The 144,179-nt window shown below is 42.0% G+C and overlaps 1 protein-coding gene across 1 annotated transcript; it reads right to left on the bottom strand.

The window, feature by feature from the left end:
* Positions 1–55,943: 55,943 nt before the first annotated feature.
* Positions 55,944–103,346, bottom strand: LOC126155578 (odorant receptor Or2-like). Its single transcript, XM_049916237.1, has 5 exons — positions 102,511–103,346; positions 101,798–101,897; positions 98,573–98,674; positions 71,916–72,122; positions 55,944–56,015 (listed from the first exon to the last, which is right to left on the bottom strand). Exons 1-5 carry the CDS (start codon positions 103,344–103,346, stop codon positions 55,944–55,946), a joined length of 1,317 nt encoding a protein of 438 aa, XP_049772194.1.
* Positions 103,347–144,179: the final 40,833 nt, after the last annotated feature.

Genomic DNA, 144,179 nt, shown 5'->3' with positions numbered 1-144,179 from the left:
CCTCAGGCATGGATGTGTGTGAGGTCCTTTGGTTAAGTTGGGTTTATGTAGTTCTAAGTTCTAGGGGACTGATGACCTCAGATGTTATGTCCCACAGTACTCAGAGCCACATGTGGCCCACAGCAAGTATCAGTGTGCCCGAAGAAGTAAGAATCTATCATTTCGGTTTGTGTAAAGTTATGACACACTGAAAGTTTCATTTTCAAGCACCTGGCGCACGTCCTCCAACCCCCCTTTTCCGTCAGCAGTTATGTATTAAGTATATTATGTATGGCCCCAAAAATATTTATCTTCATCCACTGTGTTCCACGTAAGCTAAAAGGATGGACACCGCTTGTTTAAGACAAGGAAGTAAATATACGGCATAGATGATTTCAGACCGGCAGGTAAGTCGCCGTGTTGCCTGATTACGGTTCTGAGCCTAACTTCTAGCACCAGCAAGAAGCTTTAGCGAGCATAATCTTATTTCCGTATTGTTCTCGCTTCCAGTGTAATTCAGATGGATAAAGCACGGACAAAATAACATGTCACCTGCACAGAAACGCACAGTTGTCCTGAGTACTGGGGTATTACATCCATTTAATCCGAATGATTGCGTCTTTTGCTTACCCGCATACTTCAAACGTCTCTTTACTGCATAGTATGGCAAGAGTATCTACGCACAGCGTACATGCACAGAAAGTTATTCATTACAACGGAAGTGTGATTATGTGCAATTCCAACACAGAACATTGAAAACACAAACGAGGAAGCAAAAAGTCTCATTAATAACATTGTTTGAGAGGGTTGCAGCAGCTGCTAGCTCTTCCAGTCCCAAAATAAGGAGAATAAAGATAGAGAAGGGGAATAATAATTGCGTACCGAAATCTTAAAGTTATAATTTGGGTAAATTAATGTATTAATCACTTAAACTGGATAATAGGATAGTACAACAGCACAATAATGAAATAGTACATTTACACTACTCGCCATTAAAATTGCTACACCACGAAGATGACGTGCTACAGACGCGGAATTTAACCCACAGGAAGAAGATGCTTTGATATGCAAATGATTAGCATTTCAGAGGATTCATACAAGTTTGGCGCCGGTGGCGACACCTACAACGTGCTGACATGTGGAAAGTTTCCAACCGATTTCTCATACACCAACAGCAGTTGACCGGTGTTGTTGTAATGTCTCATGTAAGGAGCAGATATGCGTACCATCACGTTATCGACTTTGATAAAGGTCGGATTGTAGCCTATCGCGATTGCGGTTTATCGTAACGCGACATTGCTGCTCGCGTTGGTCGAGGTACAATGACTGTTAGCGGAATATGGAATCGGTGGGTTCAGGAGGGTAATAAGGAACGCTGTGCTGGATCCCAACGACCTCGTATCAGTAGCAGTCGAGATGACAGGCATCTTATCCGCATGGCTGTAACGGATCGTGCAGCCACGTCTCGACCCCTGAGTCAACAGATGGCGACGTTTGCAAGACAACCATGTGCACAAACAGTTCGACGGCGTTTGCAGCAGCATGGACTATCAGCTCAGAGACCATGGCTGCGGTTACCCTTGAGGCTGCATCACAGACAGGAGCGCCTCAACGACGAACCTGGGTGAACTAATGGCAAAACGTCATTTTTTCGGATGAATCCAGGTTCTGTTTACAGCATCATGATGGTCGCATCCGTGTTTGGCGACATCGCGGTGAACGCACATTGGAAGTGTGTATTCGTCATCGCCATACTGGCCTATCACCCGGAGAGATGGTATGGGGTGCCATTGGTTACACGTCTTTGTCACCTCTTGTTCGCATTGACGGCATTTTGAACAGTGCCCGTTACATTTCAGATGTGTTACGACCCGTGGCTCTACCCTTCATTCGATCCCTGCGAAACTCTACTTTTCAGCAGGATAATGCACGAACACATATTTCAGGTCCTGTACGGGCCTTTCTGATACAGAAAATGTTCGACTGCTGCCCTGGCCAGCACGTTCTCCAGATCTCTCACCAATTGAAAACGTCTGGTCAATGGTGGCGGACCAACTGACTCGTCACAATACGCCAGTCACTGCTCTTGATGAACTGTGGTATCGTGTTGAAGCTGCATGGGCAGCTGTACCTGTACACGCCATCCAAGCTCTGTTTGACTCAATGCCCAGGCGTATCAAGGCCGTTATTATGGCTAGAGGTGGTTGTTCTGGCTAGTGATTTCCCAGGATCTATGCACCCAAATTGCGTGAAAATTTAATCACATGTCAGTTCTAGTATAACATATTTTTGGAATGAATACCCGTTTATCATCTCCATTTCTTCTTGCTGTAGCAATTTTAATGGCCAGTAGTGCATGTGTGCGCTGAGTTTACTACACTACGCCTAACTTTTACTAAGAGTTTTTACATGTATATCTAACATGGTCCTTACAAGTGAATTTTTTACACTTAACACATTTCACTGAAATTTTTTTATCAGATTTTCCACTTAGATGATATCTGCCTCTCTTCTCAGCCCCAGTATCATTTTCTTCCGATGTGGACGATACGGTTTCAAACGATGTTCTTCTCTCTACAGCTTATCCTGCAGCATTTCTTCTTGGAAGATGTTCTCGTGTCTTCATGCCTCCATCAATTAGCTGTTCGCTAAGAGATTCTAGAAATATTCTTCTTTACTGTAGAGTGTTAGCTTTCCTTTGGGGGTGGTTGGGTGGGGGGGGGGAGGAGTAAGTTGCCTTGTACAGGACGCAAGAGCTGTACGCATGTTGACGATATTTGAAAACAATAATAGGCCGCCTGTTTCTCTTCTTTTTTACTGTACGATTCAGCACCATCTTGTGTAGTGTGTCCACACCTTATTTCGTAACGTTGCAGTCTAAAATAATTTGAGATTTTCTCATGGTACCATCACTGATTTTTGTATCATGATGTAGAGTTCTTTCCACATTTGTTTTTCTTTGGGATGTATCATTCAAGCATTCTGTCATTTGCTGTAGTTGTCGTGGGATCTAAAGCTTCTTTCTTCGCACAGTTCTCTTCATCAGAATTTTTTCTAGTTAGTAGGAAGCGAAAACGTTGTCGCAAGTCATGTTATGCTCTTTAAAGACATAAACCTTGTCAGTTATAAAGCTTAGATCTTGGTTCTTACTCGTGGCACCCAATGACTGAATAATCCATTCATAACTTGTTTCTTTGTCACAAAATACCTGAAATTTGATGCCATATTTTGCCGGTTTACTAGACATATTCTGGAGGAAACGGCAGTTTCCCATGAATGCAACAAGTATTTCGTCTAATGTAACAAACATCTTGGGATTGTACAATAATTTAATTTCTCTCACAGATTCTTTATAAACAGTTTTTGATGTTGCTGAGCAAGAATCATAAAATAATTTTTAAATGAACACACCGCCATTTGTCTGTATCGTTGTTTATTTGATTACGACTCAGGTTTCGTACTGTTCTGCTGTTTTCAAGCGAAGTTTATGTCATTAACACATACTGCAGAACATCAAATTCAAAATTAGCCATAAATTAAGAAAATTATTCGCTCCTCACAAAACGCCAGATGTAAAACCATCAACTGATCTACTTACAAGATGATGGTTTTACATATGGCATTTTGTGAGGAGGAATATTTTTCTTAATTTATGTCCAATTTTGAGCTTGATGTCCTGCAACATGTGTTAATAACGTAAACTTCGCCTGAAAATGGTATAAAAGACTGAAACCTGGGTCATAATTAAAAAACAACAATACAACCAAATGGCGGTGTGTTCATTTAAAAAAAAGATTCTTTATAGGTGCAAACTTATCTTGTTCACGTCTTTGTATTTTTGTCTCACGGTCATCTTTTTTGAATGTTTCTACTGACATTGTATCTCTGAAAACTAGCGACCTTTGTACTCATCCTATAAACTAGATACATTATTGACTTATAAAGTCGTGCAACAACAGACCTATGTAAGCATCTAGGTAAAGAACATCTAATTTTTTCCTCCTTTCTCCATATTAGCACCTTCCTTCACCATTAGAATGGCTGAGTATGTTTTCAATTGACAGAGGAAGGAACACCTTGAAAGGTGAATACTGATTTAATTTGTAATCCGAGAAGTGGTATGTTCTGTTGGCCTTAGAGTCAGGTGAACTATATTACATGCTGCGTTTCAATCTCCCATTCAGTTGATCTATCCTTTGGCATCATAACTGCACTGCTTACCATAAAATGAAGAGCTACGTTCCGAAACTCCTTCATCACCATCAGATGTTTTCATCAGTATGCCTGCCACTTCATCATCTTGAAAAGAGGCCGTTATCATGGGAAAAAGATTAAAAATATATGAACTGTAAAGATAGAAACCTAGTGATCTGAGTAGAATTAACCACTTTAAAAACTGATTTGGTTAAATGGACAAACAATATCACGCCCTCTCTTTTCCCTCCTTTCCACAAAAAAGACATTCTGTTATTCAGACCAACAATATCTTAATTTTTATACTCACATTACTGCACACGTACACGTTCTATTCTTGATAAATTGAATACTGTCAGAATCTGCAGTAATATTGAAGGATAAAATACACAGTGTCTAAAAATACCCAAAAAGTTTGAGAAACACTATTTCTGTGGATGCGAAACCACAGCTCCAAAATAAGTCTTTTTTCTGTCAGAAAATACTTCACTAAGGAGCAAACAAAGTCAGTGAAGGAAATTTTTTTAAATCAAATATTTTCAAAATCATAGACTTTCAAAAATCCTTGTGGGTCAAAATTGACCCAAACACCTTGTGAAGATTAAAAGCACATCTCAACGCATCAGTACTTTCGAAGGATTTTGAAGAGTGAGAAGAAAATTTTATTTTTAGGTAATAATGCCGAAGAGATTTTCCAGTACAGTGACATGTAATTTCCATGTGACACATATTTTTAATTTATATGGTATCACCGCTAGCGAAATTGTCCGGTAAGCTGCATTTTCACCGATTTTTTGTTTTATGAAATTTCCTTTTGGCAGCGAGTGGTCGGACTTGGTTCGCTTTGGTTGATCCTTGTGTGGTTATATATTTTTGGTATTCTAGCGAGAAACTATTAACATTGTACTGGAAAAAATACGTGGCCCGCTGACAGATAATGCTTCCGATCTTTCTATGTGAAAACTGTTAAAGTACTTTTAATAAAACAAACGTTATTAACATTTGAAATCTTTATTCTTCGTGTGTACGTATTTGCAGCCCTTTGCCGATAGACGGATTCGAATTGTGTTGATGCACGTACTTTGGTTAATCTGCGTGTGTACTGTTGATCCAGACTGTTGCGCTATATCTTGTCACGATGCACACAAATCTATGAGCACACGTTCTTAGTGTTGGTGCTGATGAACCACTTGTGGAAACACAAATTCCTGCACGATTCCATTTCTTGTCCATCTAAGAGGCATTTCTCAGCAATTGCTCGTTAAAGATGAGCGTCCAGTCAAGACTGACCCCTAGATATTGTGGACTTCTATTATGCCTCATTTATTTCTCCTCGAAATATGTCTTTATTCCCTTGTTGACGGGCTTTTACGAATTTCTGAATTTTTATCTGTGTTCTAAATATGTATGCATGTATTTTTAAAGAAAAAAGTTTTCTTGTGTGATGTGCTACTAGCCGTACGATAAATAAATAAATAAATCTCTTAATTTTCATAAATCATTTAGAGCGAGCACGGAAAATATAAATTTGACTGGGGGATTGGAACCGCCGTCTTCCAAAAGCGGGTCGCCTGGCTCCTTCACAACTGCGCTGCCTCACTCTGTAGCTACGGTTTGAGGAGCTGACGATGTAGGAACAATGACGAGGTGAAAAAAGCGTTCCATATTTGTAATTAAAATACATAGTTAAGAAAAAATTGGTTTGCTGTAGCATATTGAAATCTTCCATTAATATTTCTGGAGTGAAACTTCCTGGCAGATTAAAACTGTGTGCCCGACCGAGACTCGAACTCGGGACCTTTGCCTTTCGCGGGCAAGTGCTCTACCATCTGAGGTACCGAAGCACGACTCACGCCCGGTACTCACAACTTTACTTCTGCCAATACCTCGTCTCCTACCTTCCAAACTTTACAGAAGCTCCAATCAGGACTGGATACGACCGAGGCACACAGGGCCAACACCCGGCACCATGGTGTGGGGAGCGATCTCCTACACTGGCCGTACACCACTGGTGATCGTCGAGGGGACACTGAATAGTGCACGGTACATCAAAACCGTCATCAAACCCATCGTTCTACCATTCCTAGACCGGCAAGGGAACTTGCTGTTCCAACAGGACAATGCACGTCCGCATGTATCCCGTGCCACCCAACGTGCTCTAGAAGGTGTAAGTCAACTACCCTGGCCAGCAAGATCTCCGGATCTGTCCCCCATTGAGCATGTTTGGGACTGGATGAAGCGTCGTCTCACGCGGTCTGCACGTCCAGCACGAACGCTGGTGCAACTGAGGCGCCAGGTGGAAATGGCATGGCAAGCCGTTCCACAGGACTACATCCAGCATCTCTACAATCGTCTCCATGGGAGAATAGCAGCCTGCATTGCTGCGAAAGGTGGATATACACTGTACTAGTGCCGACATTGTGCATGCTCTGTTGCCTGTGTCTATGTGCCTGTGGTTCTGTCAGTGTGATCATGTGATGTATCTGACCCCAGGAATGTGTCAATAAAGTTTCCCCTTCCTGGGACAATGAATTCACGGTGTTCTTATTTCAATTTCCAGGAGTGTAGATTACAACAGCCGAGGTATTAAAACAGTTCCATGAGGAGTGCCAAATGTCACTTCTGATTTACTCGACGGCTAAGTACTGTGACATTTCTGACAGGAAATCACTCATCCTTTGGGGCCTTTTAGCGAAATACACGTAGGAAGAAGCAATAATTGCATTTCCTGTGGCTTTTCCGACGGATTAGCTGCGGAAATGATTCTAGGGTGAGACGTGGGAGGTCCATTTCAGTTCTGCACAGCCTTTCATCAGTACAACTGCCACACATATTCAGTTCTGACGAAGAGTGCGTTTGTCGCACCAAGTGATGTCGGTCTGTTACACCGATGAAATAGCGTGGGGACTTCACAACGACTTGCCAGAGAATCATTTCTACAGATGAGATATTGGTTCACTCTTCTAGGAATGCGTGCTCCCAGAACCATAACAGTAAAGTACAAAGTGATGCAAGACGCCTCTCTTGCAGCGTCTGATACTAGAACTGGGTGACCATCTATGTGATACTTCTGTGCTTACTAAACGAATGTGGGACGTAAAGAGTTGCTCTTCTTTGAATTACCTCTGTTGCCTCTATCAGCCCTGTCTGACACAAATCCTAGACTGACGAGCAGAATTCAAGTATCGGTGGAACAAGCATTCTGTAAACCACCTCCTGCGTGGCTGGACTACAGTTTCTGATGATACTTCCATTGTTACTGCCATTAATTTTATGTAAGTTGTTTTAATATAAATAGGTCACTTCACTTACTCTCAGGTATTCAGGAAGTGCGACTGCTGCCAGTGATTCTTCAGTAATAATGTACTTAGACAATAAAGGGCTATCTGCCAAATTATGCACAATGTGTAAGATATGCTTATGTTAATTGTTGTCTTGTAGTATGTGTCCACACTCTCTATAAATCTTTAAAGGATTTTTTGCTTTCAGCTGTTAGTATTTGATTTTGTGGTTGCAGTTGCAGCATTAAACCAGTTTCAAGCATACGATTTTGACATATTTGTTTATGTTAGGCAGAGATAATTAATATTCATCCTCCACTCATCTCCCGTCACTATCTTCGTTCTTTGTTGAGTATGTGGGACTAGAATCTTTGCTAGACAAGTATTCTTTTAACTAACGGAAAAATGTAACATGTACATTAGACGTACAGTCATAAGCATCTCATCAGAATTTAACATTACCCCATTCAAACCAAGACACTACTTTCCATCTTCTATTATATGAACATTTTCACATTGCAGATATGATGAAATCCCCTGCTTTTCCTGCTCCTTAGAGTGTCCACATCAGTCGCACAGCATGCCTCACCCTGTACGGTCCTAAATATATTGCAAAAAAATTGTGACTTAATGACTGTCATTTAATTTACAATTAAGTGATCTTATTAACACGTTTTGACCTACTGTTACTGGCTTTGCCACCTCCCTGAGCTTATCATTCCTCTTGCGTCAGTCAGCAGCATTCATAATGTTCCTAAACACTAGTTGCGCAACTTCACCATGTATCAACTTGGTATTAGTTGAAAATGTTATTAAAAAGGTGTGCTGAAGAGTAACGGCTCCGATAAAAGTTTGTAATGCGATCAGCAACAGCCATTAAACTTGACAATGAATGGAAGTAAAATGAACTGCAAGACAGCTGTAATTGGTGATCTCTTTGGCGGTATCGTAACATTAGAACAGCATCTTCAAATGAAAACAGTGTCACATTAACGCAGCAAGATGCCCCCATCTTTTGTAGTAAGTAATCAAACCCCTTAAGAGGGTATTTGAGTGATTCCAACTGTGACTGACTGATATTCACAGAATGCTATGTTTTCTCGTTTTGTAAAATGCACTGTTTTACATTTCTGTAAATTTAAAGTAAGTTGCCAATCTTTGCATCTCTTTGAAATAGTACCAAGGTCTGGCTGAATATTTTTACAGCTTAGTTCAGACCGCACTTCATTGCAGGTAACAACATCATCTGAAAAAAAAGTCTGAAGTTACTATTAATATCGTCCGCAAGGTGATAATTACACAATATGAACAGAAAGATACTCAACACACTTCCATGGGGTAACCGGATGACTCTTCTTTCAACGTAACGTGCTTCGTCCTCCTTTCCAAGAAATCTGTAGTCTAGTAACAAATTCCACTTGATACCACACTGAGTGTAGGTTACATACTGATTCAAATGATGAACCGAAAAATACTTCATCTACCTGCCTGTCTTGATCCGTGTCGTTCAGAATTCCAGTTGAGGAAGATGCGAGTTGGGTTTCACGTGATCTGTGTTTAGAAATCCATGTTAGTTGGCATGGGGGAGGTCGATCTGCTCGAAATACTGTACGAAGAATATATTCTAGTATTTTATAACAACGGACATCATGGTACATGATGAGAGAAAGTTTTAGTTTTGGCCTTTAAACGGGGCATGCATACAGTTTGAACCTCACATATCCATTTTCAAAAGCAGCGTTTTTCATTAAGCTTGTGAAAACCCTTCCTGGCAACAAACTGACAAAGCTTAAATAAACATGCCAAACCGATTAGTCAGGAATGGAAAAAACCAAGTGCATATTACCCTAACCTCTGTTCTTGAATAAAATATCTTTTCTAGCCCAATGGAGTGGCAGAATGGTGAAGTTATTATGATCTTCCCGTTTAGCGTTTAAGTTTTTCCGTATTGCTTCCTTGACTCGCTCAGTAGCAGTATTTTCAGGGAAGTCGCCATAAAATTAATAGAAGCGACATACTGCAAGTAAATGATAGTGATGTTGTTTTCCTTGACATAATCCTCAGTCTCATGATTCATTCATAGAGGAGATGTCGAAAGTGCATCAGAAAGATGATGTCGTGACTGGGCGTGTAGACAATTGTGAAATTAAACTCGTGAAGATACAATACCCACCTTGTCAAGCGCCCTTGAGTTAATCTTGCACTCACTAAATATCTCCTCCTTGCAGTTGGTATAAACATTGGTCATCTGACCTAATAACTAACATCTAAATTTGACAAAGCAACTTCGATGTCAGTAAATGAAGAGTTGCGTTCAAACTGCGTATAACCCTGCTAGATGAAACAATAGTGTGACTCCTCACCATCTGTCCCTATCCTGAAACAGCTCAGCACAAAGACCTGTCTTAACTACCTGAACTTTAATAAAAATCCATACTCAGATCTAGATGTGAAATGAGAGGGCTCTCTGAAACAACTTGTTCTTTACTCTCAAATTCTGTTTGTGCTCGTGCATCTCATTCCCTAGTAGTACCTTTCCCATCATAAAAAAAATGGTTCAAATAGCTCTAAGCACTATGGGACTTACCTGCTGTGGTCATCAGTCCACTAGAACTTAGAACTACTTAAATCTAACTAACCTAAGGACATCACACACATCCATGCCCGAGGCAGGATTCGAACCTGCGACCGTAGCGGTCGCGCGGTTCGAGACTGCAGCGCCTAGAACCGCTTGGCCACTCAGGCCGGCTTTCCCACCATAGCACGCTAAGGTGATGCAGACAGAACAAATACACGCCACTTTTGTAAAATTAATCAACCTCAGAAATCCTGTCTCGTTTTCGGAACAGGAAAGTATCTAATTGCTTCTGACTGTATCAAATAACATATTTGGCGCTGTGAGAAAGTGCCCTGGACATAACACTTATTCTAACTTTTCTTCTTTGAAAACACCTAACAAATTGTCCAAAACCTCATAGTACTTACCTCAACTCTCTTATGAAATCAATACATCATCAACATCTCCTCTCTACGTCTAGTGGAAAAATGATATGGAAACCTATGACGAATGTAGCTGAACTGACATTCAACCCGAAAGGTAACTTGTAGAAGTGATAACAACAATCATAACTTAAACATACAGTGAACTTTCGACATCAAGCATGTAGCTCAAAGAACCTAGAACTCTGCCAGAACAGGCTATGAAGTCTTTTCGTTTCCGACCGGCCGCCGTGTCATCCTCAGATCACAGGCGTCACCGGATGCTGATATGGAGGGGCATACGGTCAGCACACCGCTCTCCCGGCCGTATGTCAGTTTCCGTGACCGGAGCCACTACTTCTCAATCAAGTAGTTCCTCAGTTTGCCTCACAAGGGCTGAGTGTTCCCCGCTTACCAACAGCGCTCGGCAGACCGGATGGTCACCTATCCAAGTGCTAGCCCAGCTCGACAGTGCTTAACTTCGGTGATCTGGCAGTAACGGTGTTACCACTGCGGAAAGGCCGTTGGCCAGGTATGCAGCTCAATCTGTTAATAACTTTGTTGAAGATCTATAGATGGCAGGAGCTTAAGACAGTGAAGTTTCTGGATAACTCTTCTCTGTAAACGGCTATAAGTTTCTCACAAAGTTACTGTATTAATTTGCCTGGAATCCAACACCAACCTAATGCTGATTCCCTTCTTTGGAAAAACTAGCAAGGCAACATTGTAGGATCTAACAGAAGTTTCAGTCACCCCTTGCTGCAGCATCTTTTCTATTTCTCCCTCAAACTTTTCCTAGTAGGTTACTGCTATAGTATTTAGTGCAAAAACGACTCTCTTTATCCGTTTTAATTTGAAACTGATATGAAAATCCCTCCATCATACTAGTACATTCAGAAAACACATTCAGAATGACACTGCAGCACCACAAACAAACTTCGTTTCACTTTCATCTGCCTTCTCGACACCGGCAACCCGATTCTGCATTTCTTGATCAGCAAACACGTGTTTGTCAATCTAGTAATAGAATATGCGTTAACCATACTCCAATTCACAACAGATTTCGCCCCAAAAATCAGTGTAGACCTGGAGAGAAACTGAAAACAGTGCTTCAAACTATTTTCTTTAATCGCACGTTTACAAAACTCCAGTTGCACTTCAATATCATCACAACCCCAGTTCCTCACTATTTAGTGCAGGGTCAAGAATCAGTTCGCAGTATAACGTCAGTCGACGATCTACGCACAGCCACGAAATTAACAGAGAACCTCTTGTTGTTGTTGTCCAGAGACTGCTCTCCATGCTAATCTATCCTGTGCAAGCTGCTTCATCTCTCATAACTCACTGCAACCTACATCCTCCTGAATCGGTTTAGTGTATTCATCTCTTTGTCTCCCTCTGCGATTTTTAACTTCCACGCTGCCCTCCAATACGAAATTGGTGATCCCTTGATGCCTTAGAACATGTCCTACCAACCGATCCATTCTTCTAGTCAAGTTGTGCCACAAACTTCTCTTCTCCCCAATTCTATTCAATACCTCATCATGAGTTATGTGATCTATCCATCTAATCTTTAGCATTCTTCTGAAGCACCACATTTCGAAAGATTCTATTCTCTTCTTGTCCAAACTATTTATCGTCCATGTTTTACTTCCATACATAGCTACACTCCATACAAATACTTCCAGAAACGACTTCCTGACGCTTATTCTATACTCGATGTTAACAAATATCTCTTCTTCAGAAACGCTTTCCTTGCCATTGTCAGGCTACATTTTATATCCTTTCTACTTCGGCCATCATCAGTTATTTTGCTCCCCAAGTAGCAAAACTCCTTTACTACTTTAAGTGTCTCATTTCCTAATCTAATTCCCTCAGCAACACCCGACTTAATTCGACAACATTCCATTATCCTCGTTTTGATTTTGTTGATGTTCATCTTATATCCTCATTTCAAGACACTGTCAATTCCGTTCAACTGCTCTTGCAAGTCCTTTGCTGTCTTTGACAGACGTATAATATCATCGGTGAACCTCAAGAATTTTATTTCTTCTCCATGGATTTTAATACCTACTCAGAATTTTTCTTTTGTTTCCTTTACTGCTTGCTCAATATACAGATTCAATAACATCGGGGACAGGCTTACAACTCTGTCTCACTCTCTTCCCAACCACTGCTTCCCTTTCATGCACCTCGACTATTATAACTGCCATCTGGTTTCTGTGCAAATTGTAAATATCCTTTCGCTCGCCTTTAAAACATAAGAAACAATAAAAGCACGCGATAAAACGGTGATGTAAACTGTAAAACGATGGAAATTGTGTAAAGTTAAAACATAAAACAAAGGGTGGTCGATGCTAATAAAATACAGACATGTAAAACAATAGACAGGCAATTAAAAACACGGTGACAGTCTGGTTTCTGTTCGCAAGAGATATAAAAATCACACCCAGCGACAACATGATGTACGTTCGCAACACTTCGGAAAAGACACACAACATTTAACAATCACTGGAAACACTGCACTAAAAAGTCGGCACGAAGGTGACACACCACAGCCAAGGCCTGGTGGGGGAAGGGGGGGGGGACCTGCACACATGAGGGGAAACAAGTGGGGAGGAAAGGAAAAATGAAAGGGGGAGGGGGTCTTGCGGGTGTTTCACGTTTTTAGTAAACCAGTGTATCTAGTAAATAAATGAGAACGTTGCGTGTAGGTGATGCTCTGATGTTGAGATATTGGCACAGGAAAGCAAGTAATGGAGTGCCCAAAGATGATTTCCGTCCTTCGGAATGGTCATACTACGCGAGTATAAAACGTGTTCCAAATCTGTGCAACAGACTGACGCTTTTCGTTTGAGATACACAGTGGAGATGTTGCGCCGCTAGCGCTGACTTGCAGTTTCTGCGAGTGCCAGCACGTGGAGGTGTCGCCCTTTTGAGCAGGCAGCCCGCAGCGCAAACCCCCAGCCTCCCGCCTCTGCATAACAAGGCGATGCGAGCGGCGGTTTGCGGCCTGGAAAGTGCGGGGCGTTTATCGGGCGGCGGTCGCTGTCTGCCGAGGGCGGCGTTTATACGCGGCGCGCCCAACACTAAGTGATTCATTGGGGTCGGCCGGCGCGAGTTACAACAAAAGATACCGCCATGAAATACGGCGCCCGCGCCTCGATAAATCCTCCCTCCTCTCAGAATAAGGAAGGCCTGCGCGGAAGAAGGCGGCGCTCGTCTGCCGCCGCTTATGCACACCATACGTGGACCAGTCGTGTAAACGTATTCCGTTTCTTGTAAGTTTACCGGGTTTCGTGGTTGAGTTGATTCTATTTGTCATTTATGTTGACAATCACTTTCACGTATTTCCGCAAAACGTAAATAGCTATATGGTTTACGTCACTAACTCAGTTTCTCTCGCATTTGTAATTTCCATTCAGATCTGACTTAAACACGATTCTGCATCCAATTTACTTAAAAATAATGCAGTGCCAGCATTAAAATGAAAATCATATAGAAAACGTACAAAGAATATAGCGTACCATTCCGCGTTCTTCTTCGATTGAAGACGTTTCAGAATATTCACTAATTAATTACTTAAGTTCTTCGGGAACAAGGATTCTCCCAATGCGTCTAGTAAGACGCAGGGGTTAGACAAAACTATCGAAACACGAAAAGCACTGTCCATTATAATTATCCGGGCTGTTATGCCGTGGTCGGTTGATGAATTCTGTGGTGATTCCCAACGTTTCGTCTCCGACTGCGGGAGACATCTTCAAGGGGGTCCGTAGCTTGATGGAAGGTCCAACACACACACTGGCTCGCTACTGACTGCCGCTAATTCCGTGTCCGCGCGCCCCCGCGCCGCGGCGTGACGTCACGTGTTTTGAAAACGTCAGTGCAATTGGCCGCTGTCCGTCGCCGTCGATCGTCGTTGCCATCACCCAGTAGTGGACGAGTGGTACACATCTTCTTTAACACCAGCATCCATATACCGTTTAATTTGACGCCCTCCTCCTTTCGGTTGAAATTATTTGGGTGTTCAGCGATTTCGATTGCCTCCCTGTAGAGCCTTTCATAATATCCGCTCGTGGCCGCTAGTACTTGCGTCTCCTCGAAACGAATATTGTGGTTTCCTGGCTGGAAAGCATGCTCCGCAACAGCTGATCGTTCCGTTTCTCCTCTTCTACAATTTCCCTTGTGCTCTTCCAAACGTTTAGAAACAGTTCTCTTAGTGGTACCCACATAAACATCACCACAGCTGCATGGTATCCTATACACTCCAGATATTTCCAATGGTTTGCGAGCGTCCTTGGCAGGCCTAAGGTATTCCTGTATCTTCCTGGTGGGCTTGTAAATTACGGTAATATTCCGCTTCGTCAAGATCCTCCCTATTCTTTCCGTTACATTTTTAACAAACGGCAGGAAAACCTTAGATTTTGCAGTAGCCTGTACGTCAGTATGATTTCTGCGTGACTGCCTCAACGCACGTTTTATTTCGGCGGACGAATATCCGTTCTTCGTTAGTGCATTGTGGAGATGTTCCATCTCAGCGTCGAGCAACTCAGGTTCACAAAAATTTCTAGCTCTGTCCGCTAACGTCTTGATAACACCCCGCTTCTGTTGTGGGTGGTGGTTCGAATCCCGGTGCAAATAACGGACCGTGTGCGTGGGTTTGCGGTACACTGAGTGGCCCAAACTACCATTTTCGTTTCTAAACACAGGCACATCGAGGAAATGTAGTTTGCCGTCTACCTCCTCCTCCATTGTAAACTGAATTCTTGAGTTTATACTGTTCAGATGTTCGTGGTACCGGCTTAGTTCCTCCCTACCATGTCTCCACAACACAAACGTGTCATCCACGTATCGGAACCATACATTTGGTTTCTTGCTGGCAGTACCTAAGGCCTGTTCTTCGAATTTCTCCATAAAGAAGTTTGCAATTACGGGACTTAGGGGGCTTTCCATAGCCACGCCATCCGTTTGTTCATAAAACTGTTCATTCCACTTGAAGTATGTGGTCGTCAAACAACACTTAAACAGCTCTAAAATATCGGCAGGAAAAATTCGATCCAGCTGTTCCAATACATCATTAAGTGGAACCATGGTAAACAGCGATACCACATCGAAGCTGACCAATATGTCCTCCGGCTGGACCACTATGCCATTCAATCTGCTGATGAAATGTGTCGAATTCTTTATATAAGAGTCCGAACGGCCCACATGTGGTTTTAACAGCGTAGACAAAAACTTGGCTAACGAGTAGGTGGGCGAACCAATGGCACTTAGTATCGGTCTTAACGGAACATTTTCTTTATGAATTTTGGGCAATCCATAAAGCCTCGGTGGTAGCGCAACCGAATTGCAGAGACCTTTTTCTTTGGTCACCAGTCTTACGCATGGTTTGATGCCATCCTCTACGAATTCCTCTCCTGTGCCAACTTATTCATCTCAGAGTAGCGCCTGCAACCTACGTCCTCAATTATTTGCTGGATGTATTCCAATCTCTGTCTTCCTCTAATGTTTTAGCCCTCTATAGCTCCCTCTAGTACCATACCATGGAAGTCATTCCCTCATGTTTTAACTGATGTCCTATCATCCTGTCCCTTCTCCTTATCAGCGTTTTCCACATACTCCTTTCCCGTTCGATTCTGCGCAGAACCTCCTCATTCGTTACCTTATCAGTCCACCTATTTTCAATATTCGTCTGTAGCACATTACCGTGGCTTAATAGGAGTACGAAAACCTTTGGGCCTTCCAGTCATTTCGGAATGGATAAGTATAGGTTTTGTACTGTTTTCAAGGAACGCTTACAGCAATGTTCCTGCAAAATACTGGCAGTTTCCGGTAACAATGATGGAGGTGGGTAGCGATCACGCGCCGTTCTCTACGAAGTAGACCACAAAAACTCAATAATATTGAGACCTAACGACACTGGTGGCAAGAGCAGATGCGACAATTCGTCCTCGAGTTCACAAAACCAGTCTTGACGATACGTGCTGTGTGAACATGGACCCTGTCATATTGGAAGACTGCATCACCACTGGGGAAAAAAAAAAACATTGTTCCGTGTGATGGATTTTATCAGTCAAATTGGTCACTACAGTAATATGATCTTGCGGAGTACCCGTCAGGAGAATAGAATACCACGATATGGCTACCATCACCAAAACACGGTAATATGTCACTCTTGGGGCGTAGACTCGCCAGAAGTTGGAGACAGTGTGAAACAAGACTCACCCGACCAAAGAACGTTCTTCCATGGCTCCATAGACCTTTCTTTAAGGCTTATTCACCAAATTTTCCTATTACGTCATTTACATCACTGATGAGTGGAGTTGGAGTTCCAGCTCGTGCTGCAATTCGCCGGTAATGGAGCTTCTTCATGTCGCTTTGGTGTTAACAGTGTTCGCGAGTGCGACATTCAGTTCCGCAATGACTTTTACAGCTGCCGTCCTCTTATTTTTCGTCGCAATCCACTCCAATGACCGCCAGCCGCGACAACTCTACATACGCTTTCGTCCGCGTTGTGACTTAACGGATGACGCTTCTCCGCTTTCCCTGTACGCCGCCTAAATCTTCGATACGGTGCCTACTGAAACAGTGGACGCTTGGGCTTATCTGGTTACGGAATTTGCTGGCCGATTTCATCATTGTTATACAACTTCATATTTATTACTGTAACTGCTGTGCTACATGTATTAATTAAATAAAATCATGTGGAGATAAATTATAAGCTTCAGACGCTATATTTGGTTAAGAATCTTGCAATGTTTTCGGAGTTCAGTAAGAAGGCTTACTAAAATATTTTGCGAAGACTTCTCCCAGCAGTTGCGCCAATCGTACTATTTTATGAAGTCATCCAAATGTATACAGTCGTGTTTGATTTTATGTGGGCTAATAAACTGTGTTTACAAATTTGTTGTTCTGTAACGCTTTAGTCTTCACTTGTATGTTTCCCAAACTCTGTTAAGTTTTGCTTTTTGTCTTCCGCTTACACTGGTGTCACACATCACGGTTGCTACGGGTTAAATGCAAGAGTGGAGGCTGTAATATAAATTTCTGTGCTGTCACCTTATTGAGATATGTAGGCGTGAATGCTATACCACTTGAATTGAGTGATTTACAATGTGATCTCATAAATCAAAGGAAAATAAAATATGAGTATGAAAATACAATGTAGCAACTAAACAATAGTAATTAAACAAAAAATGAAATATAAAGGTCGATGACTGGCGAAACTTCTTTTTAATCTGTTGAAATACTTCTTCTGTCCATTGCAGCTAACTCTGTGATGTAATACACTTTTTATCTCAGTATTTGTGGGCCATACTGACCTTCCTTTTCAGGAGTGTTTATTAACACCCTCTGACTGTAGTCGTGCTGCAGAACCCTCCCAGCCTCCAATCGACATGCTGGCTACTGACTCACCTTACTGACCCCTGGATAGGAATGTGGGCTCAAATGGTAAAACTCACATTGTCAACGTTGCAGTGCCGAACGAATGAAGAATTAGGCCCTCGGTAGATATGACTCACTCACCGCAGTCACTTTGCCCTGAGACGTTGACGGGAGCCTTAAGGCGATGGGTGATGCCCCTGTGGTCGTACAATGCGGCGGCCTTCATTGTTGATTCGCTGAGGCTGTCCGTCTGTTGATGGGGTGTGTTCTTTCTTCTATGCTGCGGACCTCCAGTTGAATGAACCCGCTCTGTCCTCCTTCTGTCGTTGCCGTCGGTCATTTTGAACACAACATGTGACGGTCAGTTGTTTCGTTACTCCTCAGAATCCCCATGGCTAATGTATGGCTGGTTCAAATGGCTCTGAGCACTATGGGACTTAACATCTATGGTCATCAGTCCCCTAGAACTTAGAACTACTTAAACCTAATTAACCTAAGGACAGCACACAACACCCAGCCATCACGAGGCAGAGAAAATCCCTGACCCCGCCGGGAATCGAACCCGGGAACCCGGGCGTGGGAAGCGAGAACGCTACCGCACGACCACGAGATGCGGGCGCTAATGTATGGACAAGTGTTTTTTATTGTGCGCTACCAGAGATATTCTACAAGTGTGGGTTGGGAAAATTTTCAAAATACGATATCTCGTAAATGACTCGCTCAAGAGCCTCGTAACAAACACCGATGACGTTCTAGTTTACCCTAATTTTAATCTGTTAATATCAATAGCTGTTGTTCCATTTAAAAAAAGTATGTTTGCATAAAAAGTACACTTTATAAGTAGTATTACGAACTGTTGATTCGATAAAAATACGAGCCCTAGACTATCAATCCACTCTGTGAAAACAACACATCAATAGCACTTTCCATTTCCTCAATATTTGTGGTGAAACTTTTATGTGGTTTACCTTATTGCACATCTCTAGATGCAAGCGTGATCCCCACGTTGATCGTAATCGCGATATGACTGACATACATAACCTTACTTTGACTGTTGTCACGAGAGCCGAAAGTATTAATAGAGTTTCCTGCCACAAACATTGATATGTACTAATCACGCTTGCATCTCGAGATGTGCAATAGCGGGGCATTTCATTTATTTCAAGCGTCAACTTCGTGGTGTAGTTTTTCGGGGTATAATCGACGTATTACGATGCAACCAACGGAGATATTTTTCGTGATTTTTCATGTTATTGATACCGTAAGAAATAATACGTGATGACCATTAAAAGCCGGACGGAGTTGCCGAGCGGTTCTAGGCACTACAGTCTGGAACGCGAGACCTCTACGGACGCAGGTTCGAATCCTGCCTCGGGCATGGATGTGTGTGATAGGTTATTTAGGTTTAGGTAGTTCTAAGATCTAAGAGACTGATGACCTCGGAAGTTAAGTCCCATTGTGCTCAGAGCCATTTGAACTATTTCTGAGCATTAAAAAAACGTTGGTTTGTGTTGAATCTTCGGATTGCTTACGTTTTAGAATGTCTCATAGTATTTATCTTCATGAGCCACTATTTTACATTCACACCTGTGAAAGTAGTTTTACAATATCTCTATTTCTGTTGGAGAGATATTTGCGCTGAAAGGTGTAAAGGTGTAAGTGAGCGTCTCTATCTCTCTCTCTCTCCCCCCCCCCCTCTCTCTCTCTCTCTCTCTCTCTCTCTCTCTCTCTCTATATATATATATATATATATATATATATATATATATATATATATATATCCAGGAATAACTGGTAAAACCTAAGAATGGCCATCACGGTGTGGTAGATGTCCGAAGTTTCTTACTATATAAGTAGATTTTGAATTTTTCCCGACAGACGTTGGTAAATCTTAGGATGTATCCATACTATCTGGTAAAACCATATTCATTAGAGAAAATCAGCTTAGCAATTTATTGAAATAGTTCTACATCTACATTTACATCTAAATCTACATCCATACTCCGCAAGGTGGAGGGTACCTTGTGTACCGCTATCGGTTCTCCCTTCTATTCCAGTCTCGTATTGTTCGTGGAAAAAAGGATTGTCGGTATGCCTCTGTGTGGGCTCTAATCTCGATGATTTTATCATCATGGTGTCTTCGCGAGATATACGAAGGAGGGAGCAATATACTGCTTGACTCCTCAGTGAAGGTATGTTCTCGAAAACTTCAAGAAAAGCCCGTACCGAGCTATTGAGCGTTTCTCCTGCAGAGTCTTCCACTGGAGCTTATCTATCATCTCCGTAACGCTTTCGCTATTACTAATTGATCCTGTAACGAAGCACGCTGCTCTCCGTTGGATCTTCTCTATCTCTTCTATCAACCCTATCTGGTACGGATCCCACACCAGTGAGCACTATTCAAGCAGTGGGCGAACAAGCGTACTGTAACCTACTTCCTTTGTTTTCGGATTGCATTTCCTTAGGATTCTTCCAATGAATCTCAGTGTGGCATCTGCTTTACCGACGATCAACTTTATATGATCGTTCCATTTTAAATCTCTCCTAATGCCAACTCCCAGATAATTTGTGGAATTAATTGCTTCCAGTTGCTGATCTGCTATATTGTAGCTAAATGATAAGGGATCTTTCTTTCTATGTATTCGCAGCACATTACACTTGTCTACATTGAGATTCAATTGCCATTCCCTGCACCATGCGTCAATTCGCTGCAGATCCTCCTGCATTTCAGTACAACCTTCCATTGTTACAACCTCTCGATATACCACAGCATCATCCGCAAAAAGCCTCAGTGAACTTCCGATGTCATCCACAACGTCATTTATGTATATTGTGAATAGCAACGGTCCTACGACACTACCCTGCGGCACACCTGAAATCACTCTTACTTTGGAAGACATCTCTCCACTGAGAATGACGTGCTGCGTTCTATTATCTAGGAACTCTTCAATCCAATCACACAATTGGTCTGATAGTCCATATGCTCTTACTTGTATCGAACACCTTGCGGAAGTCAAGAAACACAACATCTACCTGGGAATCCGTGTCTATGGCCCTCTGAGTCTCGTGGACGAATAGCGCGAGCTGGGGTTTCACACGATCATCTTTTTCGAAACCCATGCTGATTCCTACAGAGTAGATTTCTAGTTTCCACAAAAGTCATTATACTCGAACATAATATGTGTTCCAAAATTCTACAACTGATCGACGTTAGAGATATAGGTCTATAGTTCTGCACATGTGTTCGACGTCTCTTCTTGAAAAGGGGTATGACCTGCGCCCTTTTCCAATCATTTGGAACGCTACGCTCTTCTAGAGACCTACGGTACACCGCTGCAAGAAGGGGGGCAAGTTCCTTCGCGTACTCTGTGTAAAATCGAACTGGTATCCCATCAGATCCAGTGGCCTTTCCTCTTTTGAGCGATTTTGCTTGTTTCTCTATCCCTCTGTCGTCTATTTCGATATCTACGATTTTGTCATCTGTGCTACAATCTAGAGAAGGAACTACAGTGCTGTCTTCCTCTGTGAAACAGCTTTGGAAAAAGACATTTAGTATTTCGGCCTTTAGTCTGTCATCCTCTGTTTCAGTACCATTTTGGTCACAGAGTGTCTGGACATTTTGTTTTGATCCACCTACCGCTTTGACATAAGACCAAAATTTCTTAGGATTTTCTGCCAAGTCAGTACATAGAACTTTACTTTCGAATTCATTGAACGCCTCTCGCATAGCCCTCCTCACACTACATTTCGCTTCGCGTAATTTTTGTTTGTCTGCAAGGCTTTGGCTATGTTTATGTTTTCTGTGAAGTTCCCTTTGCTCCCGCAGCAGTTTTCTAACTCGGTTGTTGTACCACGGTGGCTCTTTTCCATCTCTTACAATCTTGCTTGGCACATACTCATCTAACGCATATTGTACGATGGTTTTGAACTTTGTCCGCTGATCCTCAACACTATCAGTACTTGAGACAAAACTTTTATGTTAGGTACTCTGAAATCTGCTTTTTGTCACTTTTGCTTAGCAGAAAATCTTCCTACCTTTTTTAATATTTCTATTTACGGCTGAAATCATCGATGCAGTAACCGCTTTATGATCGCTGATTCCCTGTTCTGCGTTAACTGTTTCAAATAGTACGGGTCTGTTTGTCACCAGAAGGTCTAATATGTTATCGCAACGAGTCGGTTCTCTGTTTAACTGCTCAAGGTAGTTTTCAGACAAAGCACTTAAAAAAAATTCACTAGATTGTTTGTCCCTCACTCGTTATGAACGTTTGAATCTCGCCGTCTATATCCAGCAAATTAAAATCTCCACCCAGAACTGTAACATGGTGGGGAAATCTACTCGAAATATTTTCCAAATTATCCTTCAGGTGCTCAACCACAACAGCTGTTGAGCCAGGGGGCCTATAGAGACATCCAATTACCATGTCTGAGCCTGCTTTAACCGTGACCTTCACCCAAATTATTTCACATTTCGGATCTCCGTCAATTTCATCTTATCGCCTCCCCCTTCACTGTCCAGCCTATCTCTGCGGTATACGTTCCAATCTGAGTTTAGAATTTCATTAGTCTTTACATCTGATTTCAGCCAACTTTGTGTCCCTAGTACTATGTGGGCATTGTGACCATTTATTAATGAGAGCAGTTCTGGGACCTTTCTATAGACGCTCCTGCAGCTTACTATTAGCACATTAATATTGGTATTCCCTGTTGCATTTTGCCTACTCCTACCTTTCCGCGTCTCAGGAGGCGTCTTGTCGGGCCTAGGGAGGGAATTCTCTAACCTAAAAACCCCAAATGTGCACTCCACACGTACTCCGCTACCCTTGTAGCCGCTTCCTGCGTGTAGTGCACGCCTGACCTGTTAAGGGGGACCCTACATTTCGCCACCTGATAGCGGAGGTCGAGAAATTTGCACCCCAGATCTCCGCAGAATCGTTTGAGCTTCTGGTTTAAGCCTTCCACTCGGCTCCAAACCAGAGGACCACGATCGGTTCTGGGAACGATACTATAAATAGTTAGCTCAGATTCCACCCCGCGAGCGAGGTTTTCCGCCTTCACCAACTCCGCCAACCGCCCGTATGAACTGAGGATGACCTCTGAACCCAGACGGCAGGAGTCATTCCTGCCGACATGAGCAACAATTTGCAGTCGGGTGCACCCAGTGCTCTCTATCGCCGCCGGCAGGGCCTCTCCACATCTCTGATGAGACCCCCCGGCAAGCAGACAGAGTGAACACTGGCCTTCTTCCCATACCTTTCCGCTATTTCCCTAAGGGGCTCCATCACCCGCCTAACGCTGGAGATCCCAATCACTAATAAACCCCTCCCCCCGTATGCCTGCTTTGACCTTGCTGAAGGAGCGGCCACATGTCCACTCACAGGCAGAGCGGACGATGCCGCACGGCGAGCCTCCACATTGACCCTCCTCCTCGTGCGCCGCGAACGCCGCTGAACCCGCCACTCCCCTTGGGGAGAGGTTGGCCCAACCGCGCCCCGTACCCGCGAAGATGTCTCGACAGCAGGGACAGTGGGTGAGGCATGTAACACCTGGGGTGTACCAAGCGACGCACCAGACTCTCCACTGCCGCTACACTCCGAGGCAGCAGCCTGAAGGCGGCTGACCGCGTCCATCAACAAGTGCAGCTGTTCGCGAACAGCGGCCAGCTCCTCCTGCGTCCGTACACAGCTGTCACACATCCTAGGCATTTAAAGAAATCAATTTACTGTAGAGAGTTAATCAACTTTTAACTAGACTGCTAATTCACTGAAGACGGCTGATAGTTGACTAAACTGTGGTTACTAGCCACTTCTTGTAGAAAACAATGAAAATAGCACTACCTGTCTCTGGACTGTATTCAAAACAAACACGAGTACTACTGGCACTATGGCTGACTAAAGGGACTCTCTCTGACTGTATTCAAAACAAACACGAAATCTATGGAACACTATTACTAGCACTCGACAATTAGAGCTTACTAAAAGCAAAAACACACGGAAGAAGAAGTGACAAGTAAGAAAAATACAGTTAATACTTAAATTAACGTAGCTCGCTACACAGCAGACGTGACGCAGACGGCTGTTTGTATTTATTATAAATTTATGTATTTTAAACATCCTTGCATTATAATGAGCAAGATTCCATAATAGTGAAAAAGTTGTAAAAATGTTACCTTATGAACGTTAATTTTTCTTACAACAAGACTCATTATTGTGGCATTCCGAATAGTATGGAAGAGGATTTACACAAGTATTTTTTAGTTGAACACTTTCTTAAGCAATTACACTTTTTGAAATCTTTTCCTCCACCAAAAGATTGTTTAGCAACCACTTCCCATGCACTAATTTCTTCTCTTGCTACTTCTTCGGTGTTGATAAAATTTTCCTTGCACACTGTAAATTGGTTCCTAGTGTACGATGGATTCATTTTATCAGCTTTGATACCAAGTTGATAAAAATCGTCACCCTGAATATTTATAACAACTGCTATTACAGATTTTTGCCCTGTCTACGTCTGGTACTTTAATTCTCGCAATCTGTCCAACTGAAAGTTTAGGAATTCATTTTCTTTGTCTGCAATTGAAGACCTTCTTTGGCGGCTTCTCGGATTCTTTTCACTTTATTAACACTGTTGGAAGTTGTAAACGTCTAGTCACAGCCATCAGCTGGTGCAGCTGCTGCCAGTGTCTCGCTGTTAGCTGCCGTCAAATCCTGTGTCTCTGGTGCTTCCTCATCTGCTGCAGCTGCACTTTCTGCCTTCTTTCCTTCTGCTCCAGTACTTGACTCACTGGCATAAATTCCTAGGCCGTCATGGTCAAATTCCTGTGAGTCAGTGGAAGTGGTGTTTAACATGGTTTCGAAGTCTTCTTCAGTGTTTATATGTTTTATTAAATCACGTGGAACAACTGAGGCCACAATGCCCATTTTCATTGGAACCCCAAACATGGCTTCATATGGGGAACATCTGATTCCTTCATGATAAGCCCTATTTTTCGTTTCATGCACAAACCTCAGCTCTTCAGATAATTTTCAAGTTTCATTTGTTTCCATCCTAGCTGATAATATATTTTCGATATCTTGATTGGCTCTTTCGTCTGATCCCTGAGACTAACTGTGCCGCCGGCCGAAGTGGCCGTGCGGTTAAAGGCGCTGCAGTCTGGAACCGCAAGACCGCTACGGTCGCAGGTTCGAATCCAGCCTCGGGAATGGATGTTTGTGATGTCCTTAGGTTAGTTAGGTTTAACTAGTTCTAAGTTCTAGGGGACTAATGACCTCAGCAGTTGAGTCCCATAGTGCTCAGAGCCATTTGAACCATTTGAACCTAACTGTGCCTCGGCTTCCTGTAGACTATTTTTATCACTCCACAACCCACATATAATTTGAATGACTTGGTTACAAAACTCTCTACCATTATCAGAATGTAGAATACTTGGGGCACCAAAGGTGGTAAAAATGTCCGAAAGATATATGCTACTTAAACAGCCCTTTTCGAATTTTGTACGTGGAGGATAACGAGTTTTGTCAAATGATCTTGGTATACAAGTATGAACTTCGACTTATTGTCTGGGTCTGCCTGCACGTCGATTAAGTCAATTTGGCATCGTGAATTCATTTCATTCTGTTTGATAGATTTCACTACATACAAAAAAGAGACCTTAGTTAATGTAAAGACTAAATACATGAATATAACGATGTTAGGAAAATATCTTTGATACAATACGGACGATTCATGTCGCACGATATCATAGTGAATCATGTCTGAACAATGGCACCTCGCGTCGCATGAGATGTAGGCAGATAATGTCAAATTGTAATGCTAGTAATAAAAGGTTAGCACCCAGATAAAAGAGTTATAAAACAAATTTTTGTATGATTTAAAAACGAGAATTTGTAAGATTTAATAATTCAGTAGCATTCCGTTTTTCCGGCCATGTTTATTTGCCTTGAGCAAAACTTTGGGTTAACGAACGAGAGGTTCGCCATTTAACATCACTAACAGTGACTCTGGCATGTTTAAGGCAAATACAGAGCGTTTCAAGGAACATTCCCGTCTCAGGCAGCGTAGTAAAGAAAATCGAAGTTGTTGATACAAAATTAGCTTTCCAGCTACCAAATAGCGGGGGCGATATTTGGACTTGTGCTAGTTTACAAATTTAACGTCGCACATGAACAGAGGGTGAAGACTAAATTCATCTCTATGAATTTAGTGTTATGGAGCCGGGTCATATATCTGAGTGCCCCTCCTCAGATACACATGACTAGGAGTTCCGCAATGTAGCCTGAATTCATTAATACGAGGGCCTAAAATAGGGATAAGTAGCGGAAGCTTTTCCATACCGTAATTCAATAATTTAACAAGCCTCCTTTCAATGTCAGCAAATTTTAAAGAAAACCCCTCACGTACTTAACGTAAATCCCCTGAACGCTATGAGACTCTTTTGCGCACCAGCTTCGTTGCAATCCTTCATCACGGTCGATGTGTGGCTTGGATAATTTTTATACAAGATGGCGTTCCTTCGCGCATTGCACGGCCAATGAAGTGGCTGCTGCAAAGGCATTTCGGAAACGCTAGAATTTTCAGTCGTCATTTCCCTGCGGCCTGGGTCCAGATCACTTGATCTTAATCCGCATAACTTCTGGCAGTGGGGCTGTCTGACAGATGGTGTGTTCAGAGTTCCAATTAGGAACGCAGCTGAATGGAAGGCACGCACTCCGCAGCACATTCAGTACGTGACCCTCGAGACACTCCGATCTGTTGTGTAACACGCTATTTCTCGAGTACAAATTGTCACAGAAAACGGTAATGAGCATACTGAACAGGTACTGCGCCAGTCTCAAGGCAATTAGAACCCGATATCATTTTTTTTTGTGGTTTTTGGCCCCAGGACGGTTAAAAACCACGTCGTTTTGTTTGCGGTTTTCGGCATCAGGACAACGAAAAACACATTTTTCCCATCCGATTTAGTAAGAACCTACCATGGTGGATGGTCTTACTTAAGAGTTCCACAACCGTTGGCTGTCGAAATTGTGTAGTCACACACATCGAACAGTACGAGTGGTGTAACATGTAACCGAAACCACAGCCATCATATCGCGACGTATCTATCATTTGTAGTGGACCCATTTACGTTAAGACGCACATAACTCCATGTATTGGTAAAATTTTCGTTAAATTTTAGGGGATATTTCTCGTTATAGGCTTAGATTTCGAACTTTTGTGAAGAGACATTGGTAAATTGTTGCCTATTTTGTGTTCGGATAAGTTTCTTTATTGGCAGTTATGAGTTCTCAGTCTGCTCACTGGTGCGTAGTTTCAGTCAGTATCGAGCATCGTGTGTACGGTAATTTTGCAATTCATTTTAGTGGGCTTCTTCTGCAGCTTTGCATCAGCATGAGTGATGTTATGCGTAACAGATTTTACGAAGTTTTAAGTGAATCAGTGAATGAGAAAAAGGACAAAAATTTTTATGTAACTGCTGAGCAATATAAACTTCTGTTAAGTGAACTGAAAACTGCAAAAATAGTTTCCAATAAAATAACTGTTCACTACAGACATTTGAAGCGATATGATGCCCTCAAAATCGGAGGTGAAGAGAAACTCATAGCACCGATGTCTGCTGGAAAAGAAGAAATTCGTTATTACGTTCGTTTTGATGAACTGTTTAACGTACAGCATGACACCCACACTGCTATAGGCCATCGTGGCCGAACACGGATGATGGTAGAACTAAATCGTAAGTACAAGAATGTGACTATTGAATCAGTCGTTACTTATTTGAGATTATATGAACTATATCAGAATAAGAAAAAAACACTGCACGCGGTATGGGGTATGATTGGGCCCTCGCAACCTAAGATTTTAATTATTTTCGACAACTTCACAAACTGAATCATTGACACCCATGCACCTATGACACACATTTCTTGCCAATAATATTATGGTCATACAATTATCAACTGCTCGGCCGACTATGAAATTGCCTCCTGTGAGCATACGGTAAATGATAATGACAAAACAACATAAAAAATTCTGTTAATTGAAAAATCTATATATGCCACTTCCTAGTGTTTGAAGTCTTAGGATCGGTAAATGACATCGTTCAACGGACCATGAGGCCTTTATCGGACCGTGGATCGATGGCTTATGGATTCACTGTGGGCCGAACCCTAGTTCATACTCAAATCTGCAGACACATTTTTTTCCACTGTTTGTCATTAACTAACTCTAATACAATCACTGCCTACAGTGAGCACCATCACGATTCACGGTAATCTACGAGCAATTCCGTCCATGAATAGCATGGAGATGATTACTGGATAAGTACTCACCGTGTAGTAATTCCAACTTGCTTTCTACGTTCGCATTTTCTCAACTTATAATGTGGTTCAAGCACGCTATACTTTCCGTGCTGCCATGCCACTGCAAATGTAATACACATCCCACATATATATAGGCGCTAATATTACTCACTAGTACACGTGCTTGACCACTGAACAAAGCATTTCATGCAAAATGAAAAAAAGAAAAATCTTGGATTAATGTATCGAATTTACAGCAACTTTAAGTTAACACACGCATTTAAATTTTCCAGTTGTCTCTAAGACACACTGTCCTAAAACTAATTCGTGATTCGTGAAACATGAAAAAGAAGTGGATCATGACCTGAGCAATGGACCTTAGTGTCGATCAGCTCTAGCAACTGAATTAACACCCCACTAAAGTAAAAGTAAAATGTCCCACCACCAATTTACACAAAATATTATCTCCAAGAAGAAGCGTTTTGGTTACTATTCCGACTTCAATATTCCACATGTTTAAAATGTGGGGATGGGCTCTCATTTCATAGCACTAAACAAAGTACGCCTTCCCCACCCTATCAACAGTGTATCCTCTCCAGCAGTCCCCGATTCGCAGTGGCGCTAACTGCCAGTTCCTTCCCCGAACAGTGGAGGGGAGGTTTGCCTAACCAGGCTGTCCAGTAGCCACTGGCGGAACCTCGTCACCGACGTCTTTGATTTCTTTTACTAAGGTGCTGAGAATCGAACTAGTGAACTTCAGACTTCACCTGTACTACATCTGCCAGACCCCATTTCACTAGCAGAAATCTCACTCACACAAACTCAAACGTGCCAAATTAACAAAAAAAATAAAATTACTGAATAAGGACACAGCTAGTCAAATGTTAGGAAGTGCTCACATACATAAGAATAAAAAATGAAACACAGATGTCATTGCAAGTATGACTTGACTCCAAATGAACGCTGTATTATTTGAAATAGTTGAAAAGAGAATATACAGTACTCTTTCAAAATGTCGTGGGATGCCCCACGCCCCCCCCCCCCTCACGACCACCCTCTCCCTAACGTGAAGCTTCACCCATGGTTGGTTAAAAATATGTCAAAATGAAAGTTTTTTGTTTTTTTTTTAAGTTTAATAAAGCACTTACAGAAAAGTGTTTTATTTTGACATGATTAAAAATACTATTTTAAACATGCCAACCCTGGGTAGCATTCAGATGGCCAGAGACAGACTGACAAAAACGCCCCACAAAAATGGTATTAACCGCTTTGATGGATCCCTAAAAAATTGATCTTTTATTGATACATTATATACATTAACTGTAACTGATCTTTCGCTTACTTTGCAGAAGAAAGACAAAATTGTCTGCAACTTTCTTTGAATCAGTTCCACAGTTTTTCAGTCTCTTGATTTATGAGGTCGTTAAGAGGATTTTTGTCGGTAAATATCAGCTTACTTTCCTTCCACAAAAGATTAACATCTTGTTCGCATGTGTGTTTTGATTTGTCGGCATCCCACTTAAGACACGCATTGTAATAGTTATGATACACATCCATGCTGAACACAACATCGGCTTCATATGCAGAATGTCACAACTGATGCACTGACTGACACGCAGTGATTTCGACCGGCGCGGCAGAGAACTCCCCAAATGCAATCTGACACTGAGCGACAAATCGAGGAATCCTGCGCATGCACACATGTAAAGCATTCACTTCAGTTCAGAAAATCCATAAAGATTGGTGGGGACGTTAATACTGTCCAATATAATGATACGTATTCTTTAACTAAAAAGTTGACGTAAGATTTTCATTACCGCCCGCCACCCACCCTCCCTCTTTAATTGAAATATGGTGAGGTTCTGTCGGACCGTTCCCTCCCTGGTCTCCATTCTGAGCTCACGTAATTAATGAACGTACCAGTGACAGTACATGCAATAGAATCAGCAGGCCTCATTGCCTCTAAAAAATGCTGCTCCACGATAAACGATACCGTCAACCCGCAGCACAGTCACCTTCGCGGAATAAATTGGTACCGGATGATGTGCATGCCGATTTTCCGGTACCAGTTTCCTTGGAGATCCAAATGGACTTCGTCCGTCCACAGAATGTTTTATAGCCATTCATTGTCCTCTTCCATCCGAGCAAGAAACTCCAGAGCGGACGTTTATCTTTGTTTGCAAGTTAGAAGGAAGCAACTCCTGAACATGGTTATTTTGTACGGATAACAATGCAGGATGTTTCGTAGGACTTTATGCACCGTGTTCGCAGAAACGTCCAACTTTCAGGCAATTCCCGGATCACCACCTCTCGGCCCCTCTTTCAATACTGTGGCTACATCTTTCCTCACTCTGCCATCTTGCAATAATTTTCTGCAGAACTTTAACAGATGTTGGACCAACGCCTTTTTTTTCATACCGTTGTGTGTCCAGAACTCCTGCAGAGCTACTGGTGCTTAGTCACCGTTGTTTTAAAAGAGCTTTACCTGCAGAGCACCATACTTCACGGAGACATTCATGTTAGGCGTCTCATCGCAAATTGAGGAACATCCTTGTGCCAAGAGTCTGTCGGTGTGCATATTCTGACACTCACAGTGCCATTTATTTATCAAATTTACGTTAAACGATTTTTTGTTCCACGAAGTTTTTCCCTTCATCAGTAATATGCTGTTCAAATTTGACGTCATTCTGAGCAATGCTTCTCTTTCTACAGCGTTTTTAAATTGTAACTTTAAGTACGAACACCGGCACCATATATACGTGGTTAATTGCGCGAAATACTTTTTGCGGACTCTGCACAATTACACACTGCTAGAAGTTTGAACTTAGGTTTGTGAAGATATCCTAAGCATTAAGTTAATGGAAATATCGTCAAATATAGATTTTTTTTTAAATGTTCCAGATCACCCTCAACTTCCTTTTCATTCAAGTAAGTTGCAAAAACTGTGGCAACAGCTGTTAGATAAAAGATCATCCGGCTGGAAAATTACCAATTATAAAACTATATAAACGTGCCATATTTGTTTCTTTTCCCCTTATTTTTATCCTGTTTTTCTGTTTTTCAATTTTGTCATAGAATTTAACGTGCGCATTTCAGTCGAAAACATTCAACACTTTGGAAAACGCTTATCGAGTAGAAATCAAAATCGCAGCACAAAGGTAATAAAGTGAATTTAAAATTTTGAACATAGGTATTATTCCCAGAACGAAACTTCTACTCTGCAGCAGTGTACACCGACACGAAATTTCCAATTTTCTGTCAAACTAAACCTGCGTGTCGAGTGGGAATCGAAACCGAGACTTTTGCCTTTCTTACACGAGTGCTCTCCCACCTCAGTTTCTTCTTCTTCTTCTTCTCTCTCTCTTTCTTATTTATTTATTTTTTTAGAGAGAGCAATCTACCCTCTGACCGAATACGCTGCGTTACAGTGCCGACACCCTTTGAACTATGCAAGTACGAGCCATCTTTGCAATTTTACTTCCTCCAGTTGTAAGATGGCAAGAACTATGCCCCGTACATGAAGTCATTAAACTCACGTTGAGCGAACAGTAGGGCTGAACAAAATGACTGACAAGGCTGGCACAATGCATCTTGTAGCGGGTATAGTATGGACGTAGTGGAATAATTAATGTTGGGTGATGGATTTTAAAGTAATTAAAGTGGCTAAGGGAAGCGGCAATAGGCAGCTTAGGGTGGCTCAAGCTCTGAGAAAGCGGTAACGATGCATGGCCTCCAGCTGCCTTAAGATGAGTGACAGCATGGGTGGTTGACCCTGACCCCATGTACCAGGAAACAGACAGAGAACTTGTACGCTTGTTGATAAATGTCTGTCGTCCCATTTTCTGTGAAACATGCGAGATAGCCGCCAAAGCTATGGTGGAGCGGTCAACAGAGGTCTAAATATGTGTGTTCGTGACTGTAGCAACTTCATGCTGAATTCACGGTCCGCAGAGTCTGAAGCAAATCAGGTGAAGAACGACAGAATGAAATATGCCGGCCTCCGATGGGAACGTAGGACCAAGGAAATTGAAGTACTCTCCTGGGAGTCACAATTCCGGAAAACTTGGTGTTGTGCAGACGCTAACATTGATGGGTGGCCTGGGAGGAGCTAAAAATAGAAGAAGTTGAGAGGAGGGAAATTTTGTGGGAATTTGTTCACTTCCAGAGCAGGCATTGGTCAGCACTGGGAAGCGACACATAATTAACGCGACTTGCGATGCAATTGGCGTAAGTGATTTTGCTGGAGGGGAAACCGACGCGAAGAGTGGACTGGGAGAAGTCCCCGTAGAGGTCTTCCGTTCCCAGCTTGCCTAGAATGCAGATGTGGCGTTCTTTACTCAGCTTGCCTGAGAAAGAGTGAGCATCTCTGTAGTTTAGGACTTAGAAAATGGAACGATGGAGCTTGGAGATAGAAAGTTTTGGTTCAGCTATGTACTGAGCAAGATAGCTAGGAGTGAATAGACGAGCGCAGCCTTGCAGCACCATGAGGTCGGCCGACATCCACACAACGACGATGCTCCGTCACGCTGTATTCGGTGACATTGCGCCCGCTCCGGCCACTGATTAATTTGTTGGATCATGTCGGCAAAGTTTCCATGAGGGTTTCATGGTCCGTATACTGTAGAATTCTTCTCGCACTTCGCATTACGCCTGGGTCAGTCGATAGGAATAACTTTTGAGTTATCGAGCTTTACTCCACGTAAACGCAATTTATTACCACTGCCTGGTAGGAGAGTCATGTAATGTGATGATTGAAGGTCGTGAGTTAAAATAAATTTGTGATAATCGACTGCATCTGCTTTCAATCAAGTAGTTGAAATTCCAAGTCACTTTCTTAATTAATTTTATGTTCAACATTTGCATCTGGTGTTCCATAGCTGCATATAACATCAACGTGCACCCCTTTTTAATTAAAAGTGATCAATTCTGAATAAATTAATGTTAACACTGCCACCGCAGTTCAATCAGGAGTCACACGGCCTTATTACTTTCTTTGCGTTATCCGATATTGCGGCAGTTTTGCACTCTCTGTTGATCTGTTAGTCAGTTAGCTGGGGTGAACACACACCAAAACCAGATAAGTGACGTGTGGGGTGTTACACAGTAACTCATCTCTAACCTTCCAGCTCACAGAAATTCTCGTGCAGTAGTCGTAGTAGGAAGGATTATGCGGAGTCGTGGCTTAGCCACAGCCTGGGAGATTGTTTCTTGAATGCAACTTTCATTTTGCTGTGGAGTTTGCGATTTTGTGAAACGTCCTGGCAGATTAAAAGTGTTTGCCAGATCGGGGCTCGAACACAGGACTTCTGCTTCTCGCAGGAAACTGAGCTACCCGAGAGAGACTGATGAACCGACCTTCTGTAAAATTTTGAAGATAGGTGTTGAGGTTGTGGTGGACTTAAAGCCGTGAGGACGGGTCCTGAGTCGTGCCCGGATAGATCTATAGGTAAAAAAATTTGTCTACGAGAACCAAATGTCTTTGATTCGAATCCTGGCCCTGCACACAGTTTTAGTATTGCAGGAAGTCTGATAGTTATTATTATCTATGTACTCCTACCCTTAACACCAAATCAAGAATCCGTAAAGCTCCACACAGCCATCGCTGAAGGATGTGTACGCGTGGATGAATCCCGTAACCGCAACAGCAACAAAATTTACGGGTGCCGGCAATGGATGTCCACCACCTACTTTCTTACGGTGTCGTGGTTACACTGTCTGAACAGCTGCTAGTCGTGGTTACATTGTCTGAACAGCTGCTGTCACTTTTTGGATGTTCTTTGGTCAGTCATTTCTATAGTTGGTGACGCTATAACGTCATGGCAACGAAATTATTTTGATGTCGTCTGTTGAAGTATATTGCCTACACTAACTAACAACAACCATAAATACGAGTTCTTAGGTATTCCTCTTTGATGGAAGCTTTAAAAATGTATGCAATAAATGACATCTATCCTACTCACCAGAACCGTTACCTAAATAGTAATATTATATAAGAAAATTTCAACTTAGTCTCAAAAACGTAAGGGAAGCTGAATAGTGGTTCTGGAAGTCCCTTCGGGTTTGCTGCTGGATCCTAAAATCAACTTGACTCGATATTTCGGCGATCCAACTGGTCGCCATATTCAGGAGAATGCTGCTTCTGCTGATGAGTCCCGCTGAGAACTGACACCAGGCTGCAAGCCGACGTCCTACACTACTGGCCATTAAAATTGCTACACCAAGAAGAAATGCAGATAATAAACGGGTATTCATTGGACAAATATATTGTACTAGAGCCGACATGTGATTACATTTTCACAAAATTTGTGTGCATAGATCCTGAGAAATCAGTACTCAGAACAACCACCTCTGGCCGTAATAAAGGCCTTGATACGCCTCAGAATTGAGTCAGAGCTTGGATGTCGTGTGTAAGTACAGCTGCCCATGGAGCTTCAACACGATACCACAGTTCATCAAGAGTAGTGACTGGCGTATTGTGAAGAGCCAGTTGCTCGGCCACCATTGACCAGACGTTTTTAATTGGTGAGAGATCTGGAGAATGTGCTGGCCAGGGCAGCAGTCGAACATTTTCTGTGTCCAGAAAGACCAGTACAGGACCTGCAACATGCGGTCGTGCATTATCCTGTTGAAATGTAGGGTTTTGCAGGGATTGAATGAAGGGTAGAGCCACGGGTCGTAACACTTCTGAAATGTAACGTCCACTGTTCAAAGTGCCGTCAATGCGAACAAGAGGTCACCGAGACGTGTAACCAATGGCACCCCATACCATCACGCCGGGTGATACGCAAGTATGGCGATGACGAATACTTGCTTCCAATGTGCGTTCACCGCTATGTCGCCAAACACGGATGCGACCATCATGATGCGGTAAACAGAACCTGGATTCATCCGAAAAAATGACGTTTTGCCTTTCGTGCACCCACGTTCATCGTTGAGTACACCATCGCAGGCGCTCCTGTCTGTGATGCAGTGTCAAGGGTAACCGCAGCCATGGTCTCCGAGCTGATAGTCCATGCTACTGCAAACTCCGTCGAACTGTTCGGGCAGATGGTTGTTGTCTTGCAAACCTGAGAAAAGCCATTTGAAACAAGTGAAGGTGTCTCTTGACTGCCGGTGTAGCGTATCTGTTGCGTCATTTTAAATGGTACATTCTCGAACATCCGCTCTACAGTACAAACATGGCTGTTACTCTCAACTAATTAACCGGTGTAATAAACGCTTGAACCTGAATGATGATGATGTCAGAGAAGTAATACAACTCTGTATTAACAAAATTTTTCCAGTGAATTTGCTTTATCGATTTCAATATTTTAAGTGTAACCTTATGGATTTTACTTTTTGGATAACCTTCTAACATGACACGTAAACTACATTAAATGAATTTGCAATTGTGAATAATGATAACCATCAGCTGTAGAATGGAATGATGACAGTGAAAATTTGTACCGGACCGGAACTCGAAACCGGATTTCCCGCTTATTGCGAGCGGTCGCCTTACCATATGACTGTCCGTGCACGACTCACGACAAGACATAAACTTCCATATGTTGTCAACCATGCGTCTACGACATATAGAAGCGTGTCCAAAAGAACTATGCATGTACGAGTAATAATAATAACAAAAAAGCACAGGCACTACAATATCGGGTATAGACGGTATGTGCTGTTATTGCAGTGATTACGATCTCGACTAAAATTTACAAATAATTCTGCAGTATGAAACCAGTATGAAGGTGCTCCGACCCTGGCCTGGATGCATGGCTCAAATGGTTCAAATGGCTCTGAGCACTATGGGGTCTTAACTTCTGAGGTCATCAGTCCCCTAGAACTTAGAACTACTTAAACCTAACTAACCTAAGGACAGCACACACATCCATGCCCGAGGCAGGATTCGAACCTGCGATCGTAGCGGTCACGCGGTTCCAGACTGTAGCGCCTAGAACCGCTCGGCCACCCCGGCTGGCCTGGATGAATGCCCTGATTCGGTTGGGAAGGGTGTATTAAAGCAGTTGTCTCCTCTCCTGAGACAACGTGGCACACAATTGTTGTAAATGAGCCCTTGGTACCCTGGATAATGGCATGGGACAGAACTTACCTCCACGCTGGTCTCACACGTTCTGTCCGGGACACATCTGGGGGTTTTTCTGGCCATGAAAGGACCTCAACATCATACAAACAGTTCATAGACAAACACTGTCCTATAAACGTAGGCTTCGTTGGTGACTGACATTGTCAATAAAATTTTTCTGGGTTCAGTAAACAAAAACAGCCTGAAGAAGGTCACTTGCAACAGTGAACGTCGACGGTTTTACAAATTGACAATGCGGTCACAAAACCAGAAAAATTATTGATAAATACCGTCCTGTTGAACAATGGCACCATGGTATGTTGTATGAGAACTAACACATGTGGCCGAAGGATGTCGGTGATGAACCGTTGTACCATCAGAGTTCCCCCAAACATTTCAGGCCTGAACTGAGGGCATAACCGACGGCTTCCCACACCATGACGCCGGGAATAACACCCCTGTGCTTGTCTGAAAAAATAGAAGAGTGGGACCTCTCCCCAAGTCACCAACATACTCGCTGACGACGGTTGGCTGAGGTGATGCGGAATCGCGCTCATCGCCGAGCACAGTGCTACGCCATACATCAGCGATCCTTGCTCCCTGGTCACGCCGACCACAAGTAGCCTTTGTTGTTGTGGCGATAACGGCAGCCTACACGCGGGACGATGATTCCATTGTCCATCTGGTGATAGTTCTGTCGTAGGATGGTACAGAATTTTGAAAATAGTCCAGTAATTGTTCTCGAATAGCAGGTGCCGATGTGAAGGGGTTAACATCTGCATGGTGTACAGTTCGACGATCCTGCCTTGCAATAGGCAGACGTGGTCAGTAGGAACCTGGACGACGAATATTCCTGGCATCACGTTCCTGTGCAATGCAACATCGAACCACTGTGACATCCGAATGCCCCACAAAACTAGATATTGCACAATTCTACCAACTGGCCAAAGGAAGATCCACAATCAGGCCCCTTTCAAACCCTGTTAAGTGCTGGTATAGTTGTCTTAGATCAGTAGGCAGCATCTTCGTGTCATTCACAGTGATCATTCAACATTTGACGCTATTCACACCTTGCATACATCTGCGAGGCCTTGCAACAACATGAACAACACTAATGCATTCTGGAAGCCGCTCGTAATTCACATAGCACCATTCGTGAGCACGACTACGAAGCAACGTTGACGTCCCAACATGTCTTCTGGGTCTTCACTTTTTTCTCAGGCAGTACATATTCACTGAAAATAATTGTCGCTGGTCTAACATTCATCTCGGTATACCGCTTAGCCTTGTTCTCTCGTGACGCAAAGGAAATGTTTCGCCACACACAGAATTGAACTACACTTACTTAAAGCTGTGTTCATATTTCAATTTTGAAATGATCTCTAGTACACTCAGTTAAACTGAAATTTACTCAATGTAATCGTATGGCTAGGACTTCCCGTCGGGCAGACCGTTCGCCGGGTGCTGGTCTTTCAATGTGAGCCACTTCGGCGACCTGTAGTCGAGGAGGATGATAGGATGATGATAAGAACAGCACAACATCCAGTCCCTGGGCGGAGAAAATTCTCCGACCCAGCCGAGAATCGAACCCGGGCCCAGAGGATTGACAATCTGTCACGCTGACCATTAAGCTACCGGGGGCGGACAGTTTAACTGAAATGAGACACCTTCATTAGCTGCCTGTATAAACAATGAAACAGGAACACACTTTAATTGCCTGTAATTAATGTTTCTTTTGTTGCAACAGATTTTAGCTCTGCCTGTTACGTAGTCATTCCTGTCATGTATGATATAAACGCAAGATCGCTATCTCAGTTCTGAGGATCTGGCGCCTTTTAGAGGAATCAGTAATGTAAACTTCAAGTGAAATTCTAATGAGGCAAGGTGTAAGCATTTGATATAGTTTGGAGACACCGACTACTGGTAGACTATTTCGCACAGGACATCTTGAAAATGTTATTGTCTAATTTCACTCAGGGACCAGGTGCATCGTTTAACCCAATGGACTCGCATTACGGAGGAGGGTTAAATCCTCGATTGTCAATCCAGACTGAAGTATTCCATGGTACCACTAAATTATTTGAGGCAAATAGCGCTATGGTTCACTTGAACTAGACGCAGTCCACTTCATTCCTCAGTCATAGGCCGGTTGATGGTTCACTCCGTCCATAATGCCTTTCTCGTCAACGGAAAGTTAAAAACTTCGCTTCTTTTTGCCTGCCTTTCTTGTCCAGTTCTGAATGTCATTATAAGGTAATATCACCAACGTGACCTCATATTTTAAGGAAGAAAAAGCACACTTGCAAGGTATCAGCCCCAACAACAGATTTCGAGTGACCGTTTGGGCCATAATTCTGACACTGTGCAGTTATGACCTTCTGAAAGTACAGTTTTTAAACTTTCGCACTCACGAGTTGTCCGACAATCGCTTCGCCCCACTGCAGCCGCCTAATGCCAGGATGGAGTGAGTAAGACGTACGCGAAGCAGAATTTTGACATAGGTAATGTACTTGTTCATTTTGTAAAACGCACGGTTTCTAACCTTAGCTGTCGCCAGATACGTCTTTGCTTTCAATATTTTTAGGTCACAATTCACAAATGCAGTGTAAATGGATGAAAAGAATGGTGGTGTGGTTAAAGAAGTGGAGTAGCGCTATTTAGTCACTAACAAAGCTGTTGCGCGTTATTTTCCTTGGCTTTTAAAGCTAGTTCTGTCAAAGTGAAGTACATTTGCAAGAGAACTTTCTTTAACGTGATTTGCATGATTGAATTGTAAAACTGTAAGTCGAAAATCATCAGCTTCATTTCACAATAATTCTTTCGTTGTTTCTGTTCAATTATTTTGATTTTGAGGCGTATACACTGATCAGCCAGAACATTACGACCACCTACCTAAAAGCTGGCAACTCCACCTTTGGCACGGATAACAGCGGTGACGAGTCGTGGTATGGAAGCAATGAGGCCATGGTAAGTCTCTGGAAGGAGTCTGCACCACACCTACACATACAAAACACCTAATTCCGTAAATTCCGCGGAGAGGAGCGATGAGCTCACACTGCAGATGTGTTCGATCAGGCTCAGATCTGGCGAGTTGAGGGGCCAACACATAAATTGAAACTCCCCACTGTGTTCCTCGAACCATTCCATCACACTCCTGGCCTTGTGACATGGCGCATTATCTTGCTGAAAAGTGCCACTGCCACCGGGAAACATGATTATCATGACGGGGTGTACGTTCGCTGCAATCAGTGTACGACACTCCTTGGCCGTCGTGATGCCTTGCACATGCTCCACTGGATCCATGGATGACCAGGTGATTCTTCCACAGAGTACACTGGTAATGAAGCTGCCACCAGATTGTCTCCGCCCTTCAGTAGTGGTGTCAAGGAGCTGTTCCACTGGAAGACGACGGATTCGCGCCGTCCCATCGATGGTATCGGAATTCTTCTGACCATACAACGCTCTGCCACAGCACCAACCTCCAGTCTCAATGATCACGTGCCCATTTCAATCGTAGTTGTCGATGCTGTGGTGTTAAAATTGGCACATACATGGGTCGTCGACTGCGGATGCCCGTCGTTAGAAACATTCCGTGAACCTTCCGTTCAGACACACTTGCACACTGCCCAGGAATAAATTTTGATGTTAGTTCCACCACAGATTGCCGCCTGTCCTGTTTCACTAGTCTAACCAGCCTAAAACGTGTAACATCTGTAATGTGGGCTGGCCGCCCAACGCCGCATCGTCTGTACTCCTCGAACTCTCGACAAGTCGTGCAGTTTCCGAAGTGCTTGTGCCGCGCCTCTTTTTTTCTTTTTTTTGTGGTTTTAGGGCGCAAAACTTCAATGGTCATTAGCGCCCAGACTACGTTAGGAATGCACCGCCAGGCAAAAGTTTAAAACAGCAACTAAAAGGGAAAACACGATAAAAGACAGACTGACAGGCATAGGATTAAAAAAAAAACAGCATAATCAAAGGTCCTTAGAGAGGTTGGTCAAGTTGATAAAATGAAGAACGCGAGCAGCTGCTCGTGGGTCATCCGCTAAAATGGCATCTAGACTGCAGGGCAGGCCAAGATCAAGACGCAGTGTGTTAAAATCCGGGCAGGACGTTAAAATGTGGCGGACCGTCAGCAATTGCCCACATGGGCAGAACGGCGCCGGCGCAGCCGTCAGCAGATGGCGATGGCTGAACCGGCAGTGTCCAATTCGTAACCGGGTCAAAACGACCTCCTCCCGCCGAGAAGGGCGGGAGGATGACGTCCAAGCCACGGGAAGAGGTTTCAAGGCCCGAAGCTTGTTGTCTGTAAGTGCAGCCCAATCGGCATGCCACAGCGATAAAATGCTACAATCTGACGAAGGGACACAACAAGAAGCTGTCCGAGGCTGGAGGACCGCAGCCTTGGCCGCTGCATCTGCAGCTTCGTTCCCAGGGATACCGACATGGCCAGGAACCCACATAAAGCTAACCGGAGAACCGACGTCCACCAGCTGCTGAAGAGAGCGTTGGATCCGGTGCACGAAAGGGTGAACCGGATACGGATCACTGAGGTTCTGGATGGCGCTCAGGGAATCGGAGCAGATGACATAAGCAGAATGTCGGTGGCGGCAGATGTAAAGAACAGCCTGGTAGAGGGCAAAGAGCTCAGCTGTGAAGACCGAACAATGGCCATGGAGCCGATATTTGAAACTTTGTGCCCCGACAATAAAAGAACACCCGACCCCGTCATTGGTCTTAGAGCCATCTGTATAAATGAAGGTCATATTAATGAACTTCGAACGAAGTTCGACAAAACGGGAGTGGTAGACCGAACCGGGGGTAACCTCCTTTGCCGCGCCTCTGGGCCATCACACTCTGCCCTCCGTCAAACTCAGATCACACGCCTTCCCCACTCTGCACACGGACAGCACGCTCACTGACACTACATACCGTACGTGTGTCTGACTTGCAGTCATTCCTCGCCATGTGACGCTGCTATCGCCTGGACGGGTTTATATCGGTAACAATTAGGTGTTCGTACTGTTGGCTGATCAGTGTATATAGCTGCAGAATATCGATACAAGAATATTGTTGAAATAAATTGAACGTGTGTGTGTGTGTGTCTGAGTTTGAAATTTCCGTATACTGTAGGTATTTTTCGCGTGTATTAACATTTGTTCTCGAACAAGAGTTCAGAACACGTTGGGCAGATATTTCCAGTTCCACTAGCCGCAGCTTCAACATTCCGGTAATAGTTTAGACTCAGTTTGTCACTGCGCTGTGCAGTACTTCGCGCTCGGGCGGTGGGTGGCTGAAGTGGGGACGAGCGAGTGAAAAACAACCAGTGCCTGAGGAAGTTTAAAAGCTGTACTGCCAGTAGGTAATCAGAAGCTTATATCAGAATTAGGGGCCAAATATTCGTGAGGGATCGATTGCTGGAACTGATAAATTGAAAGCGTGCTTATTACTCCCTAAATTATGAGGCTAAGTTAGTGACATTTCCTCGTTATAAATATGAATGAGTCTGCCGTCGCCCCGTAAGCTGACCAGGAAAACGGTATCAAAATAGTTCTTATCAACTCGAGTCAAGAAGAGCTGTTAAATGTAAGAACTGATAATCTTTGCTCCTTATAGGAACTGGTAATCTTCGCTCCTTACAGTTCATCCACTTTTCAAACTGCTCTATGCGTTTCCATGTCAAGTAAGTTCAGGAGGTACGTACATATCAATTTCGTCTCAGAAGATCTATTTGACAGAGGAGGGAGTATTCATGAGGTCGTTGCCTCGTCATTCGGTCTTTCCACTCCCAGCCTGACTGCCCCGGCTGGCCCCCTCTGGGAACTTTCATCCGCTGCAGGCGCTCCCACCCCCGTGCGCCAGGGAGACTGCACGGGACCCCCAACGGCACACATCAAAGGAGCGCCGGCCCGCGTGGGGACAATTCTTTCCCCTTTCAGATTTCCACTTGCTACGTCAGCGGAAAATATCACTTTTATTGGAAATTCTGTCACATAAGCAGATTTCTGGTGCCAAAAGCTTTCTTTTCTCGTAGTCACCTCTAGGCTCTTTCCTCCATATCCCCCTATCGAAATCTGCCTCACCTGGTTCACACTTGCTGTCCAGAAACATAAAACAGCTCAGAGAGGGCAAACATGAAAAATCTGTGCGATACAAAAATCTGATCTAGCGTCTCCTCCGAATATTGAGAGACGATCTAGGAAACTATTTACAGGCACAGAGTTACGTGCCACACGTTTTGAAAAGCATAAACAAGGTGTTGACAGGATGTTTTTTATCGTGTAAAAGCTGGAAATGTAATCACCACATGGTTTTAGATAACTACATCTACGACTCACAAGCCACTATACACGTACGTAGTTACTATGTTAGCTACTTTGCATCCTCTCTCACTCATCTGTTTGACCGCCCTCATTTCTCTCTTTCTCATGACCACTGCATGGGACGCACGATGGTAGAACAAAACCATCCCTACGGTCTTTTTTAAAAAAAGGATCTTTAAATTTGCACACTATCTTGTATGAGGAACAGCCGCACCCATTTGTAGACTTCCTGAGTAATAACCCCTTGCCTGCTCTGTGGTTGTAAATAATTTATTTAACTATCGGTTCCGTAGCCGCATTATCAGTTTGACCTGTTAAATTAGAAAATTCATTCGCTATAATTGTGATCTTTTATAGTTACCATCGCTAATGAGAAACAGAGCCCTGTATGCCTTTTTCATCAGAATACAAATTTCCGCATCAGTTATCGTTTTTATGCTGTTTCTATCACTTAGTAGATCCTTGTGTCGGCACTTTTGATGGACTGTGACTCTCAGTCTAATGGTTAACCTGTTATGTTCGACCTGTTGTCATCCATATTAGGTGACTACATGTTTGGCTACATGTTTCAGGCCATTGTTAGTTTTATGTTACATTCTCATAGGTCTTAGGAATTTTCTTATTATGTCAGTTTCTTGATGATTCAGAAAGTTTTAAAAAAATTTATTGGGCATGCTTGATGAATCGTGGACCCATTCTTTCCGCTTGCCTGACGGTAGACAAAGAATGTTAGGTCCCATCCATGTCGGATGCTTAAAGCTATGATTTAACATGTAAATAATGTGCCGTATTTCTCACTATTGATTGTAGCTATAATAGACAACAAATGTAGCGAACTCTTTATCTAACAGATCCGACGTAATGATGTGCTTCCAAGCTACGAAACTGATTGTTAAGTAAATTATTTTGGAGAATACCCAAGCGGTTATTATTCAGGATTTTTTAAAATGTAGCTAAAAAGTTTTTGTGGGAACAATAGGCCCTTTCTATCAACGATCCCTATTTAAAATCTGTCACACTTTCGTATGAACTATACTCACCTGTTAGTATCCCGGCAGCGCATCTCAAAATGACTCAGGTCTTCTTGAAGAGGACTCTAATGCTATAACAACACAACTCGTCGCACAAGGTTCTAACACGTGGCTTCCTTTGCATTTTCCCAGAACGCTCTCAACAGTCCAACAAATCTTCTAGGTGGCTTCTCTAGTACTGATTGTACGTGCTCTCTTCATTTTATATCGCTTCTTATCTGAAGTTAAAATGTCAGCTAAAGCACCTATTGAATTTATGCACTGTGAAGATCAAACCTTCGTCTTCTGAACTACTGTACAAGAAACTTCTATGAGGCTTGTTCTCCAAAACACGTAAATTGTAGTGTTTTCCCCTTGCAAATAGTTCGGTGAGCCGCCTTTTTACATCTATTTTTACAACTACGACCTCATATCCATTACGGATAAAATCAAAGTTTGATTAATTGCGTTACCGCTAACTATTCAAACGCGTGACGTGCTGCAGATGTCGCCGCTAGTCTTGTAAACGGATACAGTCACGTTCTTTCTCTTTGTTATAGACATTATCTTACACTCAAAGCAGCTGTCACACATTACATGAATTAAAAATTTTGTTCTATACTTTAATATTTCTTTACGACTGTCCATCGACATTCTGGTGACAACTGCGTTGTTAGCCAACATTCTGAAACTGTTGTTGATCCTACTTGATGATTCTTTTGTGTCTATTGAGAACTGGTTGTTCTATGATCCATCACTTCCTTGAGACACACGGTTCACTTACTTTTTTCTGTGTGTTTCGTTTTCATTTGACTGCCCCTTACACCTACTGTGATATTAAATATCGTAGTATCCACAGCCTCAGAGAACTTCGAACAGACGTTATCGTTCCACAATCGTATCCCACATTCTTGTTGGATGATCATTCCTTAAACTTCAGCTATTACTCGTAAAAATACTACCGTCCGTCTCTTCCTGGGTAATCCTTACGATCTAGTGTCTGATATCTGAACCTCACTCTTACCGTGATGGGATCCCTGCGGTATCTTCTAGTGTCTCTAGTAGAAAGAGTATAAATATATATTACTATTGACAGGACACCAGGCAGGCACCATTATCACAGGATCTTCTCATTATACTTTCCAGCACTCATAGATACCCCTAAGCGGAATATGGTCTACGATTTAAACTCATGTGACCACATTTCAGTAACAAAATTATAAAGTCCTGAAAAAGAACAAACAAAATGGGTACTTAGCAATGTTAAGTGGATAGTGTACCACCTTTCAGACAGAGTCAAGGACTGGGTGGATCATATCACCAACGTCAATACCCACAAAGCTAATTTGTCAGCACACAGTAGTTAGGTCTCCCACGAAGATCTCCTGCAATTGCTCTGCAGTTGCCTCCCAACTGTAGAAAGTCGTGCACACTTCAGGGAAGTGCTGTCACAGTACAGTAGTATTACTAAGAAGAACAAAAAGGGTTAAAGACTTGAATTCCTGAACACACTGAATCAACGCATCAAGTCAACATTAGAATCAGGTACCGTCAGCGGGACATTTAGGAGACAACGAAGGTACCCTTTGTAAATCGTAGTGGACCTATCCGGCCATCTATGAAACATTGTATGGACAACGGAGAAACACTTCCTTGAAATGTCAGCCAGTGCCAATGGAAGAATCCAAGCATTTGGTTATTTAGGGCTACATAATGGGCCACCTTACAGTGGCAGCCAAATGAACACTTCTCACCTGTTCAACCGAATATGGGTCTACGGAGGGGAAATAGCTCAGTCCCTCTTCTGAAGCTAGGGGAAGACATTGTTGACAAAATAGAAATTGTAGCTTTGCGCTACGAACTGATTGTGAAATACCTTGGACAGACTGCTGAACTGACACGCCCTGGGCCTCAAATCTAGGCGACGTGGTGCAGTGGGAGGCACTCTTATTCACGAGATGAGTTCAAATCTGTTTGACCATTCTGATGTGGGTTTACCGTAATTCCTCTAAATGGTTTTAGAGTACGGGTGGACAAATGCGCTAATGCTTTCCCGCGGGCGTTGTCAAAGTCAGCAGTTCCCCTCCACCTCTCTGCTAACGTCGCTTGTCCGTACGCGGCACGTGCTAGTGGCAAGACCGGCCTGTTTACTTCGTGTCGTAAGTGTCGTCGGTATCGAAGTCTCTTTCGCTTTCGTGTTAGAACCAAATTAGTGAGAGGAAATCGACTGAGGAGATCCTCAAAATTAAAATTCTCTTCAATGCGCACTGGGAAGATGATTACTTTTTATCGAAAAACAAACCCGCTATCAGTGTCTCTTTTGTAATGCTACTTTATCAACATGGAAGAAGTACAACGTGAAGCGATGTTTTCCACTCCTTCATAAGAAACTCGTGATTACATCGGATATATGGAAAAGGAAGGCCAAACTTCTCGAGTTAGAACAGAAGACAAGAAAGAAGTAATTTCATTAGATATGTCATTTTTTGAAAATAATATTATTATTTATAAAGCATTATGATGTATTGGCGCTACGACCGACGACACATTTTCTTGCTTAGAAAACACTTACTAATATTACCTTCGTTGAGAAGAAAGAGACCTCGATTGGACAGATGGACTCCTGTAATGACTGGCCAAAAGTCTGGTGTCGTTGTTTTGACAAGAGGAAAGAGTAAAGAAGTTGGTACCCAGTAGGAAAGATCAGTGAGGCTGCACCCTGCATCCCATTGACGTGATCTGCCAAAATATATGGCGTCATGGACATTTTTGTGAAATCTGTTAATAAACGGAGATCGCGCGGTTTGGAGATGGGCAAGTTAAAACATTCTTGGGAAATCTAGAGTGCCACAATGACGATGTGCCGATTTTAGTGAAATAAACTGGCTGAGTCGAGATTTGACTTTAGAACTTTTCTTCATCTTGCGTAAAGACATGGTGTTATTAAAGGATATGGAAAAGAACGCCAATAAAAGAGTTTGATGTTCCCCAGTGGATATTACATCTTGCACTTCTAACTGGCCTTACGAAGCACCTCCATGTCTTGAGTACGACAGAATGAATTGCTGTTGTGGACTAAGCAACTTTCAAAAGGGTCATTTGCGAACTTTTCAAATATTGCACAAGTTATAGAAGAAATTAATCTTGAAAAGCAGACACTGAGCAAAAATTTTGTGAATTTGTTACTGCGCTACAGGTCTTGATAGAAAATTTTGATAATACGTTTAGTAATTTTAGTATTTCTACAATCGCTTTGCAGTGGACGTTGGATGTACACCTCCTGAACTTCAGCTCGAGCTGATTGACTCCGAGTGCAATTGTGTGCTCAGGGGGAGGTTCCGCAGTGCAGAAAATACTGGTATGGTTTACAAGAAATTTCCTCAAAAACAGTTGGCGCAATAGTTTCGAACAGCTGTTCGAGGCTGTAATATGTTGGAGACTATATATTTGTGATCAAGTATTTTCTCAACACTAAAATTGACAAAATCGACGGTTAGGACTAGTTTTACTTACATTCTTCCGGCTGGAGAAATGTGTTTCATGACAAAGAATCGCGCTCCAGACATCGATGTGTTAATAAAAACACATTTAAAGAAAATAGTAAAGTGATGAAAATAGATATTTCTCCTTCTTTCGTAAGTAATAGGCGAGCTACGAATAGTGTTTAATAAAAAGAAAGCATATGCCTCCGTTGTATTAATGACCGGTAATTTAAGTCGACGAGAGCAATACTTTATTATCCTTATCTTGATCCCCCATCCCTTCCCAGTTCTTCTGTGAACAGAAAGACATAATTTAGAACGTATCGCACTGCTTGTACCTGCTATCAACATGTTCAATGTATTTATTATTTTGCGGAGCTTCCGTGCTCATTACGGCATTACACAGTGAAGAAATTATTATTTACTCGTTTCTTTGTCGCTGTGTTGTGTCTCTATTGAACAGCAGTCAGTCAACCGCTTTTCTGAACGTGTACCAGCCTTCGCTGTTTTTCAAACGAAGTTCAGAAGAAAGTGGAGCATGAAGTACGAACCGATCGCACTGGAAAAAAAATCCAAAATAAAATTTCCCTTAGTGACAAACATAGGAAAACAACGTGACTGTTCAACATGCAGAGCTTTATGTGACTAGATGGCGCATCTACATCTACATCTACATGGCTACTCGGCAAATCACACTTAAGTTCCTGGCAGAGGATTCATAGAACCACCTTGACAATAATTCTTTGTTGTTCCACTCTCTAACAGCGCGAGGAAAAAACGAACACTTAAATCTTTCTGTGCGAGCCCTGATTTCCCATATTTTATTACCATGATCGTTTCCCATACGTGGGTCGGCGATAGCAATATATTTTCATATTCGAAGGAGAAAGTTGGTGATTTAAATTCTATCAGAAAGTCTAGCCGCAACGAGAAACGCCACTGTTTTAAAGCTGTCCACCCCAAATCCTGTATCATGTCCGTGACGCTCTTACCCCTATTTATCGATAATACGAAACATGATGCCCTTCTTTGAATTTACTCGATGCACTCTGTTATTCCTAATTGTTAAGGATCCCACACCACGCAGCAGTACCCCAAAAGAGGACGGACAACCGTAGTGTAAGATGGCTCTTTAGTAGTGTTCGTCAATAAAACACAGTCTTTGTTTCGCCTTTCCCGCGAGTTTTTCTATTTGTTCTTCGCAGTTTAAGTTGTTCTTAATTGTAATTCCTAGGTATTTAACTGAATTCACGGCCTTCAAATTTGATTAATTTATCACGTAACTGAGGATTAAAGGATTCTTTTTAGCACTCGTGTGAATGAGCTCACAATTTTTATTATTTAGTGCTAATTGGCAGTTTCCAGACCACAGAGATATCTTATCTAAATGGCCCTGCAATACGTTTCGATCTTCTAATGACTTTAGTTGACGATAAGCGACAGCATCATCTGCAAACAACCCTAGACGGCAGCTAGGAGTGTCATCTAAATTTTTTATACAGATAAGGAACAACAAAGTGCCTATAACTACCTTGGGGAACACCAGATATCACTTTTGTTTTTCTCGATTAATTTCCATCAATTACTATGAACTGTCACCTTTCTGACAGGAAATCATGAACCTAGGCGCATATCTGAGGTGATATACCTTAAGCACGCAATTTGACTACAAGCCACTCGGGAGGTACGGTGCCAAAGTCCCAGAAATCTAGACAAACAGAATCAGTTTGAAACCTCTTGTCCATAGCGCTCAAAACTTCGTGTGCGTAAAAACTGGTGTTTTACAGCAACGATGCTTTCTAAATATTTATTGACTGTATTTCAACAGACCACTTCGAGGCAATTCTAAATATTTATTGACTGTGTTTCAACAGACCACTTCGAGGCAATTCATAATGTTCGCCCACAACACATGTTCCAAAATCCTGCTGAATATCAAAGTTAATGATATGGGAATGTAATTTAATGGATTACTCCTAACGCATTTTTTGAATATTGGTGTGGCCTGTACAACTTTCCACTCTTTTGGTACCGATCTTTCGTCGAGCGAGCGGTTATATACAATTGTTAAACATGAAGCTATTGCATCAGCATACTCTGAAAGGAGCCTAACTGGTGTACAATCTCGATTGAAGGACATGCTTTTATTATGTGATTTAAGTTCTTGCACTACTACGAGGATATCTGCTTGTAAGTTACTCATGTGGGAAGCTGTTTTTGAGTCCAGTTCTGGAATATTTACTTCGTCTTCTTTGGTGAAGGAATTTCGGAAGGCTGTGTTTAGTAACTCTGCTTTAGCATCACTGTCATCGATAGTATTTCCATTTCTGTCTCGCAGAGATGGCACTGATTGTGTCTTGCAGCCTAGCATACTTTACATACGACCAGAATCTCTTTGCATTTTCTGCAAAGCTTCGAGACAAAGATTCGTTATAAAAACTATTATAAGCAACTCGCGTTGATGTCCGCACTGAATTTCGAGCTTCTGTAAAAGATTGCCAGTCTTGTGGGTTTTGGGTTCGTTTAAATTTGGCAGGCTTCCTACTTCATTTCTGCAACAGTGTTTTGACCTGTTGTTGACAGGGGATCACCTCTGTCGTTCGTGAATTTATTTGGTATAAATCTCTCTCTCTCTGAGTACAAGGCACGTCTGGCCTACACTTCCATTCTTAGTTTGTATGGAATGGAGATTGTCTCTCAGAAAAGGGTCAAGCGAGTCTTTAAGTGATTTTTTGAATAGGTTTATTTTTCGTTTATTTTTGGAGGATTTGGGAGTTGCGATATTCAGTCTCGCTGGGACAGAGCTGAGTTCGCTAATCGCTGTATCCATTTTGGAGCTCGTTATTATTTTATGATTATATGTTGCCAAGAGGTCAAGCGTGTTTTCACAACCGGTTACTATTCGAGTGGGCTCATGAACTAACTGCTCGAAGTATTTTTCAGAGAATGCGTTTAGCACAATTTTGAATAATGTTTTATGCGTATTTCCTGATTTAAAAATGTATTTTCGGCAACATATCGAGGGTAACTTGCTGCCAGCACCAACTATAATTGTATGATTAGGGTATGTGCTTGAAATTAGTCTCAAGTTTACTTTGAACATTTCAAAAATTGTACTATCTCAGTTGACAGGTTGGTGAAGAAATTAAATTATCATTTTATTCTGGCTGCTAAGAAAGACCTTTAGCCATACTAATTCACATAAGCTATCCATATCAGTTTCACTGCAAGGCAAACTACTTCTAGTAGCAACAAACACGCCACCACCAACTGTATTTAGTCTATCGTTTCCGAACACCCTTAGGTCAGTCGCAAAAATTTCGGCTGAACTTATCTCCAGCTTTAGCCAGCTTTCAGTGGCTGTAGCGATTTTAGCATCAGTGTTTTCTGTTAGCACTTGGAGCTTCGTTCTTCCTGCGTTTCACCTGCACCATTTTGGACTGAAGCTCTTTCTGTGTTTCCCCGAGGCTCTCTAACCTAAAAACCGCGCAGTCGACGTTATAAGCCCCTGTTATCCATGTAGTTGCCTCCTGCGAGTAATGGACTCCTCACCTATGTAGCGGAACCAGAGACCCCGCCACCCTATAGCGCAAGTCAAGGAACCTGTAACCCACACGTTCGCAGAACCGTCTGAGCCTATCGGATCTTTATCAGAGGTCTGCAACCGGTCGTATCGATTATGCTGCAAATGGTGAGCTCTGCTTTCATCTCGCAAACTATACTGTCAGCCTTTACCACTTCTGATAGACGCTCTAAATCAGAGAGAATCTTTTCTGATCCAAAGCGGCACACATCATTGGTATAAACACGAGTCACCACCTGCAGTTGGCTACACCCTGTACTCTTCATGGCATCAGGCAGGACCCGTTCCACGTGTGGAATGCCTCCGCCCGGTATGCACACTTGCTTTCAACCCCCCCCCCCCCTTCGTAGACTGTAGCGCACCTAACATTGGACCTCCGAACTACGGACTATCCCACCCTTCCACCCTTTGTGACTGTCTGTATGCTGCAGGCTGGGATATTTCCTCTGAAACAGGACAGGCGACTGCATCCGGCTGAAAATAGTGCCAGCCACACTGCACTGTGAAGCTCTTCGCCAGACTAACCAAGGAGAACTTACTTTCGGCTCCCAGGGCAGTCTTTCGCAGCAGTCTTAACTGCGAGGCAACCGCCCTCTCTACGACAGGTGAGGGGGTCAGCCTCAATGTGAGCAGTAGCTGTGTTGGTCAGCGATGCGGACCGATCAGCGGACACGTGGGTCGGGCTGGACGTGCCCTGGCTGCCCTCGTCCGGTAGACAACAGTGATGCCAATCCACTGCAGCCTCAAGCTGTGCAACCGATGCCAGCACACTCTGCATGCATTCGCACACAGCAATCATAGTTCCTATACATACTATAGACGGTGGAAAACTACAGTACACAGACAAACGGCAATCGACACGCGCTACGAGACTACCGTAGACACTGATGAAAACCCAAGAACTGTGTGTAGAAGATTAGATTAACACGCAGAGACTCAAAAACTAAACTACCAAAGCACACAAATGAGACTAAATAAGTCGCTCCTGGTTAGGAACGTGTAAAATGTCACAAAATCGTTTTCTTTCCGACACAAAAGAAAACACATCAACTGTATGTATTAAATATTGCATTAAGAAACAAAAATTCAAAAAGAAACTACCAAAGCACTCAGATGAAACTATACAATTCGCTCCTACTTAGGAACTCGTAAAATGTCACAAAATTGTTTACTACTATGCTATTACTCTGTCTTGGCCGGCGGCTATTGGCTGACTGCATAAAAGCATTACACTGTATAGCGTTCATTCGTCTGTTTTCGTCACAAAAGAGTTATTATAAGGTAAGTTCCACTACTTTTTCATTCGACCGCACTTTTGCGTAACACAAGGTAGACTACACAACGCAAATACTACACTCTTGTTGTATCTGCATTGTCGTGCTGCAAAAATTAAGACAATGAAAAGAATGCTTCTAACAATCTTACGTGACTACAAAGTCGAGCAACAGCATTCGATTGTGCATATTCGGCAGTCTTCGGTACCCTTCGCGAGTAGGAGAATGCAAGCTGCGCCCGCTTCGTGCCAGTAAGGCGTCACAAACCACAAATCACCAATGCCCGCAGTGCCTGCGGGCAGCTTCGCCGCCAGCTCACCCGTCCAGCCGTGTTTTAGAAAAATGTCGAGATCGTTTGTTCACAAGATCAACGCCGACCTTCATTCCCTTTCATGTGCAGCCTGAGCTTCCGATTCGTCTCTAATTTCCTCATCGTGAACGGGACGTTAATCCCTAATCTTCATTCCTTTTAATATCCAGATAAAAGGGCCTTAGGCTGAGCATGGTGTGATTCGCAATTACCAATTTCGTTCGTCTAATGCAAGCATACTTTGATAATCATGTCGGGGGTTAAAAGCACCACTTAGTACCACATTTCGGCCACAATAACAACGCAAAAATGTGTGTCTATTCTGCGATTTCCTATTAGATTTACAAAATAATTATATCACTGAATTTTTTCCTTGGAGCTGCAATCCTGTCGGCAAAATTAGCATAGTTACATTTTCAGTAATTGGATTATTAATGAAGTTGCGAGAACACATTTCTGTATGTTTCGTGACCACCTGTTGGTCTCAGTGAAAACAGATAACGAATGTCTGTAGCGCGTAAAAATTAATTTGGGGAGAAGCAGTTAGCAGCCTCGTTCTGGGAAAAACTGGACGTAAATTCGATGTCTCTTTTAATGAACGCGCCAAGGCTTTCGGATACAATACACCTGGTAGCTCTGGAACAGTAACAAATTTGAAAGACACAGGATATAATTTTTGAAACATATTAATGTAATGTCAGCAAACAGTTTTTATGTAACTAAGTTACATTTGTAATATTCGGTAAATACGTTTGGAAATAGGTTGAGCTTATGATGGAGTAGTATGAAACTGCTGAAATCAGCTGAACCAAATTACCGATTTTTATCACAGTTTCTTTTTTAAATTAAAATAATTAATTTCATTACTATATTTGTACGTAGAAATAAGAATCGATACCACTAATGTATCTCCCTATCTTTTAAGGAAATCTTGGCACGTGTCCAGAATATCTGTGATAGGTTTGAACCTGCAAGATATTGTAACATTCAAAAGTGCCTTGTGACGAACACGTGGAGTTCACTAGGCCGTACACAGCATATATGTATTCGCCCAGATACACAGTAAGCACAGAATTAACAAACAAGGAGAAAATGAGTATAACTCCCTTCACTATCGTAAATAATGCTGATGTTTCTCCACCAGTGCAAGAGGACGTGTAACCTCCCTGGTGAAGGGCTGTATGCCAGGTAGAGAACACATATGTATATCACAAACTCTTTCAGTATGTAAAAGTATCGTAATTCACCTGATGATGACGGCGTGACGCAGCAGGTAGTGGTGAGTACAATAAAAATAAAACTGGCATAAGGAACGCACCAATAACTTTTCTGTATTTCATGTAATATGGCGTAGCTCTTAAGAAGCAGTGCATTTTAGACGAAATTTGTGTTTTTATTTTGTAATTTACTAATGATTCAATCGAAGCATTATCTAACAACAGTTGAGGTATTAGCCCGGCAGCTAACAGCTAATGTTGCATGTAGCGGCATAATATAGCTGTATATTAAATTCACGATCTTGTGTTCACGTGAGATGGGTGAAGAATCTCCTATTCGACACTAGAAAGCCACTGAAACTAACTTACGTCCAGACCAAAACTGTACGTCATACTTAATTCTAATTCCAGTTTCAACAGGCAGATCTTCAAGTAATTCCGACATTATGCTGGTATCAGGGTCAGGGACTCAATACAAACCTATTTTTAAATTACTAATTAAGGTCATAGTCTTATTTGCATATAATATTTTTATTAGTGACCAGTTTTGAGCATTTTCGTTGATTCTGAGGCCATGACCTACACCAAAAGGTACAATGTCACTAATAAAACATGAAATATAAAATTTTCAAACGTTGGGCGCCAGTGTGGCGTTCGCTATGTTATTCAGTGGTTTGGTATTTAATTAATTTGTAAATGGAAATGATAATCTTATTTTATTACATTTTTATTACATTTGATCAAGTTGCTAAAGAACTCCAAGTTAACGTCGTGTTAAAGTGTTGTCTGTAAGTTGTGTAAGTGTCACTAAATCACAGTTCATACAACAGATTCCTTACAACTATTGATTAAGATGGAAGCAGTTATCTTCAGAAAAATAATCATTAAAACTACCGAATATCAGCCGCGCACAACACTGACGTATGTTACCTGAAACAATATTCTTCACAACTCGTGCGTAATTAATTTCGGCTCCATACATCAGCTAGAAAAGCACTGTTTTTAAAAAACCAATCTGATTCGAATTATTTTCATTAAAATGAGTTCGGGACCACCGGTGCACATTTATTTTTACACATTTGTATTACTTTCATCATTTGTGTCTGCAGAGTTGCGTAATTTGAATTTGCCGCCGTGATAATTGTTAAGATGGCGGCAGACAATTGATAGAGACTTTCTATTGTTAGCAAATACGTAAATATTTAAAATGTTTATTAAACGCTATAAACTATAGTTTCGTGTTATAAAGGTTATTTCTTATTTGGGTTTAAAGTTTAATTTTTTTTATTATCTTTAGGTTTCTTTCATATTGTGCGGTATTTAGACTTCATCAAGCAAACATTTGATTTGTTTCTAAGGAAAACACAGACAAAAACGCGATACAAATCGCTATCATCAATGGCTGCGCTCGTTGCAGCGGAAAGAAATAATTAACACAGATAATGCTTACTGAGAGTGGAATTAAAGTTACAAATAATTTTTCACTCATATTTATAATAATAATGAACTCTATTTTCAAGTAATAATCAACAAATAATTACAATTTCTTAACAGACCTCAGTTTCATATGCGTCCGCAACTTACAAAAGCCAACCAACAAAACGTAAAAACAAATGAAGACAATCGCAGATCATAAAAGGAATTTACAATTATCATTGTATTTCTATGATACACATCGATATGTCCAATTATATCATAGAATATTATATAAATAATTAATATTTATAAGTTTTCACTGTTTTTTCATATGTCATCGCAGTGTAGCTAAAATTTATCTCGTGGATGTTACGGTCGCTAATAAAACATGAAATATAAAATTTTCAAACATTTTCTGTGGACAGATTTCAATAGAGAAATAAATCCTACATACTCATACTTGAAATGTATATTGTAAATAATACATTTGATCTCACATCCGATCAATGTAAGAAACGGTATTTGACTGTATCGCGGTTTTCTTGGTTGGTTCAATATTCGACACGCATCTTCCGTTGCTTTTACATCAAAAATTTGACAGGTGTCTTTATCTGTCTATTATGCGTTAATAGGCTCGTCTTTCCAGAAATTATAATGTTATAAATGTTCGAAACTAGTGACTCGTTAAAATATTCTCTGCAACTCTCATGGAAACCTTAATTAATAAATTGCAAAGCAGGTGTTTGATACTGAAATTTGTTTCTCTTGTTATTTTTCCTAACAATGGATCATGAGAGGAAAACAAGTGGCAGCTAACAATGGATCATGAGAGAAAAACAAGTGGCAGATTATTAGTATTGATAAATTGCAAAAGTCGTGATAAATATTGACATTTTCTTCAACGTCTGTAAGCAAATTACAATATTTTAATACAGGAATTGTGAGAGTACAAAACGCAATAGAATAGGTAGTAACAACTGCTGGAACCAAAGTGAAGTACAAGTGCAGATATATCAGTTCATTAAAATTTTTATGAACTGTGGTCATATACAGCTACCCCTGGTACTTGACGTGGTGAGCGGTCTGCGAGTGTCGGTGTGCGACAGGCTGGTGAAGTGCAGGGCGGAATTAAGAAGGACCGCCGGCTGTCTAGCTCCTCTGGCTGTCCCGGCTGTGGAGCTGCCGCAGCAGCGCGTAGTACTTGTACGAGGCGTTCACCAGCTGCAACAGGCGGCACACAGTGCTCTACAACACTGGAGGCATCCGCTTCTACTCGCTATACACTCTACAAGAGCTGCTGCAGCTGCAGTACTCGATAGCGCACATTAGACATTAAGCTCTAAGCTGACTTATAGCGTCCATACATTACATTTATTGTTTATACAAAAGAAACGGTATTTTAGAAATGTTTCAGAGTTACTACTCTCCACATTTTTAATATAAAGCATGGTTTATATACACTAAGTTTCAAAGTCCTTTCAAAAAACCTCTAGGGCTGTTAGACCACGTCACTAACTTTTGTTAGGGACAAAACGTCCACTGATGCTTCCTGGTGACACTGGCGGTCCTTTAATATGTGTTAAACTCCTGGGAGGCGACTGGGCGTAAGAACTCCTCTTCGTCTTGGCTGTAATCCAAATACCTGCTCCGTGTGAAAGGGGTTGGGCCGAGCAAAATTAAAGTTCCTAATTCGCTTCTAAAATATCTTTCTCTGCTTATAGACACTCATTCTTGAAGTTTTCGTGGTGATAATCACCTGCCAGTTTCCTGGATCAGCTATTATGCAGCACACCAGGTTAGCAGACCCAACTAGTTCGGTGCAATCTCATCCCACAGCGGCGAATACTAAAGGTCGCCTACCGTCGACGGGAAGTATCAGTGAACATTTTTCCTGTAACAAAAGTTTTTCCCTATGACCTACCAGTCCCAGACGTTAGATGCAAAGAGATTGAGAAACACACATAGGGTGATTCAGGAGCAATGTCACATAATTTGTGACATCATTCTACAAGTAAAAATAAACCGAAAAACTATGAAAAATGAAGAGGTGTGGGGTTCTCCAACAAATGACAGGTTTGTGACATCACACAGAGGCAACAACTGCAAGCTTACCCAGCGTGCAATCGTGGGCTGGATCAGTAAGCACTCGTGAGGCCAGGTGCGTGTCGCGCTTGAGTGTTGTTTAATTGAACAAGTCGACTGTGTCCATGAATATCAACATGCCGCATACGTCCATACATGCAGAATACTTAGACATGTTTGTGTACGTATATTGTAATGGCAGTGCCGTGCGGCTGTAACAGAATACCTGAGATGATTCCCTGATCGACGAACCCCCTGTGCCAGGGTATTTCTCAGTCTTTCTCCCACACTCCTTGAGTCAAAAACAGTACCCAGTTCACACATAATATCAGAACGTGAAGTGGTCCAGTCAGTTGAGGAAAGGGAAGACATTACTTCAATGGTGCAACAGAGCTCCACTACCAGTACACAGCGCATTATCCATCAACTTGATATTCACAGATACGAGTGTGATGTACGTTACATTCCGAGGGCTTGTACCCATTCCACGTGCAGCACATGCAACATCTATATCCTTGTGACTCAGTAAGCAGATAAGATTTTGTCAGTGGCTGGCTGTACACTTTACTTACAGATGAAGCTGCATTAACACGCAATGGTATCATGAGCACCCCATTTCTCATACATGGATGGTGGAGTACCAACATTACACTTGGGGTCCGCAGCTCGTGGTCGTGCGGTAGCGTTCTCGCTTCCCGCGCTCGGGTTCCCGGGTTCGATTCCCGGCGGGGTCAGGGATTTTCTCTGCCTCGTGATGACTGGGTGTTGTGTGATGTCCTTAGGTTAGTTAGGATTAAGTAGTTCTAAGTTCTAGGGGACTGATGACCATCGATGTTAAGTCCCATAGTGCTCAGAGCCATTACACTTGGGAAACAAGATTCCAAGTTCGGTTCTCAGTGAACGTCTGGTGTGGTATGACTGATGACCTGGTGATGGGGCCTGCCAAATCGCATGACAGCCGCAACATACGCACATTTCCTGCTAGAAGACCTATCTACACTTTTGTAAAACGTGACGTTAGAGAAAATGTACCTACAACATGAGGTATCGTCGATTCGCTGTACCAGACAAGCATTTCAGTATCTGGATAACACATTTCCCGCCGCACGGATTTAGCCGAGCGGTCTTAGGCGCTGCAGTCATAGGCTGTGCGGCTGATCCCGGCGGAGGTTCGAGTCCTCCCTCGGGCATTGGTGTGTGTGTTTGTCCTTCGGATAATTTAGGTTAACTAGTGTGTAAGCTTAGGGTCTGATGACCTTAGCAGTTAAGTCCCATAAGATTTCACACACATTTTATGATAACATTTCCTCGACGGTGCATTGGCCGCGTGGACCTATTAAATGGCGTACCAAATCACCTGGTCTAGTAGCATTAGAGTTCTGTTTACAGGCCTGGTTAAAGCGGGATATGTACGCTGTGAGGATGGATACACCTGATAAATTGTCGCTCGGATCCCTGAAGCTGTTGCCCGCACTAAAGCCCGCTGAGATGCTGTTCGATATGCAACACACACAGCAACACGCTCGCAAGTACATTGAGATGTGTGGGGGTCTTTTCGAACACTTCTTGTAGGATTGATCAGTTATCTATCCCACCACAGCACCCACGCAGAATCTCGATAACTAATATCACACTTGTCTTCATAATCAGTCATGGATGTTTGTAGTCTTCAACATGCTCCAGTTCCGTAATAATCGAAAACCCGACACGTGACTTTTTCGGTATATTAGCACGTGTAGAATCACCTCACAAATCAGGTGACGTTCCTCCATAGTCAGCCTGTACATCTGTGTGCGTGTGTGTGTTTCAAAGTCCAAACCGTATAGACGCTGAAGTGACAAAGGTCATGGCATAGCTGTATACACACATAAAGATGGCTTTCATATCGCGTACACAAGGTATGAAAGAGCAGTGCAGTGGCGGAGCTATCATTTGTACTCAAGTGATTCATTTGAAAATGTGTCCGACACAATTATTGGTGCACGACGGGGATTAACAGATTTTGAACGCGGGATGGTAGCTGCAGCTGGACGCGTGGGATATTCCGTTTCGAAGATAGCTAGTTAATTCAATATTTCAAGACTCGCAGTGTCAATAGGGCCGAGAATAAAAACACTGACAACGTAGTGGCCGACGGGCTTCAATTAACGACTCAGAGCAGCGGCATTTGCGTAGAGTTGACAGTGCTAAAAGACAAGCCACACTGCGTGAAATGACAGCAGAAATGTGGGACGTACGACGAAGGTATCCATTAGGACAGTGAGCCGAAATTTGGCGTGAATGGGCTATGGCAGCAGACGAGCGAAGCCAGTGTCTTTTCTAACAGTACAAAATCGCCACCGAGCGAGGTGGCGCAGTGGTTAGCACACTGGACTCGCATTCGGGAGGACGACGGTTCAATCCCGTCTCCGGCCATCCTGATTTAGGTTTTCCGTGATTTCCCTAAATCGTTTCAGGCAAATGCCGGGATGGTTCCTTTGAAAGGGCACGGCCGATTTCCTTCCCCATCCTTCCCTAACCCGAGCTTGCGCTCCGTCTCTAATGACCTCGTTGTCGACGGGACGTTAAACACCACTAACCAACCAACAAAATCGCCACAGTGCCTCTACCGGGCTCTGAACGTTATCGGTTTGATCCTAGATGACTGGAAAACTACGGTCTGGTTGAATGAGTCCCGATCTAATTTGGTAACAGGTGCTGGTAAGGTTCGGGTGTACTGTCACACACTAACTGACTAGGAAATCTCAATGGACTCAAGGAACACACAGGAACACTGTAGGCAAACATATTAACATCGTTTATATATACTAAGATGGTATCTGTTCTTTCGAACATGTCCGAAAGAACAGATACCATCTTAGTATATATATATATATATATATATATATATATATATATATATATATATATATATATATATATATATAGAGTTAAGGCTCACCGGCCACTTGACCATATTCTTCTTCTGTGCGAATGCACAAACAGTGCCCGAACTCTTACGGGAATCGGCAACGCGCCGCGAGTAATGAGTATAATGGGCGGGGGCACTACGAATGTAGTGCGGGACAATACGTTGAGAATTTGGGTTTCGCGGGAGGCGTGCCAGAGGTAAATCCCTGCAGTGGCGCTATCCTCTTTGTCCTCGGTGGCTCAGATGGATAGAGCGTCTGTCATGTAAGCAGAAGATCCCGGGTTCGAGTCTCGGTCGGGCACACATTTTCATCTGTCCCCGTTGACGTATGTCAACGCCTGTAAGCAGCTAAGGCTGTTCATTTCATTGTAATAATAACATAGTACCTAGCAACTTCTCAGGCTGAATGGCAGAGAGAAGTGTAGGTATAGAAATTTTTCAAAATACGATATCTCGTAAGCCACACACACTAGAATCCTGCAACAAACACCACTCACATTCTACTTTACATACTTTTAGTTTTTTAATGTCGATAGGCATTCTTCCATTTAAAACATGTATATTTGCACAAAAAATACAATTCTAAGTATTATTAGAATCTGTTGATCTGCCAACAAGACGAGCCCATAACCGCCAGTCCATTATGTGAAAATCGAATATCAATAGTACTTTCCATTTCCACAATATCTGCGATGCAAGTTTCAGGTAATTCACTCTGTATATATGAGGGGCAGTCAAATGAAAACCGAACACTCACCAGAACGGGACCATGAAATGGTTCCACTCAACTGAAATCACCACGCGCATTAAGACATCTATCCCACAGGGAGACGAGACGGTCAACTCCCGTTTCGTAGAACGCTGATCAACAACCACACCCACTCTTACTTTTCCTCGTCCAACTGAAATAGACATCAACGTGTGTCTTTCTTCAGGCTACCAAAGATGTTAAAATTCCACAGTGGAAGATCCAATCAGTACTGAGGTTATTACAGGGTTTTCCAACCATGTCGCCGATGCGTAGCCTTCATCGTATTTGCAGTGAGCGGGTGGGTGTGACTGGCTAAATTCAATGCTAATTGACTCGAAAACGGCGCAATGTATCCGTGTTTAGGTTGTGTCAGCCCAAACAAATCCTGCTCATGACGTCTTCGATACGACGCCCAGCGGCCACGGAATGCGTCGATTTGTGTCGCTTTTCAAACAAAGAGATTTTTAAATCAGAGTTTCACGTGCACATTTAATATAGCGCTGCCATATTAATCTAGTGCTGTATTCTTTTTATAGATGTATTAAGAGGAACAGTACTCAAACAGCGACCGAGCAGCGCGCTTCTGCATGGCAATAGCCGTCAGGGCAATGCTGTCGCAACTAACTTACTGGCTATTTCTCGAGATTTAATATTCCTATTAATACATATCGATATAACAAATATATTAATAGACTAATTTGGAACCTCTCTGTGTAAAATTCGACTTCAAAAATCATTTTCTTTGTAACTGGAAACAAAACAACGGTTTTCATCGACGTCGGGCATCGCATGAAAGATTGATGAACAATATTTGTTTAGACTGACTCCAGTTACACGATTCAAAAAAGAAATTGCATATATCTGCCAAAACACCTGAGGAAATGCGCCTGACAACTTTCACATATATTAAGTGGACTTCAGAAATAAATTGCACCTGTATTCCCACTCTTCGGCAACGAGAGTGACACTGTCAGATTGTCAGAGGCTAGTATATATTGTAGATTTCCTGCAGACACATTTCTGCTGCGGTAAGGGTAACATGTGTATCATAGTGTAGGAGTGAAATGGGACGACAACTGGAAACGTACTTCATAGTTGAAGTGCGGGGGAGAGTAAAATTATTTTTGGCCAGAGGCCTCAATTGCACGCACATTCCTCATGAAATTCTGCAATTACATGGATCAAATGCTATGTCACGTCCAGCGGAAGTGAAACAGTGCTATGAGTCGTAGCAAGGCCATGCAGTCGTGGGTGGCTGTGCTTGGGAAGGAAGGCCACCGATGTACACCACAGACGACAATGTCAAGGCAGTCGACGAGCTGATTCTCAGTAATCGCAGAATTTCCAACGGTGAGTACGTTAACGCACCGGTTCTCTAATGGCACTGTGACTAAAGAGCGGATTTCTATTGCCGAGGAACTGAATGACTGGTAGGAAGTTCCGACTGTTGTTTACAGAGATTTGTTGCCTATGTTAAAAAATAGTACCATGCATTCGTGTTACTTTGAAGTGTAGTACAACATTCATTAAAAGGACTCTGCCTGTCCTAATAATGTGTAATATACTTTTTAAAGTCGTACATATATATTCTTTCAATTTTGTATGACTGTTGTTTTACTAGTGCTGCTGCTGCTGATTATTCGAACTTAAATACGCATTACCTGCTCCTGTCGTCCTGTGTACTGACTACGCAGCTGCTTCTCACTGCTTCAATCTGTAGGCCCTTTGTTCAGTTTATTCGCACATTTAATAAGTCCACACTCTTACTTTAAAAATATATTGATTTCCTTTTGTCCATATTTTCTCATCTCATCATTTTAAATAAAGAAGCTTGTGAGGAAGGCATTCATATTTGTTACCTACTACAATACATGGTAACACGTCTACTCCGCAGCTCCTGACAGCCTCATTTCATGATAGGCGCGATTGTAACAATTTTTAGATTACCTGTTTCTTGCTTCAGGCAAGCACAATTCCCTAAACTTGGCATTTCCAGTATTTTGGTTTACTGCCAACACCTGACTGTTCTGCAAAATTTGACTTGAGAAACTTCTTTTCGAACATGTTTAGCACTATTTTAAAATACATCTGCATATTACCACAAATGAGGAACGATTCTCAGAACATGCCATGTGGACTAGATACCACAACACCACAATCTTGGCAACTGTTCAGTACCTTCTAGTAAATCACAGGCTTTAGCACCTAAGGTTTTCATTAGATATGTTTAGCGGGATCGGTATCACTATCCTGTCATGGATCGACCATATGGTACTCATCCCCCACTGCTATTGGTTGTGACAAGGGTCTGGTCCGACAATTCACTATCTGATATACAATAGGCAGATCACGGACTTCTTTGCTCGAATAGGAAACAAGCACTCAGGCTACGTTAACAGTGATGAGTCAGGAAGGACATGTGATACAAGAAACCGATGACGTAGCGCGGCACTCATGAGGTTCGAAAATGTTCACAAGTTAGAATCTGTTCAGAAAATAGTTCATACTCCATTACACTCCACTGACAGGTCGAAACTATGAACTAAGCCAATAGTGAGCCTTTCTTTAAAATCCCTTGGAAGTGGTAGTCGTTTCACAGTTACAGTACACTATCGTGACAAAAGTCATTGGACAGCGATATGCACATATACAGATGGCTGTAGTATCACCTACACAAGGCATAAAAGGGAAATGGAATGGCGGAGTTCATACTTGTAACCAAGTGATTCACGCGAGAAGGTTTTCAAAGTGATTGTGGCCGCTCGACGGGCATTAACAGACTCTGAACGCGGAACAGCAGTTAGAGCTAGACGCATGAGGAATTGCATTTCGGAAATCGTTAGGGAATTCAATATTCAGAGATCCACAGTGTCAAGAGTGGGCCGAAAATACCAAATTTCAGGCAGTACCTCTCACAAAGGGCGATGCTCTTAACCACCGAGACCAGCGGCGTTTCCGTAGAGTTGTCAGTGCTAACAGACAAGCAACACTGCGTGAAATTACCGCAGAAATCAATTTGAGACGTGCGACGAACATATCTGTTAGCAGGTTGCGGCAAAATTTGGCTTTCATGGGGTATGGCAGGTGATAAGTGCGTCGCAGACCCCACGAGCGAATGGTCCCACATTGTCAACAAGGCACTGTGTAAGCTGATGGTGGCTGCATAAGGCTGTGGGCTGCATTTACTTGGAATGGACTCGATCCTCAGGTCCAGCTGTACCGATATTTGACTGTTAATGGTTATGTCGGCTACTTAGTGACCATTTGCAGTCATTCATGAACGTCATGTTCCAAACCACGATAGAATTTTTACGAGTGGCAATTCGCCATTACGCCGGGCCACAATTGTTTTCGGTTGGTTTCAAGAACATTTAGACAGCTCCAGGGAATTATTTGGTCACCCACATCGCCCGACATTAATCTCGTCTAACTGAGAGGTCAGTTCGTGCACAAAATCCTGCTCCAGCAACACTTTTGCAAGTATGGACTGCTATAGAGGCAGCATGACTCAGCGTTTCTTCAGCGGACTTCCAATGTCTTGTTGAGTCTGTGTCAAGTCGAGCTATATTCCCGGGTAGCCATTCTGCCGACGGCTGCTGGGTGATTCTCCGACGCCGCAGGGATTCCTTGTTGGGTGTCCTCTGGTGCAGACCTAACGACCGTGGGCGTCCATCCCCGTGTGTAGCACGCAGCTAAATCCTATGACTTTCGTGACCTCAGTTTATTGTACACTACCGGTTGTCAGTCTTAACGTGGACGCCTAATAATTATTAATTATGATAATCTTTTCTGTTCTTGTTAAGACTTCATTTTCCATACGCAATTTTTTTAGCCAACTATGCGTGCCAAGTGCTGATTTGACGGACCAAAGTCTAAGCGCTCGACATACTTTCGATAACAAATCATGAGGTTATCACCCACGTCTTTCACCATGGAGACACTTGTCGTTTCGCTCTCTTGTAATATGACTTTTTCTACATGCTTAGGCTTCTCTTGTGTTTTAGCTTTGCTATAAAGCAGATGGCTTAGATAACTTACCTCTGCCTCTCTCGTATTTGATTTCTGCTGTAGCCGTCTGACTCTTCCTGTCGATTCTGTGAAAATATCAGTGTTCCTTCAAATATCTTGAAATGTTCGAAACTAGCCTCGTCGCGTGTGAGAGTAGCACTCAGTGTAGTTCTGTCTTTCCTGGAGCGTCCAACTGTACACTGTATCACTCCAATAAAAGCAGAGCTTGTTTCATTGTATCTGTGACCATAAATCTGACCCGACATATCTACCGACAACATCCTGCCCAAATCACTCTGCGTCCTCCACGATGTGAACATATATATTCACTTACGTCTTGGTCATATTTAAAGAATGCAGCCGTGTTCGGTTAACACTTGTAGTACTAAAGCAAGGCATCAGGCTGCTGAGTCACGAAATAGTAGAGTGGCCTCCTTCAGAGGCGTGGTAATGACAGCATTGTGACTGTGAAGAGGGAGCGAGAGAAATCTCTCAGGCAGCCGCAGATCTGAGAGAGCGATTGATAATAAACACCCGGTATTGTGCTTGTGACTTCGAATGCATAGAACGCAGGAGAGTCTTATAATCTTCAGTTGAAACCGTCATTAGAGACGGAGTTAGAGACGCAACAAATCCCAGATTGGACAAGCAGTGTGCAAAGAATCAGCGTGACCTTGTTCAAGAAAATATCTTAGCAACCACCTAAAGTGTATCAGGGAATACGTGTCAGACGGATCGTAACTCCACTATTAATCACACAAATGTGCTTCCTTCCTCGATGAGTCCCACCATGCGGTATGATTTAGCAATCTTTTCTACGTTCCCCACCCAAGTGAAGCTTACTACTGCAATCCACTGCAGACACTGTTTACCATCGACATTCTGTGTAACCCGCAGCAAGTTTTTGCCTATTTGTCTTCTTAGGCACGGGAAATAAAATATGTATAACATTGTAATAAAATGGTAGCTATCACTTAGGATAAACATTATGTATGAATGTAAATTGAAGTCACTGTAAAAGTAGTTGTACTAAAAACTGTGCTTCTTTCATTTCTTATTTGACATTCACCATTAATTTATCCAGCAACAGACTGAGAAAGGGAACGTTAAGATACAACGTCCCAATGACAATGAGAAGATTAGCGATGAACACAAATTCGTATTGGGAAGGATAGGGAAAGGAGTCCTAGCATTTCTCATAAGCCAGTTTGGGTAATCTCAGAAAACCTAAATTTCCGTGTCAGGATACAGTAGATTTTAGCTGCCGTCGTTTTGTGTTAACCGATGCGCCACCCTACGCACTTGGTTTGTGCTATTTTCAGTGCAGTCACGATGAAACGGCTTTTAGTCGTAGTCGTCTCCCAGACTTGCGCTATAATTGTTTCGTAACCCTTCTAAGCTAAACGCTGACCAGTAGGTCTTTATCTTTGGTTCTTCACATCGTATCATTTCAACTCAAAGTGCAGTATGAATGAAATAATCAATACAGCCGACACATTCGTCTTGAGAGATTCAGCAACCGTATTAGTATTTAAGATAATTCTCATTTATTATTCCGGCTCAGTTACACATTTTTCAAATTATTTTAGGTGTTTAGATCACTCAGGATCATTTTCAGATCGAAGCAGTTCCTTCAACGACCCGTATTGTCTATTCAGAACTACATATCACAGTAGTCTGATACGTGGTTCTGAACAGAAATGACGCAACTACTTAGGTCCGAAGATGATCCTGAGTGATCGAAAAATGTAATCTAATTTTAAAAATGTCAAACTGAAACAGAACAGTTCTCGTAAATCAGAAGGGATGGAGTTCTGAGAGACAGATTGAATGGAACAAGTAATAAAACAAAAGTTACTACGCTCCTCAGTGGGTGTAACAAACGACCTACAGTTGCATGCAGGGGGCATAATACGTCACAGATAACAGTTATACCACGAATAGGTCTGTTTAATCAGCTTAGTAGAAGAAATACGCGTTAACCTACAAATGAAATATTTATTTATTTATTTGTCCTAGTCCGCATTTCTGATAAGAGCTGACCGTTTCTGAAAAGCTTACGTCACTGTGAATTATTATATTTATCATTTTAGAACGTTTTTCTATATTGAATAGTGAACTAAGTGTGCAGTATCTATTATTTTATCTTTTTCCAACTTCTACTTGTGTTACTCTAACATTTCCATACATTCAGTTTATTCTATCAGAAAAAGATCCGTAGGTATCCTATACTAGAATCTCTTTTAAATAATTTTATTATTATTTTTCCCCCTGCTGCTGTTAGTGCTATTAGAACTACGAATACAAATCATACTTTGAAGCTACCTGGCAGATTAAAACTGTGTGCCGGACCAGGACTCGAACTTGCGACTTCTGCCTTCCGCGGGCAAGTGCTCTACCAACTAACTCTACCCAAGTACGAGTCAGGACTACTCTGAACAGCCTGTTTACGCCAGTACCCCGTCTCCTACATTCCATCCCGAGTTCGAGTATCGGTCCGACACAGAGTTTTAATCTGCCAGAAAGTTTCATATCACCGCACACTCGGCTGGAGAGTGAAAATTTCGCTCTGCAAATGGATACACTACTACTACTACTGCTACTACTGACAAAAATATTAGTAGGCTTTATTGAATTTGCTTCTTCAACTAGTACTAAAACGTATGTGATAGAAGATAGCAAGTAATGCAAGCATTTTTGCTTGTCTGACTTCCGCGATTACTTCGCTTCTCATAAGAAAAAGAGTGAATACAGATTTTATACACAACCGCAGGCCTTCACTGGATTTTGTTTGTTATTTCACCGTGACAAATGTAAAGCAGTACCGTTTCAGCCTGAGGTATCAACAGAACTACTCCCTATCGGCAATCCATCAGTAGGTAATCAATATTAGAGAACGAGGCGGTTGAGTGGTACCGACTCTACACTCCCACGCCGCAAGAGCGAATTTAAAAGCTACATACGACCATCAACACTTAGGTTTTCCGTGGGTTTCCGACATTAAACGTTTCCCGAAACAGTAACTTTAAAAATGTCATGGTCTAATTCGAGCTTGTGCTAACATCAAACGTTGCCAGTTTTACACCCTCTTTTGGTAGCTACTGGTGCTACGTCCTGTGATGCAGAATTTTCTTCTGTCTGTTACCCATGCGGAGCACTCTCTCTCTCTCCTACACGTTTTTGTAAATTTTAGATTGCTCGGCGTATGTTGAAAGGGAAGTTACTCTTGGTCCATTTCAAACAGCTGCACTGGTGGTGTTCATTAGCGAACTAATTAACGTACGCCGCCGTTCTACCGGCGGCTGCTGGCGATTCTCCGAGGCCGCAGGGGTTCGCTCTTGGGTGGCCTCTGGTGCAGAACTAACGACCGTGGGCGCCCATCCTCCTGTGCAACGCGTTGCTGATCGTGAACACCACTCGTCTGGCTGGATGCATATTTTTACTTCTCATTGCGATTGTCTGCAGCTGTACATGTACTTGTATTACACGATACTGACTTCCTCCACCTATTGCTCCCGCCGAATTAGCTTTGTCGATCCACTCACAAAGACAAACTTCCCTTCCAGTTTAGTCACAGTCGTCATTGGCCTTGCCTGCGGTGTACATCTCTCATAACGTTATAATTAAGCTTTCACGTTATCCGTCTTTCGTAAACACGTTATTTTTCGCAGCTGTCACACGTATAGATCTCAAGTTATTTTGGGTCAGGAAAGGTGCGAATATACGAGTAAAGCTAAGGATCGTTGGAAAACAGTCTTAAATTAAGTATTCGTTTTATCTAATGAAAATGTCACCTACTGGTGAAACGAGGCATAAACGTTCTCTTACACACAATATTTACCCTTTTACATTACAACCGCTAAAGGAATGAGAACAGATACTTGGGATGCATTTTAATTTACCCATCAAACTGTAGAGGCCGTAGAAAAGTTTACGCTGGTGCGAACTGTAAGATGCTGAAATATTTAGTTGCCGATAGGGATGTCGCTGGTGAGGTTGACACGCTCCCTCAGTTACAGGAGTAACGTATCTCGGTGTGTTGTAAAATGCCTTTTTCCAAAATTGAGAGAACATATCGAAAAGTTCATATTTCAACGGGATGGAGAACCACCGCACAGGTACCGGCATATACAGTAATTGCATTTCTTAACTATTAGCCCTACGACTTATCTTAGAAGCTAGATTAAGGAAAGGCAAAACTACGTTTGTAGCATTTGTAGACTTAGAGAAAGCTTTTGACAATTTTGACTGCAATACTCTCTTTCAAATTCTGAAGGTGGCAGGGGTAAAATACAGGGAGCGAAAGGCTATTTACAATTTGTACAGAAACCAGATGGCAGTTATAAGAGTTGAGAGGCATGAAAGCATGAAAGGGAAGCAGTGGTTGGGAAGGGAGTGAGACAGGGATGTAGCCTCTCCCCAATGTTATTCAATCTGTATATTGAGCAAGCAGTGAAGGAAACAAAAGAAAAATTCGGAGTAGGTATTAAAATCCATGGAGAAGAAATAAAAACTTTGAGGTTCGCCGATAACATTGTAATTCTGTCAGAGACAGCAAAGGACTTGGAAGAGCAGTTGAACGGAATGGACAGTGTCATGAAAGGAGGGTATAAGATGAACATCAACAAAAGCAAAACAAGGATAATGGAATGTAGTCGAATGAAGTCGGGTGATGCTGAGGGAATTAGACTTTAAGTAGTAAAGGAGTTTTGCTCTTTGGGGAGCAAAATAACTGATGATGGTCGAAGTAGAGAGGATATAAAATGTTGACTGGCAATGGCAAGGAAAGCGTTTCTGAAGAAGAGAAATTTGTTAACATCGAGTATAAATTTAAGTGTCAGTAAGTCGTTTCTGAAAGTATTTGTATGGAGCGTAGCCATGTATGGAAGTCAAACATGGACGATAACTAGTTTGGAGAAGAAGAGAATAGAAGCTTTCGAAATGTGGTGCTACAGAAGAATGCTGAAGATTAGATGGGTAGATCATATAACTAATGAGGAGGTATTGAATAGGATTGGGGAGAAGAGAGGTTTGTGGCACAACTTGACTAGAAGAAGGGATCGGTTGGTAGGACATGTTCTGAGGCATAAAGGGATCACCAATTTAGTACTGGAGGGCAGCGTGGAGGGTAAGAATCGTAGAGGGAGACCAAGAGATGAATACACTAAACCGATTCAGAAGGATGTAGGTTGCTGTAGGTACTGGAAGATGAAGAAGCTTGCACAGGATAGAGTAGCAATGAGAGCTGCATCAAACCAGTCTCAGGACTGAAGACCACAACAACAACAACAGCTATTAGCTGCTTCCACCTCGGATCAACCACAAGAGGATTACAGATCTCGTACTGCAATATGGTTCTCCAGTTTTTCCTTTATGTCGAGGTATGCGGTGTCTTTTTTATTGTGTATGAATGAATTCATCTATATGTCTCTAATTCCAAAAACTTTGGGTGTGTTGCAGCTCTTCGTAGCAATACACTTGAACGCAATAACTCCAGACGTGCAGAATTACAGGACTTGACTGACTACCGCCTGTGGACGTTTGTGAGAGGCATGTGCAGTTCTTGTGAACATTGAATGTAACCTTTGATCCTACTTGTAATTCTGAAAAGTACCGCCAGTTTGTACAGGAGGTGGACAAAAATACAGAACCACGAACAACAGCATAGTACCGTGTGTATTTGGGCATTTAAAACGTATTAAAGTCGCCTCGAATTGAATAAATGCACGTCCTATATGCTTTTCAAGGGAAACTTACCCATTGTTCCTGCTTAATAGTGGCACGTTCAGGTAAGAATGATGGAGGTGGGTAGTGACCACGCACCCTTCTCTCCAAAATAGACCGCAAAGGTTCAGTAATATTGCGATTTAGTGACTGTAGTGGCCAGGGGAATCGCGGCAATTCATTCGCGTACTGACAAAGTTAGTCCTGGGCGATGGGAGCGGCGTAGGCAGGGGCCCTGCCGTCTTGGATCATTGTGTCATGGGATGGAGCCGAAATGATCACGTAATACTTGTAGAGACTCATGGAACACCACGATTTGGCTGTCCAAATCATCACGGAAACCCCGCCATGTTCCACTCTTGGGGTGTAAACTAGACCAAAAGTTGGAAATAGTGAGAAACAAGACTTGTCCGATCAAGTGACATTGCTCCATTGATCGCTAGTTCAGGTTTCATGATTTGGCACCAGTTACAAGCATTTGCAGCACTTGTTCTAGAGTTTCATCTCGCCTCTAATTCCTTGCTTACGGTGCTCGCTTTGTGCTATCTTGGTGCTGAGTGAGTTAGAGAGTGCGACATACAGTTCTACAGTGAGTTTCGCAGCTGTCGTCGTCTTATTTGTCGTCTCAGTCCTCTTCAATCACCGCCTGTCACGATCAATCAACACACAAATGGTTCAAATGGCTCTGAGCACTATGGGACTTAATGTCTGAGGTCATCAGTCCCCTATAACTTAGAACTACTTAAACCTAACTAACCTAAGGACATCACAAACTTCCATGCCCGAGGCAGGATTCGAACCTGCGACCGTTGCGGTCGCGCGGTTCCAGACTGAAGCGCCTAGAACCGCTCGGCCACTACGGCCGGCAATCAACACACACATTCGTCCGCGTTGAGACTTAGGGGATGATGTTTTCCCGCTTTCTGTGTATCCGGTATGAATCTTCGATACGGTGACTCTCGAAGCACCAAACACAGGCCACCTTGGTTACGGAAGCATGCACCATACGAACGTGAACAATTGGCTAACGTTCCGGCGTAATGTCCTCACAACTATACAGAAGACTGTCCTAACCAGCACTGACACTTTCAACCTACTGGGGGCACTGCACAAGTGCTTTTCGCGCTCAGATATAACAGCGCTATCTGTTTGCTTGACTATCTTCTTCATTTATGCTGAACCATGCATTTCTCGTGGTGGCTGCATTTTTTGACCAATTCTATATTTGCATTTATGTAAAACATATACCCTTTCACATGGATGATTATTTTTGGGGTAAGTTAAAACTGTAGAAGATACAGACTCGTAGATAAATTTTATTCAAACACATTGCAATTTGAAAAAATGTATATAAACTACCATGTACGTGAGTGATGATGACAGAAATTGTGGTTAAGAGAACGAGGAGAGTTTTTGTCTTGCGGGTAATAAAAGTTAAACATGTCGGAAGCATTAGGTTGCAAAAGGTTTGTGTTACAGAATGCAGTGGTCGCCGAACAGCAGAGGAGTGACAAGACCGAGACTTCGTGTAGATTTAATTTCGGTGCGCTTGCTTGTGTTTATAATTTTCCGAGGGTGAGGAAGAGCTGTTGACTTTCCACGAATGACTTTGTGCTACGCGTAGGCTGGCAGCTGCGGAACTTACCCACACGAACGTAGCCCTGCTGATTGGGTACATCCGTCCCGCTGTGAGCGACAGCGGCTTCTGGGCTCGGCACATCAGGATCCTCATGCTTCGCTTGAAGCGAGCGTCTGCGTCGAACCATGAACTGTTGTAGGCGGCTGCGCACACCGCCTCCCCCTGGCGAGAAGGCAAGGGAGGAACACAGTCAGTTGCAGATGATGCCAGCACCTAGAGTTAAGTTTCTCTCGAAAATGTCGAGATTTCACAGTGTTTATATTGTGGCAATTAATCGAGACTCTACTGCTAAATATCTATATTTACAGTTGGTTCTTTTTTCTCCCGAAGTTACAAGTTCACAGCTTCATTTCATGTCTGAGGTGTCATGAGATTCAAGTAACAGAGAAAAACTGTACGAACTGTTTTTCTGCTCTACAGCTACAGCACAAGCGAAAACATATCTGAACCACTACTGCTGACACCAGGCCCCACACTCTCCCTCCTTCAGTACAGGCAGCTTGCTTTGTAATGCTGGCTTGTGACGTCATTCTTATTGCTTCAATTGAGTTACACTGCATAGCTACAAAACATTTTTTAATTCATGTTTTCCATTATTTCAAATTATATTGAAGGCCAATAATATGGAAACAGTCAAAATTAACATTGGGGCTCCTCTCAGATTGCTGACTATTTGCAACAAATCACGCATATAATTTTATATCGATTTAGCGAGGCTGGCATCGAAATAGAAGGGCTAAAATTATTCAGATACAAAACGCACCATAGAAGTGACTAAATAAGAGTTGATGCGGATGTTATTGTTACGTACAACGACATCAACATCATACTCGGAAAGCCACCTAACCGTGTGTGTGGCCGACTGTATTTCTAGTACTACGGACTGACCCCCCCTTCGCAATTTCACTCGTAATGACGTGCGGGAAGAGTGGTTGTCGGTAAGGCTCTATATTGGCTCTAATTTTTCCAATTTTGTCTTGGTAGTCATTGCGTGAGAGGTATGTAGAAGGAAGTAATATCTTGTCTGACTCTTCCTGGAGAGCGCTCACTCGAAATTTCATTGATAAAGCTCTCCGTCATACAGAACGCCTGTCTTGTAAGGCCTGCCACTAGAGTTGGTTGAGCATCTCTGTAACACTCTAGCGCCGACTAAATAACGCCGTGACAAAACGCCCTGCTCTTTATTAGATCTTCTCTATCTCTTCTATCAGTCCTACCTAATAAGGAGCCCAGAATCGTGAAGAGTACTCAAGAATCGGTCGAACTGGCACCTTGTGAGCAACTTCCTTCGTGGTTGAGTAACGTTTTCTGAAGATTCTTCCTAAGGATCACAGTCTGGCATCTGATTCTCCTATTATTATTTTCCTAATATTTGTTTATATGGTCATTCCACATACAGTCATTCCTAGATACAGAGTGACGCAAATAGGTGTTAGAAAGTTTTAGTCCACTATGACCTAATAATTTTTTATCGTAATGGTCTAGCAGGCAATCTGAAATTTGATACAGAAGGCTTCCAAAGTGGTTTCCTTCTTCAGTAATGATTGTGTAGAGCCTTCAACTGAATTCCGTGATGACTTCTGAAGAACATTATTTTCGGTTGCACAAATCTCTTTGGTAAGGTCGTGGAGTGTTTCAGGAACATCTTTCAAGACCCTGTCCTTCAGATAACCCAATAAGATGTAATCCGATGAGTTGAGATCGTCACTATAGGGGCACCATCCCACATCATGTCCAATGAACGCAAAGAGGCACAGAGCAACGATCCGATGTCTAAATGTCGCCTGAAGAAAATGGAAGACGTCTGAAGACGGTTTGGATGTGCTCCATCCTGCATGAACCTGTAGCTTCGGAGCATTCGGCAGCGTCGTGCAGCCGGTACGAATTCATGTTCCAGGACTCGGCTGTATTTATCGTTAGTGACAGGTTTCTCAAAAATATGGGCCGGGTAATGCATTTTGCACAGATTGCACACCAAACAATAACTTTTTGGGGATGAAGGTTGATGTGTTGGCAAATGTGCCAACACCTTGTAGATAGAGGAGGCTGAAATGCACGCTATCTAACGCAGACGGGCGTGAAGTCTGGAACAGGATACGTAATTAATGCTATACTGAAAAGTACGTAGCTGAGGTTATACTTAACTTTTATTCCATCATTGTGGTACATCGCTATTGTTAATACAAGTGAGACTCTCTCCAGATATGGTTAATGGCGCCTTGCTAGGTCGTAGTCATGGACTTAGCTGAAGGCTATTCTAACTGTCTCTCGGCAAATGAGAGAAAGGCTTCGTCAGTGTAGTCGCTAGCAAAGTCGTCGTACAACTGGGGCGAGTGTTAGTACGTCTTTCTAGACCTGCCATGTGGTGGCGCTAGGTCTGCAAATACTGGCAGTGGCGACACGCGGGTCCAACATGTACTAATGGACAGCGGCCGATTTAAAGCTACCACCTAGCAAGTGTGGTGTCTGGCGGTGACACCACAAAGGTGAACAGCAGATTGAACCTGTGGATTCCCTGTACCAACAGTTCCAATGAGGGTATTTCCATTCTGAAATATGAATTGAGACATCAGTCAGTGAGGTATAGAATTTTCAGGGCTGTAATATAATAATATCACAAGGAGAATTATTTACGGTATACAATTAAATCACAGTAGACAGACACTATTCAACTCGTTATTCTGCGCCACCCTGTGTTCAGATGCTGTTCGCAACAACGTGTCAACAGTTTCGTAGTTTTGCAGGTCATTCAGCAAATCGATACTCTCTTCTAGCGTTGCTACTTTCTTACAGACAAACGCATCTTCTGCATAGTGTCTCAAAGAGTTTCCAACGCTTTCTACTAATCATTTACATACACCGTAAATAATAATGATCACATCACACATGTCTTGGAATACTCTTGAAATCACCTACACGTCTCTAGATTTTTTTCCGTTAAGAGCAACATGTTGAGTTCTGTGTGCAAGGAGGTCTTGAATCTAGTGGCAGATATATCCTTATACGCAGTAAGCTCGTATTTTTTCAGTAAGCGGCAGTGCGAGAAGGCGTCAAATGCCTTCCTGAAGGAACACGGCTTCAGGCAGAGCGCCGTTCTCTACAGCGTTATGGATCTCATGTAGGAACGGAGGTAGCTGGGTTTCGCAAGATCTCTGTTTCTGGAATCAATGTAGATTTCTATAGAAGAGATTTTCGTCCTCCAAAAATGTCATAATTCTTGAGTATAAAACATGTTCCATAATTCTACAACAGATTGACCTCAACCATATAGGCCTGTAATTATGTAGATTTGTAATACGATGGAAATGATCTGCGCTTTCCTTCAGTCGCTAGGTACTCTTCGTTGCTACAGTGACCTGCGATATCCTGCTCCTCGAAAGTGAGCAAATTCTTTCACATAATCTTTTTAGAATCTTTTAGGTATCGCATCTGATGCGGATGCCTTTCCACCATTAAGTGATTACAGTTGCTTTTCCATTACACGATTGACTATCGCAATGTCTGCCATTTCAACATTCGTACGATGATCCAGGTAAGCGTGAAACAATTTCGGAAGGCCGAAATGGATTACCGAGTTCAGTAGTTCGGCCTTCTCTACGACATTCCGTTAGAGTGATGGTATCGTCACTGGTGGTTGGCTCATTGCTTGTACATTTTGCGGAAATATTGACTGGATAAATGTATTAACGTTTAATGGGAGTCCATCACTCCCTCTTTGTGGGTTTAACAAAATCGCAGTGGCGACATGGTGTACTGTCATAACGTGTTTGGTTTTCTGGACTGAAGTACTGATGAAGTTGACCCTCTCTGCTAAACAGTGGGGGCACGGAAATGACAGACTGTAACAGGTACAATAAAACTTACACCTGATCTTTTACGTCCTTTTGAAGGAGACCTTGGTTTTACCAAGAGTAATTATAGACTATTACAAGACATGAAAAAGTCTCCTGTTGCACAAACACTGCCCGATTAAAAAACGGGTTGGACTACGAAAGCGTTACTAATAGTTGCGAGAATACGATTGGCTAACTTCATCTCTACGCCGTACGAATCGCTAAACTCTCTTACGAACATTTATTTGTATGAGTCACATTTCGATTCACACATCACAATATGTTATTGAAGGGGAAGTACTACACTATCACAGCACTCCAACAAATGTAAATAAAGGAGTACCAACTAGGAAATCAATACATCCATGCACCAAATGTTTTCAGTGACCATCTCAGTTTCTCCTTAGGTTTGTAAGGAAACACATCCTGTAAACTGTAGCTGAAATACAGTAAAAAACGATGGCTCTGAGCACTATGGGACTAAACTTCTAAGGTCACCAGTCCCCTAGAACTTAGAACTACTAAAACCTAACTAATCTAAGGACATCACACACATCCATGTCCTAGGCAGGATTCGAACCTGCGACCGTAGCGGTCTCGCGGTTCCAGACTGTAGCGCCCAGAACCGCACAGTCAGAATAATCTCGTTCGCTGTCGAGTGACTAATCGTTACGAATGGTAATGGTCAAATAAAAACCAAGAAAAGCATTAGACTCTAATAATAAATAAGTGAGCGTTGTGAGCTGTACCAAGATGGTCCTGTGTCTCTAGTAGAATGATCAGCACTGCGTCCCTCCTCCCTCCCCCTTCTGCCTGTAATTTTCCTATGCATATTCCGAAAAGTTTGTAAGTAAGTACAATAAAAATTAAGCATTGCAAAAAAAATTACTAAATTACTTAAAGTCCGTTGATGAAAAATATTACACACAACAAATTGAATGTGTGATTGTAGCAAATAACATCAGCTATATTAACTTTCTAAAGAAACTGAAATTAAAACAAAATTTGTAGCTAATGGCTGCTGTTCATTGGTCAATATAATATACATACAGCAAAAAAAAGTTTTGCATCACCTGGGTTCCCATAACACCTGAAGATAGACGTTGATTGTGGGTGTTATATCATAGACACAGTCCCTTTGACTGTTCTGAAATATCACTAAACCCGCCCAAAGGTGTACAAAATCATGCATGAGCAGAGCCTCTTGGATGGAGGGGGACCGAGAGCCGATCAGTTCCCGTCATTCCACCAGGAAGGAGCTCGTGTAGTCTGTAGTTCAACCATGCTTATACGGTCAATATCACGGCTCGATCACGTCCCCATTGCTACTTTGTGCCAGGAAGGGCTCTCAACAAGGGAAGTGTCCAGGCGTCTCGGAATGAACCAAAGCGGTATTGTTCGGACATGGTGGAGATACAGAGGGACAGGAACTGTCGATGACATGCGTCTCTCAGGCCGCCCAAGGGCTACTATTGCAGTGGATGACCGCTAGCCACGAATTATGGCTCGGAGGAACCCTGACAGCAACGCGATCATGTTGAATAATGATTTTCGTGCAGCCACAGGACGCCTTCTTACAGTTCAAACTGTGCGCAATGGGCTGCATGATGCACAACTTCCCTCCCGACGTCCATGGCGAGTTCCATCTTTGCAACCACAACATCATGCAGCGAGGTATAGGTGGGCCATAGAACACGCCGAATGGGCGGCTCAGGATTGGCATCACGTTCTCTTCTCCGATGAGTGTCGCATATGTCTTCAATCAGACAATTGTCGGAGACATGTTTGGAGGCAAGCTGGACAGGCTCAACGCCCTAGACATATTGTCCAGGGCGTGCAGCAAGGTGGAGGTTCCCTGCTGTTTTGAGGTGGCTTTTGTGGGACCGACGTTCGCCGCTGATGGTCATGGAAGGCACCGTAACATCCGTACGATACGTGAATGCCATCCTCCGAATGATATCGCAACCATATCGGCAGCATATTGGTGAGGCATTCGTCTTCATGGACGACAATTCGCGCCCCCATCGTGCACATCTTGTGAATGGCTTCCTTCAGGATAACGACATCGCTCGACTAGAGTGTCCAGCATGTTCTGCAGACTGAATCCTATCCAACATGCCTTGGATAGATTGAAAAGGGCTGTTTATGGACGACGTGACCCACCAACTAGTCTGAGGGATCTAGGCCGAAACGCCGTTGAGGAGTGGGGCAATCTGGACCAACAGAGCCTAGATGAACTTGTGGATAGTATGCCACAATGAATACAGGCATGCATCAGTGCAAGAGGACATGGTACTGGGTATTAGAGGTACCGGTTTATACAGCAGTCTGGACCACCACCTTTGAAGGTCTCGCTATTTGGTGGTACAACATGCAATGTGTGGTTTTTACGAGCAATAAAAAGGGCGGAAATGATGGTAATGTTGATCGCTATTCCAATTTTCTGTACAGATTGTGGAACTCTCGGAACCGAGGTGATGTTGTAATGTGTGTAATATGATAATGTTCCGGGCGGGAAGGAGCGCCTGGTCCCTGGCACGAATCCGCCGGGGGGATTTGTGTTGAGGTCCGGTGAACCGGCCAGTCTGTGGATGGTTTTTAGGCGGTTTTCCATCTACCTCGGCGAATTCTGGCTGGTTCTACTTATTATACTTGAAAAACGTATACATTGCCGGCGATGGGCGAGGCATGACAGAATCTCTGACCAGAGAGTAGTTTATCATTAGCTGTTGCTAGTCTGCGCTTGACCGCGGGAGTCGACAGTAGAAGTGGTGAGTCGACAGTAGTCGTCGGTCCGTGCTAGTCCGTGCTAGTCGGCGAGAGTCGGCATACGTCGGCTGTGTGCTCCGCTCGGACTCTGGTGGATGAGTATTGTTGTAGAAGGTAAAGATGCAGCCTTGCGCATATTTAATAATGTATGTTAATTGTAATTTAATTTGTTCAAAGAAATACCCCAATAATAATTTTTATAATATAAAGCAAGTCTTTTAAAGAAAAGCATTCATTTCAATTTTAAGAATTTCCAATGCATTATCATTGCATCCAAGAATTAAAAAAAATATACGCCAGCATTGCACGAAGCTGTGACGAAAAATGACTAATTTAAGAGCAGATATAATTGCAGTTTTATTGAGGTAAGCATTATTGCTTTTTTTTTTATTCAGAATACAGGGCTGAAGGGCAGCGCTGCTGTCCTTAAAAAATTTATCAGGTTACTAAACTTTTTTATTATTTTTGGTGTTTAGGAATTTTTCTATTCCGAACTTGACATTAAATGAGAAAATAATTTTGTGGGAATATTAAGTGTGAATGCATTCTTTGCACAGAGACTATTAATGGGAGCCAATTTTGTTCAGAGGTTACCTTAAAATCAATTTTGTTCAGAGGTTACAATATTTAAAAATTCATTTAATTGTAAGTTATTATATTTTGTGGGAAGGTTACTCTTGGCTCACATTGTTCATTCATCATTCTTTGCGGGGAGGTTACACTTGGCGACATCCGGCCAGGATCGTATTTCTTTGTGAATCTTCTGATAAGTAGTCATATATCTGCTCTTATTTACTTAAATGTAGTTTGCATCTGGCGCACCGCATTTACTAATTTTGTCACTTTCTTTCACAGATCATCGGGAATTTGTTGTTCTTTGTTGTAATACTGTTCATTGGATTTTGCATTGGCTTTGTTTAATTTTTCTAAATTTTGTTTTGTGAAAGAATGCCGCGAAAAACTGTTAACAGTACATCGCGATGTGTAATGAGTGAAATAGCCGACTCAAATAATTTGACCGATAGTACTTGCGACACGCAGTGTAATGATGACAATCCTCCATTTACAGACAAGCAGTGCGTACCGACCGCTAGTAATGATTTTAATCCTAATGATGAAAAAATACATTCAATTGTGTCCTCTGTTAATTTGACGACAATTGATTACGCGGGACGTTCTGTTACGATGAACGCTGCCCAGTTTAACACACCCGGTTTGCAAAATTTGCATAATGAATAGACAAATGTTTGTAACGAAAATGAACAGTGTAATCAGAATACGTCAGATTTATTTAATTCCGATTTAGTGAGCAACAGTGTACATTCGATTGACAAACCTTTTCAAGAATTATAGAATATCCAAATGGATACACAAAACGTGACAATTGCAGATACACCATCACACAACACAAAGGATACAGTAGCTAATTTTGGCATGGATCGAGTTATAGCATTAATGCTACAACTTAATGAAAAATAAAACGAGAATTTCAAACAACTTAGTGAACAGAACAAACAATAACTTAATGAAAATAATGAAAATCTCAAACAACAACTTAATGAAATTAATGAAAAATTAGACAACAATTCCAAACAGTTGAATGAAAAATTAGACAACAATTCCAGACAGCTTAGTGAACAGATTACAGCCGTTGCCGCGCAATGTAATGATACAAAAGAACAATTACATGAAGAAATTAAGGCTTGTGCTAGGAAAAGTAGCGAAGAAATTAGATCTGTTGCTCAAGAATTAAATAATAGACATGCAGCTACAACAGAATCACTTATAGCCGAAATTAATGCAGTCGGTAAACAATGCTCTGAAAACGCAACACAATTACGCGACGAGTTTAAATTAATGTCAGCAGAACTTTCGCGCTCACTGGATGCAAAAGTAGACGCGAAATTCGACCAACAGAACAGTCAAATTGACCAACGTTTTAATCACCACCTACAAAACAGTGAAACGCGTTTCCGTAAATTTATACAGGAGTAGAATAAAGTAAAGTGACAAGTCATGGAAACAATTACCGCACAGAGACAGGAAGATAAACGTAAATTGTTTGCGAAAGCAAAAACATACGTAGACAACAATATTGCTACTGTATCAGACGAAATTAATACAATCAAACAGTTGAACACCGAATTGCGTGATGAAATTTCCGATCTTAAATCAAAAACAGACACACAAACAGTAGACTTTCAGACAGTGAGAGACAGACTCGAACAATTAGAACTAACACAGGATTCCGATGTCATCAAAGCTGACGTTAAAAATTGAACGAAACCACACGTAAAATACAAAAACAAATTAATGCTTTTGACACTAAAAACGATGATCAGGTAAAAATACTGACTGAAAAATGTGATGAATTGGCCAGTCGTATTGACGTTATTGAAAGTAATAATGACAACAAATCAGATGATACTTCTCCGATTTCGTTTAATCAAACACCTGAATTCCAAAATCTACAGCAGACAATCAGTGAGATAGATTCGTCTAACAATACATTACGTAGAAAATTGTCAACTTTACAGCAAGAGGTAACAGAGATAAAAAATATTTCAGTTAATAACACGTCACAGCATACGGCACATTCCGAACATTTCTCACACTCACACAGCCAGTATAATTTGGGTAATTTACACAGAGTACGTGACTTAGATTCCGAACAGTCACAGGCAAATAGATTCTCATGCAATCCTGAACCTGTTCACAAAGTCAGAGACGATAACGTCGATTATAAGCAAATTTTATCGGTAAGAACATCTAAGGTATCTGAAAATGACAGAGCACAGGTACACGCTTTGAACTGGATACGTCGATTTATTTTTGTACTTTCACCGCAATTACCTGTAATGCAGAAACTAGCTTTGGACTGGACACTACAATTTTCTTTCGAGTTTTCACCGGCATTGCCTGTAACGCAAAAGCTAAAATTTATTTGCAGCGCGTAATAGACCTCAGAGGATTCATTACGCTTTAATGAATATGTGCCGTAGCGTGCACAGGGCCCCGAGCCATAGTAGTGCTGTTTCATCTTTAGTTTTCTGCACTGCTGCCTTCTCTTGTACTATCCTTTATATCTATCAAAACAGCTCTTCAACTATTGCTCTATCTAGGATTAAGAAACGTATAAAGAAAACCGGATATGACAAATTTTACCGAAAGTGACAATTTTCATTAGGCACTCCAGAACTACCAGCGTAATTTTAATAACAGGCAAAATTTAATCATCAGTATGTGTGAAATTATCAGCAACAGCAACCACATTTTGGTAACAATAGACGTTTTTCTCCGCAATAGCAACAAAACCAACCGGTTAGCATACCTAACCACCAATGTAATGTACAAGGTCAACCAAGCTTAAATGTTTCGCCGCGTACGCGTATAGCGTCGGCCCCAACAAATAGTAACAAACAGCAACAGGGAAATCAGTACGTACAGAAAACACACTATTTCAATTCCTATTGCAATGCACCGTATAGAAATGATTATCACGACAGACGTAAAAACAATGAGCACAATTTTCAGCGTACATTTAGTAACACTCGATCTTATCAGCAGCAAGAACATCAGCAACAACATATTATCATGAATGAACCAGACAGTAGGTATCATCCAGAACGTAATACGTCAGGAAGAAATAACAGAACAGTACAAATAGTTGATATGCCACACCATCCTCCTGAAAATAATAGCACGTCAATAATTTTGACACGCAAAATCTGATTCACGAGAATGTTATTTGAAACATGCTTTGTTGAATGCACCACTTTTATCGCACCCAGATCTTACCAGAAATTTTTCCATTGCCACCGACAGTTCTAACGCCGCTTTAGGCGTACATTTTTTCAGGAAATTGAAGAAGATGGTTGTACAGTAATTAAAAACATCGCTTTTGCAAGTCGCATTCTGTCACCTGCTGAACGAAATTATTCTGTTACAGAACTTGAAACATTATGTGTTGTATGGGCTTTTACCAGATTTAGGCATTTTCTTTATGGAAGACACACCACCGTTTATACAGACCATAGAGCGATACATTTTTTACTTTCGGCTAAATTTACACACGACAGATTAAGTAGATGGAAACTTTATTTGCAGGAATTTAATTTCACAATTGTTCACATTCCCGGCACACAAAATATTGTAGCAGACGCACTATCCCGTTCTCTTAACAACAATCAGCAAGACATCTCAACCAACTTCTGCAAAGCCAATTTCAGCGTCATGTACATTCAACAAGTTGCATTTGAAAATTTCATTTCGTCGCCATTACAAGACATAGCACAGGAGCAGAGTAAAGACAACGTATGCAAAGAGATTAAACACCTTTGGCAAGATAGGAATAATGTTACCATTAGAAACCATTACACTGTACGCAATGACATTCTGTTTCGCCGCTCTCATCCTGACAGCAACAATTGGTTATTATGCATTCCTGATGAACTTGTTAACAAATTAATCTGGTATACTCATTTAAGTTACGCACATTACGGAGCCAGAAAATGTTTTCTTATACTGAGACAGAACTGTTATTTTGCCAACATGGAGAAACGTATTCGACGAGTTTTAGCGTCATGCAAAATCTGCCAGAAAGCTAAATCAGACACGACTTCACATGTTCCTCCATTACATCCCATTGTACCTGTTAAATTGAGACATATGGCCGCTGTAGACATTTTTGGTCCGATTCCTAGAACTAATAGAGGTTTTTGCTACATCTTTGTCGCTGTTGAACTCACTTCAAAATTTGTTACCTGCACTCCGTTACGCAAAGATACTGCTAAAACTGTTTCGAAAGCATTTGTAAAACATTTTCTATTTCATGTAGGGCATGTGTTGAAAGTAATTTCCGACAATGGATCTCAGTTTCGATCTGCTATATGGACACGTATGTTACGAGCTAGAAACATTTCTCCGATTTATATATCCAGGTACCATGCCTCTTCGAACCCTTGTGAACGATTAATGAAAGACATTGGTAAACTGTGTAGAATATACTGCCATAAAAAACATATTGATTGGGACACACACATACTCTCATTCCAGGATGTAATTAATTCCATACCAAATGAATCTACTATGCTATCTCCGTCTGTTATACTGAAAAATGTTGAACCACCTAACAAAATTAAAGAATTAGTAACCTTTCCTGCATCGCGTCGACTACGACACCATGAAATAATTGATATTGCGCTGAACAACATCAAACGTGCCGCAGAGCGCCGGAGAAGACAGCAAAAACAGGTTTGTACACGTCGTGACTTTCACATTGGACAGAAGATATTAGCACGTACACACTATTTATCCAACAGAGGAAAGAGTAGATGCAGTAAGTTTGAGCTTCTATATGCAGGTCCATATCGGATTCGCAGCATTCCTCACCCCAATGTAGTACACGTCGAAACTTTGAGAACCAGAAAAACCAAAGGGAACCACCACGTGTCCAACATCAAACCTTTCATTGAATGAACATACTTTATGCTTTATCATACTGTAATGCCATTTCCTAATTTTTTATGATCACTTATGCAATTATATCCACATGAACACTTACTGATGATTGTCGTATTTTATCTTGGCAAGTGCCCGGCAAGGTAAGGTTAGCAGGTCGCTCTTCTGGTCGTTACACATCAGACCGTGCACATTTTTCCAGATAAACTTACGTATCTTATGAATAATTATGCAATATTATCTAGTGACATATTGATTTTATTAAATTCTCTTTCCATTAAAGTCTTCAATTCTCGCCTCTATTAACTACACAACATACAAGCTGAACACAAAGAAGGTCACATTTCTTGTCATCATTTTTTATGTATGTATGATTGTTTTCCTGTTTTGTTTGTATGCACTATGAAATATTTAAGATATAACAAACACCAGTTGACTTTAGCATTTTTGCCCTATGATATCTCAACATCGTGACTACTTTACTTTTTTTTGCTGCTACATTGTGATACACTGTGTACATTTTTGCCTCTGAACACTGTCTATGTTTTTGACATAATACGTTTTCTGTCATGCTATACTGTATGCTCAGTTATGTTACTATAAACCAGTTTTTATTTAGTGGGTATGTGATTTAAATGCAAGACACTAATCTTTGTTCATCATTTTCAGAAGGAAATAACGTGTAAAAGAAATAAATTAAACAGAAATGGGAATTTCACCGTCGGAATGAACGAAAGAAGATGCTATACATCGTAAGGAAGAGTAAATGGATCAGAATTAACAAGCATTAACAAGAATATTCTATACACATCGCAGAATAGCAGTCTTAACTAATTTTTTCTTTCAGAATACGAGGCGATTGATGCAGGCTGTGAGACAGAACTACACATCTTAGTTTTAGTGATGAAATATGCTAGAAATAAGGAATAGTTGTATAATGAAGTGACTTTTTTGCAGATGTTGATGAATGGTGATGAATAATGATGATGAATATGCTACTATGGATAATGAAGTTTTTCTTTACAGGTGATGATAATAATGGAGTTATGATAATATGGATAATGAAGTTTTTTCTTTACAGATGAGGATAATGATGAAGCTTATATATATTTACTGTTAGTTAAGAGATGCTATGTAGTTATTTAAGTAGTTGTTGCAGTTCGTTTTGACAGTAAGGCTTATATAGCGTAGTATGATGACTGAAGGTTTTGGAAAGGACAGCTAGAGAACACATATATTTTTTATACACATTTCACTACCTGTTAATTCGAAGTTCACTACTTTTCAGCATAATATGGGTTTCTTCTTTCAGTTTAATAATCCATTTTTGTATATTTTGCAGGAGAAATTATTCATGAAATTAATGTGCTATAAGCAGTTGTTCATTAAACCTATGTCATTTATGAATGTGATCACATATACTCTACTTGTTTCATAACCTTGCTACAGCTGACTCATGACGAATGACGTTACACATCTTCATTTGCAGCAATAACTCAAAAGCAAATATTGTTATTAATTATCGAACCCAACGCAATGCATTGCTAGCACACACAAAAAAATGCTTTGTAACTGGCCAATGAATGCCACTGATTACTGTAATAAGATGACCTATGATGCCAATGTTCACTATAATTAGATTAATTATGTATAAATGCTATGCCAATAATTAACTCATTTTGAATGATGACTTCTGAATAATACACAAAAAAAAATGTTTTGTAACTGGCCAATGAATGCCACTGATTACAGTAATAAGATGACCTATGATGCCAATGATTACTATAATTAAGTGAATTATGTTAATACTATGCCATTTATTAGCTCCTGTTTAGAATGATGACTTCTGATGGTTTGTAGCTGGGTAATGAGTGCCAATGTTCTCTGTAAACAAACGATTTATGAACATTATTCTGTAATACTACATACATGGTACAGAAATGTTCAGTAACTGGGTGATGAGTGCCACCAATTACTCAAATCAGTTGTTAGGCTAGTGTAATTCTCAATGAAGACTACTGTGTGACTTAATGTCCTTCACCTTCTGACCTAATTACCATAAATTACTGCAATACCCATTTGTCCTGTCTATCCTCATGATCATGGAGCACTATATTTGGTTTTTGCACTAATTCTACGTTGGTGTACTCTACAAGAACGTGGTGTTGACACGTCATGCTGTCCACCACCTTGAGCGATGGAGATGTTATAATAGTCCCACTGTTTGGTGTACCTAATGTACTACCAAAATGATAACATGAATATTACTACGACAGTTCAGTGTCTGGGCTACACTGATTAATACTTCAAGGAAAAGAACTTCAGATTGTCTCACTTGGTGTTGTGCTTCTATAGAAAGATAAGGTCTTTCAGTGCAGCTGCGTGCAACCTAAAGTGCTACAACCATGACGCAATCCTTCCCATTCCTTTCCTAGTTCTTGTAAAATGGTAAACACTTATACAATGCGTTTAAACTCTTGTAAAATGATAAAGACTTATACAGTGCGTGTGCACTTTCTTTCACTCCTTGATATGTTTATTTGTCGTAAAAATGCTAAAGAGTACTACAGTGCCTGTGCACTTTATTTCATTCCATGATATGTTATGTAAAAATGCTAAAGACTTCTACAGTGCCTGTGCACTTTATTTCACTCCTTGACATGTTTATTTGTTATAAAAATGCTAAAGAGTTTTACAGTGCTTGTGCACTTTATGCCATTTGTACTCATTACGTATACATTTTGTAATTCCCAGATATGTTCTGTACTACAGTGCGTGTGCACTTTCGTCATTTTGTTAACATGATTTGTATTCATTACGTATACATTTTGTGATTTGCTGATATATTCTGAACTACAGTGCGTGTGCACTTTTGTCATTTGTCAATATGATTTTTACTCATTATGTTTATTTGTTGTAAAAATGCTAAAGAGTTCTACAGTGTGTGTGCACTTTATGCCATTTGTACTCATTATGTATACATTTTGTAATTCCCAGATATGTTCTGTACTACAGTGCATGTGCACTTTCGTCATTTTGTTAACATGATTTGTATTCATTACGTATACATTTTGAGATTTGCTGATATGTTCTGAACTACAGTGCGTGTGCACTTTTGTCATTTCTCAATATGTTTTGTACTCATTATGTTAATTTTTTGTAAAAATGCTAAAGAGTTTTACAGTGCGTGTGCTTTTTTGCCATTTGTTAATATGTTCTGTACTCAGTGCATGTGCACTATATTTTACTTTATGTTCTGCACCTATATATCTGTATATATCCTGTGATTGTAAAGTTAGATAATTAAGAAAAATATGTTGCTCATGGCAAATCCAATTGACTCACCATCGCTGCCAAATTTTTGCCCCCCCCCCCCCCCCCCAACCAGTGGAGGGATATGAAAGACGTATACATCGCCGGCGATGGGCGAGGCATGACAGAATCTCTGACCAGAGAGTAGTTTATCGTTAGCTGTTGCTAGTCTGCGCTTGACCGCGCGAGTCGACAGTAGAAGTGGTGAGTCGACAGTAGTCGTCAGTCCGTGCTAGTCCGTGCTAGTCGGCGGGAGTCGGCATGCGTCGGCTGTGTGCTCTGCTCGCGACTCTGGTCAGGACTCTGGAGGATGAGTATTGTTGTAGAAGATAAAGAAGCAGCCTTGTGCATATTTAATAATGTATGTTAATTGTAATTTAATTTGTTCAAAGAAATACCCCAATAATAATTTTTATAATATAAAGTAAGTCTTTTAAAGAAAAGCATTCATTTCAATTTAAAAAATTTCCAATGCATTATCATTGCATCCAAGAATAAAAAAAAAAATATACGCCAGCATTGCACGAAGCTGTGACGAAAAATGACTAATTTAAGAGCAGATATAATTGCAGTTTTATTGTGGTAAGAATTTTTGCTTTTTTTTAATTCAGAATACAGGGCCGAAGGGCAGCGCTGCTGTCCTAAAAAAATTTATCAGGTTACTAAACTTTTTTATTATTTTTGGTGTTTAGGAATTTTTCTATTCTGAACTTGACATTAAATGAGAAAAGAATTTTGAGGGAATATTACGTGTGAATGCGTTCTTTGCACAGAGACTATAAATGGGAGCCAATTTTGTTCAGAGGTTACATTAAAATAAATTTTGTTCAGAGCTTACAATATTTAAAAATTCATTTAATTGTAAGTTATTATATTTTGTGGGAAGGTTACTCTTGGCTGACATTTTCATCATCATTTTTTGCGGGGAGGTTACATACTATGTCGGCGATGGCTGCACAAACAAGTTCTCCAGGTACGGGTACACCACCATTACTCTACCACGCGAACATAGGGTCTACACTCGTCTGGTGTGAGACGTTCCCTGGGAGGTCCACCGGGGGCCGAACCGCACAATAACCCTGGATTCGGTGTGGGGCGGCGGAGGGGTGAAGTGGACTGCGGTAGTCGTTGTGGGGTTGTGGACCACTGCGGCTGCAGCGGGGACGGAGCCTCTCCGTCATTTCTAGGTCCCCGGTTAACATACAATACAATACAATATGATAATGAACCAGATTTATAACCTGGTTACTATAATATAATAAAGAACCTGAGATTTTTATTTTCATAATTCAATAGTGGTGCGTAGACTATTAATTAGAAAGAAAATGGCTACTCTTAAGAGTTGAGAAACGTTCCCGTCCAAGATTTGTGTTTGATTAGAATTTTGCTTTTCAAGCAAAGAAAACTCACTGGCCCTGTCATTGATCTCGCGTTTAGTTGCTGTGGTCCATTTATTCGTTAGTTGTACTCCGTAAATTATTGTGAAGTGCATATCATGGGATCACTTAGGTGACCAGAGTTTAGTTGTCTAGAGGAACAAACGCCCGTAATAGTATCGAGCAGCTGAATTCTTTTCATTTACACAGCGTATCCTACCAACTGAAACTGGGAATCAGTAATAGTACTGGGTGGAGAGGCAAGTACATTCCATCTTCCCATCCACCTTGTAAGGCGCCAAGACTTTGCCACCACACATTTAACATTCTTGCAAACTTATATTTACATTAGATCATACCCTGAAGCGCCAAAGAAACTGGCGTAATCAAATACAGAGGTATGTAAAAAAACAGAATACAGCGCTGCGGTCGGCAACGCCTATAGAAGACAAGTGTCTCGCGCAGTTGTTACATCGGTTACTGCTGCTACAATGGCAGGTCATCAATATTTAAGTGAGTTTTAACGTGGTGTTATAGTCGGCGCACAACAAATGGGACACAGCAAAAAAATGGTTCAAATGGCTCTGAGCACTATGGGACTTAACATCTGTGGTCATCAGTCCCCTAGAACTTAGAACTACTTAAACCTAAATAACCTAAGGACATCACACACATCCATGCCCGAGGCAGGATTCGAACCTGCGACCGTAGCACTCGCGCGGTTCCGGACTGAGCGCTAGAACCGCGCGGCCGGCGGGGCACAGCATCTCCGAGGTAGCGATGAAGTGGGGACTTACCCGTGCAATTTCACAAGTGCACCGTGAATATCAGGAATCCGCTAAAACATCAAATCTCCGGCATCGCTGCAGCCGGAAAAAGTTCCAGCAAGAATGGGACCAACGACGACTGAAGAGAATCGTTCAGTGTGGCAGACGACGACTGAAGAGAATCGTTCAGTGTGGCAGAAGTGTAACCCTTCCGCAAATTACTGCAGTTTCCAATGCTGGGCCATCAAGATGTGTCAGCGTGCGGACCATTCAACGAAACATCATCGATATAGGCTTTCAGACCCGAAGGCCCACTCGTGTACCCTTGATGACTGCACGACACAAAACTTTAAGCCTCGCCTGGACCCGTCATCATCAACAGTGGACTGCTGATGACTGGAAACGTGTTGACTAGTTGGACGGCGGATGGAGGCAACCACATGAAACCATGGATCCTACTTGTCAACAGGGGAATGTTCAAGCTGGTGGAGGTTCTGTAATGGTGTGGGTCATGTGCAGTTGGAGTGATATGGGACCCCTCATACGTCTAGATAAGTCTCTGACAGGTGTCGTGCATCCTGTCTGATCCATCCCTGTATCCATGCATGTTCATTATGCATTCCCACGGGCTCAGGCAGTTCCAGCAGGACAATGCGACAGCCCACAAGTCCATAACTGCTGCAGAGTGGCTCCAGAAACACTCTTCAGAGTTTAAACACATCCGCTGGCTACCAAACTCCGCAGACATGAACATTATTGAGCATATCTGGAATGTCTTGCAACGTCCTGTTCAGAAGAGATCTCCACCTCCCTCGTACTCTTACGGACTTATGGACAGCCGTGCGGGATTCATGGTGTCAGTTACCTCCAGCAATCCTTGCGACATTACTCGAGTCCACGCGACGTCGTGTCGCGTTACTTCTCCGTGCTCGAGGGGGGGGGGGGGGGTCTACCAGTTTCTTTGGCTCTTCAGTGTATTTACGATGTAAAATCGGATTAATCAGTTGGCTGTTACTGGGTAGCACTACATACCAACAGTTTCTGTGAGTTAATTTTGCCAGAGCACTGACAGCGTTCTTCAAAATCCGCTATCGGCTAAGAAGAGCTGACATTTATTGCCCTGGAAGATAACAGTGCGTGGCGTCGGTAGCTTATGGCACTACAGGCCGCAGATCCTCCATAGTGGGTACATAGTGGGCGGGAGGTGCTCGCTGGCGAGACGAAAAAAATCCAGAATGGCGTACCTGGAGAATGAGAGTTGGGCGTGAAAGAATCCGGAAGGTCATCCTTTTAGTGCTAAGGAATGCATGGGGTCACAAACGATGCTCTCGACCTTATCTCTTTGGAATCTTCTTCTTGGGATTCGTCACCTGGACGCCTAACGTAGACGTCGTATGTTCAGCTTGGGGCGGCGCATGGCAGGAATAAAGGGGCTTCCCTGCCGGCAGTGACTGAGTGCATTTGCATCTAAGCTGCCAGCTTTCTCCACCGTCGCGTCTCGCTCAAGCCTCAGTCGGCAGATATCGGCTGAAATCTGAATCCTTCGTTGAAATAGCATATCGTCGGTGAAGAAACAATACTGTGTGACGGACTATTTGTCGATTTTGCTTTTTTTCAGTCAGCTGATCCTTGACTCTCGACTTAGCTGGTCTTACCGCCATAACGCCGAATTTTTAGCTATTTACAAGGGAAATGAACTAAAACAATGTAGCGTTTGTGAAATAGCGAAAAAGTAAAGGGAACACCCCGTGACTACAACAGAATGAAACATTCCGTGACTAGACTGTTCTGGATGTGGTAAACAACACTGTGTCAATGCAAAAGCGCGGGAAGCCACAGAACACTGTTATTGCTGACCACGTATCTCGCAGTTTTCAAATGCGATTCCTTGCGAGTAACTTCATAAAAAAGGACAGTGTGTTTCAGGACGATCTGTTTACTGAGGAAGAAATTGTTTCTTGGCTGAAATCCACGTATGGAAACGGAGATTCCTTCCTCAGAATGACAGCAGTAAGAATGCTTTTGTTATTTACCTCGCATTAACAGCAGTCCGTTAAAAGTACGAAAACTGTTAGTACCACAAGTGCTTGATTATTATGGAAATCAAAACGCCGCACTTCACTCATTCTGTGCCTTAGTTATAAATGCCAAAAGTTTTTAGAATGACTACTTAATTTTAGGATTATAGGTTCTCCTGTAAACACAGAATGAATAAGAACAGTACTAACAGTAAAGTTACATGCACAAAAGACGAATTAATTTCGTATGTGTGGTTCTCCGTCACTTTGCCTGGATCACACAACGACGAAAGTAATTTTTCTTGTCGTTATTATTAATGACGTTATTTATATAGACTTTATTGTCAACATGTGAATTTGAGCTTCAATTTTGATTTCGTTTATTTACTAATATTTTTTTGTCTAGAAGTTCTCAAATTAAACAACAGTCACAGTTGCCACTGCATATGAGAGTACATCTCCACGCTCACTGCTACACATTGATGCTGATTGTGCACCAATTAATTCAGATAATTTACTGGAAAATGACGGAAACAATTATGAGGAAATTGAAGGCCAAGAATTTGATGGTGACTTTAGCAGATACAGGTAAAGGAAGTAAAGGAAGCCACGAAGACTGAGTAAAAACGCCAACAAAGTTCTGAGAAAGCGTGAATAAGCATATATTGAATATAAAAACGTCGAAGCAGCAAAATTACTTTTAATAATCCAAGATAGTCACGAACATTAGGTCCGAAAATGGCTCTGAGCACTATGCGACTTAACTTCTGAGGTCATCAGTCGCCTAGAACTTAGAACTAATCAAACCTAACTAACCTAAGGACATCACATACATCCATGCCCAAGGCAGGATTCGAACCTGCGACCGTAGCGGTCGCCCGGTTCCAGACTGCAGCGCCTAGAACCGCACGGCCACTCCGGCCGGCCATTAGGTCGGACCTTTTGTTTAATATGTGTGAGAAATCCGTTCATAAGAAGTGTCTTGAATTATGTGCGTTATTTAATACATTCTCGTAAACGATGCCATAGGATCAGAGGGAGATTGACGTAATCCGTCTGGTGGATATAATTCAAACCAAACGTCCAGGGAAGATAGCTGGCGAAACTGGGAAAAGAGGCACGTTGATTTATCATCTCAGAACTGAGGTGGGAAAACTTGAAAAGTGGAAACTAACGTTTGTCAATAATCATGGGTTTAACGAGAGAACTATCAGATATGACTGGTTAACTCCACGCATTTTCGAATAAACCAACCAAGAACTAAGTTCAGAGACTCTTCATAAAATAATCCTTAGGCTACCTCCCAAAACTACCATCGCATTACTGCACGAAATCCTCCTCAAAACTCTGTCTTGTTGCTATTCTACATTGCAAACAATATCTGTATGAACTCTAGAATAAAAAATACAAAATGAAGGGGCTTTCACCTTTAGGTCGAGACACATTAGCTTATTTTCCACCAATGCGACTTGTGTTGTAGTTACAGGCTCGGTAACTCGAGCGAAAACATGTGGAAGCTGTACACATAACGAGACGAGCAGACAAAGCTGCACATAGGAAGGGAAGAGGTACAAAATCATCTGGATAAGAAAGATGCCCAGCGGAAGCTGTTCGGGGGACACGTTGGAATTACAGGTCGTCAAAGTACCTTCGTTTTTAAATGCAAGGGCAATTTATTATAACACAAAGTTGATAGTTCATAACTTAACACTGTGTAATTTAGAGAATCGTGTTAGTGGTTCGAGGAAACGGAAGGATGCAACAAGTTTGCCTTAGACCAGAAAAGAAACGCGATATTATCAAAACCTCTTTTAAGTTAAGCAGTTGATTCGGGAATATTGATTACGCAAAAGACTTTGGAGGATGTTCATACTCAGATGGAGTGTGACTTTGTTCGCAGTTCTATCGAGAGCAAGCTTAAACGACGTGAAGTTACTCTTGCTAGCCAGTGTGCCCTGATATATCAAAACGCGAGAAAAAAGCAACGACCTTACGAAGTCCATTACCTAGATTACTCCTTTTTCACTATGGAGAGAAAAGTTTGTGGCTGTATGACTCAATTAGACTTCGAGGAGCTGTAAGAAATGAGACCGCAGTTATGGACTTGTGGGTGATACAGTACCGTCCAGCAGTTTTTATTTATTGCAAGTGCACATTTATCGAAGTGTGACAAGAAATACTACAACGCCCGAGCAAAATTTATGCTAAACTTTGCTTCCTAGCGACTATACGAAGAAAGACTGAAAATCAAAAAGGCCATATCGAATCATTTACAAAATCTTGAAGTCGTTCTTCCTAAGAATTTGCATTCCAATTGTGACAACATCCCATAAGAATGAGTCTTGCGAAACACCTGTGTTCGTGACTGAAGTTAACTGCATCATAACTAGTCTTGATGCAGAAAAAATGTTGGACTAAAGATCTACGCAACGGAATTATTAATCCTATGGAACATCGCGGTTCTAGCAGTTAATCTTAAGGTCGGGAATACGCATTTTATCATCGAAATATATTAAGTATGACCAAGGAGAGACTCTGTACTCGAATCAAAGATATGATTTCAGTGAACTCTTTAGTTTATTACAAAAAGGCATGAGAATGAACAACCATCTGAATAAGTCATGAGACCACGTAAATTACAAATACAGGATATTTTGATTATGAGAAGTAGGTGATTGAAGTTTCTCTTGGCATAGTTACTTGATGAAGGCAGGAAATAGCTCTTGATCACATACCAGAGTTTGCGAAATTTAACTCGCCCTGCCAACACATCAATTACAGTTATTCTTTTTCTGATGAGAGAAACCAAGAAGCTTATGCAACAGAGAACCCGCTGAAAAAGTGGGAAAGTGAATCCGAACACTATTCTGGACTTCTAGTACACGATAGTCCCAACATGTCGAAGCTGCAAGCTGTGCTCACTATTATCGTTAGCGCGATATGGGTAGATCGATGACGCCATATCTGGTTGCCATCAAGCACTCCGTAAGGGCTCAAACATTGGACCCCACTCTGCTAATGGAGTCACCTGTTGCAGACGACAGTGAATGCTGTGGAATAACGATGCGTTCGGCGCCAAGACGTAGTCCCACTTATCTAGTCAGAAAAAGATCGTGACTGCTCACTTATTCCTGCCAAGAATCTCGGCAAACTGTTCTCTTAAAGTCACCCTACCCGCCAATGGTGTAATTTTTTCCTTACAACAAAATCTACAGCAAGTAGAAGCGAACTGTTAAAAATCAATAACCTCGATTTATTCCTCATTTTTGCTAAAAACTTCGCACGACTTGCTACGTTCTCCTGACGTCACATCAATTTCACCAATTGGCGCTCTCTAGCAGGAGAGCTAGCATTGCATTATAGGTCGCTGGAAGAGCCTAAAAATACTGTGCTCGAGGCTTTCTGTCGACTCTGCAGAATCTTACGAGCCTGTAACATATGATAGATGTTTTACAGCGTTTTTTTTTAGACAGCTGAGAGATGTTTATCAGCTGAATGTACCTTTCTGAGCATGTCCCAGGCGCCATCACCCGGAAAGAATGCTTTCAGCTTGGCCATCCAAAGTGGCTACGTGCAATAATCCACACAATAAGCTGGGCGCCAATGTGGCGCTAGCTGAGGTGACTTTCCCCCTGGCAACACGAGGGCAGCTTCCACTAGCCGAACCCCCAGCTAGCAGTTCTTCAAAGGGCGCAATTCCTCGGCCCTCATGGGACCAGTTAAGGCGTCCACTCTTCCGACTCTCCTGCCCAATATCCTCAGTAAGTCTTACTGCTAAATGCTAAGACTCATCTAGAAAAGCAATTGAAATAGCACGCACCAGGTTAATTTAAAGAATGTTTCAAATAGGAAATGAAATCAGCGCATACAACCAGTGTAATCGCATTAATCCATAACAAAATTTCTAATACCAGACGCTGACTAACTAATGTACGGTCGAATTATTTATCTGATATGATTGAAAAGAGGTGAGCTGAATGGCTAACCTCTTTCCGATATCATCTGTTGCTCAAAGCTGCATACAACGTTCCGCTGTAATGGTGGAAAAACACGGAGCCCTGAGTCGCCGCCATCGGGGTCAGCGATGCTTCAAACACAAAACAAGCAGAATGAGATTTTCACTCTGCAGCGGAGTATGCGCTGATACGAAACTTTCTGGCAGAGACTCGAAATCGGGACAAGATAACGGCAAAAGTAAAGCTGTGAGGACGGGGCGTGAGTCGTGCTTGGGTAGCTCAGATGGTAGAGCACTTGCCCACGAAAGGCAAAGGTCCCGAGTTCGAGTCTCGGTCTGGCACACAGTTGTAATCTGACAGGAAATTTCACAAAACAAGCAAAAAGAAAGCCAGTCTCGTAATTTCATGTGAGGTGTGAGGTGGGTTAATGCGTGGGTTATGGCACCAAATTTCATCACAATTCTGGCCTACGCCACCTTGAACATCTCAATGGCCGGCACCTACGTGCAGCCCTGGCATTATTATACGATATAGAACAGCCAGAGTATGGTCCATAGAAAGCAGTGAAATGTCTTTATCTTTAACGCAACGGATGTGAAGAGAGGAAACATATTAACGTACGGAATCGTAACAGCAAATTCATTGTGCATTCACACATATACACATATGTACATTAGCGAAAATAGATTTCCCAAGTTGCTTAGTACAAATCAGCGTTCAACATTAAATAAAATTATCTCTATATAAGGACAAAGCATTACCAAACTTTGGAACTGAGCGTCTCTTCCAGAACTAGCCCATTTGTGAAACAATGAGAAAAGTAAGCGGCTGAGAGTAGATCAAGGAACTGTAGTGGCTTTTGCCTCAGATAATCAGAGAAAAAGATGGTAGACCTAAAGCACGAGAGCCAGGAGATGATTACAACACCGATTCTACTGAATGTGACTATAATTTCTCTTACTGCTGCAGCTCTTTCAAGTCTAAAGAAATTTTCTGAGCCGTTCTGCATTGATTGTATCAATGGAGTGACTGTATTGAAGATAGTGATCGTAGCTTTAAAACAGTTACGACAAAAATGTAAGTAGGGTGCTTCGAAAACATCCACGGAGATGTAGGGTTTAATGCCAGAAATTTCGGTATGAATTACTGTGGTCATAGTGACATGTTGAAACAGTACGGTCACTCACACTTCCCAGAGCACACAACTGTCAGCAGACCACTAGCGTAACCACTGGAATCTCTTCTGGGGAAACGAATCTGTTGATGTGAATACACGGGCTGCAGCCTTTTAAGTAATTCGTAGTCGCGCAAACCACATACGCGTGTAAACTACCCGCGCGCATAACGCTTCTGCGAAATAAACACCATGTTCATTTTACTTGACAAATCGCGTAAACACAAACTGAAAATAAGAACAAGAAACATCAGTACATTCCATATGTAAAGTGTGAACTAAAATATAAACAAATATTTGAAATGCTTAATAAGTTCTAGCTGTCGTCGCAAGTCATTGCTATTTCCTCTACAGACGGAATATTCCATGAAAATTTAAAAATTGATTAATTTTTGGATTGGAGTGCTTGAGAAAACTTGAATTAGTTTCAGCTATTGGAGTAGACCTTCAGTCGTATTGTATTCTCAAAAACGATTGTGTAAATTTCATCAGCATTTGTAGAATAAATAAATACCTCAGAGGAATTACCTGGTACTTGCTTATGCGCTCTGGTGTATCAGAAATTTGATCACCGCCTATTCAAGAAGTATTTTACTGCCGAGCTATTAAAGGTCTTCTCCTGTATAAGGAATGAGATAGAACTACTACAGTGACAGAAAAGTTATGCATTCATAATTAGCTCAGATAGCAATTCAATTAACTTAATATTGTTTTCTCTAGAATCGCCTGACCCAAGTAAATCTTGATTTGCTCAATGCGTGTGCAGTTCAGTTCTTCCCTATGCCCTTGCGTTATTACTCCCTTCTAACCGTCTTGCGGTCAGCATCTCATTAAACAAAAACACAAATAATGCGTAGGTACGGTTAAATAGATCCTGAATGAGATTACTGTACCTAATTTTATCTAAAGTTGTTTGTATATATATCAAAACTAATATACTGGATAAATTTCCTCGAGTATTTCTGTCATGATGAACACTTCACAAACATATATATATATATATATATATATATATATATATATATATATATATATATATATATATATATATATATATATATATTACTTTTATTTATTTTTTGCTTGGAGCGAAATTAATGAATCTGCCCGAATTCCGATGATTACTCCCTGCTTCAAATTAAGTACACCCTCAGTCGCGGTACCCAACCAGAAAATGATGGGATACGAGGAGGGAAAGGAGTAAAACAGCAGTATAAAGAAAAAAAGAAAATGTGTTCATATCACTTGGATGACAGCGCATTGTAACAGCCAAGATACAGAGTTACAAGCAAAGGCCGAGCCATTCGTATTATTATACAGTGCGGTCTCGCGGTGGTACGAATTGATTAAATCGGTGCACGAACCTCGATAACGTATTGACACTCAAGTCCATTTGCCTGGAACGCACAACATTATTATTGACATTTTGGTCGGAATCAACAAATGGCCAAATAATTAAAAATGTTGCACATACTCTTCTATGCGTGTAGGTGTAGCTAATCAAAAAGAGCAATGAAACTTCCTGGCAGATTAAAACTGTGTGCCGGACCGAGCTACCCAAGCACGACTCACTCCCCGTTGGTAGAGCACTTGCCCGCGAAAGGCAAAGGTCCCGAGTTCGAGTCTCGGTCCGGCACACAGTTTTAATCTGCCAGGAAGTTTTACATCAGCGCACACTCCGCTGCAGAGTGAAAATCTCATTCTAAAAAGAGCAATACTTATGAAACGTTGAAAAAGGCGTAGTTGCGACATTTTGTTATGGTTAATGGTAGCGGTGGGTTCCGTTCATTATGATAACTAGAGACCGAATAAAATAACTTCCTGACTGACAAATGGCAGTGGAGGAGTGCAGTGATGCCTGGGTGGAGTCTGTCCCATTAAAATAAAACAAGGAACACAACAAGGACTGGCGCCCGAGGCTGGCTGGCGGCTGGCTGTTACATCTGATTCGCTGAGACGTCACTCACAAACGTATTTGAAACCAGGTGCACGGCTTACCTGCTCCATGATGCTGTGTGCGCCCCAACAGTAGAGGAACACCTGAGCTCCGGGTGTCGGCAGGTAAGAGGCGCACTTGAACACAGCGCTTATGTCTGGATTCTGAAAACGTAAGTTGCTGATATCAGTTACCAGATTCAAGAGCTTCCACTGTTAGAGTAGGGAAGCAACAATAATTTTAGTATTTTCTACTGTTACGTGCAGGTGAACAAAATTTTTAACTTTAACTTACAAGGAAAATAAACACATTTTCTTGATCTCTAAGGGAATAGTTATACGGCCTATCTTTTCGAGAAGACAACAGATGTCATTTCTAGACGTGTACGTCTGCACCAGTGGTAAGTGCACCGTGTTTGCCATGATGTGCAAGTAACTTATTATTTATATGATCATACATGTGCCCCACCCATATCTTCATGCGGCCTGCGTCCATTGAATGTTAAGAGTTGTTAGAAACAGTATTCACATGATGTAGTGTTATATATACCATACAGTGATTAGATGATTCTGTGTGGTGCAACTATGCGCATGTTGCTGTCCAGCACTGAACTGTTGAATGATCTGCTTCAACCTAGATGCTAAACGAAGACATCCATCCACACATTGGCCACTACAACTGCTCCCAATGATGGATCCAGTTTTCACCTGCTGAGCTAGATGGTCCAGCTGTGAAGCACTAGTCCGGTATTTGTGACGACGGCGATACTGAAACACATCCGGCCATACAAATTTAGGTTACTCTGGCTTCCCTAAATTGTTTATGCCTCCCATCTTTATTTTTGCCTAATAACTGCTTTGGTACCATCTCTCAATACCTCTTCGTCGACGGACGTTAAAAAACAAATCTTTTTTCTCGCTTCTAACATACGGAATTTCAGAAACAGAACGTTCCATGGGTTTACTCCGATGCCGATGTCGTCGTAAGCAATTGCGATGTGCGTCTCACGTTTTGTCCAACATGTACGCAAGTGCCTTGTACTATATATGGGCTGAAAATATCCTTGGCATCAGTCATGCCGTACTGGTCTCTGTCATAAGAAATCGTCCATTGTAACAGTTCGTTCGTCATAGATCTTCCACTATTTTACGTTTCTTTGTTTCATTTTCTCTGAAATCATGATATCTTCTTTCTTCATGTCACACGCTGAATATTAACAAATCTGTTCTGAGTCACCACCTTCTGTTTTGTGAAGAAAGTAACAAATTTTGCATTTATACTTACAAATTGTAAATCGCCCTACAATGCGGAGGATATATCCTATACTATCACTATCGTCCCCCCACCCCATATCTCTTTCCCTAGTCTGAACTTGACGTTCTCTGTAGAAACGTGAATAAATCTGGTTTTATCGCCAATGAAATTCTTGAGAGGTATGTGAAAGGACGTCTCTTTTTGAAATCTGTGGTGTCGTAACTTCAAAAATAACGTCTCTGTGATGCAAAACGCTTCATTTGTAGAGTATGTCACTAAGCGAAGTTACAGTTATACTTGTATCTCTCCTTATCCTGATACAAATATAATCATTGTGTCTGTTGAGACTCTCAATGTCACGAACAGTATCAAAAATCGCCCTAACGGAAGTTATGTAAGCTTCCTTATTTATGGACTAATTAATTTCTTTTTGCAGTTTTTCCAAGGAATTTCAAAACGACAACTGGATTTTTCATAATTTGTTTCATATGGTCTTGTCACCTTCAATCGCCCCTACGAGGTATTTGAGTGTTATGCCTGTTAGCCTGTGACATATCACCAAGAATAATTCCTCTTCCACGTTCAAATGAAGTCTTCTGTCGTAGTCCACATTCAGTACTAGCCAAGTGATGCTAGCAGTGAAATAAATTTGGTTGTCCTAAATACAATGCCGGAAAAAATCAAGACCGTCAAGGACAACGTCATTTTATTGACAAATGAGATGACAGGTAGTATGTGATAAATTCAGACCAAATGGAACACTCATGTCAAAGTAAAGGTTGCCAGAACAGTCGCGACAATACGCAACGTACCACCAGATGGTGCCACACACGTATGTACTCTCCCATGAAAACGATCAAAAGGTGCCAAAATGCATCCTGCGGTAGACTCTCCAAGCATCTCGCTCTTTTTGCTGCAATTTGGCACTGATTCTTACAGACGAGTTAAGTTCACGTTTATTCATGATCAATTGGTGAGAGATCTGATGATCTTGATGGCCAGGGTAGTTGTCTTAGACCACGAAGAGCACACTGCTTCGCACCACAAATGTCCTGCTGAAAAAGCACATCACCTCCCTGTCGAGGAAATGGCAGTAGGCATTGTGCAATGTAGCGGGCACCGGTTACTTTACCACGCAGAAGCACCAAATGTGACCGTGAGTTGTAACTGATGGTTCAACACACGATGAAACCTTGGATGGGACCTGTATGTCGCGGGCGAATGCGCCCTGGAATAGGCAGCTCCACAAGTCACTGCCATACATCTGTATGTCCACCAACCCTTACAGACAGAGGGCAACAGAATGCCATTGCAATCTCCACTCGACTCTTTCACGACGCCAGAGTACCCACACTTGGCGTTGTCGAGATGTCAGTTGTAGCCTGGGGAGAGGTATATGTGATTTTGATACTGCTGCAAGCAGACGCTACATTATGATCCCTCATGACACAAAAGTTGCAACATATTGCCTAGATAACGTTCGGTAGGACACCACTGCTCGCACCATGCGGTGCCCTTGATGTGTGTCTGTATTAGGCTTAGGTCCACAACTTGATCTACAGGTTTGGGAATATTCCACAGACCGCACCTGAAAGCAGCGACGCGCTATTGACACGCTGTGTTCAGCACATATGGCAATCCGTCGATACGTCTATCCAACCTACTGCAAGCCCACACTGCGAGACAGTTTACTTGGCCAAAGCTGTTCAACAGGATCACATACTAATCGGGGGAAGGAATGTTGCAAACACTGTTCACCTCTAACGTCGATGCACCTCCTGCCTGTAGAGTCAAAACAGAGCGCGCACCGACAGGCCTCTAGGGTGACATCTGATCGCCGGTGAGTGTGACAAATGAATCCGTAACACTAGAACCCTTCCGTATGCGCATACTGTGTAATGCTGCCACTGAACATTGTCTTTGAGGGAGCGGCATATTTTCTGACAATGGATTTCACAGAGATGATACAAAATCTAGAATGAACTACTTGAAGCTCTAATATGCTTTGGATTGGTCTGTTAATGAGAACTTACGTATGTCTCTTGGAACAGTGTCACGCAAGCAGCCAACACGCTGAATACGAACTGCGTAAGAGCAATGGGATTCATGACACTCTCCAGATACTTTACAAACCTGCGAACAGAAGAATCCATGACAATAATTCTCTAGTGAGGCCTGACATTGTGATGGAGGAGAAAGCGGTCTTCATGTAATGTATTAAATAAAAAGAATTAATGTAAAAAACTTTTAATGCCCAGTCCACAAGTTTCAGTATACAATTAAAACACGGTGACTAGTTTCCGTTGTTTTATAAAATCTTCAGATCGTAAAAAAGCGGTGTACGTTCATTGAGAAACATCGTCATTAGCTGCAGGAGTGCAATGAAATGTATTCGGATGATGGGCCAACAAAACAATGAGAGTATGTAGTTAAAAACTTACAACCTGGCCCGCTCATGAGGAAGTTTTTAACTACGTACTGTCATAGTAATGTGACCCCTACTAAAAATACATTTCACTGCACGACTAACGGTAAATACGATTTTTTCAGTGCCTTTTTACAATTCGAACGATATAAAGATGGTTGTATAAAACAACCAAAACTAATCACCGTGCTTTAAGTGTATACTGAAAATGGTGGTCGAGGCATAAGTTTTTTACGTTAAATTTTTTTTTATTTAATAAATAGAACAGTGGATAATGTATTATTATTCTGAGCCAACAGCATATTCACGTTATCAGCCTACCCTAAGATTTTCTGGTGGGTCTCGATGCAGAGACACAGTTCTTTGTACATTGCTTCGTGCGCTTCATTGTCATCGTAGCCGTGGCGAACCTCAGACACGTCAGCAATCGTGGATGCATCACGTAATCTAATATCACTAATGCGATAAACTAGCAGCTTCAGCTGAACCGTGACGTGGACCATGATGACCGCGAAGAAACAGTCCAAGCCAGTGCTGATGAAGATGAAGAAGAAGGAAGAAATGTCCTGCAGAAGAAACGAAGTTTCGTAAACAGGAAAACCGGTCCGATTAATCCAGTAGTGAAGCTGTATGAAGGGCAGTTTCTGACTGTGAGGCTCCACGATGAGCGGCATGGGGAACCATATGACACACAGCAGCGCGATATACGCGTAGACGGCCAGGGGGAGGCGGTAAGCGACTTTTAGCGAGTCGCGGGAGATGGCCGCCATGCCGTCGTCAACCTCGCAGTGTGTCTGCTGCGAGGCGGCGAGGTTGTCCGTGAGGCGGACCAGGGCGCAGTAGCGACGGCGGTTCCTCAGGAAGTGCGTCATCTTCAGGATGCCGCTGAAGACGGTGAAGGTGTTGGAGAAGGCCATGGTGAGCTCCTGCAGGTCGCCCCAGCTGGAATAGACGCCGAGCGCGATCTGCGAGAAGTTGCCGACGCCCAGCGCGAAGACGATGGCGCTGAAGGCGTGGAAACGCCAGGAACCTGGCAGCGGCCACATGCCGTGGAAGTTGAGCTGTCGTAGGCTGTGTTTCAGTACCGAGCCGGATGCGTAGTCGCGCGTCAGCGGCGCGTCGCTGCAGCCCTCGTATCCACTGGCACCGGCGTTCATTTTGTGCGTCGTGCGGCTGCAACTGAGGTCTCTCTTACTGACAAGTGGAACACGTCACCAGCAGAGTGACGTCACGCGGCAGCAGCGATGAATCTCAGCACTCACGTGCGGTGTGACCGTCCAGGGATCTAACGTTGTCCCGATGTCTCCTACTCTTTGTATCTCGACCTGTGTATTCAGTATTGAGCGGTGTCCTCATGAGCAACGTGTCCTTTCAATTTCACCTCCGAACTGCAGGGAGACCAAACAGAATGACGGAGCAGTTCGGAATGTAATTACACACAAACTGATGCCGGGCCACCCTCGTGGTCGTCTTATGAAAATCCAGATGGGTTAGTAATACGCTTTTAAATGATATATCGACCAAAAGGACAGACACTGTATTAAAGATGTGAGACGTTGTCACAATTGACCCTCGTGCACGGAAAGCAGATGAATATTTCCGCACGACATTGCTTTCGAGATACGGTTGTCCTCTCAAAGAAAAACAAGTGTGGTGGGTTCTACCATTCATTTTTGTCCCTGGTGAGCTTTTTCGACAGAGCAGGAATGGACGAATTTCATTTCATTACTTATCAGTTACGCTGGCTTTTACTTATTGCAATTAGAAGTACGTAGGTTATAAATTTGTGACATGAAAGTTATTACGAAATATTTCATAAACTATGACGCCTTCAGTATACAACTACTTTTCTGAGGATCGCGACGTGGTATACGATATTGCCGTGCCTGTGATACTCTGATTACGATTCAAAGTTCCTTTGGACGTGTATCCATGTACAAAGGGACAGGTACAGTGGCGACTTCTGGCATTATGAAATACATGAAATGCTTTCCCTATTATATGTTTTCTAGGCTGTGGAATCAAAAGTAGATTTTAGTTTTTAAAAAGTTACGATTCCCCGAAACAAAGGTAGATACATTTATAAGTTTGCATTTCAACTTCCGATTACTTTAAAAAGAAAGTACAGTGTTAATGTGTTTCAAATAGCATGTGACAGATCGAAGAGCTTTTTGTTCTTGGAAGTACACGCTATGTGATTTAATTTCCATTTGTTTAATGTTTGCCGTATAATGTAACACATTGGTTTCTATTATTGTAATACTTATTCGAATCAGTCACATATTTATGAAGCTACTTCATAATAGCGTGAGACCTAAATATTTTGGATGTATTGTAGCATACAATTTGCACTTCTTGTCGTGAGACAATGAGTATGCGATGTTCTTGTCTGTGTTTAAGACGGAGAACACACGGCTAGGCTTTAACTGAGTTTCGGGGAAGTTGCATTGTATTGTAATAAATACTCCTCTTCTTTAAAGCATCTGCTGTGTCAAATTCTGCTTCTTCAGCATATTGTCCTGAGCTTCCAAAGCTACATAATTTTCAAGAATAAAACTGTTGCTATTTTCTGAAAGTGGCTGGCTACTGCTGTAGATTTTAAAAAGAGTGAGGGCCAATAAATATTCTTGTGGTTATCCATTTTTTCAGATATCACCGTCGATTGCATTGTTTTCACAGAACCTTCTCTTTCTGAGTAATTCTCAATGAAACAGAAGAAGAAAGATTCTTTTTATTATCATCCGATGACTGACAGTATCACAGCCGTTGTCAGATCGATGAGGGCTGCGCTTATTGCGTTGCGAGATTCGAATGCTTCCTCTATATAACGGGCTACAGTGAGAGTCTTAGAAGTGCAGGTTTTTCATGATATGAAAGCTAATTTTTGATCAATTAACGTCGACTTCATAGCATGCTGTAAGCTATTCAGGAACATTATTTCCTAGATTTAATGTAAATTACACATAAATAAACTACTCTGTAACTTTTAGTATCTGTTGTAATTTCACCAGAAGTGAAATTATCAGTCAGTAATTAGCATATCCGAGAGAAAGGCTGAATGAACTAAGAACTGGTTATTTGGGGAGGCTCTTTTCGTGTTATTTTTCTGAACATACAAATAGGTTAAGTATAAATTAGCTTGGTTTATTGCTTATTACGTGGATCATGAGCCTCCCTCTGTTGTTCCAAATAACAGTATCTGACACAAGAAAACATTTGCACCAGCGTGGTATCCAGAAAAAACTAAAAAGTAGCCTGAGAAAAAACTTAGGTACGTCAAACACAATTACCTTTTTTGCTGGACAGGAAGAAGGCAGAAAGAGAAAAAAACAGGATTTTGTTAGCACGTAATAAATGTAGGAGACCATCGGAAATCAAAGCAATGTTGCATTCACCAAATATACCCGGCGTCCAACATAAAGGAGACCGGAAAGGAACCCACTACCACCGAAAGTAATTTCCGTTATTCGGTTGGCTTGCTTGTTCCAGAAGCTATGCAGGCTGGTCACACGTCCAAATAGTTTTAAGCAAACTACGACAAAACTATTATAGGATAGTAACAGTTTATCGTAATTTATTTAAAGAAGTTATAGATTCCGCTTTCTCATTTTGAACAAGATCATGGAAATTATCACTCTTTGAACACTAATCTAGTCCTGAACCCAGTGAAGGGTGACAGAAAACTGATAGTATTTCCTGTTCGACTCTGTTGGTTCATGATCGACTTCTAAAGATTGCTACGCTTCAGACGTATACTTTGAGGTTCTTCTCCCTTATTTCTATATCAGTACCAAATACCAATGGAGCTGGTTTTCTTGAAGACAGATTACTTCTCTTTGTCATTCCACTTCCTTGGTTTGGAGATGCTACGTAAAGTTGCCTCCAAGATAAAAGAATTCTTTCACTTCCTCCACTATCGTGTCGTTCCCAATTTTGGTGTGAAGAAGGTCATTGCCTTTGTTTCCAATCTCCTTAATCACCATCATCTTTTCTCTGTTTACCCTTGAGTCCTTCTGCATCAATAGTGCGCTGATGTTTGTGCATCGACATGGAAGTTTTTTTTCGACAGCCACTACATATAAGTACTATTCATTTCAGTTTTAGTTGAGTTCAAATTCAGAGTGACTGACTATGCATGCCAGTGCTCCCCTAAACCCCTGTAATTTGCGATCACAAAATTCATGTTTCCTGATGTGGGAGGGATTTTAATAAGAAGAGAATAATGGGACGATGACGCGAATATACAATTTCCCTCCCCAACTGTTAACCTCGCCCATCAGCGGTATACCTTGCCAAGGAGACGAGTCTTTGACGACGGACAGAGTATTGGCTGTGTAACCGTAACATCGAGTACAGAGGAAATGCTGCACTATGCTAACTGACGAGCATTATGAGCTGTGACTGGCACTGCTCGGAGATGGCAGTCCCTTGACCAGTCTTACCTGCAATGGGCTAAAAAAAAAAAAATGCGTACGGCGAGAGAAGAGCTCTGGGAGATGACGCAGCCTACCCGCACGTCCTTCGCCCATCCACGACGGTCAATCAGATCATGAGATTTTGTTTACGTTACCGTAGCAACGCCCCAGTGTTGTTGTTGTGCTGGGCGACCGCTGCTGGCTCGCTGCGCTGCCAGCTGTCAGAGCTCTTCTCTCGACGTACGAAGTTAGAGTACCTCACTCAGTAAGTCAATAAGCGTACTTGTAGTACATAATCTAGCCTCGGATACAGGATGAATTTCTGAGATACAACAAGGACAAGAAATAGGATCAAGAGAATATGGTTTACTGGAGCTTGGAAAGTTGCCACTTGGACGTTAGGTGAATTGTTCTTAACAAAATCGCGCTAGCTAAACATCTGAAAGAAAATGAAATAGATTTTGCAGTAATTACAGGTGCAAAGAAGAAATCATCTGGAACTAAGTATTATGATCTACAGTGGAGTACAAAAGGAAAAAAAAGAGCAAGTAAAGGTGTTGCCATCTACATTGATAACGAATGAGAAGATGAAATACTGGACTATGAATATGTAAATCGACGCATTGTACTAGTAAGAATTCAAGGTCCAACAGGAGTCCTAAGAGTAATAGAAACATATGCCCGGGAAGAGAAGAAATTGACGAGTCCCAGACCTTTTACAAACAGTTATAAGTGAAGTTAAACAAAGACAGTAGAAGTCACATTTTACTAATGGGAGATCTCAATGCTATAATAGAAAATATAGCTATTCGAAAAATAGTAGGCACATCTGGAGGAAACGTATGTAATAAAAACGAAAAAAATACTCTGACATTTTGCTATCTTTAATCATATAAAAATTATCAGTATTTTCTTAGTAAGAAAGCCATATACAAATTTACCTAGTCAGCAAGAAGATATAGATGTTTTATGGATTACATATTAATACACAAGGGATTTCCTGGACAGGCTAAAAATATCAGATTTTATCGAGAAGCGGGTATTGGGTCAGATCACCTCCTACTGGTGTCATTAACTGACGTCTATGGAGAATGGACGAAACCGAAGAAACCAGTTACGGATAAGAAGAAAGAACAAGTTCTTAAACTTCACCTTTTAGAAGATAGCAGCATAAGGGGTCTCTACCAAAAATGGATGAGAAGGACACCAACAAATCTAGAAGCGGTAGAAGAATTGTAGGAGGAATGAAAAAAACTTGAAGATAACCCTATCGATCATAGCTAATGAGGTTCTGGGTAAGAAAAGGAAATAGAGAAAATGTAGAGGAGTAAGGAGCTGGATGCCAGAAATGGTAACAACAGTTAAAGAATAATAGGAAGCTTTCAACACCTATACAAATAATTCCACTAATGAAAGGTGTACTGAATATAAAGAAAAGACATTCCGAAAGCGCGCACAGAATCATGGGAACGCTTTACTAACAATATAGAGCATGATTTAAATGGCAGGCAAACAATTGCTTATCAGCTGATGAAGTCACTCAACAGACAAGAAAATGATAATATAGCAGAGAACGAACGAATAAGACATTGTAAGAAATTGTGTTCTGGCGATACTTTAATTCGGACGTTACCTGAACTGAATGACACAAACGGCTGGACAATATTGATACGAGAGAACTGGCGGAAGCTCTGAAAGCTGCAAAAAATAGGGAAGCTACTGATATAAATGGAAACGGTATTGAAATAGAACTGTGGAAATATTTAGTGAATGTGGCCGAAATAAAAAGATACCAAAACACCGATTCAGAGTCAAATTAATCTTTGAAAAGGGCTATAATAATCTTTAAAAATGGGTTTAAAAATAAATGTAGTAATTATCGAGGGCTATGCCTCCTGGATTCATTCTACGAATTATATGCCAAAATCCCGAAATCAAGACTTAAAAACATCGTGGAAAAGCTAATATCTGAAGAACAGTCAGGTTTTATTAGACGACGACAACTATTGACAATGTTTTTACACTGCAACAGGTTATGGAAAAGAGACGAGAGGTCGGTAAGGTAATTGACTTTGCTTTGGTGATAATGCAAATAGATGAATGCTAAGGAATATCATGACTGAACGACGTTATGCAATTTATCTCATAAATACTGTTAAGAGTCTATACACAAACACCACATTCGTTATAGATATGGGAAATATAACAAGAGAGCCAATCAACACAAACAAAGGGGTACAAGGATGCTGTTTTTCTCTAACTCATATATAAATTATCACCAAATGAAAAATTTTGAACATAAATGTATTTCTTTTTGATCATGTCACTAGACTAAATCTAATTTTATGTGCATATGACCTAAGTCTGATTACAGGGAATGAAGATGACTTTCAGATGGGAGTCTAATGTTGCAACAGATAGCGTCAGATAACAAACTAACATTGCCAGTAGATGAAACGAAAGCCATGGTATTCCAGGGTAGACTACCAGTAAGATCTTAAATATCTGGTATGCGACATCACTTACGAATATAACCATGACGCGGACCAAAATTGAAATAAATTTAGTTCGATAACTGAAACATTAAACAATAACAGTACCAACCCTTACTTATTGAAGTGAAGCATGGGGGAACAACAAGTCGTCAAAAAATTGGAATACAGGCTCCAAAAAACGATCTCTAAGAAGAGTAGAAGGCTGTACAAGGGAAGATCGAAAAGGAATGGAGATACAAGGAATAGTTTAGGAATATATAAACGAAAAAATAAAGGAAAATAGGAAAAAATGGAAGGGACATGTAGACCATACGACTACAGAAATATTCCCAGTAAAGGCTTTAAATTATAAATGCACACGAGCATGAAATGTAGTAAGACCATACGACAGATGGAGTGCCGTAACAGGCAATTTGCCGAGTAGGTGAAGTGGAAAAGAAGAAGAACTTTCACTCAAAATCATAATAGAAGTAGATTTGGGGCGTATCGAAAGCTATGAGCCATACTCTTGTGCTGACCCAATCAGTAAGTTGGAAGCATTCAACGCCACTAAGGAACTGTGATGTGAATGTATACTGCAGTGGCCTGAAGTAGGGACATAATGATAGTGTAGGGTTTTTAAGATGATCCTCGATGTCACTGTGGACTTGCCCAATCAATACAATGCATTTAGGAGCGCAGTACATATGAAATGGGTCAGTCTTAACAGCGCTGTAGATTTTTCAAATCGTAATGCCCAAATGGCTGAAGAAAACTATATCAGCAGTGTAGAACAAATAAACTCTCGTTACATCCTGACGATGTGTTTCTTTGTGAGGTACATGTATGCTTTCGTTATACCTAACGCGTAAATGAATAGCCCCAGTGCAATCTTCTAGAATAGCACTTCGATTTTCCCCCTAAATGCTACTTAAGTAGCAAGAGAATCTCTCTAAAACTTTATAAAATTACAACATGGAAACAAATTCTGGAATTCCTTTAACAGTTCCCTCCAGGAAAAGATGAGATGACGCTACTCAGACAATAGATGTACCGAGAAAATTTTATACTGTATCCTTAACAGATACATTACAGTTTCCAAGTATTCTCCGCATATCTGTCTTCTTTTCACACTCCATAATATGGAATGAAAGTGTTGTTTCTAATTCATGTCACATTATTAATTTGGGATCTTTCTCCGAATGAACTGAATGCATATCCCTGAGTCGAAGAATTTATCAGTTGCCTTGTATTCGGATACCTCAGGATTTTCTCTTTTCTCACGCGAATCATCTGGCTTTTAGCGATATTCAAAGCGAGGCCCCACTTACATCAAGAAAATTCAACGGCTTACTTACTTGCTTTCGTCATGTACTGGGTCGTAGATACGGATAGCACCGCTTCAGTAGTGGTGAGCTCTGTTCCAGAACGTATCCATGTTTCCTGCTGCTGTCTTGGCACAACTGTTACGGCTGCTATGTTCAATTGTGTTGGGTTCTTTTGGATAAAAACGTCTGTCAAGATGTTTGTGCTGTGATCATAGTGTCACTAGAAATTGCGGTGCAGGGTTGTTTCAACGAGAGTCGTTGATTTCACAATATCTTATACATTATTGAAAATATAAACTTGAGATGAATGTTAGCTTAAGCATCGAAATTGAAACCTCACCTTAGCGCCAGATGTAAGTTGCCGGGTCATGTGGTTTGTCGGCAGCGGTCTCCTTTGCACAACTAACTCTCTCGTGCGGATGTTTTTTATCCTACTTGAGAAGAGCCGAGGTCCACTAACACAGTGACTAGAGGCAGTTGACGATCTACTTTTAAAGAGGTGCATCTCTGTTACAATTGTGCAACGCGACTTCCTTGGAGAGTACGATACTACGCGCAGGTCGGCTGATCTCACAGTATGTCAATAGTTTTAGTTAGTTTTTGTGGTAAACTACGTCTATGTGCCTCTCATTTCAATGAATGAGTGTGACCTAGACGTCGCATAGCAACAGTAGTGAATGTAGGAACTCCGCTAGCAAAAGTCCGAATGTTTGTGCATGGATGTTTGTTGTGCGTCTGGCGGAGAGCACACTGATCATTTGTCAAAGGTGAATTGGTGAATTGATCATAAAAGCCGGCCGGTGGGGCCGAGCGGTTCTAGGCGTTTCAGTGTGGAACCGCGTGACCGCTACGGTCGCAGGTTCGAATCCTGCCTCGGGCATGGATGTGTGTGATGTCCTTAGGCTAGTTAGGTTTCTAGGGGACTGATGACCTCAGATGTTAAGTCTCATAGTGCTCAGAGCTATTTTTTACCATTTGATCATAAAAATAATTGTAAAAGGTACTCGCAGGTTCTGTATGCGTCCATGTAGAAGATACACCCTTGCAAGATCGGATCTATCTTTCGAAAATAAAAACATTTTAATCCTTCGCATAAGTTAAAGCTCACATTAACTTTCTAGCTTCATTAGTGTATAACAGTGGTTCCCAAACTTTTTTACCTTCTGTTCCCCTTGGCAACACTGGAGCATCACATACTCTCATCCCCCCTCCCCCTCCTATGTTTATACATTTTTTTGCTTCTTTCGAAATATTTTCTTTGACAATAGTCTGCAATCCACACTTTAGTAGAAGAGGGTTATCAAACGTAAAGTAATACAAAACTACAGTATTTCAAAGGATTTGGTAGCCAAAACAGAAATGTAGTTATGTCTGAATTAAATACATAATGACATTTTTTCACTTCATGTTCTTTTTCTTTACGCAGCTCTTGAGTGTTTGGTTTCAAACTATTTATAGCACATCTGAGCTCACTCACAACCTTCAGGTGACTGTGTGTTTTGTTTTCATCGTGACTAGTGTCGAGAATTCGGTGTCACACAGGTGTGTAGTTGAAAACTATACGATGACTTTTAAGGTTTCCATTCCCAGCCCTGGTTCAATAGGAAGGAAACTGGCCCAAAATTCTTCCAACCCTATTAGTTGAAATTGTTCTTTAGCACTCGAAAATATTTCAGTTCAACTGCATCCTCTTTAATTTCACCAGGAAATCTATGCACATCAATTGTGGAGGGTGATCTTCTTAAATTTCCACTGAGAGTCAATAAACGTGAATACATACGTAATATATTCTTCATTATACAATCTTCTTTTAGCAGATATTTCCACTCAGTGTGCAAAGGCAATGAGAATACGATTTACTTCTACAGAGCACGGTAGGAGTAATGCTGCTTTAAGAGCGCAGACTGAAGAATGTGTTGTGTCAGCAATAACTTGGTGACACATGAGGCAAAGCTGATGCTGCCAATTCGACAAGAAGTGCATTTGCTAACTGTCGTAAGAATATAAAATTTTTACTTGACTGATCGCATGTTTCTGCCTTCTTCTGAGCACTTAGCACCCTCCCCTCCCTCCCCCCCCCCCGGTTGCAAACCTCATAAGCCTGTAACGCCTCCAGTCTGCCCCCCACCCCCACTCCCCCAGGATGACGCACTCTCCACGTTGAGAATAACTGGCGTAGAATATATGGTCTTGTGATATCAGATGTACTTAGGACGATCCACCTAATCTTTCTCATTCTGTCAAGATATAATGTTGTGAGATCGGCTGACTCATTTTTAAAACACTCCCTATTTAATTACTTCCTTTTAATCAATAAATCTCTCATTATGAATTGTGTACATCGACTCTGATACGCTAGGTATTCTAACACAACGAGATCGACCTAAATCTGAATATTATAAATGTGCATGTAATCGTGTGGTGTCCTAATCCAGTTATTTTACACTGGAGAAACTTGAGAGTGGTAGTCAAGAGTGGTTAATTCCACGAATGGAATACTGAGGTAAGAAGAATGATTTTAAATTGTTGTATCTAGACAAGACAGCCTAGACACAATGAGAGGAAGCCGAAAGGCACGCGCTTAAACTCACACAGGCTGGCGTGAGGTCTGAAACAGGATACGATATGAATGCTATAAAGAAAAGTACGTAGCTTCTGGAATACTTAACTTTAATCTACATTTGTAGAACATCGCTCTTGATGATACATTAATAGAAACTCAATATCAATTGAATACGGCGCCTTGCTAGGTCGTAGCAAATGTAGCTGAAGGCTATGCTAACTATCGTCTCGGCAAATGAGAGCGTAGTTGTCACTGAACCATGGCTAGCAACGTCGGCTGTACAACTGGGCTGAGTGCTAGGATCTGTCTCTAGACCTGCCGTGTGGCGGCGCTCGGTCTGCAATTACTGACAGTGGCGACACGCGGGTACGTCGTATACTAGCGGACCGCGGCCGATTTAAAAGCTACCACCTAGCAAGTGTGGTGTCTGGCGGTGACACCACATAAATCTTGCCGTCCCATTCGTAACCAATAAAACTGTACCACTATACTAGCCATGCACTTTTATTAAATCATGCAAAAAGCAAGATCAAAAACGTTAGATAAACATTAAACGTAGTGTCCACAACTTTATCTCGTGGGCGTTCTTGTCGGAGTTAACATATCGCTGTATCAATAACCTCCGCACCATTCACGTACTGGTTCCCACGGAGCGCCTCCTTCATTGGCCAGAATAGATGGAAGGTGCGAGATCCGTGCTGAATGGTGGATGTGTAAGAAAAGTCCAATGAAGTTTTGTGTACCCCTCTCAGGTGGGTAGACACGTCTAGTCTTGCAGCGACGACAGAGTCTGCACGTTCCAGCATTGCAGAAATCGCAGCTGTGTGTGGCCGGCTGGCACGCGGAAGATCGGACAGATCTGTGCGACAATCACCTTGAAGAAAATGACTTATTGATACATAACCAACACGGATTCAGAAAATATCCTTCTCGTGCAACATTCCCATGAAGTAATAAGTACCGTCGGCAAGGGATCTCAGATCGATTCCATACTCTCAGATTTCCAGAAGGCTTTTGATATCGTTCCTCATAAGCGACTATTTATCAAATTGCGTGAATATGGAGCATCAGCTCAGTTGTGTGACTGGATTCGTGATTTCCTCTCAGAGAGGTCACAGTTCGTACTGATAGACGGTAAATCGTCGAGTAGAACAAAAGTGATATCTGGCGTTCCGCAAGGTAGGGTCATAGGCCGTCTGCTGTTCGTGATTTACATAAGTGATCTAGGTAATAATCTGAGCCGCCCCCTTCGATTGTTTGCAGATGAGGCTGTAATTTACCGTCTAGTAAAATCATCAGACGATCAATTTCAATTAGAAAATGATCTAGAGCGAATTTCTGTATGGTGTGAAAAGTGTCCATTGGCACTAAACAAATAAAAGTGCGAGGTCATCCACATGGGTTTAAAGGAAATCCGATAAATTTTTGTGTAAGGCAAATCGCACCAATCTAAGGGCTGTCAATTCGACTAAATTTAGGAATTAAAATTACGAGCAACTTAAATTGTAAAGACCACATAGATAATATTGTGGGGAAGGTGAAACAAAGACTGTGCTTTGTTGGCAGAACACTTAGAAGATGCGACAAACCCACTAAAGAAACAGCCTACATTACACTTGTCCGTCCTCTGCTGGAATACTGCTGTGCGGTATGGGATCCTTACCAGGTAGGATTGAAGGATTACATCGAAAAAGTGCAAAGAAGGGCAGCTAGTTTCATGTTAACTCGCAATAGGGGTGAGAGTGTCACTAATATGATACGCGAGTTGGGGTGGCAGTCACTGAAACAAAGGCGGTTTTCTTAGCGGCGAGATCTATTTACGAAATTTCAATCACCAACTTTCTCTTACGAATGCGAAAATATTTTGTTGACAACCACCTACGTAGGGAGAAATGATCATCATAATAAAATAAGAGAAATCAGAGCTCGAACGGAAAGATTTAAGTGTTCCTTTTTCCCACGCGCCTTCGAGAGTGGAATGGTAGAAAAGTAGTATGAAAATGGTTCGATGAACCCTCTGCCAGGCACTTAAGTGTGAATTGCAGAGTAACCATGTAGATATAGATGTAGATGTAGACCTTGGTGCGATGATGACAGACGCCTCGCACAGTGACTCACCATGTTTTTGTTCACTGCCAGGCCTCTGCAGACATTCTGCATCCGCCTGTGAATATCTGCGACGGTCTGCTTTTCCGTCAAAAGGAATGCAGCTCTCCACTTGGAACGCATCTCCGTCACAGACACCTTTTTGAAGCCTACGTATAGCGCCGCCTCCTAATGGCACTTTATGAAACTAAAGGGGCACAGAAAATTGCGCATATTTTTCATCTGAAATTGGCCGAGAAAAAATGTGATGCGTTACTTAATGAACGCCGCTCGTAATACCAATGTAGTTGAATAATAGCCACAGATGCATCCAGAAATGCTGTCAGTCAGTTGGGAACCAGTGGCTCTGAGCACTATGGGACTTAACATCTGAGATCATCAGTCCCCTAGAACTTAGAACTACTTAAACCTAAGTAACCTGAGGACAACACACACATCCATGCCCGAGGCAGGATTCGAACCTGCGACCGTAGCGGTCGCGCGGTTCCAGACTGAAGCGCCTAGAACCGCTCGACCAGAACGGCCGGCCGGGAACCAGTAGTAGACAGGACTGCTGGAGGAAATGGATAAGACTTAAAGAAGAGCAAAACAATTCGTTAGAGGTTCATTTAGTAAGCGGGAAAGGGTCACGGAGATGCTCAACCAATTCCAGTGGCAAATGCTGCTTCACGGTGCTGTTTACAGCTAAAATTTCGACGGTGTACGTCGTAGAAGAGTCACCCAAAATATTGCTTCCTCCTAAGTATACGTCGCGGAAAGACCATGAAAATCACATCAGAGACTTTCGTCCCCACACGGACCATTACGAACAATCCTTCCTCCTGCGAGCCATTGGTGACTGGGGCAGGAAAGGTGAGGGGGGCGACATTGGTACCCAAAGTACCTTTAGACACAATCCGTAAAGTGGCTTGCGGAATATAGATGTAGGTGCAGATGTAGACAGTAATTATGATTTTCTTGGTATCTTACCACCATTACATGTGTTTCTTTTCCATGAAAATGCTATGAAAAACCCTGGAGCATGCTATCATCTAAATGCAACAACCGTCAGGCTGTGCAAAAGTACCGTGACGTGATGGGTGCCAACGCCAGAATAGCTGCGCGTAGCGATGTTTTGCCGCTCTTCCAATGCAATGAGTGAATTCACACGTGAGGTGCATTTCGGCCATCTCTTCCTCAGCAAACCTACTCATTCTGCATTGTATCACTGTTAACACAACCAATACCGCCAGAAAACGAAACCCGTGACAGAAGTCAGCAGTTGCCTGCGGGAGTAGAGCTAAGTGGGCATTCATGCTGTACGTGAAGAACAGAAAGTGAGTGAAACGACATTCTTCCCAAACAAGACATACAGCGCGTACCACAGACCGTTGGTGTTCTTTAGATGTTATCAGTGTAACGTATATACAGAGATAAATGGGTCTAAGAAATCAGACGAAATGCAATTACGCTGTAACGAACCGAAGGATACCCAGAAAATAACGCTGAACTCCCCTATTGATGGAGTTAGAATTCAGCAAATGTATAGTCACGTGTGACGCGATTATAAGCTTACTGGACTAAACTTAGTCACCGCAGTGTTCAGGCTCAGGTGAATCGATAAGTCATCACAATTGGAGCAGCGATCGAGTCACATGCTCAACCAAGAGCAACTACCTCTTCGTGAGCATAAGGAAGTAGTGGTCAGTGAGGCGTTTATGTTTCAAGCAAACATTGTACGTAAACATGGGCAATTGTAAGTAGGTGACTGAATGGTGAAAAGAGGCAATTGTGTTTGCTGTATCCATGGCCATATGTTGAGTGAAGTAGTGTTTCGCGGAAGACTGTCCAACGTGTCTACATGATGTGGTGTAACACATCTGGCCACCAAACGTCAGAATTGTGGTCGGAAAAAGACGTTGATAAGAGGGACCGGAGACGTGTTTCGCGGTTTGAGAATCAAAATCGCTTCCAAACCCGACTGCAGTTGCTGCAGGTAGTGAATGGAAGCGCATGCCAACCTGTTAGCGAGAGAACATTGCGACGAGAACTGAGTGCAACAAAAATTTGGAGTCGGTCACCTCGCAAGAAGCTATTGCTCACGCAATTATATAAAGGTGCACATCTTCATTGGGCTGGAAATCATACAACGTGAAGAGCAACTGACTGGCGGCAGGTAATGTGGTCTGAATGAATCACGTTTTTGCCCGTATTAAAATGACGCACCTAGTTTCACTATCAAGAATACAAAAGTGATTCAGAAAGTGAAGAAAAAATTTCTTTATTTGAATCTATATGATCACAAACTTGTTAGGTGCTCAGTCTAGTGGTTACGATCAGCGGTTATCATATCCATAATAGGACATGTTATTAAAACAGATATGAAGATGATCACTGCTGACCGAAAACGGTAGTCTGAGGATCTGACAAGTTTGCCATCCTAAGCAAAAATAAAGAAATTTATTCTAAAATGATGCACGTCATCGGGTGCACCTAAGGCCAAATGAAGCATTTCACCCTGAATGTGCGCAACCTCGGGTTCCTGCCGACATGTGATTTTTCGGGGGTTTCTTCCTTATTCTGAATTGGTTCCGCTCACTGAGGTGACCACTAAAATGAACCAGCCTACTTATTTAAACATTATGAACCACCAGGTGTTGCCTTTCAGTCAACATTTGCGTGATGAGTATGCTACTGATACCCCCATTTTTCAAGACAACAACAGCGGAGTTCATCGGGCTGTAAGGTTATATGTGACAGGTTTTCCGATCACCCCGCACTCTATTACATCTCGGTTGGCCAGAAAAATCACCTCACTTGAGCCTCATAGAAAATATTTGGGACATGTTGTAACAGCGGGTAAAACGATGACATCAGCATCACCGCAATTTAGTGAAATTTCGCCATAAAATCCTCAGCTAGTGTCTTAACCTGAATGCGACGGACCTGCACAACATTGTGATCTCACTTCCTGACTGAACCCAGTCGCAAGCCTTCAGTGATGCTTGTAGTGATTTCTCTAGCGGTGACTAAATTTTCTTCAGTGAGCGTATGAAGAAATGCAGATATAATCTTGTTTCAGTTGCTTCGTCTCTCTGAAGTAGAGAGATAATTAATTATACCACTTGTCGAATTGTTACTCCTTCCGTACATTGTCGTCTTTACATATAAATACATCCGGGTGGGTGAAATGGCTTCGCAAATTAAGTGAACACGCTGAAAACATGGACTGCTGCCGCCACTCTTCCTAAAGGCTAACGCGGGGGGCAGACACTGCTTTGTTATTACAGCTGAGGAGTTAGTACAAGGCAGAAAAATGTGGGACCTTGGCGTTGTTTCACAAGTTAGCATACTCTCCGGTGATGTCGCCATCTCTCGGAATTGTTACTTCTTACAGTACCATTTATGAATAAGGTGTAAAGCAGCTTCGTTGTTAACGTCTGAGTGTGTCCTCCGTGCACCGTCTCTACAAAGGCAGAGTATTAGGGCAATTTCGTTGTGGCTTGTAATATAAAGTCTGCCGTTACAAAGGACAACGACAGCACTGGCCTATAAAGATAAATAACATTTGTTTTTAAGCAACTTTACGGGGCAAAGGTTAAAACAAATTGAAATTTTGAAGGAACTGTAGGCTTTATATAGCTAATGGTAATTTATTTATTTATTCTTTCGAGAGATCGGAGATGGTGTTCCCTGCGTTTAAATCACCATCTCATGCTACATTTGGCAGCAGTCATATCGCTCTGGTATATATATATATATATATATATATATATATATATATATATATATATATATATACACTCCTGCAAATGGAAAAAAGAACACATTGACACCGGTGTGTCAGACCCACCATACTTGCTCCGGACACTGCGAGAGGGCTGTACAAGCAATGATCACACGAACGGCACAGCGGACACACCAGGAACCGCGATGTTGGCCGTCGAATGGCGCTAGCTACGCAGCATTTGTGCACCGCCGCCGTCAGTGTCAGCCAGTTTGCCGTGGCATACGGAGCTCCATCGCAGTCTTTAACACTGGTAGCATGCCGCGACAGCGTGGACGTGAACCGTATGTGCAGTTGACGGACTTTGAGCGAGGGCGTATAGTGGGCATGCGGGAGGCCGGGTGGACGTACCGCCGAATTGCTCAACACGTGGGGCGTGAGGTCTCCACAGTACATCGATGTTGTCGCCAGTGTCGGCGGAAGGTGCACGTGCCCGTCGACCTGGGACCGAACCGCAGCGACGCACGGATGCACGCCAAGACCGTAGGATCCTACGCAGTGCCGTAGGGGACCGCACCGCCACTTCCCAGCAAATTAGGGACACTGTTGCTCCTGGGGTATCGGCGAGGACCATTCGCAACCGTCTCCATGAAGCTGGGCTACGGTCCCGCACACCGTTAGGCCGTCTTCCGCTCACGCCCCAACATCGTGCAGCCCGCCTCCAGTGGTGTCGCGACAGGCGTGAATGGAGGGACGAATGGAGACGTGTCGTCTTCAGCGATGAGAGTCGCTTCTGCCTTGGTGCCAATGATGGTCGTATGCGTGTTTGGCGCCGTGCAGGTGAGCGCCACAATCAGGACTGCATACGACCGAGGCACACAGGGCCAACACCCGGCATCATGGTGTGGGGAGCGATCTCCTACACTGGCCGTACACCACTGGTGATCGTCGAGGGGACACTGAATAGTGCACGGTACATCCAAACCGTCATCGAACCCATCGTTCTACCATTCCTACACCGGTAAGGGAACTTGCTGTTCCAACAGGACAATGCACGTCCGCATGTATCCCGTGCCACCCAACGTGCTCTAGAAGGTGTAAGTCAACTACCCTGGCCAGCAAGATCTCCGGATCTGTCCCCCATTGAGCATGTTTGGGACTGGATGAAGCGTCGTCTCACGCGGTCTGCACGTCCAGCACGAACGCTGGTCCAACTGAGGCGCCAGGTGGAAATGGCATGGCAAGCCGTTCCACAGGACTACATCCAGCATCTCTACGATCGTCTCCATGGGAGAAAGCAGCCTGCATTGCTGCGAAAGGTGGATATACACTGTACTAGTGCCGACATTGTGCATGCTCTGTTGCCTGTGTCTATGTGCCTGTGGTTCTGTCAGTGTGATCATGTGATGTATCTGACCCCAGGAATGTGTCAATAAAGTTTCCCCTTCCTGGGACAATGAATTCACGGTGTTCTTATTTCAATTTCCAGGAGTGTATATATGCGGAGGGCCTTTCACAAACAGTTGAGTTGTGGAACCGTCAGATTCATTTACGCCCACTGTTCCCATTATATAGGTACTAATAAATGCTTGCAATACAATTTGGGATCCTTCGAAAACATAAATTTCAATGATAAGGCACTAATAAGTACTTGCAATACAAATTGGGATCCTCCAAATAATAAATTTATATATAAAATGATATAATGCGTCATTTTCTGTTCTAGACAGAAAAATCTGCATGTCTTGCCAACATTGATGTTTCCAATCTCGGTATTTTAGTCACCTCAAAGATTACCCGTTACAAGTTCTTCTTCATCTGCTTTTCTAGATCTGTACGTACCTCTCACTAATCTTTCTGTCTCTTCACATCTTCATTATAGCTCCTTAAAATGCTAACCAGATTTGCTAAGAAGCCGTGCTTCTGTAACGTTTTCCCATGGTATAATGATCTTACGTCCCTCACCAACCTGTGCGGAATGTTTTCCCTGCCGTAACACTACCATCAGACTATTTTCTTTTGAAGTAACTCCTCGCCTTCAAAAATGGGGTGTACTACATGGTTATTGAGGTGTAAAACTCGAAAAATCTTGTTCGAGCTTGGAACATTCATGTTACAAATAATCACTTAGATATGAATTCTGTTTGTATCTGGCATTTCTCTAGAATTAGCCAAAGCCTTTGAGGCTGTATTCCCTTAACTTCTTTATAACTGAACTGAATGCAAGAGAGTATATGCCTCTTACAGAAAATTTTGAACCAAGAAATATCTAATAAATCTATCTGACTACTTTTTCATAGTCATACTCAAGAGTAGATGATGAGTACATTCAATGTCTGGAAGAAACGGAGCCTTTTAGATTGTTCGCTGATGATCCTGTTGTTTAACGTCTAGTAAAGTCATCAAAAGGTCAAAGCCATTTAAAAATGGCTTAGACCCGATATCAGTGGGATGCGAACAGTCTCTCAGTGAGGAAAGCTGTGAGGTAATCCACATGAGTAGAATAAGAAGTCCATTAAATTTCTTTTACAAGATAACTTTCAAATTTGAAGACTAGCAGTTCGACTAAACACCTATGAATTACAGTTACTAGCAAGTTAATGTAGAATGATCACATAGATGATGATGTGGGGAAGGAAATCCAAAGAATTTGGCAGAATACTTATAAGCTGCAATACATTCGCTGAAGAGATAGCCTGAACTACCCTTTTCCGTACTCTGCTAGAGTATTGTTGTGCTGTATGGGATCCTTATCAGTTAGGATTTATGGGGGAAATCTAAAAAGTTCAAGGAACGGCAGCGTCTTTGCATTATCGGGAAATAGGTGAGAGAGTGTCAAGGATATGATAAGCGGAAGGGCAGTCATTAAAATAAAGGCGTGTTTTTCTTTGCGGTGAGACTTTTTCACGAAATTTCAATCTCAAACTTTTTCGTCTGAATGTGATACTAATTTATTGTCGCCTTCCGACATAGGAAGAAATGATTATCATAATACGATAAGAGAAATCAGAGAAACATATAAGTGTTTATTTTTCCCACGCGATCTTCGAAAGTGCAACGGTAAAGAAATAGTCTTAAGATGAAACTTCCTGGCAGATTAAAACTGTGTGCCGGACCGAGACTCGAACTCGGCACCTTTACCTTTCGCAGGCAAGTGCTCTACCATCTGAGCTACCCAAGCAAGACTCACGCCCCGTCCTCATAGCTTTACTTCCGCCAGTAACTCGTCTCCCACTTTTCAAACTTCACAGAAACTCTCCTGCGAAGCTTGCAGAACTCCAGGAAGAAAGGATATTACGAAGACATGGATTAGCCACAGCCCGGGGTGTATTTCCAGAATCTCATTCTGAGTGCTAGTTCTGCAAGCTTCGCAGGAGAGTTTCTGTGAAATTTGGAAAGTGGGAGACGAGGTACTGGCGGAAGTAAAGCTGTGAGTATGGGGCGTGAGTCTTGCTTGGGTAGGTCAGATGGTAGAGCACTTGCCTGTGAAAGGCAGAGGTCCCGAGCTCGAGTCTCGGTCCGGCACACAGTTTTAATCTGCCAGGAAGTTCATATCAGCGCACACTCCGCTGCAGAGTGAAATCTTATTCTGGAAATCTCATTCTGGATTCGGAAGATCTACATCTACATCTACATTTATACTCCGCAAGCCACCCAACGGTGTGTGGCGTAGGGCACTTTACGTGCCACTGTCATTACCTCCCTTTCCTGTTCCAGTCGCGTATGGTTCGCGGGAAGAACGACTGTCTGAAAGCCTCCGTGCGCGCTCTAATCTCTCTAATTTTACATTCGTGATCTCCTCGGGAGGTATAAGTAGGGGGAGGCAATATATTCGATACCTCATCCAGAAACGCACCCTCTCGAAACCTGGCGAGCAAGCTACACCGCGATGCAGAGCGCCTCTCTTGCAGAGTCTGCCACTTGAGTTTGTTAAACATCTCCGTAACGCTATCACGGTTACCAAATAACCTCGAGGAACACTCTACCAGGCACTTAAGCGTAAATTTCAGAGCACTCATGTAGATGTAAATGTAGATGACGAATGATTTAATCATGATTACTTCTTAAAAGTTGCGTAACCAGATTCAGTGAAAGAGTACTTCGTGTTCATAGTAGGTAGATCAAATACAGTGAGGATGTGAGTCCCAGCCTGATAGTCTAATACATGTTCACACAGGGACGTGTAATGTTACGGTCACGTCGAACATAATGTGGAAATCAGAAAGTAGCTTCGAGTCGCAGCAGTGCTAGTTACCGTCTGAGCTGTATGAAATGCATCATGCTCTTACGGCTTGTCTTAAAAACAGTTTTTAGGCAATAACGGGGAGATGCTGGATCGTACAACAGAATGACATGGCCGAGCTAAATTTAATTAATGTAACTGATTGTGTAATCAATTGGTGGCCTCATCTCGTTATGTTACACTGAATTAACATACGCGTGTTTGTCGAGAATGATTAACTCCATGTCTAGGAATCTTAGCTGATAAGATTGAAATTAAATTTACTGTTTACTCAAAAGCACATAAACTTTGCTCAAACATGCAAAAACTAGGCTCAAGAAAATTAAATAATCGACGTTGTCAGACATTAAATGTAGTTGGCTCAAATATATATCACCAATGTTGCTGAATAATAACTATGCATGCAACAAGAAATGCACTTATTGTTGCATTCGAAGTACGGCTGTTCTCTAAGGGGGCCCCTGATTACAACCAAAGGCGTCCTGTGATGAAAAGAAATGGCATCCCAGACCACCAGTCCTGGTTGTCGGGCGCGTTTGATTGTCGGCACACAGATTGGCATCCTACCGCTGTCCGGGGCGTTTCCACAATTCACTGGCTAACTTACGGTTAATGGACAAAGTTAACACAAATGGAATGTGTGGTCTGGTACTTAGCAAGGGAGGAACGCTTCAGGAACTGGCTGATAGTTTGCGCCAGCGCTACCGAAGAGCCAGAGGGATCTTCTTTGGACATATTCCGGTGTATTAAAACACAAATATTCGTGGTAACACAAAGGGCAGAAGCTGATGCATTTGCCTTGCGGTAACGGTAAGACAGGACTCTCGATGTTTTATTACGGGGTATCGCCACCGACACGTCACGCAGAATCAGGAAGGAGAATCCATCCAACCTGGCCGAAGCTATCTGGATCGCCATACAGTTGGAAGAAATCGATATTGCTACGAAAGGGATCTTCGCCTCTGAAGTCAAGTGTTACAAATGTGGACGAAAGCGTCAGCTGCAGAACCACTGTTGCCAACAATTGATCGAGCTGCTCATAAGCCACAAGAATGTATGAGCAATAAACAAGGGAAATATCACTACGAAAATGTCCGTTAAAAACAAATGCGAAAGCGTCGCCCATCGGAAGGCATTCCCACTACGTAGAACGGTAAACCGCACATACATAACACAGCTGGAACTGTGCTTGTTAGGCGTGGTTCGGGACAAGAAACATACGTTTTTAGCAGACACGGCTGCACACCCGTCAGTCGTTAGTCTGGAGAACTTCGGCAAGGAGAGTCTACATCTACATCCATACTCTGCAAGCCACCTGACGGTGTGTGGCGGAGGGTATCTTGAGTACCTCTATTGCTTCTCCCTTCTATTTCAGTCTCGTATTCTTCGTAGAAAGAAGATCGTCGGTATGCCTCTGTGTGGGCTCTAATCTCTCTGATTTTATCCTCATGGTCTCTTCGCGAGATATACGTAGGAGGGAGCAATATACTGCTTAGGCCTCCATGAAAAAGGTTACCTGGAGTAGGTGACAATGTCGTGAAGTCATTAGGGACAACACTCCTCGACTTTAGCGTCGGAACTGAGAAGTTTCGAGAATGTATGAATGTGTTGCCAACTGTTCATGAAAGCTATTCTAATATTCTCAGACCAGACTTTCTTAATAAACATCATGCCGATATCGATCTTTCTAACATAAAATGGAACTCAACGAACCTCCTTTCCGCTGGGAACAACAAGGTCAAGTAAGGCAGTGTCAGAAAGCTTACCATAATGAAGGTGTTGCCAACTGAACTGCGGACGTATGGTAAAGATTGGTTCTAGTGATAACGTACCACCAGATAGAAAAATCTGATTTGGATTCCTGGGCAGGGCGATATTCCACAAGAAGTGTTGTGTGTTGTAGAATCACTACAAAATAAAGAAGAATAGATAAAATGCATTGTTTTGTGCAAAAAAGCAAAGCACACATTAATAGTATAAGCGGAGAGTTTATGGTTCCTGTATATAATTTTGGCACGGAAGAATTCAACTGGCCAAAGGGCTTGATGTTAGTAATTTAAATATTCTGGATGAAGAACACGTTGATAGGACTAGTGCCAAGTAGAGTAGCAAGCAAAGTGTGCTTTTGGTTTTTTCAAAAGGTGAATCTCTTACACGAGCGGTTCTAGGCGCTTCAATCTGGAACCGCGCTGCTGCTACGGTCGCAGGTTCGAATCCTGCCTCGGGCATGGATGTGTGTGCTGTCCTTCGGTTAGTTAGGTTTAAGTCGTTCTAAGACTACGGGACTGATGACCTCAGATGTTAAGTCACATAGTGCTTAGAGCCATTTGAACCATTTTGAATCTCTTACAAGGAAGTTATCGACAAACGGCAGGAACTCTGTTACTACGATTTTTAAATTTGTTTAAGACAGACGGTGCTTTAATACCGACGCCTTTTGATTAGAATAGAATTTATTTTCTTCTTTACGTGTACACACATTTGAAGCTACTTCTCACACAGAAAAACTGCATTTATCCATTCACTTTCCGATAGGGGGCATGAATGAAAAACACTGGGTTTCAACATTCTCCCTTCTGCGATAAAACGGGGAAATGCAAAACAAGTGTTTTTATTTGAATTTGTCAAATGGAAAAACACGTGATGATGCACATAAACAAAAAATTCTCGGTCAGGATCGCTGAAATCCCTGATTTTAATTACCTTGACTTAGGACTTATTATCCTAATACTGTAACCAAGTGTATCCAGTTAAAAACGTAAGAAGTATTATTAATCTCAGGACAAACAGAAGTTTACATCTCCATGTCATTAGCAGAGTTACGAGAATGTGTAAAAAATATATTACAATTAGTCCAGACAGAGTGATACTGACTAATGTGCATGTGTGTAGGTACAGTTGTTCCTAGGGAAAACGGAAATGGAATGTCAAAGAGAAGAGTTTCTTACCTTTAAGAAATGACGAAGTCGTCCGTAGAATCGGCAAGGAGAGGACAATATGGAAAACACTGACAAGAAGAAGGGCTATGATGGCAGGACACCTGTTAAGATATCACGGGATAACTTCCGTGGTACTAGAGGGGGTACAGAGGTTAAAATCTGTAGAGGCAGACAGAGATTGGAATATATCGGGCAAATACTTGTGAACGTATGTTTCAAGTGCTACTCTGAGATGAAGAGTTGGCACAGGAGAGGAATTCTTTGCGGGCCGCATCAAACAAGTAATTGGAGGACTGGTGACTGAAAAAAATATCGTCCTGGTTGTTGCACTTCCTTTCACTCCTGGGCACTACCACAGAGAGGAATAAGCGATTGTAAACATTCATATAATAAAGTTTGTTTCAGAAATGTTGTAAAGTGCCCGATGCACCGACCGGTCTGCTCCAGAACACGCCAGGCTTCGTCATCCTGACAACAGTATGGGGCAGAGCGTACCTGAGGTGCTGTGGGAACTTCTTCTTCTGTGAAACTGTGAAACTAACGTCTTCTACGCCAATCTCCTCGTTTGGGAACAGGCGATACTGACCAAAACAAGAAAAAATTATCTAGTATGCATACCTTAAGACAGGGCTTCCCAATCTTTTCAGCTGGCGGACCCCTTCTTCAATCGAAAATCAATGGTGGACCCCTAGTCAGTGAAGAGCACAGTAACTATAAATTTCAGAGCGAAACCCATGGGAACTGAATGTTTCTTAATGCAAGTGCCACATGTTCCCAACCCCCCCCCCCTCCCCCCGAAGTATCAATAGTCTTTGGTTTCAAGATGAATGAAAACAACTTGAAATTAACGATCCAGTTTGAATTCCCACTGTATCCAGACACTTACTAATGGATTTACTCCCTTTGTTCAACACACTATAGCCTGATTAAAATTACTTGGTAATTGATATTTCACACGTTGGAGCTGCCTTCCTCCAAGAACAATCAACGTTACATCCAAACTGTTCGCTGTTGACAAGCTGCCACTTGCAGTCTGTTCACTTCCACTGTTTGGCTGCTGTTGTGTAAGGAGCATGCGTATTTCGTAACAGTCGTGTGTGTGTGTGTGTGTGTGTGTGTGTGTGTGTGTGTGTGTGGTTTTTCGGGAATCCGAAGACAAATGTTCAAATGTATGTAAAGTCTATGGACACACACACACACACACACACACACACACACACACACACATATGCCTGAGGGAGGACTCGAACCTCCGGTGGGAGCGGCCGCGCAATCCACGACGACATGGCGCCTTAGAATGCACAACTGTTCCGAGCGGCTGTGAAGAAAAGAGGCAGACCCATAAGCACTTCAGAATCGATTCTGGAAATCTGCTTTTATAAAGCCGTTTTCCAGTTCCACAATCGATTTTCGTGCCCATGTAAACAGCTCAGAAAGTCTAGTTATTTTTACGTCTTTGCGTATTTACTGAACGGCATCCATAGCTGGCAGCTAGCAGGTGGCGTTGAAACAGTGTACTGTCAGTTGGTAGCTGGCAACTAGCAGGCGACATGGCCACTGCTGACAGCTTCAATTACTACTTGGACAATATATCGTGGCAGTCAGCCTCGACTGTAAACAAATTAGGAAAACAAAGAGACTCTCTTATTTTTATATAAGAAGACAAAGCATTTCACAGAACGTAAAACTTTTTTTCTCAAAGGAAACAATTCTGGCAGAGGAGGTTTACCTTTTACAAGGTGGCACGTGAGAAGTCCTCATTTGTTTTCGCTCGCATCCAGTTGCCACAATATAGTGTCAGAGTAATAGCAAGTAATTGTAACTGAAGTATAGGCAGGCCATATTTTAACTGAGAGGACGGAAGATGTTATAATGAAAAGAAATTAGCTTTAGAGATCATTTTAATTTTCGTAACAAAAATATCAATGTCAACAAAATTCAATTAATAATTATTTTGTAAAAAAATTCCTACAGAGTTATAGTTCAGGTACGTTTACTGAGCATCTACGAAGGAAAATGCTTGCTTCTTTACTATAGATGAGTCTGTAGGAATAATAATGGAATCCTAATGTGATGGTTGAAGGTGCTTCTGCTGACACAATTTTGAAAAGTTGGGTTCAATTCTTGACAACTGGAGACGGATGTCTAGTTCCGCATATGGACACCTCTGGTACTTTGTTTTGTGGGCAGCATAGATCGAGAATCCAGATTCACACATGTATGTTATGGCAAACGTACACGTTTTGCCTTTTCAACAAGGGGGTAGTATTTCTTGTTATCCAAACGGATCCAAAAGTGTGAGTAACCGTCAATGTCAAAACTTGATTTCAAGGTAGGGTCTGTGGCAATTTCTGTCAACAACTCATATTCATTTGATGATAGAATATTCGGCTTTTTGGATACAGTGAATGAGTTTACCACCCATTCATATTTCTGCAGCTTCTCATCTTCAGCTGTTGGGAAATAATGCTCCAACAATTACATCAAGCTTCGGAGATATCCCAGGATTTGATGAAACAAATTCTTCCCAAGCGCCAATGTTTTGTTTTTCAAAAACTCCTTGAGAAGAGGAAAGCACTCGACCTTCCCCTCCTCGATACTCTCTGCCCAAAAATTGATTTTCCTCTTGAATGCTCGAACTTTGTCGATAGCAGTGACCATTGTTTCACTTTGCCCTTGGAGTGAAATATTCATTTCGTTCATTTGGGAGAAAATATCTGACAAATAAGCAAGTATACACTGCCAGTTTTCGTCATTAATAATATCTGCTAATTTGGTGTTATGCTCCAAACGGATAGCTAAGACTTCCAATCTTAACTCGTACAACCGAGTGCATGGGGGCTTAATTAAAATAAAAAAAATTCAAATATTTTTAGTAGCTGTAAGTCCGATTACGCAAGTCTCGTAAACGGCTGGCCCTGACTAGTTTTAGTACGCAATCTGACTGCATAGAATAACAACAAACAATGAAATGAAAATTTCAGTTAATACAATTAATTAATTAAGTCCCCAGCAACTATAAAACCTACGAAACCAACAAAGCACAAGTGTAGCTGTTCTGTATGTGGTAGTATGACTCAACGCACATCTGGCACGGTTCTTCTTCAACAAGACAAGAATTTTTAAATACCAATTATACTGACGTGATAAAAGAAAATTAGAAATACTATAATTGTGCAAGAAAACCAAAATTACACTCTAATACAAGAACACAAGCCAGATGCTTTGTTGACTGAACCTGTAATGATGCATTATTTAGGTCACTGAAAGAATAAAAGAATAAAAGAAAATACCTCCATATATATTGACGAAATGCACTCTGACCATTACAATGTCTCCATTAGAATAACATCTGCTATCTCTCCCATCAAATAGCTGCATAAAACATGGAACAAACACTCACTACTACCCCATCTCACTCCAACTTCAGCGACAAGCAGTGTCCACCACAACTTCTCGGTAAGAACTGCCTGTCGCTACGTCTCAATAAGCACTGCCAGTGGAGGCGGCGGAACAATACTCTCTGGCGCGATCTTTGGCGCTGTGGCTCAGTGTAGCCACCTTTCATATGCCCTTCCTCCACGGGCTAGAATTTGATGGTATTTTTGCCAGCATTGGTGGTGAAAATACCACCAAATTCGTCAAAAAAATACAGACAAAAATAAAAGATAATATTAATACGTAAATATCATAAAACTAGATAAAATTTTGGCTGTGCACTGACCTTTCAATAGCCTAATATATAAAACACACTAAGCAATACAAATTCTTTCATACATGTGACTTTACATAATAGTTTACACAAGTATTATGTGGTTAAACAGTTCAATCAATAGCGTCAGCAATGACGAATATGTACAGGTAAGAGTCTCATAACTTTTCACAAACAGTAATACACAAAAAATCAGTTTATACAAATATTCACATAAAATGTTTTCACAACAAGTGGTTGACAGTTCCAGCAGTAGCACCCAGCAATGTTGAGTAGGTGCAGACACCATCAGGTGACATCATTTCAGTAGAAGCAGTCCATCAGTGGCACCCAGCATTGTGGAACAGGTGCAGACTCCATCAGGTGACATCATTTCAGTAGAAGCAGTCCATCAGTGGCACCCAGCAATGTTTAGTAGGTGCAGACACCATCTGGTGACATCATTTCAGTAGAAGCAGTCCATCAGTGGCACCCAGCGTTGTGGAACAGGTGCAGACTCCATCAGGTGACATCATTTCAGTAGAAGCAGTCCATCAGTGGCACCCAGCAATGTTGAGTAGGTGCAGACTCCAACAGGTGACATCATTTCCATAGAAGTAGCTCCATCTGTGCACCCGGTATTGTTGAGTAGGTGCAGAGAGCAACAAGTGACATCATTTCAATAAAAGCAGTCCATCAGTGGCACCCAGAAATGTTGAGTAGGTGCAGACAGCAGTCCATAATATTCACTATCACTGATCACACAGTTCATCAGCAGAAATTAAACATTTCTAAGTGTCACACATCATGTTGAAAAGTGCAGGTAACAGTTCATAATATTCACCATCACTACTCAGACAGTTCAAGCATGAACAATAGTTTGAATACACATACAAATGCTTTTACACTAAACATACAAATCATAACAAACACACAAATGATGTCAGATAATTGTCATATTAACTATTACAAGTACACTAACATCAGTAAACCTATAATATTTATGGGTGTCAGTGCAAGCCACTACAAACAAAAAAAATAATATTTAGGAGATAGGTGGGTAGGATTAGGAAAGGAAAACACACCAAACGCACTCACTCATCTTTCATCCACATTAAGTACTACTGTGTAATTGAATAGTGTTAATTGTTTAAATGCAATTCTGTCAAAATTTCATGTTCATCATGTGTATCAAGTAATAGTGGCAGGAATGTATAACAGTCAATAATAGTTAAGTCAACGTCATAGTCATCATGTCAAGACCAATGTTTGCCAAGCCAGATCAAAATGTACGGTTGCTGAACAACTGTCAGTGTGCCAAGATATGCAACTTCCTCTCTCCAAAAAAAAAAAAGTACATACTGCTTAGTGGTTTAACAAAGTGTGTGTAAACAATCTTCCTTCCATTTTAGTGTTCTAGTCTGCTATCTTCATCCTCCTTGCTCCATATAGACCAACACAAAAAAAAATATATGCACCTCACTTATTTTACCTCTTATACACCAAAACTCCAATCAACTTCATATAATCTCAATACCTCAATAATACCTCTTCAATACGTCGATACATATAAACCTTATTGCCAGTATCATTTCACTTCCATAACAACTCTTTCCTCTAGTCAGTCTCCTCGAACAAGTACAGATAAAATCCTAATGCAAACCTCCACATCCCATACAATCCGAAGACACGCTGTCAACACACAACCTCTGTGTAATCCATCTGACCAAAATCTTCTACTCATTATGAATTATAAACAAAGAATGCATACATGACCTCTAACAGACTTAGTTCGAATAACTCTCAGTAATTAAGTACGATTACGGAGTGTGAATGATCATAATATTTCACAGTGTGTACACCACTTCAAGAATTATGGCAAACGGAAGCAAACATGTGGAGTATTTCTTGTGTCAAGTGTCACTTCCTATTTCAATTGCTCACGAAAAATGCAGTGTAATAACTGTCAATGGTCTAAACCTACTTTTGGTATGTCATGTCGTTTTATGAAAGAAATTTTTTAGAATGCATGTGTAGAGCACTCTGTTACTTAGACGTGAATCATGGGCTGAGGGAAAAGCGAATGACAGAATCGAAGCGTTTCAGATTCCGTGTTACAGAAGGATGCTGAAAAATACGTTTACTGATAAAGTAAGGAACTCTCCCTCGGAAATTAGGAAGGAGAGGAATATGTGTTATATTAGAAGAACGGATAGAATGATAGGGCATTTATTGAGATGTCAAGGAATAACTTCCGCAGTTCTAGAGGGAGCTGTAGAGGTCAAAACATAGAGGATACCAGAGACTGAAATGGCCAATGTGTTAAAATGCTAGTCTGACTGGAGGTTTTGACGCAGGAGAGCAAGTTGGATGGGGAAGCTTAAAACCACCCTGAAGCCTGGTAAGAAATTGTTATAAGTTCACATCTACATCTACATGCACATCTACATCATACGCCGCAAGCCACCTAATGGTATGTGGCGGAGGGTACTTTAGGGGCTACTATCTTATCCCTCCTACCTTGTTCCACTCGCGAATAGTGCGTAGGAAGGATGATTGTCGGTAAGCCTCTGTATTGGATCTAATTTCTCGAATTTTCTCGTCGTGGTCAACACGTGAGATGTATGTGGGAAGAAGTAATATGTTGTCTGACTCCTGGAAAGTGCTGTCCCGAAATTTCAATAGCAAATCTCTCCGTGATGCACAACGTCTCTCTTGTAACGTCTGTCAGTGGAGTTTGCTTAGCGTCTTCGTAACGCTCTCTGCCAGCTAAACGATTCCGTGGCGAAACGCGCCACTCTTCGTTGGATCTTCTCTATCTCCTCTATCATTCCTACCTGATAGGGATCCCATAAAGATGAACAGTACTAAAGAATCGGGCGAACAAGCGCTTTATAAGCCACTTCTTTCGTGGCTGAGTTATATTTGCTTAAGATTCTTTCGATGAATCTGAGTCTTGTGTCTGCTTTTCCCACTATCTGTTTTATATGGTCATTCCACTTAAGGTCGCTCTGGATAGTTACGCCTAGATAATTTACGGCAGACGCAGTCTCCAGCTGTTTGTCATCAATAGTGTAAATGAGCATTAGTGGTTTGTTTTCCTATGTGTGCGCAATATGTTACATTTATTTACGTTCAGCGTCAACTGCCAGAATGTTCAACATTCATCAGTTCTCTGCAGATCGTCCTGCAAATTCTTACTATCTCCTGGCGTTGCAACTTTCGTATAAACAGCTGCATTATCTGCGAATAGCCTTAAAGAGCAACCGACGCTTTCTACTAGATCATTTACATATATTGTGAACAGCAACTGTCGTATCACACTTCCCTGTGGTACTCCGGATATTACCTTTACATCTGTCGATTTAGTTTCGTTAAGAGCGACGTGTTGAGTTCTATCTGCAAGAAAGTCTTGAATCCAATCCCAAGTCTTCTCCGATACTCCATAAGTTTGTACCTTTTCCATTAAACGGCAATGCTGGACGGTGTCAAATGCCTTACTGAAATCAAGGGACATGGCATCAGCCTGAACGCTGTTGTCGACTGCTCTATGGATCTCATGGAGGAACAGAGCGAGTTGAGTATTGAAGGATCTCTGTTTGCGGAATCCATGTTGATTTCTATAGAGGAGCTGTTCATTTTCCAAGAACGTCATAATTCCTGAGCATAAAACATGTTCCATAACTCTACCACAGATTGACGTCAACGATATAGGTCTATAATTCTGTGGATCTGTCTTACGGCCTTTCTTAAAAACGGGAATGACCTGCGCTTTTTTCCAGTCGCTAGGTACCTTTCGTTGGTCAAGCGATCTGCGATAAATTACTGCTAGAATGGAAGCAATTTCTTTCGCATGATCTTTATAGGATCTTACAGGTATCTCATCTGGTCCAGAAGCCTTTCCACTACTAAGCGATTGTAGCTGCTTCCGCGATCGGTTATTTCAATATCTGCCATTTCGACGTTCGCACGACGATTGAAAGGAGGGACAATGTTACGATCTTCTGCGGCGAAACAACTTCGGAAGACCGAATTCAGTATTTCGGCCCCCTCTCTGTTATGTTCCGTTTCGGTACCGGTGTGATAGCTGAGAGAATGTATAGATGATTTTGACCCACTTACAGATTTTACGTACGACCAAAATCTCTTAGGGTGTTTACTCATGTCGGTTGACAACGTCTTATTTTCGAAATCATTGAACTCTTCTCTCATTGCTCTCCTTACGCTCATTTTCGCTTCGTTCAGCTTTTGTTTGTCAGATAGTTTTTTACTTCTCTTCGATCTGACATGAAGTGCTCTTTGTTTACGTAGCGCTTTTCTAAAACGGTGGAGCTTTCCCATCGCTTAAAACCTTTACCGGATCATACTTTTATAGGTCATATTGAACGATGCCTTCGAATTTTTGCCATTTGTTCTCCGCATCTTCAACCTCATTACCGAATATTTGATGGTGACTGCTACGATATTCTGAAATTTGTATCCTGTCACCCTTGTTGAGCAAATATATCTTCCTAGCTTTCTTAATATTCTTTTAGAACCAGTCATCATAGACGCTGTCACAGTCTTATGATGACTGATACCTTCCTCTACGTTAACTAGTTCGATAAGTTCAGGCCAGTTTGTTGCCGGGAGGTCTAAGATGTTACCCTCACGAGTTGTGTCTCTAAAAATCTGCTCAAGGTAATTTTCGTACGAGACATACGTATCAATGCCACACAATTTCCCTCTCTATGGCACCAGTTTTGTAGGCATAACACTCCCAATCTATACCTGGCAAGTTGAAGTCACCCCCTATTACAACACATTACTAACGATATCCTGCAAGCTCTGTCTGAAGCCCTCTACAACTACAGCTCATGACCCAGGTGGTCTATAAAAGCATCCGATCAACATTTTTTACCGTTCTTTGATACTAAATTTCACCCAGATTACTTCAAATTCGGAATTCGTGATAACCTCGCTAGATTTTATAGAATTTTTTACTGCAATAAACATGCCGCCACCATTGGCGACTAACCTATCCTTACGATAAACATTCCAGTCTGACTTAGGATTTCATTCTCATTGACGTCTGGCTTCAACCAGCCTTCTGTTCCCAAAACTATCTGTGCATTATAACCATCAATAAGCGATACTAATTCTGGGACCTTTCCTTCGATGCTCCTGCAGTTTACTAAAATCGTATTAATCTTTATCTCTGATGTACGAGGACCAAGATTCTCTGAGTTCGCTGTGGCTGATTTAACAGGCGAATTGTGTTTGCTCCCAAGGGAGGGGTCCTCTAACCAAGAAAGCCCCATGTGTAGGCCACACGTACTCCGCTACCCTAGTAGTGGCTTTCTGCGTGTAGTGCACGCCTGACGTATTAACTGAAACCATACAATTCTGCACCCTATAGCGGAGGTCGAGAAATCCGCATCCGATACCGTCGCAGAGCCGTCTGAGCCTCTGGTTTAGACCTTCCACTTTGCTCCAAACCAGAGGACAGCGATCAACCATGGGTACGATGATACAAATAGACAGCCTGCACACAGCCTGCGTTGCTAGTTGCCTTTATCAAATCATCCAGCTACCGAAAGGAGCTGAGGATGGCCTCAGAACCCAAGCGGCAGGCGTCATTCGTGCCGACATGTGCCACTACATGCAGCCGGTAGCACCCAGTGCGCTCGATAGCCGCCGGCAGGACCTCCTCCACATCACGGTTGAGGGCTCCCGGCAAACATACCGAATGCACACTGGAATTCTTTCTCGGCTTGCTCGCTATCTTTCTGAGGGGCTCCGTCACCCGCCTAACATTGGAGCTGCCAATGACTAGCATACCCACCCTCTGTACTTGTCCGGACTGGGCAGGAAAATCGACCGCTGGCCCAACAGGAGAGTCATCCCGTGCTGGCTCAGAGTTATCATCGACACTGGGAAGCACCTCATATCTCTTGCTAAGGCGTAGCCAGCCAGCCGCACGGCCCGCTCCATCTTTAGCATTCCGAACTGACACGCGAACCCGCCACTGTCTGCCACCCATTCTGGAGTAAGGACGGACCGGTGAGATGTTGCGTATCGGAAGCCGCAGCGACGTCCGGGTCACCAGGGGATTCCAGTGGCACCAAGGGTGTCGCAGGTCTCGTCACTGGCGCCCCGACGTCACCGCAACTTCGAGCCATAGCTAGAAGCTCCTCGACGGTAGCGAACTCAGCTTCCAGCTGTTTACGGACAGCAGACAACTCTCCTTGCGTCCGCTCACACAGGCACGGTCCATAAACATATCCTATTGCGTATAGAATAGATATAAGGTCTCAAATGGCGCTACTAATTTCGAAAATATACCAAAGGAGAATAAAGTAACACTAAAGGTTGGTGTACAGATTTCTCACTGAACTCTGAGACCAAAAGCTATTAAACAGAAATAAATTTCTCTACACGGAAAATTTACACTACGAAACCTGCCCTACACAAGAATATTCACTAGACTCACGCAAAAACAAAAACTACGATTAATTGTCTACCCATCAGTCTACACAGTAAAATACACACGCACAGTTCACTTCCTTACACAAGCACGTGAACAAAAAGCAAAGACTAAATTAATTTACAGTTTATCACACAAGCGCTGCTGCTGCTCCGCTGCGCGTCATCTCGGCTCGCTGGATGCCAAAATTTCTGCTAATTTTCAAATGTCATATTTGCATTTAGCTACGGAGCGCTTAGAGTGAAAAAATCGCAATACCAAAACGTGATTAATGTAAAGCAACATGATTTCGCGATTACATTTGTCAAGGTAGCGTGTTTAGGTACGTTAAAAACCGGTGTAACAGCCAGAACGTTGCATGCAGACGTGCATGCAGTTTCTTGTACAGGCGCCGGATGTCAGTTTCTGGGATTGCGTTCCATGCCTGTTGCACTTGGTTTGTCAATAGAGAGACAGTTAATGCTATCTGCGGATGACGCTGGATTCGTCGCCCGATGATGTATCCTGATCGACTGGAGAAAGATCTGGAGATCGAGCAGACCACGACAACATGTCGAAGCTCTGTAGAGTGTGTAGGGTTACTACAGTGGTACGTCAGCGAGCCTTATCCTGTCGGAAAACATCCCCTGGATTGTTGGTCGAATCATCAGATTGGCGGACAAATTTGCAGTCAGGATGCGTTGGATAACCACGAGAGAGCTCCTGATGGTATACCAAGTCGGACCCCAGAACATAGCTCCAGCTGTGGGTCCAGTGTGTCTAGCACCCAGGCAGGTTGCTTGCAGATCCTGAACTGGCCTCCTTCTAACCAACCCATGGGCTTCACTAGCACTGAGGCAGAACCAACTTTCAGCAGAAAACGTAACAGACCTCCTTCCTGCGCTCCAATGTGACCTTGCTTGACGTAAATGGCGGTGGTTTGAGATCAGTGGAACGCACGCTACGGAGGGACTGGCTCGAAGCTGTCCTTGAAGTATCCGATTTGTAACTGTTCGTCGTGTCACACTGGTGACAACTGCTTCTCATACTGCTGCTGCAGATGGCCTTCCTTCTCGGTAGCGTCACGTCACCCTCCGGAGCCCTATCTTCCTGCTGCCGTACATTCCAGTGGCCACCGCTACCAGCAGCCATGTCCAGCGGCTATATATTCCTGCCAAGTCTTTCTGCAAACAAGGAACACCTAGCTTCTCGTAGCCTTATTACACGACCTCGTTCAAGCTCAGTGAGGTGCCTTAGAGATATTCTTGACTAACATCAACTCACCACATTCAAAGGTAGCTAACGCTCAAGACCGTTACAGCGTTTATTTAAAGCAAACCTAATTTGCACCCTAATAGTGGAGCAACTAGCGCCAATCTTTCGCGACTGGCGTGAAACTGGAATAGACATCATGTTTCAGATATAGAAACATGCCTACCAACTTCCGTTTATGCCGAACATCTCTTTCTCTGTGTTGCAATTTTTCTTTCTTCAGTGTAATTATTGGAAAGAATGAGTGTGTTTGATCCGGCTCCATAGATGAATGGTCCGGGTATTGGGCTACAATGAGGAGGACCCTGGTTCGATTCCTGCTACTGCCACGGACTTTTACTAGGGGGAGGACTGGAACGGGCTGCAGCCAGCGCCTGAGGCCGACTGACGGAGTATTTGACTCAGAAGTAGCGACTCCAAGGTCTACACGTCGATAAAGACCAGGAAAGCGCTCTGCTGACCTATGCTCCTCAATACCCCGTACAAATAACACCTTTGGCAGACGCTGGTACAGCGGTCGGTCGGTCCTGATTGGCTCCTCTGGGCCAGAACGCGTAGTATACTTCGCTTTTTCAGTATGTTTGCAAGCATCTGCATATACATTCCTTCAAGCACTGTTAAAAGGACCATTGCTTTCCGTTTTTTTTCTTTTTTTCAGCATTCAACCAATGAGTCATTCATTTTTTGAATCATTCTCATTCTTAACCTTTCATTTATATTCCATCATCTCTTGACATCGGGTTCTGTACACGTTTGTTCACTGACTCTAAACTGCAGAAACAATAATTTTCAGGTAATCCGTTCTAAGCGAAAACAGAATACATTAGCTTCGAAAACAAAATATACTTAGAAGGATGTAAGTAGGCTGTTTAGGTTTTTATATTGGTAACGCCACGTAGCGCTCTGTATGAAAATCGCTGGCTGTGCTGTGTGCAGTCTGTGGCTGATTGTCATTGTTGTAATATATGCTATTGTAGTGTTGGGCAGTTGGGTGTTAACAGCGCGTAGCGTTGCGCAATTGGAGGTGAGCCGCCAGCAGTGGTGGATGTGGGGAGTGAGATGGCGGAGTTTTGAGAGCTGATGATCTGGACAGAGACAGTAAATTTGTAAGACTGGATGTCATTTGAACACTATTAAGGTAAATACATTATTTGTTCTCTATCAAAATCTTTCATTTGCTAACTATGCCTATCAGTAGTTAGTGCCTTCAGTAGTTTGAATCTTTTATTTAGCTGGCAGTATTGGCGCTCGCTGTATTGCAGTAGTTCGAGTAACGAAGAATTTTGAGAGGTAAGAATTCATGAAAGGTATAGGTTATTGTTAGTCAGGGCCATTCTTTTGTAGGGATTAATGAAAGTCAGATTGCGTTGCGCTAAAAATATTGTGTGTCACTTTAGTGAATGTGTGAGTACGTTCAGTTTTGCTCAGCTGTTTGAAAATCAAATAACATAAGATGTTTATCAGCACAGTAATTCATTAATTTTTCTAAGGGAAGGTTCCAAGGGAAACTATTATAGATAGAACTGATCTTTTCACCTTCGTCTCGTGTAAGTACAATGACGACATACGAACGAAAGTAAACATGTAGAGATAAAGTTTCAATGAGGTATGATTCAACAGCCGTAAAGTGTTTTATAATATGCATTTTAACTATCAGCTGCTTATTGGCCCCATTAGTCATCTACCGGTTTCGGTTATTAACCATCATCCAGGATGTCTACCGACATTAACATAAAAAAGAAAAAAAAATGTAAGTACAATGCATGCAAACATAGCAAAACTCAACAAACCATTGGTGCCAAATCCCATTTGTATACTTACAGGGTACAACATATTAGTTAAAGACATCGAAGTACTACTGGAAATCGATGTTGCACTTTAGATTAACATTATTGCTTTTATTGCGTAATTTCTTTTACACACTGAACCAGGTATACACATTTGTTGCTGTAAACGTATTTGGTTTCAGTGATATGTGGTTCCACTTTTATCTTGCGATTGTTTTTACTGTAACTTTCATTATTCTGTATTAATGTTCCGTTTTTGTTTACGTTCAGTCAAAGATGTTGGTAAATATGTAGTGTTCCTTCTCTTTACCACTGATGCAAAAGTATGTTGTAATATTACCTATGGTGTGCAAATGTACTATCTTTGATACAATTTGACTGCTGAGGGGATTCTTCCAGCAATTGTTCGTCTTGGTTTTCCTGTGACGTGGGTTTATTTGTCATGAGTTTTGATTGTCAGTATTCTAAGCCAAATTGTGTCAGGTTTCAGTGGATAATTTCGATACAGTCCAGCTGCAAAGAGTATGGGATGCTTTTAAGTAATCTGTTGTACCCTGTAAGTATACAAATGGAATTTTTCACCAATACTGTTTGGCTATTTTTGAATGCATCGTGCTTTCATAACTTCGTTGATGCTGACAGACATCGTGGATGATGGTTAATAACCGAAACCGGTAGATGACTACCGGGACAAACAAACGGCTGATTGTTAAAGTGCATTTTGTAAGAAACATGAGGAGGAGATTTTAATTCTAACGCGAGGAAAGTAGCCCGTAAAATTTGTTTCTGGAATATTCCCTAGCTATTGACGCACGTCAATCCTTGTAGGAGGACTTTGCGTCATCTAAAGCAGAGTCTCTGTGGATACTTTTAGAGCAGGAAGAAACCAAAGAGAAGCTGAAGTATATAAAAAACTCTGTGAGCTCCATTGTAAGATAATTACACATCAAAAGACAGGTGTTCCACTTTGAAGCTTTGTCTAGAAAGAAGGACGAGTAAGGCTTGGCGTACCATCAACGATAAGGTTATTAGAGGCGATTGTATCTAGGTACTATTTTATCTACCATGAAAGCACGTCCAGCGAACACTTTAGCTACTTGCAGTAAGCTTATTACTCAAAGGCTTTGAGCGTGCAGCACTTAGTTCGGAGACTTGTCTGCTCAGCAACGCAATATGAATAATGGCGATGGGGCTACTGAGGAGTTAAAAGACGACGGTACTAGGTTTCAGTAACCGTAGCACGCTTAGAACAGCTACACCAGCTTCTATTTAGTTAAATCTGTGACAGGATATTGCGTGACCATTTATCGTAATGTACTGTCCAAATATACGGATACTGTGGAGCTGGTGTTGCACCTATTCGTGATATATGTTATTTGTTTTAGTAACAAAGGAATGTTGACTGACTGGTAATAAAGGCAGAGCAAATTACATCAAACAACAGACACACCGAGGCAATCACAATGCAGAGTTCTTTCTTGTCACTCACTTTTGTTGCCATACTTAGCATGCTAGTTTGCAACGAAGTAGTATCTGGTGAATAACGGGCCCAGAACTCAACATACTTGTTTCTCGTGTTTGTTATTTCAGCACCAAAAGTCACGTTCTCCATCTATGAGATTTAACGTTAACGTAATTCCTATGTTACTGGTTTTTCCATTAAAAAAAAGCACTGATATCACTCTTTCTTATCGTAATGGTGGTAATATAGTAAAATGAGGAATTCATGAGAGATCTAACCATACTTGGAATTACGTATCGATCTAAAGAATGCAAGACACAGCACTATATAACTAAACCTGTAAGTAGAGTGTCAAAAATATAGGTAGTATATTAATGGCATGAGAGAACTACTGCTCTTACTTTCGTGGTTACTGGAAAGAAATGACACAATGTTAAGAAACAGTATCATTTAGAAAAATCATAAAACTATGTTCGAAACATACAACCGGTGAGAAATAATGGACACCAACAATTGAATTTAACGTATAAATTACTAGAATTAATAAAGAGTAAGGACAATATTAGAAATGAGAGTAGTGATAAACGTAATATTAAAGTAGGGTACCATAAAGAAGACGAAGTGGAAGAATTCTACTACTCTAGAAGATAAGTAACACATGACGAACGAAGGAAGTAGGACATGAAAGGCAGATTAGCGTACAACAAGAACGCATTACTGACCAAAAGAAAAGCACCTGGTATCAAACATCAGCGTTAATATTAGGGAATTTCCGTTTAGAGCAAAGTATTGTAAACAAGTGACCCGTGGAATGTGAAAATGCCGGAAGAGAAGAGAATCGAAGCGTTTGAGACGTGATGCTATTGAAGAAAATATAAAATTAGGTAGACTAGTAGCAATGAAGACTTATTCTGCAGAATCAGCGACGAAATTGGTATGTGTATAACACTGACCTGTATAAGAATCAGGATGGTACGACATGTGTTAAGACACCAGGGAATAACGTGCATGGTACATGAGGGAGTTTTAGAGGGTAAAATCCATAGGCGAAGATGTAGAGTGGAATATTTCAAACAAATAATTGAGGACGGTAAGTGTAAACGCTACTCTGAGACGAAGTCGTGGCGACCGCGTCAAACCAGTCTGTACGCCGATGACCCAGAACTAAGGTACTCCGTGTCATCCTAAATCCCCTGTCAAAGACATGTGAATCGAACTGTCCGCTTCGGCACTTGTTGCATGAGAATCTTTAATGTCTCGTAGATGTCCAGCTGCAACGTGACATCAACGTATCGACTCTGAACAGGAGTAATCTGACAACTCTATAGAACGTATGAGGTTGTTCTACCGTGAAATTGTAATACAGACAGGACATAGTGCCAGCAGTGGCTGAGTGCAAAACATCTGGGACGAAGCATACCAGTAGGCAGATAGCTCGTCTGCCGGGTGGTGACCTACTATAGAGCTACATCTCAAGCGTTGGCTGCACTGCGGCAAGTGTGCGATTCACTGTTTCCATCCAATTTTGTTTCTTTAAATCGAGGGCAGATATTATTTTGAGCTGGATGCATTTATTATCAAATATTAAATGCGTCAATCTACTTCGAACGAAGCAATACTTACCGTGTATTTGGATTATATAGCATGCCCAGGCGGTTTCGTATCGTGGGTTGTGCCAGGTGCTCCGAATAGTGGCTATTGTCGGCAGTGGCAGCTACATCGGTAATGCAGCAGAGTACTATTGTGAAACGATTCCAGAATTTCTTTTATAGCCAAATGTGCTCGTCCGTGTGTTTGAGCAAAGTCTCCATTCCTTACACTGCTTTTGGCTTACTGATTCTCGTGGAGTGCTACTCACTACACTAAAGTAACTCACATCTGACATTCACTTAGTGAAATGTACCGATTGTTTGATCTTGAAGATGTCTGAAATACCACAGCATAAGGATACATTAAAAGGATTTTGAACATGGCTACACTGAAGCAACTGTGCAAGCAAGAACTTCAATGCATTAGAAATAATAGCAAACCAGTTGCAAAATGCAGATTTCTTAAACCATGACCATGGTTCCGACAGTTTTAAAACTGTCTTATTCAGAAGATGTAGGACTTAAATCACATTATCAAGGGCCAAAGTGGGGAAAAGAGTCAACGACTCCTACTTTGACTATAGATAATGTGATTTTACGTCCTACATCTCCTGAAGAAGTCAGTTTTAAAACCGTCCAAACCATGGTCAATGATTAATAAACATGTGTTTTGCAGCTCGTTGGCTGTTATTTCTGATGCATTGAGGTTCATACGTTAAAAGCCTATTTGATGCCACAGCACAACGTGCAAAATTTCTTTTCGCAAAGCATTTCTTTGTGGCATGTATTACATCTCTCTGTACTATGCCTTTCTTATGTAGTGGTTAACAATGTCATTCGTTTCATAATGATGCTACACACAAAAATTTGGTGTAGCTCCATGATATGATTTTGGAAATAATATCAGCAAATAAGGGTACGTCGTAAATTCAGGTGCTGCTATAAAGGAGTCCCATATATAAATACAATTTTTTTTGGGTCCATCAGTTCACGATTTCGTGTCTTATTCAGAAGGTGTAGGACTTAAATCACATTATCAAGGGCCAAAGTTGGGAACGGAGTCAACGACTCCTACTTTGACTATAGATGATGTGATTTTACGTCCTACATCTCCTGAAGAAGTCAGTTTTAAAACCGTCCAAACCATGGTCAAGGATTAATGAACATGTGTTTTGCAGCTCGTTGGCTGTTATTTCTGATGCATTGAAGTTCATACGTTAAAAGCCTATTTGATGCCACAGCACAACGTGCAAAATTTCTTTTCGCAAAGCATTTCTTTGTGGCATGTATTACATCTCTCTGTACTATGCCTTTCTTATGTAGTGGTTAACAATGTCATTCGTTTCATAATGATGCTACACACAAAAATTTGGTGTAGCTCCATGATATGATTTTGGAAATAATATCAGCAAATAAGGGTACGTCGTAAATTCCGTAAATTCAGGTGCTGCTATAAAGGAGTCCCATATATAAATACAATTTTTTTTGGGTCCATCAGTTCACGATTGCGTGAAGAACTCTCTGATGACGATGAATGATGTAAGTCAGCTTTTGTTGGTATTTCCTCAAATTTTATAGAGAACTTCGGAATGTTATGAATGTGATTTGGTTTCACCGGGCCAACATTACTACGAGATAGTTCTTTGACAGAGGAAATATGAATTGATTACTTAAGAGACACAAGTTTATGTTGTTCAAAGGAAATGTCCGTTTTGTATAAACGGTGTAAGATTTCTTTCAGAATTTTTGACATTCAGATCCATAATCGGTAACGAGGTATATAAGGTACTTCATGTCATGAAGTCGTTGCTTTCATATTAAACTTCCAGCTGTGTGATTCACAAAATGTGAAAAAATTGTCATAGCAAAATAGGAGACATTAAAATAGGGACTAGCTGAAATGCAAGGTACCAGTCGATGTTTGTGCGTCTTTTTTGGGCTCAAATTCCGTCAGGCGACTAAAGGAGAAG

This window comes from Schistocerca cancellata, chromosome 2 (assembly GCF_023864275.1).
Source record: "Schistocerca cancellata isolate TAMUIC-IGC-003103 chromosome 2, iqSchCanc2.1, whole genome shotgun sequence".
Lineage (NCBI taxonomy): Eukaryota > Metazoa > Arthropoda > Insecta > Orthoptera > Acrididae > Schistocerca > Schistocerca cancellata.
This window is presented reverse-complemented; position numbering and strand designations above follow the sequence as displayed.

Bases quoted from the DNA above. Each gene is read 5' to 3' on its own strand.
- LOC126155578 (XM_049916237.1), bottom strand. From the start codon at position 103,346: ATGAACGCCGGTGCCAGTGGATACGAGGGCTGCAGCGACGCGCCGCTG. The intron at 101,898-102,510 runs GTAGGCTGATAA...TTCTGTTCGCAG, and splicing joins ACCCACCAGAAAATCTTAGG to GTTTGTAAAGTATCTGGAGA. The intron at 98,675-101,797 runs GTAAGTTCTCAT...TTACGTTTTCAG, and splicing joins CACTGTTCCAAGAGACATAC to AATCCAGACATAAGCGCTGT.